General features: G+C 39.3%; 7 protein-coding genes across 7 annotated transcripts in view; 2 read left to right on the forward strand and 5 right to left on the reverse strand.

The window, feature by feature from the left end:
• Nucleotides 1-7,606: 7,606 nt before the first annotated feature.
• LOC108414184 (gastrula zinc finger protein XlCGF7.1) lies at nucleotides 7,607-16,235 on the reverse strand. The gene is made up of 3 exons (XM_017686993.2): nucleotides 16,142-16,235; nucleotides 11,212-11,286; nucleotides 7,607-9,040 (listed from the first exon to the last, which is right to left on the reverse strand). Exon 3 carries the CDS (start codon nucleotides 8,907-8,909, stop codon nucleotides 7,974-7,976), a length of 936 nt encoding a protein of 311 aa, XP_017542482.1. The 5' UTR covers nucleotides 8,910-9,040; nucleotides 11,212-11,286; nucleotides 16,142-16,235; the 3' UTR covers nucleotides 7,607-7,973.
• Nucleotides 16,236-18,337: 2,102 nt separating this feature from the next.
• Nucleotides 18,338-26,236, forward strand: ficd (FIC domain protein adenylyltransferase). Its single transcript, XM_017686966.2, has 3 exons — nucleotides 18,338-18,432; nucleotides 20,613-20,942; nucleotides 22,478-26,236. Exons 2-3 carry the CDS (start codon nucleotides 20,642-20,644, stop codon nucleotides 23,554-23,556), a joined length of 1,380 nt encoding a protein of 459 aa, XP_017542455.1. The 5' UTR covers nucleotides 18,338-18,432; nucleotides 20,613-20,641; the 3' UTR covers nucleotides 23,557-26,236.
• Nucleotides 26,237-27,904: 1,668 nt separating this feature from the next.
• Nucleotides 27,905-63,512, reverse strand: sart3 (spliceosome associated factor 3, U4/U6 recycling protein). The gene is made up of 19 exons (XM_017686953.2): nucleotides 63,315-63,512; nucleotides 55,405-55,531; nucleotides 51,786-51,893; nucleotides 45,529-45,713; nucleotides 43,748-43,853; nucleotides 41,998-42,122; nucleotides 40,569-40,724; nucleotides 37,758-37,896; nucleotides 36,977-37,084; nucleotides 36,393-36,470; nucleotides 35,981-36,039; nucleotides 35,053-35,162; nucleotides 34,400-34,512; nucleotides 33,722-33,798; nucleotides 32,501-32,669; nucleotides 31,632-32,104; nucleotides 30,976-31,128; nucleotides 30,176-30,363; nucleotides 27,905-28,793 (listed from the first exon to the last, which is right to left on the reverse strand). The coding sequence occupies exons 1-19, from the start codon at nucleotides 63,510-63,512 to the stop codon at nucleotides 28,604-28,606; spliced, it is 2,862 nt and encodes a 953-aa protein (XP_017542442.1). The 3' UTR covers nucleotides 27,905-28,603.
• Nucleotides 63,513-66,565: 3,053 nt separating this feature from the next.
• iscu (iron-sulfur cluster assembly enzyme) lies at nucleotides 66,566-70,026 on the forward strand. Its single transcript, XM_017686940.1, has 5 exons — nucleotides 66,566-66,705; nucleotides 68,162-68,275; nucleotides 68,454-68,564; nucleotides 68,847-68,925; nucleotides 69,215-70,026. Exons 1-5 carry the CDS (start codon nucleotides 66,604-66,606, stop codon nucleotides 69,301-69,303), a joined length of 495 nt encoding a protein of 164 aa, XP_017542429.1. The 5' UTR covers nucleotides 66,566-66,603; the 3' UTR covers nucleotides 69,304-70,026.
• A 4,325-nt stretch (nucleotides 70,027-74,351) lies between these two features.
• Nucleotides 74,352-84,992, reverse strand: tmem119a (transmembrane protein 119a). The gene is made up of 2 exons (XM_017684696.2): nucleotides 84,922-84,992; nucleotides 74,352-76,428 (listed from the first exon to the last, which is right to left on the reverse strand). The coding sequence occupies exon 2, from the start codon at nucleotides 76,411-76,413 to the stop codon at nucleotides 75,718-75,720; it is 696 nt and encodes a 231-aa protein (XP_017540185.1). The 5' UTR covers nucleotides 76,414-76,428; nucleotides 84,922-84,992; the 3' UTR covers nucleotides 74,352-75,717.
• A 5,020-nt stretch (nucleotides 84,993-90,012) lies between these two features.
• On the reverse strand, nucleotides 90,013-92,792 carry selplg (selectin P ligand). The gene is made up of 2 exons (XM_017684684.2): nucleotides 92,655-92,792; nucleotides 90,013-92,139 (listed from the first exon to the last, which is right to left on the reverse strand). Exon 2 carries the CDS (start codon nucleotides 92,137-92,139, stop codon nucleotides 91,198-91,200), a length of 942 nt encoding a protein of 313 aa, XP_017540173.2. The 5' UTR covers nucleotides 92,655-92,792; the 3' UTR covers nucleotides 90,013-91,197.
• Nucleotides 92,793-92,929: 137 nt separating this feature from the next.
• The window catches only part of coro1ca (coronin, actin binding protein, 1Ca), a 55,285-nt gene continuing 4,035 nt past the window's right edge, over nucleotides 92,930-144,179 (reverse strand). Inside the window, exons 2-11 of the mRNA XM_017686928.2 lie at nucleotides 129,335-129,534; nucleotides 109,716-109,838; nucleotides 106,736-106,865; nucleotides 104,921-105,102; nucleotides 103,313-103,432; nucleotides 102,056-102,160; nucleotides 101,343-101,488; nucleotides 100,742-100,799; nucleotides 99,254-99,502; nucleotides 92,930-96,830 (exon numbers count right to left, since the gene is read on the reverse strand). Coding sequence (XP_017542417.1) covers nucleotides 96,711-96,830; nucleotides 99,254-99,502; nucleotides 100,742-100,799; nucleotides 101,343-101,488; nucleotides 102,056-102,160; nucleotides 103,313-103,432; nucleotides 104,921-105,102; nucleotides 106,736-106,865; nucleotides 109,716-109,838; nucleotides 129,335-129,532 — 1,431 coding nt within the window. The 5' untranslated portion in view covers nucleotides 129,533-129,534 and the 3' untranslated portion in view covers nucleotides 92,930-96,710. The remainder of the gene's footprint in view (nucleotides 96,831-99,253; nucleotides 99,503-100,741; nucleotides 100,800-101,342; nucleotides 101,489-102,055; nucleotides 102,161-103,312; nucleotides 103,433-104,920; nucleotides 105,103-106,735; nucleotides 106,866-109,715; nucleotides 109,839-129,334; nucleotides 129,535-144,179) is intronic.

A 144,179-nucleotide genomic window follows, 5' to 3' on the forward strand; every position in this document is an offset into this window, starting at 1 on the left:
TGCAGTGGGTTTCAGAGGATAACATAATGCGGTTTATTTATGGTATAGATTTATGAGTAATTTTAACATTGTTATATCCCTCTTGCACCATGTAGTCTTAAGACTATTTCTCAAGATTAAACTGGTTATTGTTACTACCTATGCATTCATAGCATCTGATGTTCATGTTACCCTGCTGCCCTCAAATGCTATGTTGGGGAGCTTGGTCAACATCCCCCACCCTGTCTCTTGCAAGCAATATGTCTAATTTCAAGACCACACCTGGAAGCTGTGGCCCAGTCTTTTTTTCAGGAAGACAAATGAGGTAAATCTCAGTGCTACATGCTGGAATGTTTTACTGCACAGTTTCAATTATTTGTTGCTTCAACATACCTGATCCAGCTCATGAAGTACTTGATAATCAGTTGATTAGGTGGAACAGACATATTGAAACAGGAACTTGTTGAAACTGTTCAAGCAGAGAGACTCCAGGAACAGGATTTAAAAGCTCAATATTACCATATGACTCAGAGTAAATCAAATCAAATCAAATCAAATTTATTTGTATAGCGCTTTTTACAACGGATGTTGTCACAAAGCAGCTTTACAGAATTTCGGAAAAGACAAAGTTTTAACAGGAGTGTAAGAATGTACAAAAAAGCCCCGGTGGGCAAGCCAGGGGCAACAGTGGCAAGGAAAAACTCCCTCAGAACTGAGGAAGAAACCTTGGGAGGAACCAGGCTCACCAGGGGGGGGCCATCCTCCTCTGGTCAAACTACCTACAAGTGAGGGAAGAGTATAATTTCTAGTGACTGAATGCCATACTAGTTTGTCTTACCATTACTACTACTACTTACTAACTACTAACTCACCTACTCCTTGTCCAATCACGTCATGTCATTTTTATTGTTGTACTGCTCACCCTGTGCTGAACTGGCAACCTGTCCAGGCTGTATCCTGCCTTCTGCCCAATGACTGCTGAGAGAGGCACCAGCACCCCCGAGACCCAGAAGGACAAACGATTTAGAAAAAGTGTGTGTGTGTGTAATATTTCAGATCATTCATTCTGTAAGTAGTTAAACTTATATTTAGATCCTAAAACAGGCCAAACTTAAACAATTCATAAATATTAAAAATGGAGCAAGACCAATCTGCTGAAGTTTTTTTTTCCTTTCCAGGGGGCCGTCCCAGCACCAGCTCCAGACCTGAACATCGCTGCACTGCCCCTCCCATTTCTAAACAATTTTTCAAAGATGAGATAAGGGTTGAGTTACTCCTTAAGTGTGCCACCTTTGCCACAAGAAATTTTGTGCTATTATTTACCTGTTAGATCTGCCCTGGTCAACTGTTATTATGAAATTTAAGTGTCTCAGAGCTTCAACAGCGCCACAAAACAGCAGACCACACAAACTTACAGAGTTCTAAACTGCCTCTGGAAACAAGAAGCAACATCAGCATTAGATATGTGGGAGCTTCATGAAATGGGTTTTTATGGCTGAGGTGCACACAAGTCTAAGATCATTGTGTGCACAATGTCAAATGTAGGTCTGGTTTTGGGGGACTCTAGGAAAATGCAACCAAAATGCATAGTGCAAAAAGTAAACTTGCATGCAGGAGGGATAATGGTCTGGAGCTCTTTTTTTGGAGTTTGGAGTTTCATGGCTTCTTGGTTCCAGTGTAGGGTATTGTTAATACAGACCCCTTACCTCAGTCCCCATTAGCAACTTTGCAATCACTTGGAATGTTGATCGCGAGCCAGGCCTTCTTGCACAGCATGCTGACTTCACAAATACTCTTTTGACTGAATGTGCACAAATTCCCACTGATAATCTCAAAATTTCGTGGAAAGGTTTTCCATGATTTTCGAATGGAATGTCGAACAAGCTTATACAGGTGTGATGGTCAGGTGTCCACATGTATAGTATAGGATAAAATAAATAAAAATATCTGGCTGATGTTAGATCTTATACATTATAGCAACCTTACAGCTTTTTTTTTTTAAGTTTTCTAAGGCTTTTGATACCACTGATTAGTTTGTTTTTGATACCCTGTTTTTTGTTTTAGTGAGTACTTCTAAAAGGTCATTGTATTATAAGTTTAATAGTTTTGTTGTTAAACTGGCTCATGGCACCTCTTAAAGAATTAGAAATCGAGAAGGTTGTCCAGTAAGTCCGTTCTTATTTTTACTGGTTGCACAAATTATGGCTACTGGCATAAAAAAGGAACTTAAGTGTTCCCTGTTGGCTGATGATACAACCATTTTTAAGAGACCATATGCAGGTTGAAAAGGCATTTAAGTATTTACAAGCTTTCAAGTAGCTGGCCTTTTTTAAATATCCTTTCCTAAAATCCTCCTTTTATAATTATAATAATAATTCATGCTTGTTAGAAGGCCTTTCTTTGGTTAGTCATAGACATTGATGTAAATCAGAGGGCTTATCTACATTAGTTTTTGTTACTTTCATCCAAGTTGTACCATCTTCAGTTATTAAGAAAGTTAACACTGAACTTTTAAAATTTATCTGGAGAAATAAACCTCATTACATCAAAAATGATATACCATCCACTGGTAGAAGGAGGGTGTAACACACTAGATTTAGGACAGCTCTTTATACTCTTTATAAAATAAAGTGGATGAAAAACTTAAAAACAAAGTACATGGTACATAACTTATTTTATCAGAAACCATGAGATAATTTACTGCTAGTGTTGGACTACAAGCAAATGATATTTTGAGTCCAGTTTTTACAATCCTTATTACAGTCTGATAAAATTTTGCCAGTGAACATCTTTTGGAATAGCTTATTTTAGGTTAGAATTCATTGGGAAAGGTAATGGCAAACAAATACTGTATAACTATTAAGGTCAAAGACACATTATATCAAAGAATTAATCAAATTTACTTACTAAAGATAATTATTCAAAGATTAAATATGATACAAATGATAACTGTTTTTTTGTGAATATGACTCTGAAGCATTACAGTATCTTTTTGGTCATGTCCTGCAATAAAAAACATACTGGATTGATTTGTGAAATTATTTTAAAAACAAGGCAGGTATTCACTTGATTGGACACTATATTTAGAACAGTGTCTTTCAGTGATCAGGATATTTTTGAGTGATAATCACAGTGTGTTTGTTGTACTGGGATAAAAAGTGTGAAGCTTGTGTGTGGTGGTGCATACATTGTAAAATAAAGATCAACACATGATTGCAGTGTAGCTTGTTTTCTAAATTACTGATAGAAGCAGATTCTAGCCCATGGGCTTGTTATACTGCTTAAGTTCGCCAGTGTGTGTGCAGTTGTGTTATCAGGCTCGTCCGGACCAGACCAGGAATTAAAGTTGGTGGCAGCACAGAAGTGATCCAGTTGCTTAAAAGCTTTGTATTGTGTTATATATATGTAGGACAAAATAAACAGTCAAAAACATCTTTGTCTCACCTTGTCACTTTATTCAGAGAACTTTTAGACAAAAACATAATGCTATGCATAATGCTAGAAAAAAAAAATCACTCAAGAATATAATCGGTTAAATGTTTTAAAAAGGATTAATAGGGGCTTCATATCATGTCAGTTTCTCAGTGCCTCAGAACAATGCTGACTATTTTCTCTCTCAGCTAGCACCCAAACAGTAGCAATCGGATAAAGCAAGGCCTTCTTTTCTGTATGAGATTAGTAACAAAACAAATCTGTTTCCCTATCCCAAAATAAACACCTTTAGTTCTTCAGATCACTGGATGATGGCTCTTATGTCAATAAGATTTGGGCATACCATTTACCTTGTGCTGTACCTTTTAAAAGTACTTGACAATAAGCTAAATTACAAGATATATGCTTTGTTTACTGACTGTTTGTTAATACCATTGTGTTAGTAGCACACCAGTACTATAGACAAGGCTTTAGGGTCACCATGTTCTTGTGATGATAAACACTTTAGTAAGAAAAATATCAGGAACATGAAAAAAGTAAAAATACACTCAAAAAGGATAAAAACACAGAATTTAACAGCTCAACATGTTCACCAAATGCAAAAACTTTGAGGCAAAAACTTTATATGTCTTTAAGACAAAGGCTTAAAGAAAATCAGCAGGCTAAAACTAGCAGTCAAGAGAGACAGAAAGAAAGAGTGGTGAAGGATGAGAGCACCCTAAGGTGTTATGCAGATTGTATGTAAATTAACAATTCAAAAACATAACTTCTCATTCTCTAGTCAGCAAAGAATGGTGCCCCTATTAATGACATCAGCAAGAGTCACATACAGTCAGGCCCAAGGCCTTGAAGGTTACCAAATGGTCACCTTGCATCCAGTTTTACAATGATGGAAAAACCCTGTTCCAACTCCTCTACCACAGGCTCCTGCCATGTCTGGAAGGATAGGTTGGAGATGGGCATAAAAAAGTCTTCATCTCATGTCACAAAAATGACTGAGACACAAAAACCAATTAACAGATATTCCTGGGTGTAAGAAATATAGTCTTAAACACATTATTCTATATTAAAAAGATTCACATTTAATTACAGGAGATAATGTAAATCCCTTCGTGCTTTTAGGAAACTGGGCCTAGATCACTGCCATGGCTGATAGCCTTTTGGAAAGAGAGCTGAGCCAGCAAAAGGAAGGCCCCCAGACTGACTGGGTATACCTGATTGCGGCTCTTGGGTAAACCACCTAACCTCTCATGGCAACAGGCAGCATTGGTCTGCTGGCCACACTGTGCTGCTCCCAACATAGGCAGAGTTAGGCAGCAACATAGATTTTTGTGGGATCAATGAAGTAGATAACAAAGATTATACAATACTACACTGTGTAAACTATGTTAGCTAAATAGAAATATTAAATTAGAACATGAACTAGCACTTTACTACTCAACGTGAAGCTTTTCACTTGCATTCACTATACATTTTGAATAAAAATTGGTGCTACTTTAGGAGTTGGGCTAAGGGTACCACACCATCACAATGTGTATAATGAGGACAGCAAAATAATTTTTTTTGACAGAGGCGCTACAGCGTGCTGAAACATTTGAAGGGGGTGCTATACCAATTAAACACACAAGGTGTAAGAACCACTAGTGTAAGACTCTAGCAACCTGCTGAAATCAGTGCAAAGAAGATTTGATATGAGGCTTTAACATTCGAACACTGATCTAACACTTGTTGTCACCCATGTTTCATCAGGATTTAGACTAACCTTCAACTCTGAATCACATCTGCTCTTCAAAACTAAACATGCTACATTTTTGTGACACACAAAGCAGTCTAAATTTCATGTGGAATTAACTGCTTGTCATTAATAAAAATTAAATGTTCATCCACTATTTACACAGCTGTGCATCAAAAACAACATTTATTTGTACAGTGCTTCTTACAACTAGTGCTGTCTCAAAGCAGCTTTACAGAAAAAGTATTTTTTGTAAAGTAAAGCTTTGTAGTGCTTTGAAGCCCTGAACTATATGGTTTATTCTAGAAATATGATTGTAGTCCTTGCGCTGTAAAGATGACCACAGTGATATAAAAGCACTTGTGGCCACTGAAGTGGTACTGCAACTGACAAAGAAACCTACTGATTCAAAGTGGCAGCAGCTGGTATCACTCTTAATGTAATTTGTCAGACGTTTTGTTGTCTTTTGGAAGGAATAAAAAAGTGATCCATATTTAAGCAGCTAAATAAAATGAATCCACTGTGACTAATGAATCCACACTCTCTAATGAGAGTTTATAAGGTTAAATACAATGACTAGATCATTATTTTAGACTCTCAGCTAATGTTCTAAGTAGCTGATTTTGCTGAGCAGGCTGATTCTGTTTCAGCAGTCTATTACATGGAATTGGTACACAGATTACTTTCTCTTAGCCATATTATATTTAAATACTTTACATGAAAATGCAAATTAAAGTTCACAAGGTCCTAACAGGGATACTGTAAGAGGAACGCCCTAGCATTCCCTAACCTGGTGTATGGGCTATAGGCTTGAAACTGTGTTCAGCACAGGAAATGATGTTCATCATACAAATTATGTACAACATAAAGGGCAACAGTCATTATCAAAATCTGTCAAAAAGTAAAAAAAATGGAGATACAAGGTTTTGCTCCAACAGCAGCAATATACAACCCCAATTCCAATGAAGTTGGGATGTTGTGTAAAACATAAATAAAAACAGAATATGATTATTTGCAAATCCTTTTCAACCTATATTCAATTGAATACACTACAAAGACAAGATATTTAATGTTCAAACGGATAAACTTTTTTTGCAAATATTTACTCATTTTGAATTTGATGCCTGCAACATGTTCCAAAGAAGTTGGGACAGGAGCAACAAAAGACTAGGAAGGTTGAGGAATGCTCAAAAAACACCTGTTTGGAACATTCCACAGGTGAACAGGTTAATTGGAAACAGGTGAGTGTCATGATTTGGTATAAAGGGAGCATCCCTGAAAGGCTCAGTCGTTCACAAGCAAGGATGGGGCGAGGTTCACCACTTTGTGAACAAATGCGTAAGCATTTCTCCAACAGTTTAAGAACAATGTTTCTCAACATGCAATTGCAAGGAATTTAGGGATTTCATCATGTACACTCAATAATATCATCAAAAGATTCAGAGAATCTGGAGAAATCTCTGCAAGTAAGCAGCAAGGCAGAAAACCAACATTGAATGCCCGTGACCTTCGATCCCTCAGGCGGCACTGCATTAAAACCGACATCATTCTGTAATGGATATTACCACATGGGCTCAGGAACACTTCAGAAAACCATTGTCAGTGAACACAGTTCGTCGCTCCATCTACAAGTGCAAGTTAAAACTCTGCCATGCAAAGCGAAAGCCATATATCAACAACACCCAGAAACGCCGCCGGCTTCTCTGGGCCCAAGCTCATCTGAGATGGACTGACGCAAAGTAGAAAAGTGTCCTGTGGTCTGACCAGTCCACATTTCAAATTGTTTTTGGAAATCATGTACGTCGTATTCTCCAGGCCAAAGAGGAAAAGGACTGTCCGGATTGTTATCAGCGCAAAGTTCAAAAGAAAGCATCTCTGTTGGTATGGCAGTGGTGTTAGTGCCCATGGCATGGGTAACTTGCACATCTGTGAAGGCATCATTAACCCTGAAAGGTACATACATGTTTTGGAGCAATATATGCTGCCATCAAAATAACGTCTTTTTCAGGGACGTCCCTGCTTATTTCAGCAAGACAATGCCAAGCCACATTCTGCACGTGTTACAACAGCGTGGCTTCGTAGTAAAAGATTGCGGGTACTAGACTGTCCTGCCTGCAGTCCAGACCTGTCTCCCATTGGAAATGTGTGGCACATTATGAAGCGCAAAATATGACAACGGAGACCCCGGACTGTAGAGCAACTGAAGTTGTACCTCTAGCAAGAATGGTAAAGAATTCCACCTACAAAGCTTCAACAGTTAGTGTCCTCAGTTCCCAAATGCTTACTGAGTGTTGTTAAAAGGAAAGGTGATGTAACACCGTGGTAACCATGCCCCTGTCCCAACTTCTTTGAAATGTGTTGCAGGCATCAAATTCAAAATGAGTAGACATTTGCAAAAAACAATAAGGTTTATCTGTTTGAACATTAAATATCTTGCCTTTGTAGTGTATTCAATTGAATATAGTTTGAAAAGGATTTGCAAATCATTGTATTCTGATTTTATTTATGTTTGACACAACGTCCCAACTTCATTGGAATTCAGGTTGTACTTCAGAAATTGTATCAACTGTTGACCAAAACAGTTTGTCAGTGATTTACTTGCTTAACCACACCTGATTACACTCATCTGTTACCTGGCAGGTTTAATGAGGTGGGTTTAAGTGCAAGACTGTGCTGAACACCAGCCCTCCAGGACCGGAATTGTGCATCCCAGCATAAAACAATAAAAGGTGGATTTCCTCTCTAAAAAAAAAACAATAATCTAGGCTGGAAACACCATCCCTTTTGGATTCCCAGAACAGTGTTATGGTTACACTCATTACTGTCTGTTTCAATCACTGCTTTTAGTGCACTTGTGCATCTTCATGGGATTTGATTGACTGAAACTCTTCCCACACGCCGAGCAGTAATACGGCTTCTCTCCTGTGTGAATGCGCAGGTGTTTTTGGAGATGAATCTGTTGATTAAAACTCTTCCCACACACTGAGCAGTGATACGGCTTCTCTCCTGTGTGAATGCGCTGATGCTTTTGGAAAGTACTCTGCAGAGTAAAGCTCTTCCCACACTCTGAGCAGTAATACGGCTTCTCTCCTGTATGAATGCGCTGGTGTGTTGTGAGATTACTTTGCAGAGAAAAACTCTTCCCACACTCTGAGCAGTGATAGGGCTTCTCTCCAGTGTGAATGCGCTGGTGTGTGTTGAGATTACTCTGAAGAGTAAAACTCTTCCCACACTCTGAGCACTGATACGGCTTCTCTCCAGTGTGAATACGCTGGTGTTGCTGAAGACTACTCCTTAGAGTAAAGCTCTTCCCACACTCTGAGCAGTAATGCGGTCTAACTCCTGTGTGAATACGCAGGTGCTGATGTAGAGAACTCTGTTGATTAAAACTCCTTCCACATTCTGAGCAGTAATACGGCTTCTCTCCTGTGTGAATGCGCATATGTGTTTTGAGAGTACTCTGCACAGTAAAACTCTTCCCACACTGTGAGCAGTGATACGGCTTCTCTCCTGTGTGAATGCGTTGGTGTCGTTGGAGATGACTATGATGCTTAAAACTCTTCCCACACTCTGAGCAGTGATATGGTTTCTCTCCAGTGTGAATGCGCTGGTGTCGTTGGAGATGACTATGACTAATAAAACTCTTTCCACATTCTAAGCAGTAGTGATTTCTCTTCTCACTTCCTTTCTGTGTTTGTCTGTGAGATGTGTTTATGTGTAGGGTACCAGATGATGTTGGCTGGGTACTGGAGCTTCTGGATGCCATATTCTTGTATTTTACCTGTTTCAACAGCTTAACATTATGCTTGCTGCGATGTCCTGATGTGTTCAAGGATGAAAATTTGAGCTGTGGACACTAAGAACAGGAGAGGTCTTGAACCAGGATGTCATTTATTTCTGAAAGAAGAAAACAAAAAATAAAATCTAAACTTATGAAGCACAACAAAAATAGTCTAAATCAAATCATACATGCTCTACTTCCAACAACTGGCAGAAAGTGAACAGAAATAATAAACTATTGTCTGTAGTGGAAAAGCCAATCACCTAATAACTAATAACACCTAATAAAACAGGGAAACTGCATCAAAGAATTACATAGAATATAGGTCACTGCATTAATTCAATTCAGAACACAATATTAGGTGTCTTATGGAATGAGGTGGGAATTTGGTTAGGGTCTAGTTGGTAAAAATGTTTTGATGCTTGTTTCAAACAGGTTGGAGTACAACCATTTACAGTTAGTGTTTATCTCATGTTTTATGATATATTTTGGCTACTTTACATCTTAAACAAGCTACGTTCATATGCTTCTAATCCTTAAATACACCTAAAGCCCTTCCATGCATTTATCTGCAAAACACAGACAGTATGCATACAGGTCAGTTGTTCCCCAGGAGTGGGGCTGTAAACTCCTGGACTATGGCAACAGAAAGGGTGGTGTGGAATAGAAAGAGGAATATCACCCATCCTTCGAATGGAAACGCATATAAAAAGAATTTGGAACATTTCATCGTTAAACTATTTTAATGGACACATGCAATAGTGAGGTCATTTTATATGTTTACATGTTATATTATAGACAACAAAACTGCTATACTACAATGTCAAATGAGATATTCTTAGATGTCCCTCTATCTGATTCTATGCCTGTCTATAATCGGTCTGGACACTAATGGCACTGCTATAATCAGGCGCTTCATATTAATGATATTTTATGTCCTTACTTTAAAATGTCTTTGTTCATGCTTATGAATACATTTTTTATTTCATAAGTAGAAATTCCGAAGACATTAAGTGAGCACAACTGAAGCGTTTGTGCACTGGAAGTATATGAAAATAAAACAAAAATAAAAATGTCTTGTTTCCTCCCACTGTACACATTGCCTCTTGTTTCTTCATGCTTTTTCCCCTTCAATATGATGTAGGACAATATGCTTATTCTATGATGACTATACTACGATTTTAGCCTATTTGAATGCGTATTTCCCAATTCTTCTCCAAAATTCTCATCTGGATATATTTTAAAGAACATTTTGTATCAGCATGGCTCATAACAACCAGATGTGCAACTTTCAGACCAACCAGGCACTATTTGCTTTGTGAATGCTATTCGCTTGGAATGCTTGGTTGCCTGGATTATTTATGTTGCTTATGTCCTTCACTGTAATAGTGAGTTTAAAACCCAGTTTTGTCATATTGTACTTTGGAACATCTGTGGAAAAGGAAGAAGTGAGTGTAATTTTTACCTGTTTTTTAACAGGTAGTTAAGAGTAGCTGAATACATTTTTGTTTCTTTTTATTTACAGGTTATCCAAGCAATAAAACTGTTAATTGTGCATTTTTTGGTGTTCATTTCCATAGCTCAGAATAACTCATATGACTTATTAATCATAATCATTTTATCATAATCTTGTGACTGACACTTAGAAATATTCTTAAACCTAAACTGGTTTATTTTTTTTAAGAGTGTTCACTGTTTTGGTCTGATCAAAGGTCTGGGGAGAGAGTCCACTCTCTCAGGTAAACATCAATATCAGTGTGAGAGTGAACTCCATCCTCAAACCCACTGCTACACTGAAACACCAAGACAAAAGCACGAAGTGCTGGGTTTGTCTGGACAGATGTACCACTGGTGTAGTATTAAACTAGTATTAGCCACTCTGGAACAGACATTGTTAAAGACTGTTACTGTATTTTAAGTACTCATAAAAGGTGCTACAGATAAGCTAAACATGTGCAAAATGTAAATGTTTAAGAATCCCAGGTAATATGTCACTATTTGAAGTGGAAAGAAGTAAACATCTGCAGTAAATGATAAGACATAGTTAATTTATATTTGATTAACTTTAAAAATGGTGGGATGTGCAAAAATTTTTAAATCTTTCCAACTGTAGAGCCTGTGACGTCTTACAACACGTTTCTAACAGAGAGAATCACAGCAGTGGCATCAAACAAGCCTAGCACCGTATTTACATTTTGAGAGTTGTTTCTGAAGCTCAGCTTATGAAAGTTTCTGATTTTTGAAATAAAATAAATTTTGAAATAAATAAATGGCTTTACACACTTACCCATTAGCAAAGCATTGTCCAGTCCTCTGCTGAAAATCAGTTCCTGAATCTGAAAATCTCAGAATCAGAAAGTGTCTGTGGAAAACAAAAATTGTAAATGACCTGTAAGTCCTTTTACATCCATTTTCCTTTAGTTCTTAACACATTTTAGCTAATGCACATTGTATTAACATGAAACGACAGCCTGGACTGTAAAACTGTATTGCCAATACACTTAGCAATCTTTTGAAACATCTCTCATTTAGTCTTTTATAGAAATTACTGTCAGTGGTCAAAACTAGACATCTGAGTGCATCCAATCAAGTTAAAGTGGGTGGGGAGGGGCAGCACTTATGCAATTGACATACCCAGGCTCAAATGACTGGATTTTTCCTACTAAAGATTTTTTTTTTTAATTTAAGTACAACCACTCTGTCTAGTATATAATTAGAATTCTACAGAATTAAGACATTTGTAACAGACAACATTATTGAAAATCAAATTGAATCTCTGAGAAAATGTATCACTATTCTCCTAGTGTACATGGTGCAAATACTGACATATTTACATTAACACAGGAATATGAGGCACATACTCGTGCACTTTTGCTGTATTGGCAAATCGTGCACACATCTGTAACGCATTTAACTGAATTTTATATTTTGAGTGTAGTTACGAGCGTGGTAAAGAATTCAGCGAAAAAAAGTGAATTCTAGCAACTGTGTGAAAAGATAAGCAGGGATATAAGGCCTGTTGTTTTTGTAATGCTGACGTGTCAACAATTATTGCATTTTGCCTGTCTGGTACCCCAAGCAAATTGGCCTATTGATACTTTAAATAAAGGAATATTTATGCTTCAGACAGCTTTGGAGGTAAAAAGAGGCAACATTCAGGAGTAGGTACAGAATTCTCTACAAAGAGGCCAAATACAAGCTGCAGAAATGGATTAAAGCAGCAAAGGAGTACTACTCAGAAAAGCTAAGAAGCCACATTACTGCTAATGACTCAACATCAGTTCTGGAAGGCTTCGAAGACATCACCAACTACAAGGTCATTTTCCTGAATGACTGTCAGCTCACCAACTGACCTGAATGAATTTTATTTAAGATTTGAATGTGCAAAAATAATCTTCAGCATTTCTCTCCAAGCTCCAAGTGCACTGCCCCCCCCACCTTTCTGGCTCTCTTACCCCTGACCCCAACTTATCTCACCATCAATAAGCAAGATGTAAAAAGTCTTTTCAGCTGACAAAAGGTGGGAAAAGCTCAGAGACCAGACTGTCCAGAGAACTTTGAACTTTGCTAACACTTCAAAACATCTACTACTATTCCAGTCGCCAAAAAAAAAAAAAAAAACATTAATAGACTAAATGACTACAGGGGCATAACCCTGACCTCTGTAGTCATGAAGATCTTTCAACGCCCACCTGAAAGCCAACAGAGGGATGAAGCGTGCTGGCACAATTGAATCTGACCCCTCTCATCCTGGAATTCACCTCTTCCAGACATTTCCAATCCCACAGACCTGAACATCTCTGAACTTGATCTTCCAGTTTGTGAACGGCTCTTACAAATTACGTGCCCCACTAAACAGACCATAACTCATTAAACTCCTTGGAACCACCAGTGGTACTTCATATTCTTCATAACTTTCATATTTCATAAGCTACATTCAAAAAGTGGGTGTCATACGAGGCTGTAACTGTATTCTCTCCAGTCTTATAGATGGGTGATGTAATTTTAAACCCAAAGAAAACAGAAGAAGCTGAAGTCGCTATTTTTTTGTCAGCTGGACATCGACCCATTATTCCACAAATCTGGACTATAAACAGATGGTGTCTCTTTTGTGATCTGCTCTGTAAAAATGATTTTTATAAAATAATACAGAGCATCTTAGATTTTTGGCTTTCAGTAGACAATTGTAAGCATACAGCAATATGCATCTGAGCATAAAACACATTTTCTGTACATTTGAGCGGAGCTTTTACAAAAAAATGCATTTATTTCATGCAGTTACTGAAAAATTTGCCTTATGATTTGGTCATGTAAATTCAGATGGAAAAAATATTTATATATATATATATATAAATATATATCTTCTTCTTCTTTCGGCTGCTCCCACATCTGCCTCCATCTTGCCCTATCCACTGCCTCCTCTACTTTTACACCAACCATCTCCATGTCCACCTTCACTACATCCATAAACCTTCTCTGAGGTCTACCTCTTCTCCTTCTGCCCAGCAGCTCCATCTCCAACATTCTTTGACCAATATATCCACTATTACTCCTCAACACATGCCCAAACCATCTCAACCTGGCCTCTCTGGCTTTATCTCCAAACTGCTCCACCTTCACTGTCCCTCTGATCTGCTCATTTCTAATCTTGTCCATCCTTGTCACTCCCAACGAAAATCTCAGCATCTTCATCTCCGCCACCTCCAGCTCAGCCTCCTGTCTTTTAGACAAAGCCACAGTCTCCAAACCATACATCATAGCAGGACGCTCTACTGTGTTGTAAACCTTCCCTTTTACTCTTGCTGCTATCCTTCTGTCACACATCAGCCCTGACACCTGTCTCCACCCACTCCATCCTGCCTGCACCCTCTTCTTCACCTCTTTTCTACACTGTCCATTGCTCTGGATGGTTGATTCAAGATATTTGAAGTCATCCACCTTTACGACCTCTACTCCTTGCATCTTCACCTTTCCACCTGCCTCCCTCTCATTCACACACGTATTCCGTCTTGTCTCTACTGACCTTCATTCCTCTCCTCTCCAGTGCAAACCTCCACCTCTCCAGATTCTCTTCCACCTGCTCTCTACTCTCACCACAGATTACAATGTAAAAAAAAAAAAAAAAAAAAAAAATTATATATATATATATATATATATATATATATATATATATATATATATATATATATATATATATATATATATATATATATATATATATACACACACACATATACACACTGCTCAACAACATAATATAACTCCAAGTAAATCAAACTTCTGTGAAATCAAACCGTCCACTTAGGAAGCAACACTGATTGACAATCAATTTCACATGCTGTTGTGCAAATGGAATAGACAACAGGTGGAAAACTCAGATAGTGCAGCTCATCCAGGCCGTAGGAGGGCAACAACCCAGCAGCAGGACCGCTACCTCCGCCTTTGTGCAAGGAGGAACAGGAGGAGCACTGCCAGAGCCCTGCAAAATGACCTCCAGCAGGCCACAAATGTGCATGTGTCTGCACAAACGGTTAGAAACCGACTCCGTGAGGACGGTATGAGGGCCCGATGTCCACAGATGGGGGTCGTGCTCACAGCCCAACACCGTGCAGGACGCTTGCCATTTGCCAGAGAACACCAGGATTGGCAAATTCACCACTGGTGCCCTGTGCTCTTCACAGATGAAAGCAGGTTCACACTGAGCACATGTGACAGATGTGACAGAGTCTGGAGACACCGTGGAGAGCGATCTGCTGCAACATCCTTCAGCATGACCGGTTTGGCAGTGGGTCAGTAATGGTGTGGGGTGGCATTTCTTTGGAGGGCCGCACAGCCCTCCATGTGCTCACCAGAGGTAGCCTGACTGCCATTAGGTACAGAGATGAGATCCTCAGACCCCTTGTGAGACCATATGCTGGTGCGGTTGGCCCTGGGTTCCTCCTACTGCAGGACAATGCTAGACTTCATGTGGCTGGAGTGTGTCAGCAGTTCCTTCAAGATGAAGGCATTGAAGCTATGGACTGGCCCGCCCGTTCCCCAGACCTGAATCCGATTGAGCACATCTGGGACATCATGTCTCGCTCCATCCACCAACGCCATGTTGCACCACAGACTGTCCAGGAGTTGGCGGATGCTTTAGTCCAGGTCTGGGAGGAGATCCCTCAGGAGACCATCCGCCACCTCATCAGGAGCATGCCCAGGCACTGTAGGGAGGTCATACAGGCACGTGGAGGCCACACACAATACTGAGCCTCATTTTGACTTGTTTTAAGGACATTACATCAAAGTTGGATCAGCCTGTCGTGTGTTTTTCCACTTTAATTTTGTGTGTGACTCCAAATCCAGGCCCCCATTGGTTAATAAATTTGATTTCCATTGATTATTTTTGTGTGATTTTGTTGTCAGCACATTCAACTTTGTACAGAACAAAGTATTCAATGAGAATATTTAATTCATTCAGATCTAGGATGTGTTATTTGAGTGTTCCCTTTATTTTTTTGAGCAGTGTGTGTGTGTGTGTGTGTGTGTGTGTGTGTGTGTGTGTGTGTATACATACACACACACACACACACACACACACACACACACACCAGAGACACTCCTACCAGCTCTTAAACTACTAGCGACTGACCAGAAACCCCGACCCAGGCAACAGCTCCCTGGAAGTACTCCTTATTGTTGTCAACCCGATTTGTACATATTACAGTTATACCCACCTTTGATAATATCAGTATTTATCAGCCTGACCTCTTTTTGCACATTTTATCAGGGAACTGATTATATCTATTTCACGTATTGACGAACTAACAGTGGAGCAGAGAACGTCATAAAGGACTCATCTTTCCAGCTTTCCTGACAATGAGTGTGTTTACATTCACACAAATATTACGATCAATAACGAATAAGTTCACTTAATAACATTAACACAAAACAACAGAAGCACGTGTGATAAGTTAAGAATCTCAAGGTCATGATCTGAATGACCTGTGTTTGATATGAACTAACCTGGCAAATAAATCACGAACAAATTGCTTTACGTTTGCCAGAAACAACTAGAAAAACATTATCAGTCAAATATTCTGGCGCATCGTCTCACAACCCTCAGCCAAATTTGGTTTGATTGGGAATCGTATTTTCAAAATTCAAATGTGTCTCCAGCTGTTTGTTTCAGACTGAATGAAGAACAGCGAGTGTTAACGTGTCGGGCAGCTTCCTACCGTCGATTGTTCACCTCTTGTTTCTGTTCCTCCAACAACACCATGCAAACGCGGAGGCGTGGACAGCTGACCACAACACAACCTTCTGCTTCTCCGCTTTAGTGCAGGCGGAGAAAGTTATTGTTAAAATTAGCGCCACCGCCTGGTCTGAAGCAGCTTCACGGCGGAATCAAAGTCGTTTTTCGAAATCCCATATTCAGTCACCCCGCCTCCCACGCGCTGCTTCGATAACAGCCTATATAATCCTGCTTTTATGCAGCATTGAGACACGGGCTGTGGTTAAAATAGCATACTACAACAGCATACTCTTCATCTAGCATAGAGTACAGAATCCAGTATATGACACAAGCTGTACTGAATAACAGTGGCGCAAAAAGCCTGTCAGCAACCGAGCCAAGCAGACCACCTCAATATCTGCCTTATTTTCCTCAGCCATTCAGTATCACTGCTTAGTTTCTAGCCACTTTTCAGCGTGTACGTTCATATTTTAGTCAAGAGATGTGTGACTTCAAAATACACTCCATACAGAGGGCAGAGTTTGGCTTTACCCATCCTCAAAGCTACAAATATTTTTTAAAGCTTTGGGTTAATCTGTTTGGTAAACCTGTGTGGTTTCCAAACACCCCAAACACTCCATTGGCGAGTAATTTAATTTTCATTACACTCGTAGTCGATAATACGAGTTAGTTTGACTGCATAATAAGCTGTGTAACACCTGTTTATGAGGAGCCTGGCCACTTCCTATTCCCCCCGCTATATCAAAACAGGACTACTAAACAGCAGAGGGCGCTCGTGAGTGAGTCCTCAATGAATGGGAGTAAACGGCGCTCAACGGCTAATTTCTTCCGGGTTTCTGAAACTCTAGAGGGCGTTCAAGACAGAGTCCAAAATGAATGGGCTGAGATTGGGCATTTGACCAAAATCATAATTTACACTCATTGGCCAATTTATTTGGGACAAGTAAAAGGTTGGACCCCCTTTTGCCTTTAGAACTGCCTTAATTCTTCGTGGCAGACTTTCAACAAGGTGTTGGAAACATTCCTCAGAGATTTTGGTTGGTTATTTGAGTTCATGTTGTCTTTCTATCATCTGGAACCACTCTGCCCGTTCTCCTCTGACCTCTCACATCAACAAGGCATTTTTGTCCACACAACTGACCGCTCACTGGATATTTCCTCTTTTTCAGACCGTTCTCTGTAAACCCTAGAGATGGTTGTGCATGAAAATCCCAGCAGATCAGCAGTTTCTGAAATACTCAGACCAGCCCGTCTGGCACCAACAACCACGCCACGTTCAAAGTCGCTTAAATCACCTTTCTTCCCCGTTCTGATGCTCGGTCTGCACTTCAGCACCTTGTCTTGACCACCTCTACAGGCCTAAATGCACTGAGTTGAGGCCATGTGATTGGCTGATTAGCTCTTTGTGTTAACAAGCAATTGAACTTTATTGTACCTAATAAAGTGGCCGGTGAGTGTATAAATGCTTAAACATTTGCAATGTAAAAAGATACATTCATTCTGCTTAAACAATCTGAGCACTGAATGATATAAAACATTTTAACACCGCTATTGTATTTTAAAAGCTTTTAGACTCGAGTTATAGGAGTTTAAAACGGCACCTCATGTATGTCTGTGACGTCAGTGAGCGCAGACAGCCAATGAGCTACTTCGATCGCGAATCAATCAGCACTGGCTAGCAGTAATGCTAGCGTCCTGCTTCTCATAACCAGGAAAGATAAGCAAGTTTTCTTTGCTTTTTAGTGAAATACATCATTCTCTTCTACTTTCTCAAATTAAAAAAAACGTTCTGGCCAAGTGATTAGAAACTATTTCAACTTTTCGTTTTTAGCCGTTAAGCTCCATTTACTCCCATTCATTGAGGACTCGCTCGCGGGCGCCTTCTGGTGTTTGGCTGGCCTGTTTTTGATATAACGGGAGGAATAAGAAGCGGCCAGGCTCCTCATAAAGCGGCTCTCTTGGCAGTTCTCCACACTACACGTTCTAGGACCAACCTGTCCACAATAATAGGCATATTTGTCGGCTTACCATGACCAATAGCGTGCCAGAATGATTTTTAACCAATCACAAACTCTTACGATCCGGCCAACGTGTTGCTGTTTAGGTGTGCGTAAGCACATACTGAGCCAATCAGGGATGACGTACAATGTCAGCACAACCAATCGCTGAGCAGTTTAAAGCTACGTAGCTCCATGGCCGGTGACAGTAGCGCTCAGAACGATGGGGCAAACAAATATTTTCATAGTTTCGAGGATAAATGAAAGCTTCGAGAAGGTAAAAGCACCGTCCACATGTTGTTCAGTGTTAATGAATGGCATTGAATATCTAGCTAAAGAAAAAAAAGCCCGTTTGTCTTTAATAGCCTTAGCTGAAAACTAACGTAACGTTAGCAGATGTGTAGCTACAAGTAGGACGAAGATAACAGCATCGCACTTTCTGTCGACATAAAATGAATAGGATTAAATTCTAAATAATAAGACACTTAGATATTGGTAAACCTACATTTGGTCTGTGAGTGCTGATACTAATACCCCATCTGAACAGCAGACGAAGGTGGAGTTAGCTTTACATTAGCCAGCTTCTTATTTTCCGTTCCACCTTAAATGGTGCAGCGGTTACATTCCGGCGCCTGTACAGAATCCAATTCCTGAATGTTTCTAAACCGTGGTAAATTCTAGCTTTACTGGTGTATGAAAACAATTACACAAGGCTTGTAGACCATTACACTGCAGCAGTCTACATTTCGAGTTCACGCTAATTCCCCACTTTCCTGACTTTGTATTCGATACTGGTTCACCAGCTGCTCTGCCTGTTGCTGTACATCTTGCTAGGTTATGTATCAAGCTATTGAGGCGGTGGTCCGCTCTTCTTGTCTTTGCTGTACGGATATTGTTTTCCCCCAGTGTAACTCGCCTGATACACTGATTGTCTAACCTTCTGGAGATCTGTCACACTTCAGATCCAACACATCTGTGATATTCAGATATCCCTAAAGGCTTTCATTACCTGGATCAAGGGTGTCAAATTAGGGTTATAGCTAAATTCAGGACCAGGATTGTTCAATCTTGGCCTAACCCTTCAAAAAGAACACGCAATTGTTTTATTGATTGATTGATTGTTTTTATTTCTGTTGGTCTTAGCAAGTTGGTGTGAATGTTGTGTGAATGTTAGTTCAAGCAGGTTAATGCAGGAAATGAATAGGTGTCGAAAGTAGGACACAGAAGTTCATTAGACTGTAGTTCATTCAGTAAATAAGATGTAAACAAAGTCATTCAGAGTGGTTTAGTGTGAAATACTAAATACTTGTAGAGAAACTTGGCAAGTTACAGTCACAGTGATAGGATCCAGATGTATGAAGAGTTTGTTCCCACCAGTAAATTATTACACATGGTTATGAAAACGCTGCTTGATGTCTGAGACATTATTTTAAGTCTATATGTGGCAGAGAAGCGCATGCAAACAAGAGTCCCCAAGGAAAAAAATATTATTGAAGGTTTTTGGCTATTTTACAGTTATCAGAGACTCTGAAGACATATCTAGGTTCACTGGTCATTTCTGATGGTATACAAATTTATTTGTATAGTGCTTTTTTACAACGGATGTTGTCACAAAGCAGCTTTACAGAGTTTCAGAAAAGAAAAAGTTTCAAGAGAACTCTAAGAATGTACAGAAACCCCCCGGTGGGCAAGCCAGAGGCAACAGTGGTAAGGAAAAACTCCCTCAGAACTGAGGAAGAAACCTTGGGAGGAACCAGGCTCACCAGGGGGGACCCATCCTCCTCTGGTCAAACTACCTACAAGTGATTTTATTACTAATATTAACAGCAGTAATATTGGTATTATGAATAACTAGGAGTCTATGAAAACATCAGCATAGGGTGGGCAGCTCATCCGAGGTAGGTGGTTGGGGCATGGGCAGCTGGTCTGAAGTAGGTAGCAGAAGGGCTCGGCAGTCGGTCGTCCTTCAGTGTCCAGCCGGTCATATGGGTAATACAATCTAATGCTATATTAGTGGTGTACATATCATAACCCCTGGTTACTGTCACCACCATAAAGAAATCTGAGTCAGTCAGGTTCTTTATAACGAAGCATTTCTCATTGAAACACTGAATGACTTAAACAACTGAATTATGCTTGAGTGTTATAAATAGGGTATTGCACCTAAATCAGTTAGAGACTGTGAGTTAGTTTCAGTGTCTTCAAGGATCTTCTGACCTTATTTCTGGTGGCCAGTCAACTAAGAATAGTCTTGACCCTGAGATGTGGAGAAATTCTACTGGTTTTTATTAATTTTATCAGCTTCATTGTTATTTCCATTGGTAGATCATATTCTTTAGGACAGTATGGTTTGTTTTATTGCATGGAACTGCACATCTTACACAGAAGTCTATCTGCTTTAATAATTAGCTCCTTGTCTATTTCTGTTACTGAACCTGACCTTGTTCTCCTTCACAGGCTGACCTGTTTGTCAGAATGCTGAACATATGACTAAAGAAAACTGGACACCTAGATTGATGGCAGCATTAGCAGTGTTGCGTCATGCTAGCAGTAGTCCTCTGCTATGGGGCTGGGGGCCTGTTCTTTTTGTTCTGCTGGGCTCAGTGTTGGTCCTTCTGCTCCCTCTAGTGGGGGTTGAGGAGCAATGCTGTGCCAGACTGAAGGGTATCTCCCTCTTGCACTGCCAGCTGTGGGGCAACACTCCACGCCCTATAGGCCACTCCACAAGCCTCACTGTGCCCTTCACAGCTCTTGAGCTCCTGCCTCAAAAGCCCAAGCCTAGCAAAGGTAAGATGAAGAAGAGTAAATTTATTCCCTTTCTACTGCTGTTATCCTGGATTCTTATGTCTTCTCTGTCTTAAATCAACTTCTCACACAAATGAAACTACAAGTTCATACTGAATCAGTGATGTCATCAGTGTGATTTTTATTCCAAAATAAGAGTGATTTTGTTAAACTAACACCAGTGACGCGAGTTCTGGACACACACACACATCTTCTAAGCCGCTTTTCCTTCTGGGTCGCGGGGGGAGCTGGAGCCTATCCCAGCAGTCATTGGGTGGAAGGCAGGATACACCCTGGACAGGTTGCTAGTTCATCGCAGGGCAAACAGACAGACACATTCACACCAAGAGGCAATTTAACATGTCCAGTTGGCCTGACTGCATGTCTTTGGACTGTGGGGGAGGGAAACCAGGGAACCTGGAGGAAACCCACACAGACATGGGGGGAACATGCAAACTTAAAGGATGCAAAACATGCAAACAGAAAGGACCCTGGTCACCCAGCCGAGGAATTGGAACCAGGCCCTTCTTGCTGTGAGGTGACAGCGCTACCCACCAGCGCTACACATGACTGTGGGGATGAGCAATATTGCTAAATTGATGGTTAAGAAGGTGTAATTATTAAAATAACATTAGTTTTATTTTAAAATATAAACAAACCATAACCCTAACATATTTATGTGAAATATATCTGTAAATGCTAGGGACACAAAATGGACGTTGCTGTAGAAAGATGTGTATCTGCTACCTCAACGACCTTTAAACGACCTGAAGGCTGGCGCGCAGTCTGCTGATCACATAGCAATGCTGCCAAAAACCTTGGTTATCTAGTAGCTAGCTAACTAAATAACAAAGAAAATCAAGATTTAAGACCAACATCAATAATTTAGAGATGAATGGACAGACATTTATAAGCACTTCAGCTGGTTTCCTGGTACGTTAAATCTGCAACAAGAAACTGTCAACCAGTAAAAATTGGTGAAGCTTAAGGCAGCATCACCAGCTTCTTGTTCGAATTTTCCTGTTCCACCTTAAATGCTGCACCATTTAAGGTGGAACAGGAAAATTCGAACAAGAAGTTGGCGAATGACAAGCTGACTTAGCTTAAAGCAGAGTAAAGTAAGTCTGTGTTTATTATTTATATGTTTTAGCCTACACTAGGACATTAGCACATGCTGGTACATATTTACAGCAAAGATGGTACTTAAGTAGATGGACATAAAATGTTGTGGCTCCCAAGGTGGTTTGACTTTTGTTCAAAGAACAAAATTGCTCTTCTTAACATTTGGATTCCTGACCCCTGGCCTTGCCAGTATACTACAGTCCCAAACATCACAGAACAGGTTTGCTAAGCTAATGCTATCCAGATCCTCTTTCCTAGTTAGCAGCACTGTTCAACATTCAGCAGTTGTTGGATACATTGTTCAAAATTGTGCAGTGTGCTTACATACTTAGTGACGATGTGACTGACTACATGGAAGATGTGAGATCATCAATTCTACCTTAAATAATTTTAAAGCTTCTCTTCTTTTTCCACAGAGACACAGTTGGAGGCAAAGGCAGCTCTCCAGCAGGCCCTGGAGATGAAGAAACAAGGGAAAAGGGAGAAAGCCCACAAACTGCTCATCCACGCACTTAACATGAACCCTGACTTTGTGGATGCCCTAACAGAGTTGGGGAGCATTTTAGAAGAGGAGAAGGATGTGGTTCAGGCTGACCACCTGTACAGCAAAGCGCTTGCCATTTCACCATGTAACCAGAAGGCGCTAGTGAGCCGGGACCGCACGCTCCCCCTGGTGGAGGAAATTGATCAGCGGTACTTTGGAATTATTGACAGTAAAGTACGACGTCTTATGTCCATCCCTAAAGGCAACTCGGCTCTGCGACGGATTATGGAAGAAACCTACTACCACCATATATATCACACTGTGGCCATCGAGGGGAACACGCTCACGCTGTCCGAGATTCGCCACATCATCGAGACGCGCTACGCTGTGCCGGGCAAGAGCCTGCAAGAGCAGAACGAGGCCATTGGTGTGGATGCAGCAATGAAGTACATCAACACCACGCTTCTGTCACGCACTGGCACCATCACTATTAACGACATCCTAGAGATCCACCGTCGCGTGCTAGGATATGCAGACCCGGTGGAAGCAGGCCGCTTCAGAACTAACCAGGTGTTTGTGGGACACCATATTCCGCCTCATCCAAGCGATCTGGACCGGCACATGCAGGAGCTGGTGCAGTGGTTGAACTCAGAGGAAGCGGTTCACCTTCACCCAGTGGAATTCGCAGCTCTGGCCCACTACAAGCTGGTCTATGTGCACCCGTTTATAGACGGGAACGGACGGACATCACGGCTGCTGATGAACCTGGTGTTGATGCAGGCCAGCTACCCTCCAATCACCATCCGAAAGGAGCAGAGAGCGGAGTATTATGCTGCCTTGGACACAGCAAATGAGGGTGATGTGAGGCCGTTTATACGCTTTATTGCGAAGTGCACAGAGATCACGCTGGACACGCTGCTCATAGCTACCACTGAGCATGCAGTCGGACTTCCCGGGGCAAGCAGTCAGGCCTGTCTGAACTGTAAGCGGACCATACCTGCTCATAACTGAATTCCCAAAATTGTCCTAGCATAAGGATCATCCTTGGTCACTTAGGACACTGTCTAATAGATAATTATAACATTACAATGGGAAACTTGGCCACGTTCTGGTCTTCATAAAGGTCCAGGCTTTTGTTCCGACAGAGGTCATTCTTGAGATGTTACTCTTTAGTAGGAACAAAGGCCTGATCTCGCTCTGGCCCTTTGTGGATAAGATGGCATTGAAATTATATCTTGGCAAGACAGAAGAACATTTTAAAATCTAATCAATGTCTAATAGTTCTAATTTTAAGAAGACTTCAACTTCTTTTCCTAAATATTTTTGCTTGTTTTAAGTAAGGCTGAATGTTTTGGGGAAAATACATAATTGTGATTTTCTGTTCAATATTGTGACAGTGATTTCAATTGTGAGATTAAGGTCCAGGCCTGTTAATTTGGCCAAGAAGTATCCACTTTTTCAGGCTTGAGGGCACGAATGCCGAATGTGTCTGACTGCCAGCTAGTTGTGGTAGTGTTGAACATAGTGGACAGATGTTTGGTTGTTTCTTATTTGTGGAATTCATCTACAGGCAGGTCACAAGCTCTATGTTACTAGGTTACATTTCCCTGCTTAAAACACCAGGATATCGTAGATTAAACTTGCTATAATTAAAATTACAGGTCTTGTGATTTTGAAAATTCTACTTCAAATGTAATTACCAGTTCAGTATTAACAATGGAGAATGCCAACTATACCAATTGCAATTACCAGTTCATTATAAAAAAAAAAAAAGGATTTCTTTTTAAGGAATCCAGAGAAATTCTTATTCCACTTGTGGATAGTTTGGCTTGTTCCAAACATTACTTCTCGAAACAAAATTATCTGCCAACAGAAGTTGATGATTTCACTAGATAAAATGTCTTGCATTTACAAACAGCTAAAATAAGTCCAATAATCCTATTCAATATTCTTACAACATTATCAAGTAGGAAAAAATAGATATATTGATTAGTTTTAAGTAGATTTTTCACTTTCCAAGGCATGCGTATGTATGTATGTATGTATGTATGTATGTATGTATGTATGTATGTATGTACACACATACATACACATATTACCTTTTTTTTTTTTTGCACCTTGGGGACCACCGTTATTTCATAAAGTAATGAATACGCACAAATCCATAAATTACATCCAGTTGCCGCTAAGGACCATTGTCGGGCCTAAATCATCAATAGAGCCTTAAAAATGAGTAACACAAATATTGCATCATGCATTGCGTTTGCAGTGGTCAGCAATTTTAAAAGCTTTAGGATAGTTTTTGTTCTGGGTTGGGCCTGTTGGTTCATGAAAACCTCTCAAAAAGAACTTTTTCCTGAGTTTTCTTTAGTTCTTGGGAAAGCATCACTTTCATTCGGAGCCCAGAAAAGGGTTATGAAATCAGCAAAAAACTCATTCCTTGTTTGTTACAATCATCCCACTCTTTCTATTTTTAAGGAATCAGCTGTTGGAAAATGTTTTGCAGATTAATGGATGTTATTTTACTAGCAGCTAACCTTTAAATATTTAAGGTTAGTTTAAATAAATATTTTAATATTTGCAACAACTGGGTAAGCATGTTTGTAAATGGGTCATATAATAATGTTTCATTGTGGACCGTTGTTTTGACTCTGAATGCTTAAAAGTAATTTTTGTTGATCACTGGCAGCCACTTTCTTGAATTGTCGCACATAATAAAAAATGTTTTCCTCTCTTCTTTTATTTAATGGTCTGACCTTCTGGAAACAGATTAGGTCAGGCCAAGAAAGCCTGGCTAACTACAATTTATGCTAATGCTGAACTCTTTGATAGCCAAATTAGCAATATATGGTAGAACTAGATTCTATTTATGTTCTTGAGGATTTTTTAAGCTATAATGCTTTTAGTTTTTGTTTTTTGTGGTGCCAGAAAAATCCTTCATCTACCTGTTCAAAGTCTTTTTTTATAATTATTATTATTCAGTTGCTTTTATACGCTGTACAGGAAGAATGAACATGCCGTTTGTGATGTTGAGTCCACAAGGTTTGTCCATAAGACACACTTAATGGTGTTAGCAACGAAATGTAATTTTATTAAAGAAACCACTCGGCGCCACTAAAGTCACCAATGTAAACAATGTAGCTACGCTCTAAGTAGCTGAATGAATGCTTTGCCCAAAGTAATGTTAACATTACGAATGCAGAATGAAAGCTAAAATTCAGAATTTTTTCACAACTTTCAATCAATCAATACTCATTTCTACAAGCCTGTCTGTGTGGTGCTGTTTCCTTAGTAATATTACATTGAATTCTTCCAGTGATACTACAGTATCATTTAGTGCCTCATGTTTTAAGTTTGCACCAAATGCACTTTGTTTTTGTGTATTTAAAGGATGCCATATTTATTGACAGTTATTTCCATGTGGGGGTGAGATTTATTAAATTATTGAGAGCAGTGTTTTTATCCTTCTTGTCTTTCTTCGAGAGCCATATGTTGAGATTGGTGTAATAAAAATGTTAGTGCTGTAATAACTTCATGTTCTTGAATGGAAGTCATTTATTTAGGGATATCTAGCAGAAAAACTGTTTACTAATGAATGGATGATTTACTATCAGAAATGAACAGTGAACCTACACATCTTCTGTATTATGTAATATTGATGGGTAAATAAAATTGCATCCAGTCTTGCCAAGGGAGTATTTTGGATTACACTTGGATTTTAAAAACCTCCTCTTTCCTCCTCAAAACTTTCATAAAACTGTTAATGTATGTATCTCTATGTATAATCATTTTATGTAATAGCTTTCAGAGGCACTCTTCAGTCATCTGGTTTCTATCGCCATCACTGAAAACACTTGAAACTTGCACTAAAGAAAATCATGCAAAACCAAGCATTGTGTGTTGAACAACCATATAGTTTAATTGCTTAATTGATAAACAATATAGGCCTTAAACAATGGAGGAAAGAACAGAAGGCAAAAAAATACAAATGATACAATTTTGACAAAACAAATCTGGTAAACTTTGGACACAATAAGTGATTTAAAAAAAAAAAAACACAACAAGTTAACGAGAACAATACCTTTTAAAGAAATGAGGACTCACAAGTTTGGTAAATAAAATGTCCACTACAACACAGTCACATTGCAAAAAAAAACAAAAAAAAAAAAACAAAACAATGAGGACTAAGAAATAAACCTCAAACGTCTACACTGATTACCACTGCTTTTTTCCTCTTTTAAAGATACTCAACAAGACATCGCAACAGCACATTTTCTTTTCTTGTTACTATTTTAGGCCACTGTGGTGATCATAAGCAAATACATAGAGCTACTATTCCTTAAGATCAAAATATACAAACGCTTTACAAAACTATGGCCAACCACCGAGGAGGTGAACACTCAAACACTCTGACTGGTGACGATGGTTACAAGACGAAAAAGAATTCTGCTAAAATAATACACTTGCAACAGATCATAGATCAAACCAACGAAAGGTTTTTCATTCTCATCCAGAAAGAACAAAATCTTTATGACTCAAGATATTCAATGATGGTGTATATACAGTACAGTATAGGAAATGGGTTCATTCAGGCAAACTAATGCGGAAGGTTCTAGCAATAAACAGCTGCATAGATTCTTAAAAACACAACGGTCAGTTCCACGGAGAAAGGGAACGGTCCAAGGCAACGTCACAGCCAGACGGAAAAGAATCTAGAGCAGAGGTCACGACGCCCCTCTCCTTTAAGACCCCCTTTCCTATGAATTTAGTTCCAACATAAACACATCTACTACAACCAATGAGACACCTGCAAAACTGTGTGTGGAAGATAGTGGTTGAAACTAGACTCCATGAGAAGGAAGATCTCCAAGAGCAGGAACAGGAATGGTGGACACAGATCTAGATCTAGCTCAACCACAGCCCAATTCCCTCAATTCTAGATCTAATGTAGAACCTCAGGTTGAGCTCTAGAACCTCTAGATTTGTACAGTCTGGCAATGGAACAGGATCTCCAGCCTACTTTATTCAGTAGCTGTCGTTCTTCTGGCCATGGCACGGCCAATATTGAGCCAACAGGGTAAGGCAGGTTTGCAAGCTACGTGTCAGCCGTAAGGGAATGCGCCCTCAAACGCTGGGCCAGCGGTCAAGCGGTGTAAGATACGTTACTAACTCAAGAGGTTGGTGCAAAACAAAGTGTTTATCTGTCTCATGAATGAAAGCACTGGGATCTCAACAAAACAGAAGGTAAAGAATAGCACAGTAAACCAACAATGGGTCATGATGGTTACATACAGCTGAGAAGACCTATCTACATTTCTAACCACATTTTTACCCCCCCACCCCCACCCCCGCCCCCGCCCATGAAGTTATCTAGCAGGTTTACTACTGAAGTTGGCATGAAATCTAGAACAAGCACATCAGAATGAGCATCCCAGGGTTCCAGTACTGCAAATAAATTATTTTTACAAATGCAGTTCTGTAAAGCACAGATTAGCCTTTTTTCTCCTTTTTCTTGCCTTGAACAAAAGGCAAATGGTGTGCAATGGCTGACCAAAGCAGTCTATAGAGAAAATAACCAGTATACTGATGGCAAATACATACAGAAAAAAAAACAACTATTTTCTCATTTATGATACATTATACTTTCATAGTAAATATCAAGTTCTTGCATATACCTTATTTAAAACATGTTTCACACGGTTGTTTTGACATCTTGTTAAAAAAATACTCACTTTGTAGTCTTCAATCTCCCCCATTTCACTCCCCCATCAAACAACCAGGAAAGAAAACGGGAAAAAAAAAAAAAAAAAAAAAAAAAAAAAAAAAAAAAAAAAAAAAAAAACCACACACACACAAACAACCCACTCACTTCTATTGACACTTAAAATCTTTTTTTTTTAATCTATATATATATAATTTTGGGGGTGCTTCACATATTTACAGGAAAAAAAAAAATTAAAACACTATTGTTTCTTCCTCCCAATTGTAATAAGGACACAGAATGGCTTCCGACACAAGGCAGGTTAATTTGTCATGTTCAGGCGCTGCAGAAGCAGTTTCACTTCTTCAGGAGCATCCTCGCAAAGTCCTCGTTGGACAAGGATTTGGTTCCAGTGTCCAGCTCCTGGCCGTCGGTCATGCCATGCTGCTGTTTGGTAGCCGTTCCATTCTCTGCTTTGGCCTCTGGGGCGTTCTGCCGGTGCAGGGAGCGAGGGAGTAAGGAGACTTGTGTCCGTCCTTTCCCTCGACTGAAAACAGACCATAAACGCTGTATTAGCAAAAACAACCTCTAAAACAAATGAATAATACCTAAACAGTGGGTGCTACAGGAATAGTACTCAATTTTTAAAAGTCAAAATTGTGCATAATTAAGTGGTTAAAATACATCGAGTGGTCTGACGCAAAACTCTCCATCCTAGAGAAAACAGTCATCCACCTCTAAAGCTTCCTCATGTAAAGTTGTTGCACAAAATACTATTTTACTAATCAACATATAAAAACTCAAGAAATGTGTAGTTTCACCAGTTGTTTTGGATAGTAAATAAAATACATTTTAAATGTTCCTATCAGGACCACTGTGACGAGATCTGAGTAAGTTTCTTTACAGCATACTAACCAGAATGACTGACATTTAAGTCAATTAACTGACTTATCAATTTAATTCCCTATTTAAAAGTGATCATTTGAAGCCAATTTTATTACATTTAGTTTTTTTTCCCTAATGAAAGACATGTCATTTTAGGGGAGGGAAGTAAGTTAAGTATTAAATATTAGTATTTAGTATTACATTTATTTGACCAAAACAAAGTTATCACGTTTGACCAAACAGTAGTCTACACTAGGTACAATGACTTCAGTGCTATAAAACATGTTCTCTCAGAGCCTGTCATTTTTTTTTTTAAATTATTATTATTATTATTATTATTATTATTATTATTATTATTATTACTACAATTAAAAATCACCAACTCTGTTTGGTTGTTTCAAATAACCACATTGCACATCGTAGCATTTTCTTAAAGAGAATAAATAGGATTTTCAACAAAATTTCATTTGATTTTTAACAGAATGTTTGAGTCGTACGAAGTGGAAGCAGAGCAGCATAAATTTGCCCGGAGTGACTTTTAGGAAAGTTGGAGCGGGGGTGTTTCCTCACGCTGAAATCACTCAAATACTGCCCCACGCTCTGAGCCAGTCCTAGCTAAACAGTTTTTCATTAAATGAGTGCTGTCTTTTTTGGCACGAATGAGTCATATGGACCGGATGTAGAGCAGGTTTTCTCTGACGTGTAAGCTGGAAATAGAGAACCCAGAGTGGAGCCATTACAGAACGTTTTGAACGAGAAGCGGAACGTCTGTCAGCTGACATACTCTGGCAGTGACGCATGCATCCATAACTGGTTACTGAAGTGAACCAGTCTGTACTGCACAAGAGGGGGCACTCAAGAGTGATGAAGCTTGGAACCCAACCCGACCCACTAGCTCTACAGGAAATGTCTTTAAGAATGACCATTACTATACAGACTGAAGAAAAAGTACTTGATGAGCGTAAGAGCAGAAGAGCAGGGACTTAAGCCCCCTTTGGTGTCTATCAGTGGATACTGACACTCTGTTGGTGGTGCTGTACTCACGCGCCCTGTAGCTGCCGAGGCATCATGGCTCCCAGCACACGGCTAGCCGCTGGTCCGACTTCTGTTTTCCTAGCCGGTGGGTTGCTAATGGCGACAGAGAGAGTATAATTCTCCATCTTCATCCTATCCATCTTCAGTACGGCCTGAGACGCCTGCTCCTCGTTCTCAAACTCCACATACGCCAGGCCCTTCAGAACAGAATGACAACACTCAGTCAGTTTACAGATAAAAAGCTTTACAATACACTTTACAATAAGACCTTAATCACTGTCTTGTGAATGGCTTAAAATGATTTTGTTAATGATTACTGATTAGGTCTTTAACACGTTAGAACACGTTAAAAAGCAGTTTAAAACACAAAAAAGCACAAAAGTGACCTGTTATATCTGAGGAATATGAATGTGTTCATGATGTGAATGATTCTGAATGAAGAACACAAAGTGAGATAAGGAACCAGCAAGATCTTTAGCATTATAGATATACCTGGGTTCACTATTTGACAAGTAACTTTTGCCCTTTTTATTTCTGGCCTATGATTTTAAGATATTGATGGGCTATTTAACATCAAAACAGCTTTAGTTGTAGCAGTCACCAATTAGGTCACTCTGTAACTATTCATGCATTGGGTACATTTTTACAATCGTGCTAACTAGCTAATGTTGCCAGTCAAATAAGCCATCCTCCATGCAAAAAACCTCCACTCATTCTGACTGGGCAAGTGAGACAAACATTTGAAAGCAGCTTAAGAACTACAAACGTTGGGGGACAGCTTGCTTTAACATTTACAGAGTATCAATGACCTTAGATCTGCCAGAGCGATTGGTGACCAGGCGGACAGCTTTGACTGTTCCGTGCTCCTTGCACAGCTCCTCCAGCTTCTCTGTAGTGCAGGTGAATGGCAGTCCCGAGATGAAGATTTTATGCTTCTCCATTGACGTATTGTATTTGAAAACCTGACAGAAGCAGAATTGCGGAAATCAGAAAATGAACAATTCCATTTTTAATTCCTTCTTATATTTGCCAAAGCAGGCAGCTGCTTAGGGGCCCCCATAAGCCAAGGCTACCATGAAAATACAAGTTAGATACACTGTGTGGTAATGTTAAATAATCTATTCCAAAACAAGTATACATTTTTGTATATGAATGGCTGTTATTTGTAATTATTGCTAGTATTTTAAGTTTAATATTTTAACATTCACAACATGAAATAGAACATTCACAACATGAGCTATTTAAACTGCTGCCCTGTTCAGACTCTGTCACTTTGAAAATACAAATAAAAACAGACAACAGAAGTGTTTGAGGTGGATTTTTACTGCTGACATTACTGATAATGTAAAATAGCCTTCAGCCCTAGTTTAGTATTGCATTGGAGAAAAGAAATTGTGAAACTGCTTGACTTCTTTCTTCTGATTTCAACATTAAGCTTTAAGCTAAAAGTGCACCTGCAGTGTACCTTAAACTCAGGGTTTTTGCTTTTATCCACACAGGGAGACACGAACATCGGTCTTCCATCCACTTCCTGCCTGTCTAGCTTCAGCGCTTTCTGGGTGGCCAGCTCGTCCTCAAACTGCACATAGCAGTAGCCTCTGAATGCACCTTTAGTGGTAAACACTGGCCTCACTTCCAAGATGTTTCCACAGGTTCCAAACACAGCCCTCAATTTGCCCTCGGGTTCTTCCAGATTAAAGGCTAAATTACTAATAAACACGGTGTTGGAATCTCTGCGCTGGTCTGGTGTGGTGTCTAATGTCTTGCGAACCATGGATGAGGACTCGGGCATGGCCTGCTGGTTCCTCCGGGTGGCCGGCGGCTCTGTTTTACGTGGAGGAGCGCGCCGCCCAAAGAGGCTGCTCTCAGTCTCCATTTGCTCCTCTAAAGCCGCTGGGATGACATCTCCCTCACCCCGGTGCCTCTTGTGCGCTAGTTCTGATGGAGGGACAAAGAAAAATTGGTGATGAGTTGCTGGCACCGTTTTAATGCATTGGTCATCACTGTGTGGTGCAGGAGAGTAAAATGAACAGCATCTTTATAACAAATTTAATCCGGTCATTACCACTGAAATGACTAATAAAGCATTACATTTCAATATTTGTGGGCCAAAAATTGTGTGTTAATCATTTGTGTGCCAAAACTTCAATCAAATAACTGCCAACTTACAAAAGAAATAAAGCACTCCGAATATAAGTAAAGCATAAAATTGTGATGTGCTTGCTTGGCTTGCTACAAAAAAAAAAAAAAAAAAACAAGTATGAAACAGTTTGTGTAATTCACTGCAATCTGTAAAGTCTTATTCTGCAGCACCTCCTTATTCTCTGCCCCTACCTGTTTCCTCTCCCCACTCATCTTCACCATCATCCTCTGCCTTCCTCTTGTCTCCTGTTCGGTTCGTTTTCTGGCTCTTTTTCTGGGCCTTCTTTTCAGCCTTGGCCTTCCGGCGCTGCTCAGCTCTCTCTTCCTCATGCCGCACCAGCTGGGCCTCTTTCTCCGCCGCCTGTGCACAAACACAGCTTTAGATCACGCATGAAATGCACTCATGCATCTCAATCTCAAAACCATGAGCACAAAATTTCTCTCACATTTTTGACCCTGGATTTTAGACCCTAGAATTTCTAAAAAGTGACCAATCTTAGTTCCATTTATTTATAAAAAAGGACTATTAACATTAAAAACACATATGCTTTAATAATGATTTAAAAATACATAAAACAATCACAACCATTTAGGTGCTTTTAAATGAAGATGAAAGATTAGATTTTTCATGAGTGAATTTTTAAATGAAAAATTTTATTCAAAGAATGCTGTCCTAGGTGTCACTATCAAAACACAGTTTTAAGTCCATAGGAGAAATCTTTTTTTAGCCACACCCCTGCATTTTAGAACAGGAAGTGAGACTGCAGAACTCATTTAGAAGAAATGTGACATTTCCAGCAGGACAAAAATCTCTCTCCTAAAAACAGATACGGAGTAAACAGCTATATAGTAAATTGCAAGCAGGAAAATTTATATAAAAAAACAATAATGCTTTATCCATCCTCACTAGAGCCTACTGGGCTGGAGAACACCGTGATACCACCAACTTATCACTGAAAGATAATACGCTGTATCTTAGGCTCTCTCCTTCACTCTTAATTGTGAATGGTAGATCAGTAACATGGATGTGGCAACGCACCGGCTTCAGTATAGAGATGAGAGATCTAGTCCCATCTCCGGTCGGGGTTGGACGGCTCATATAGTCTGCCCCGGTCAACTCCTCTTATTTCAATTAGCTTAATACAGCATCTCGATACATTCCGTCTAGACTAGTTCTGACTGCAGTACAAAAAGTGCTAGTGAGTAAGAAAAATGTGACTTTTCCAGCTTGCCTCTCTCCTCAAAAACAGATATGGAGGCCGGAAAGGCACTGAAAGTAAAAAGAATTACCAACATTTTACAAATTGCTCCCTTTTTTTGGCTCAGTAGTGCCTATTCTCTCCTAATGGCTAAAGCTGGCGCTGCTTTTAAAAGCTCTGTGGCTAAAAGGCTACAAAAATAATAGAATCTCGCCTTCACTCTCTGCTCATTCACTCGATTCAGCCTGGATTCAGTCTTCTGCACAGCAGCGTCCCAGTCCTCCAGAGAGCCTGCCGAGGGTCAGAACAGTTAATCAGACGAATAACGACAAAAAAAAAAATGAACAAACTAAAGACAGTTGAAAAGAAAAAGCCTGACAAAGTGAAAAATGATGAATAATTCAATTAAAAAGAAAGAAAAAAGGACAATAAGAAAGAGAAAAAAGAATGGAAGATGAATGCAGAAATACAGACAGGTATACAGACAAAAAGACAGACAGAAAGACGGAAGGACAGATGAAAGGCAAATACAGAAATACAAAAAGATACATAGAGACAGATGAAAAAAGATAAAAATACGAAAAGACAGAAGGAAAGAAATATAAACCAAAAGACAAATACAGAAGGATAGAAATAGACAGACAGAAAGATATACAGACACCAAGAAAGTCAGAAAGAAAAGCTGAAAGAAAAGAAAAAGAAAGCAGAACATTCTTAACTTTATCATTATGCGACACTTCACACATTGTCCAGTTATCTAAACGCACTGTGTAAATATCAATGGGGTAATTGGGCTTATTTAAAAAGGACAATGTGTTTATAATTCAGACCAGGTCTAAACTCTGTCCATGATTGGAAAATCAGTTGTGTAGTGACGTGAAGCAGAACTTACCCTCCACCCTCTCAAAGGTGATAAGAACTTCACACACATGCTCTGGGTAATCAGAAGTACACTGAACTGCCCGGTGCAGAGCTTTCCTACAATGTACAGCATCTCCATATGATCTGAGTAAACAAACACGTGTGCAGAGTTTACATCCACATCCTGAGCTTTTCAAAGACTTTCATCACCAAGCCCATATAAACTAATTAACACACAACAGCTGGTCATCTCAAACACAAAACAGCCCATTCTGAACATTGCTGTATAACAATTATATGATTAACAGGGAAGCACCAAAATTGAGAGAAAAAGGCCATACTCTAAAGATGTATATTTTAATACTTTTAATTGTAATACATATTGCAGCCCAGATACTGTAACACATACTGCAGCATACAAATAATACATACTGTAACATAAAATTAGCAAAATCTGATGTAAAATGCATGACTGTATTTGACTATTTGTATTTTACAACTGGGTGAGCAGTGACAGAAAAACTGGATCATGAGATCTACTGAATGCAGTCTTTTTGGTTTTGACGATTTTCTAATAAGCCCAGATACAAGCATTATGGCAAGTTCTTAAAGCACTAAAGCTAAACATGTTAAAGTTTGTGGACTTTGATGATGTAAACGATCACTGTAAATTATAACACCAACCTCTCCAGGTTGTAGTATTCCAACCACATGTTGGCGTATTTGGCATTCCCTTTTGTCATGATGTTATCCCACAGTTCTCGTGCTTTCTGCATATTCTTACAGTGTAATGCCTGTTAAAAGGAAATAAATAAATACAATAAACTGAAAGACCTCCAACAGACTACCATAAATGGTCAAATTAATTTTTTTCCCCCAACTTATGGAGGCTTTTTAACCTAGGAAACAGCTCCTAAACTGCACAGTTTATCCCTGCAAGATTTGAGTCTGACAGTCATCTCCTAAGAATCATTTTAAAGGATCAGTTCAACCAAAAGGATCAAGAACTATTAGCGAGTCTATAGTACAATAATTGCTATGTCAGTATTTGCAGTAAAAGCGTATATTCAGAGCCAAATTTTGAATGCAATTTAGTAACCACCAATGACTTGTACTCAGCAATTATTAATGTCATCTGAGTAAATCAGCATTTACATTTAAACTGTATATTTAAACAATGTATGCAGTTTAGTAAAGTATAATGTGCTGCTGATTGTTAAACAACAGCATTTACAGTTAAATCATACTCAGAGCAATCCAATGCATGAAATACAGTAACCACCATTGAAGAGATGCTAATAATGGGTAACTGACAGAAATTTGTCAACCTAGATATTTACAAACAATGAATGAAGTTTCATAAAGCACAATTGCGTGTTATGTAAAAGATATTCTAGTAAGTGTTAACCACACCTTCATTTACACTTAAACTACTCCTTAAATGGATGTCTCAGTATTGCCTCAACTATTGCCTGAGAAGGCATTGAAGAGACATTAAGGAACAGGTTAAACAGTCAACAGGTTTAAGTTATCAAATGTTTTTAAAAATGAGCCTAGCCTTAGCACTTAAGGGTCTGTAACAGTAGATGAAAGTGACTTATTATAGACTTACCTCTATTCTGGCCCAGATTTGCATTATTGTACAAGACAAATCACCACTCTCACTAAACCCTGCAACAACATGACCAAAATAAAGACATTACACAATCATGACAACCACTGATCAGCTGTGCTTTCTGTTTACTGATAATGTGATTACAGTGATTATTAAGAGTGATTAACAGGAAAAATAACATGATATCTCTCAACATCTAGTCACAATGCATTCTACATGAACTTTTACGGTTTGTCAGAAAACTGAGATTCCTGTCATTTATTAGTGGTATTAGTAGTGTGTGTAACAAAACAAGACTGATTTTGATACACATGGTGAATGAAATATATGGAAAAAAAAATAATCTGTGGCCTTTTATTGTAACGTAAATGAAAGAAAATGAATCAAAGTGTCGTAAAGCATCACTCACTTTCCTCCACATCCTGTTTCAGGTAGTCAAGACAGCGTGTGAAAGCTGCCCGCAGCTCCTCTAACTCTCTGCTCCCCTCTGCAACCAATTACCAGAAAATAATCAATAAATGAATAAACAGTAACAAAAACATATTTAAGAGTTAAACAAAGAGGACAGGCCTTGAAAGACACTGTATTACCTTGTTAGTTTATCTCTCTGGAACTTCTACGTATGATTCATAATGTCTTGATATGTGAATCATTTAAAACAAAGTTTTTATTTTTAGTATTCAACAAAAAAATAATTTGTCCACCTCTAAAATTCTTTTGAGTCTTGATTTCAATGCCATGTACCAGTGATTGGGGAAAAATAATATTAACCAACAATATCACGTGTTGCTTCACCATCCCACCACCAATCACTGAGTGAAAATGCTCAGTTAGCTCAGAGACTCTCCCTGATACTCAATCACTTGGAAATACATCACAGTATGGAAAGAAAATTTGTTTGTGTCAGAAACATAAACAAATAAACAACAAACATCGGTTTCACATGGATTTTAAATCTATATGGGTAGTAAAACAGCCCTTAGAAATTCTTGCCTTTGCTGAAATCGACACGTCTTCTCAGGTAGTCCAGGTATGACTGCCAAATCTCTACATAATCAGTGGCCTGTATGAAGCCAGCATTCAGGGCCTTCTCAAACACATCTGTAACAGGAGAAAAAAAAAAGAAAGTTATCCTTTGCAATTATATGTATTAATTACTGTTCATTTCTTACTCATAGTTCACTTAAACTGGCTGACAGACCTTGTTGAAAGTGCAGAATCTACATATTCAGTAAGTAGGAAATAAGGAAAAATTCTTACACATTTTCAGTGCTTGATGATAAAACTAGCGTGCAAACCTAATGATACAGAATTTTGTATTCAGCTGAAGCCAGAAAGTTTACATATACCTAGACCAGTGGTTCCAAAGAAGGCCTTGAGCACTAGGTTGGGGACCACTAATCTAGGTTTATGCAACCTAAACCAAGTCTGAGAAAGGAGGCCCACAAACCTGACAGTTCTGTCTGGGGAAATGGGCAAAACTCCGGCAAAGTATTGTGAGAAGCTTGTGGAAGGCTAGCGCAAGTGTTTAACTCAAGCTAAGCGATTAAAAAGGCAATGTCATCAAGTACTTGCAAAGCATACGTAAACTTTTGACCCACTTTAAAAAAAAATATATAAAAAATAAAATAAATATATAAAAAATAAATAAATAAATAAGTATAAAGTCTGCAAACAAATGCACAAGAAAAGATATTTGACATTTCAACAGACCTGTTATTGAAACTGCTGTTTCTTTTCTATTTTCATATTTCCATTTCTATCCAGTGAGTACCTGAGACTATATGATGCTCTGCCCCATGCCTCTCCAGAGCCAATATGTAGCTTTTCCACAAGCCCATGGTCCAAGGACAGTTCCGGACTGCTCGTTCATGACACGACAACACCAACTCTTTGATCTTCAACTGACGATCCTGAAAAGAGGTGTTGAGAATACAGCAGTAAGACTCTGGATTTCTGGCTACTCTATTAAAATAAGGTAATTTCTTTTGTGTTTCTATAATTAAAGACACTGGCTCACAAGCCACTGAATGCTATCAAATTTATTAGCTCCCTAATTTAGGGTGTGCTTCATATAAATGATACGTAAATGAGGTACTGGTAGGCTATAGCGCTGATTTCACGCAGTGAAGCTAATTAATAATTAGCGCTCCAAGTTCGGCTCATTTACACACAAATTTGGACGATTAAATTTGCAATCTTTTCACAATTTGATAAATTAAAGCTAATGTTTCCTAACTGCCCCTTTCAACCTGTAACCAGCCCTCACTTCATCACTGTCACATACGCCTATGATTCATGTTCAACAAACTTGATGGGGTTGCTCTCAAGTAACTGAACAGCTTGATCTCTGATTATGATTAGGTAGCTATGTGTTCATCTAAACTCTGAGACAGTGCTGGATAATATGACCTTAAAAAAGATGATCAATACCTACATTTAAAATAAAAAAAAAAAAAAAAAAAAAAAAAAAAAATTTTAGCAACATTAATAGTGCCAGTCTGAAGTAACAAAGAGCCAGACTTAAGGTCAGATTGATCTTACAAGAGACCATGGCAGCTGTTTTACATTTACACACACAAAAAAAAGAGCCTGTTTAATTCAGGTTGAAAAATGTAAAAGCCAACTACAACTGAAAGGATATGGGCATTTAATATATTGTATTTACATTATTTTGTAATTCCACTGTGCTTTATTGTGGTTTGTACTAAAATGTCTAAGAGTTCTGACATAGTGCAGCAAAAGCTTCAAATACTTTGATATTCACATTTATTGTTGTCAAATTTTGATTGCTGCCCTAGTAATGGAAATGACCATTTTAAAGCATCTGAGTATTTTTACTTCTATAGCTGCCACCTGACTTGCAAACCGCTCATCATTCCTATAATCATAAATTAGCAACATATTTCTTCCAATTATGTTTCTTGCCTCGAGAGTAGATTTATGCACACATTTTGCATGCAGGATCAAGCATGCAGGACACTGCTCATCATTACCAAGGCAGTCTGTAAGTCTGGAGGGTGCTGTAGTGCTTTGTGCCAAAGCAGCGTAGGCGTTCTTCATCTGACACACAACACTTCATCAAAAACCAAGCAAGTAACGACTGAAACCCTTAAGCAAAAGCTATAATATGATTAGAGGTAAAAGGAGCATATAATTTGGTTAAGTGGAACTGGCATCAATTTAATCACCTCTGCACAGTACAAGCAGGCAACACAGGATTTAATTACATCACATTTGCTCTAAACACACTACAGCAGACACTAAGAGAGAGTTCTGAATAAAGCTAAAAGCCAAAATGAGTCGTAAGGCTAAATACCGCGATGCGCATTAGGCTCGGTTTAGTATACCCAGTCAATTACATTCATCGCTAGAGGAAGAAAAAAAAAAAGCCTAGTGAAAAATTTCGCTAATGTGATGAGGTGCTCTCTATGGGTCTTTGTATGAGGTGCTTGCTCTCTCCCCCCATTCTGTCCGTCTGTCCGTCTCTCTCGCTCTCTCTCTCTCCCCTCAGTCTGTCTGTCTGTCGCTCTCTTTCGCTCCCCCCAGTCTGTCTGTCGCTCTCTTTCTCTCCCCCCAGTCTGTCTGTCGCTCTCTTTCTCTCCCCCCAGTCTGTCTGTCGCTCTCTTTCTCTCCCCCATTCTGTCTGTCTCTCTTTCTCTCCCCCATTCTGTCTGTCTCTCTTTCTCTCCCCCATTCTGTTTCTCTCCCTCTCTCTCCCTCCGTCTGTCTCTCTCTCGCTCAAAGCCCCTAAAAGGCTCTCAAATATATTGAGGCTGGTATGCTGTGTGGCTTGTGCATCTCATTACCATGTCATTAAAATGCTCACGAATGAATTAAGCAGGCTGAAGCAGGCATCACACATGCAGAACATTAAAGCAGAGTTGTGTGCATTAGTGCTGTAGAGTGCTGTCTAGCACAGGCCCAAGTCTCCCACTGGTGTTCAACTCGATCAGGATCTGGTGACTGAAGGTCACAGCATATGACTTTATTCTCACATTCATCAACCCATTAGGTGATTCCTCCTGCACTGTGGATGAGGACACCAGCATCCAGGAAGAGACACATTCCAACCAGGATAGAAATGACACAATAAAGGTGACAAAAGAGGATAAGTGAACCCAAACCATGCAGCAGAAGTTCTTTTCCTTTGTCACCTGTCTGTACAGCACAGAGCTAGAAATGCAAACAGGAGGGATTCTGAAGCCAGAAATTTTTTTATACTTTCACCCATTTTAATAGATGAAACCACATACACAAGTCTATTTGAGACACGGTCTCATTCATTCATTCATTCATTCATTTATTAAATACAGTTTGCACAGTGCTAATTATTAGTGTATACATTTACACTACATCAGCAAATTAGCATGTGAAAAACTAAAGAAGGAAAAGTCAGACACGTCAGACAAATGTATCTTGGTTTATCAACTACATTTAAAAGTAAGGTGTGGCAACTTTGCACATTAGATTTTGCCTGAACTATTGTGTTAAGTGTTCACACTTTTGTAAAACAGAAAGAAAGTAAATAATCTATGAACAGTGCTTGATGTGGGTTTTGACTGAAACCTTGACTAGAACTCACCAGATATGTAGTGTATTTGGCCCAGAGGTCCGGCACCAGGCAGTTTTCTGCCAGTGCTCTCTCAAAAATGATCTGAACTCGAGCCGGATCACCCTCCTTCATCTCATAGTCGATGTAGCCCTGATACTCTGCCAGCTTCGGTGGCTCGGCCATCAGCTACAACACAGAGAGAAGCACTTTTCTAAACCAAACGGTGAGTTTAACTACATTCTTTTGACATCACGTTTTTTTTTTAACAGTTTTAAAATGAACACAGAGCTGGGCAATATCAGAACTTTAAGAAGTTTTCATGATACACAATATGGCTCAATAAATATCTTGTCTGACATCGGTCATCATAAGTTCGAACAAAGTAAATAAACTTTTTAAAATATTATCAAGAACTATGACGGATTTATACTCAACATTTCACATTCTGTTCTGCACTGCACACAATTAAACAGGACGAAGTATGATTACATTGAGAGTGAAAAATGCAGTTGGAAAGTGAGTTTAAGCACTGACGACATCCACAATATGCTCAGAAAATTGTGACCATACCTAATTACAATGATAAATATGGTCATATCGCCCAGCTGTAGTTAAACATGCTTTTGCCCTTCTATGATTTGTGAATTTTGACAGCAATCACAACCGTTTCTCAGGATTCGACCTGAAGAGATGTTTTGTGCCAGAAAAGTTACGTTATTTTGTTTTCAATCACTGGGTATACTAATACTACTACTGCTACTACGACTACGAAAAATGAAGAAACCAGGAGTTTATTTTTACCTTAAAAGGCCTATGCTACAAATGCACTTGACAATTAAATAATTGCAATTTGTGTTCTTGTAATGTCTCAGCTAAATTTTTGCACATATTTTGGGTCTGTACTCTCATTTCAGTACTTTGGGAATTTGCCGATAAATCTCCATCAGGTTTAACTTGGGTAGAAGAGGACTAAAATCCATGCCTGTGACTTCTAAATTATAATTCAGTTTTTACACATAATCAGCAGAGATTTATATTTGCTGGTTTTATAGCTGCTAAAAATACAGTCCTGCAACTATAGTGAAGTCTAAATCTGTCCTTATGTTTTCACTGGTCTGTAAAACAGCAAATTTAGAATGCACAACTGCTTGACTAAAAGAAAGCAGGTCATAGTACAACATAGGCTTGGATGGACATCGGTGCTACCCTAGAAGATCAAAGGGTTTTTCCCCCTTATCTCTTTTATATAATCTGTTGTTTTGGATTGTAATTCTGCTAATTGTTGTGTAAAAGACAAACAACTAATCAGACAAAAATGATAATATACTTACTTTTGTCATTTTGGTATTAACACTTATTTTGTGGTGGAAAATTCCAAGAAATTCAAAATATACTATACATGTTGTTTATATGCATTTACAGCCCCAAAAGCTTAGTGCATGGTGTGGAGGGTTGTTACCAAAGCTTCCTCATGCAGCCGTCTCTTCTCCAACTGCTGTAGAGATCGCTTGTAGTGTTGCGTGACCACCTCAGACACTCCCTCGTCCGTCCAATCAGAGTATTCCGCAAAGGTTCCCTCCATATCTATAAACAATACACACGTTAAAAAAAAACTCTAAAAGAACTGAAAAGCAAAGTTCTGCTTTACACCCGGCATTCACCTGGGCACATCAATTATAAGGGTTAACCTCACTTTTAAAGGACAAGAAACTTTCTCAGAATGATAAAAAAAAAAAAATTAAAAATGAATGTATGGGAAATATGGTTAGCTTTCATCCCACAACTTTTGATTATTATTAACTACACTGGCTCTGTCTAAAAGACAGGAGGCTGAGCTGGAGGTGGCAGAGATGAAGATGCTGAGATTTTCGTTGGGAGTGACAAAGATGGACAAGATTAGAAATGAGCAGATCAGAGGGACAGTGAAGGTGGAGCAGTTTGGAGATAAAGCCAGAGAGGCCAGGTTGAGATGGTTTGGACATGTGTTGAGGAGGAATAGTGGATATATTGGGCAAAGAATGTTGGAGATGGAGCTGCCGGGTAGAAGGAGAAGAGGTAGACCTCAGAGAAGGTTTATGGATGTAGTGAAGGTGGACATGGAGATGGTTGGTGTGAAAATAGAGGAGGCAGTGGATAGGGCAAGATGGAAGCAGATGATCCGCTGTGGCGACCCCTAAAGGGAGCAGCCGAGAGAAGAAGATTAACTACACTGGCGATTTCTCCCATTCGTTCACTAAGGCCAAGTCCCAACACCTCATTCTGCCAAATAATCTAGACTGCCTTTAGGGAAAATAAATCATGGCTAACACATTCCAAGAATGGAAAATGCAAAAACAGCTTCACAATACTGCAGTTTTTTTATTCAGTGCCTTTTTGTGAATAAATCATTTTATTGTCATTTCAATGTTATTCAGAATAAAACAGCCTCATTCTGCTTTTGTTTTTTTACACTCCTGATTGCTGCAGCCATGAAGAGAGACGTTTTCTCCTACAAAAGAGCAAAAAAACTAAAGCCAGGGGAAATGCAAGCCAAACTGCTCCTGGAGTCCAAGTTATGCTTTGGCTCTGGTAGAGCAGCTCTATCCACTGCATCTCTGGTGCCTTTTCATCAACAGAGAGAGGGAAAGAGAGAGAGAATGTAGCAGACAAAGCCAGACCATCTGGCTATGCGCAGGTGGAATGGGTAGCTCTTGGCTCAAGCTGTGATAGAGGAGAGTCAGCGATGTCTGCAAGCACCTGATGGCACATGATGCATGATGTTCTTCTTACTGAGCTTTCTCACAAAATGGAAAATAAAAGGAATTGTAAAGCCTTTGCTGTTCCTTCTTTAAAATACTATTCTTTATTTCTCCATCCTCACATAGCAATTGTGTGATTCTGGAACAGAGTTGCACCCACAAGCCAAGACATGCACTAATTTACACTGCAGTGCTGCAGTAGAGAAGGAAAAATAAACATTTTATGTTTAGGCTCTATACTGATGCTCATGGTCATTATAATTCACTCTGAGACACAAAGACTGACTGCACACAAGAGACTGAACAGAAGAAACAGAGACGGGGGGGTGGGGGGGGATTTACAGAGAAAAGGAGAGAAAGAAAAAGATTAAAAATAGAAATGAAAGAGATAGGCAAAAAAAGAAGAATATCCCTCATCAGAGAGGGCCAGAGAGTCAGAGAGCCAGAGATAAAAAAAAACACACCCCTCACCCATCAGAGGAATGGCCAGCTGGCGTCTGAAAAGTGTGTGGATTCTCTCGAGCTGAGCATTCAGCTGCTCCTGCTGCTCTGGACTCGCAACACCGCCGGGAGGAGGCTACAACAGAAAACACATAATATTCTCACAATATACTATTAATATTCTCACAATATTCTATTAATATTACCAGCATAGCTACAGCACACTTGCAGCATACCCACAATTTTTGCACAATGTTTGCATAATCTACCCATATTCTTCTCATACTATATTACTGCAATTGTACTCACAATATACTCTCTTATCCAGAGCGACTTACAGTTTGATCATTTTACACAGGTAGGCAAAGGTAGTGTTAGGAGTCTTGCCCAAGGACCCTTACTGGTATAAATGGTATAGCTTACCCAGGTGGGGACTGATTCCCAGTCTACAGCGTAGAGGGCAGAGGTGATACCCACCACACTATACCAACCATAGCATAAATAATCTCACAAAATAACCAGTATAGTATAACTATACTCAAAACATTAACAATTTACCCATAATTCACCCATAACACATGTGTTGTAATATTTTTCTAAAGCCACAATATACACTATTTTCACAATGCACTCATTACATTCTTATGATACTCAATACTCACAACATTCTCACAATTTATCCATAACATTCTCACAATGTAAATAAAAATCTCATGATATACACATATATCTATTATGTTCCCATAATATTCTCATAAAATGGTCATTAAATACCTTTCAAATCTTAAAATATCTACAACATAGCTATGCTACTCACTACATAATCATAATATACCCATAAAATTCTCACAATGCATTGAGAACATACCCAAAATATTCTTACAATAAAAGTTTCTTACACATAAAGTTTCCACAATATACTCATACCCCCAACTATTTTTACAATGTAATTATAATACAACCATAACATAGCCATAACAAACTTAATATGCCCACAATCTTCCCACAGTATACACTAGTCATAACATCCTTATGTCATATTCCTATGTTCTGGCTGATCAAACACAGACATCAGAGAAGGTTAAACTTCAATTAAAGCAGAGCAGAGCATGGACATTCAACCCTACTCTAAAACATATATAATATCCTGTAATATTCACTAATGCCCATCTTGCTATTTACATTAGTTTAATGGTAGCTGAACAAAGTACACCAGGTGGATGTTCAGGGTCAGGACAGTGATGTTTAATCCCATCGGAACTCAGGTCAACATTTAATCTTCCATCTAATTTCCTGTCATACACACCTGCCATTTACAAAGAACAAACAATAACTGAAACAGGCACTTTTAATTATCAGGTATCCCTAAATTTGGGACTGTTCTAGGAGCCCTAAAGCAAACCCTGTAACACACAGCCCACACTTATACAGCATTAACACTGCAATTATCAGTCTTCTCAGTTGGTTAGTTGTTGTCAAAGGTGATTCTGGAAGCAAGTCAACACATTATATTACTCTATAATGTTTAAGCACAAAAGTCTATCTGGGCAACATGGTTTTTGTTATGGCTTCTATTGCTTTCTGGAACCATAAAAGAAGAAGCTGCTTGTTGTACAGATGGTGACTGAAGCAAAATGAGAGGAAAACAAAAAAGACATGAAGGTTCAATTAGCTCGTTAAGTAAATAATAGCCAATACACATCTATTACAGTTTGTTGCATCCTAGTCAGCATTTAGGATCAGCTCTAATTGCACACATCTGATATTAAGATGCCAAAAGCAACCAGGATGATAGGAGTTCATGTTGATACCTGTAAAGTGGAGAGGATGGCGATCTCAAACTCCCTGTAGGCCTCCCACAAGGCGGCTCCTTTGGTCATGTGCAAACCTACAGCGGTCAGAGCCCTCTCGAAGATGGCGCGCACTCTGTCAATGCCCCCAGGAGCCCCCATCCCACCTATAGAGTACTGTGCATACTCCAACCAGATATCAGGACCTGTTAGAGTGAGGGAACAGGGAAATGGCACTAAATAATAGTACACTCAGTAAAATTACATTTTACCCTCAAAGCTCTGTATAACACTGTGTATATAAGAACTCTGCCTCTAAAATCAATACTGCTTGCTTTGCCATTCACTAGGCCTGTGCTTGTTGGTACGGGTGGGCCACAGAATAAAATTTTATCATTAGCATGATAAATTATGCCACAGTAAATTTTCCAGAGTATGACGACATGTCATCAGTACTGAGAATGTCTGCATACATAAAGTCATGTTCTTTCTATCAAACTCCAGCAAGATCCATCAAAAACCTGTCTCAGCCAGGAAGCTTTCACTGGACTGGGGTCAGATCTTCCATCTGATCCAAAACATACCTCAAAAAAAGAAAAAACGGTTTACTAACCAAAGAATCAAGGTTTTACCATGGCTATCCCAGTCCCCTGAACTAAACCAAGCAGAAAATCTGTGGGAAGTCCACAATCCTGGACCTTGAATTCTGAAGGATCAGGAGAGGTTCTTTACGAAGAAATGGTTTTAGATCCCTTGCCAGGTGTTTAAGTAAAAGACTCAGAGCTGTTATCTTTCCAAAATGAGGGTGCCAAGAGTTTTGGAAGACACAGATTCAGGAAAATATTTCATAATGAGATTCAATATTTTTCTCCAAATAAAGTTTAGATTTTTTGTTACCATTTTGAATAAAATAAAAGACAAATAATGTTTTTTTAACCGTCTGTTTTACATAGGTCTGCTAATACTTGTGAAGGGCACTGTAACTAGTATATTAATTATACAACAGCATGGAAACTATCCAATTCCAATAGACACAGTAAAACTAATTTAATAAATTAATTGAAAACGTGCAATGCACTCCTTCCTCTCTCTCTAGAGTGCGCCAACTAGTTACCAGCACAGCCCTATGAGTCACTAGCCCCTTTTACATGTACCATTTCACACAGCAATTAAACAGGTTAAGCTGCAAACTAGACTAGAAATCCAGGTAAGATTTATTGGGCAATCTATCAGCACAAGACCGTGTACAAATCCCAGGAATTTACCAGGAGGTAAACAGAAACCATTACATTATGGGGAACCTTGACAAGGCTGCTGCACAGTTTATATTAAAAAAAAAAAAAAAAAAAAAAAAGCACATGCAGTGCTTTTGAATAACTTTTTAAGACAAAGGCCCTCTCCATGGATCACCACCTTATCGTGGTGGAGGGGTTTGCGTGCTTGAATGATCCTAGGAGCCATGTTGTCTGGAGCAAAAGCTCCTAGTAGGGTCTCCCATGGCAAACCGGTCCTAAGTGACAGGTCAGACAAAAAGTGTGATCCATAATAACCCCTATGAAAAGACAAAAACAGGACTTGTGTACCCTGCCCGGAACATGGTTACCGGGGCCCCACCCTGGAGCCAGGCCTGGGGGAGGGGCTCGCCAGCGAGCATCTGGTGGCCGGGCATTTACTCATGGTGCCCGGCCAGGCCCAGCCCGAAGGAGTTACATGAGTCCCCCCTCCCATCGACCCACCACCAATGGGAGGGGCAGTAGTAGGGGTTCGGTACTTTGTGGATCGGGCAGTGTCCGAAGGCGTGGGCCTTGGTGTTCTGATTCTCGGTTGCTGAAACTGGCTTTTGGAACTTGGAACGTTACCTCACTGGCGGGGAAGGAGCCCGAGTTGGTGCACGAGGTTGAGAGATACCGGCTAGATATAGTCGGCTCTGGGTCCAATCTCCTTGAGAGGGGCTGGACTTTATTCTTTTCTGGAGTTGCCCATGGTGAGAGGCGGCAGGCAGGTGTGGGCTCTCATAGCCCCTCGACTCTGTGTCTGTATGTCGGGGTTTTCTCCGGTGGACGAGAGCGTAGCTTCCCTACGCCTTCGGGTTGGGGAACAGGTCCTGACTGCTTTCTGTGCTTATGCACCGAACAGCAGTTCAGAGTACCCAGCCTTCTTAGAGTCCTTGGGAAGGGTGCTTGAAAGTGCTCCTCCTGGAGACTCTATTGTCCTACTGGGGGACTTTAATGCTCACGTGGGCAATGACCGTGAGACCTGGAGGGGTGTGATTGGGAGGAATGGCCTCTCTCATCTGAACCCGAGTGGTGTTCAGTTTTTGGACTTCTGTGCAAACCACAGTTTGTCCATCACGAACACCATGTTTCAACACAAGGATGTCCATAAGTGCACATGGCAGCAGGACACCCTAGGCCGCAGTTCAATGATTGACTTTGTAGTCGTGTCAGCGGACTTGCGGCCATGTGTTTTGGACACTCGGGTAAAGAGAGGAGCTGAGCTGTCAACTGATCACCACCTGGTGCTGAGTTGGATCAGGTGGTGGGGGAAGATGCCGGTCAGACCAGGCAAGCCCAAACGTATAGTGAGGGTTTGCTGGGAACGTCTGGCAGTTGAACCTGTCAGATTGATCTTCAACTCACACCTCCGTCAGAACTTTGACCAGATATCGGGGGCAGTGGGGGACATTGACTCAGAATGGGCCATGTTCCGTTCCTCCATTGTTGAAGCGGCTGACCGTAGCTGTGGCCGTAAGGTAGTTGGTGCCTGTCGGGGTGGTAATCCTCGAACCCGGTGGTGGACACCCCAGGTGAGAGATGCCGTCAAGCTAAAGGAGTCCTACCGGGCATGGTTGGCCTGTGGGACACCAGAGGCAGCTGGCAGGTATCGACAGGCCAAGCGATCTGCAGCTTCAGTCGTCGCCAAGGCTAAAACCCGTGTATGGGAGGAGTTTGGTGAGGCCTTGGAAAGTGACTAAGTCGGCTCCGAAAAGATTCTGGCAAACCGTCAGGCGACTCGGAAGGGGAAAGCAGTGTGCCACTAGCACTGTATATAGTGGAGATGGTGTGCTGCTGACTTCGACTGAAGACGTTATTGGGCGGTGGAAGGAATACTTTGAGGACCTTCTCAATTCCACCGACACGTTCTCCAGTGAGGAAGCAGAGTCTGGGGACATGGGAATAGGCTTGTCCATTACTGATGCCGAAGTCGCTAAGGTAGTTAAGAAGCTCCTTGGTGGCAAGGCTCCAGGGGTGGATGAGATCCTCCCTGAGTTCCTCAAGGCTCTGGATGTTGTGGGGCTGTCTTGGCTGACATGCCTTTTCAACATTGTGTGGACATTGGGGGCGGTGCCACTGGATTAGCAGACTGGGGTGGTGGTGCCTCTTTTTAAAAAAGGGGACCGGAGGGTGTGTTCCAACTACAGGGGAATCACACTCCTCAGCCTCCCTGGTAAGGTCTATGCAGGGGTAATGGAGAAGAGTCTGGCTTATAGTCGAACCTCAGATCCAGGAGGAGCAGTGCGGGTTCCGCCCTGGTCGTGGAACACTGGACCATCTCTTCACCCTCTCCAGGATTCTGGAGGGTTCATGGGAGTTTGCCCAACCTGTCCACATGTGCTTTGTGGATCTGGAGAAGGCATTTGACTGTGTTCCCCGGGGTATTCTGTGGGAGGTGATTTGGGAGTATGGGGTACATGGCTCTTTGCTATGAGCCATTCAGGCCCTGTACAAACAAAGCTGGAGTTTGGTTTGCATAGCCGGCAGTAAGTCAGACTCCTTCCGAGCGAGAGTTGGATTCCGTCAGGGATGCCCTTTGTCACCGATTCTATTCATAGAATCAGGGGATGGAGGGTGTCCGGTTTGGTGACCTGAGGGCCACATCACTGCTGTTTGCAGATGATGTGGTCCTATTGGGGACATGAGGCCGCGAACTTCAGCTTTCGCTGGATCAGTTTGCAGCCGAGTGTGAAGCGGCCGGGATGAGAATCAGTACCTCTAAATCCAAGACCATGGTGGAGGAGTGGAGGAGTTCGTATGTCGGGGTCTTGTTCACGAGTGATGGTACAAGGGAGCGGGAGATTGACAGGCGGATTGGTGCTGGGTCAGCAGTGATGTGGGCTCTTTACCGGTCTGTTGTGGTAAAGAAAGAGCTGAGCCATAAGGCAAGGCTCTCGATTTACCGGTCGATCTACGTTCCCACCCTCACCTATGGTCATGAGCTTTGGGTAATGACCGAAAGAATAAGATCGCGAATACAAGCGGCCGAAATGAGTTTCCTCCGCAGGGTGTCTGGACTCTCCCTTAGAGATAGGGTGAGAAGTTCGGTCATCCAGGAGGGACTCGGAGTAGAGCCGCTGCTTCTTCGCGTCGAGAGGAGCCAGCTGAGGTGGTTCGGGCATCTGGTTAGGATGCCTCCTGGACGCCTCCCTTGGGAGGTGTCACAGGCAAGTCCACCTGGGAGGAGACCCTGGGGAAGACCCAGGACACGCTGGCGTGACTATATCGCCCAGCTGGCCTGGGAGCGCCTCAGAATCCCCCTTGGAGAGCTAGTGGAAGTGGCTGGAGAAAGGGAGGTCTGGGCCTCATTGCTTAGGATGCTGCCCCCACGACCCGAACCATGGATGGATGGATGGATGGATGGATGGATGGATGGATGGATGGATGGATGGATGGATGGATGGATGACAAAGCCAAAATTACCAATACCCCAAAGCCTCAAATACAGCATGTTAAAAAAAAAGATGGGTTGAAAAAGAAAGCATATACATGATCTTTGCACTTGTCTTCTCAGTGTATTTGACTTTAGCAGTTTTTCTGTGTTCCAGCGCTTTAACAGTGGTCAGTTTCTGATCGCTGGGCCACTGTTGGGTGGGTACTTTTCGCATTATCGTACTGTTCTGAATTGGTTTACTACATAAAATGACTCAAGATATTCAGGATGCTCCTTACACTGACACACTAAGGATCCTCTCAATCAGTGTCTGTGGCACTCTTCTCCATTTCAGCATGCCGGGTTATGTGATAACCAAGAAACCAAGTTCGTTAACAGAAGCTAACTTTAACTTAGAATAGCTTGGTAGCCTTTGGTAAGGTTCGGTTCTTTTAAGTGTGGTCTGGTCATTTTTGCTGTAGGGTTATTAAATCAGGTCTTGTTAAAATATTAAAATGGCTTCAATACATCAAGTCCAATACATCAAACCACTGTTACTGTAGCTATGCTTCATCCGTTTTGTTTTTAATAACTGATGTAAATCATAAAACCCCTGTTCATGCTTCGTGAGAGGACCATTCCGTGGGTGGAAGGCTGCTGCCCTGTTTAACAAGCGCAACAATGAATAAGAACATTAGCAAAAGAAGGGTGTCAGTAATTTTTTGTATATGCAATGGCAAGGAAACAAGTTATAAAATCAGCTGGCTTAATGATATTTACGCTTCCCAGTTACATCACAAAGGGAAATATAAAAGTGGGACAGAACAGGATTGTGTAACCCACAGACTAGGTTGGATGGTTTTAGTTTTTTTTTTCCTCTGGGTTCTAACCTCCTGTCCACACAAAAAAAACGGAGCTTTACGTCAAAGAGTTTGTATGATCAGTCATATCATTTCATTACATGATGTTATTGACCATACAGAAGCTACTTCATTAATTTTGCTTTATCATTAGAGGAGAAATCTAGGAAAAACAAATCTTGGACTGCAATGGAAAAATTGACTTGTCACTTTATTGTTGCTGCACCCAAAAGTAGATTTCTCAGGAGCAATGCAGAAAATTTAGTTTTTTTTTTTATTAAGATAAAACCTTGTATCTTAATTTAATGAGTGAAACAGTACTGCCAGACTGATATCTGCAGGTTTTCAGTTCCTAACTAGTTGGATTGGATGATGGGCTCAACAAATTAATATTAAAGCAGATGTTAGTTGCAGCTCTAGTTGTGAAAAGAGATAGATATTGACTGTTAGTGTAAGCCAACACAAAGGACTCAAAAAACTGTGGAATTTCCCTTTACGCTATTAGCGCAGATGACTTTTCTACTGATCAGAAATGTAAAATTAACAGCACTTTGTAACACCTTAAACCCACCGCAGATCAGGTGCAACGAATTTAATGAGCTACTCATTACGTACTCAGTGCCAAAATGTCACTGTCAAACGGAATTACAAACTGCTACCAGGAGACTGAGCCAGAATGGTTACCAACAAAAATCTAATTGATGTTATTTAGACACCTTGTTTAAAAATAAATAAATAATTTTTAAAAATTCAAAATGGGTGCAAACTTACAGATGTAGTCCTTCACAGCTTTCTCAAAAAGCTCGTATAGCTTCTCCCGCTCTGCCTCCTCGCCCTCGATCAGACCAATCTCATCCTTCAGCCAGTCCAGCCAAATCTCTGCAATCAACCAGATGCAATAAGCTAGTGCTACACAACATATCTGGATTTACAGTATTTGAAATGCTAAAAATACAAATAATTGCACTAATTTTTGTTTCCATCCTCTGTTCCAACCTGTATGACATCAGAAAAAACAATATGAAATATTGTATCATTACACTTAAAGTAACATATCTTTTTGCCATATCACCCAGCTGTACTTCAAACCAGTGGTGAGCTATATTGGGAAATGTATCATTATTAATAATTTCCCCAGATGTGGGATCAAAACAGTATCACTTAATCATCATGATAATTTATGTTCCAATGTGCTTTTCTGAGCATCAGCACTTAAGAGCCCAGATCCTACACATTTCTTGCATTTTATTTTCTCCCTGAAGCACACTTATAACATTTGTGCTCATTTGTGTGTCAAATAGTCTGTTTAAGGGATAAAGAGAGGCTAGAAAATGGCTATGTTGCTGTGCTTTTAGAGCTCACACACATAAAGGAGCTTCTGACTGGCTGCCTTGCATTGTACCTTGTTCAAAAGGCAGTTCAGAATGAAAAGCGCCTTTTAACTTCAGTGTGAACAAGTGGCAACAAACTGCTGAAGGCTGAACAGGTAGATATACGCAAAAATGTTGATTTTTGTCACATCCCCAAACAAAGTCATCAATAAAATAAGTAGTTTAATGGACCTGATATGGGCCCTTTAAAGAACACTGAGCAAGTTTCATTAGAGAGCCAAAGAGCAAAATTATCCCTACTTAATTGCACTTGGTGCTGTAGTGTATGTGGACCACTGACAAAAAATTTTTGCTTCCCTTTTTAAATTTTTTCTGTTTCAAACTCCAATAAACCATATGTTGTAATGTATCTATTTATTTATCTCCCTCTCTCCTGTAAAGAACTCTCCCTTCCAGTAGGTTTGGAAATTACCTGGCGACCTGAATCATCTGTATGAATCACTGACCCTGGGGTGAGCAGGGACTAGCAATCTATAGGCTACATACACTTCAGACAGCACCAAAATGCCACACAGTGAGGTACAAGTACAGCAGATCTTTACCATTGTTCTTTTGCTTCTAAAATACACATCTTATGTAACCAGAATCTTTTACTCTGCACAGCAAATGAAATAATACAGAAGATCCCAGCTACAGAACAGTACAGTTTGTCCTGAAGCCACAGTCAGAGATTTCAGAACAAAAAAAAGCAGTAGTCACGACACTGAGGTTTCTACAACACTGAGAGGAGGCATGATCACATCAAAATAAAGGCCTGACTGAATGAATAGCCCATTATACAAACAAAGCTTTCTGAACATAAAATGTTTTCATAGCTTGCAAAAAGAGAAGTCTCCCATTTTGATCAGCATGTGGTACGAAGGAAAATTAGTTATACTTGTTTGCCCCCCCCCCATCAGCAATCAGCGATTATGTACTTTACATCTCAAGTAAACCATTTCACAAATAACTATCTATACAGCAGAAAGAAAAATCCAATCTCAGCCAATCTAGCCAATTCAACTGAATATGTGAATATGAAAAAAGTACTGTGCAAAAGTCAGAGACCACCCTTCTTTTATTTAATTTCCAGTCAAAATGACCGCCAAGTACAAGTTATTCATTTTTTAGCTTCAGGAAACAAAACATTCAATAAATAATTACACATAACTGTCAACAACTAAATATACCTTTCCAAATTTTTTTTATATAATTTTTTATTATTATTTTATTACAGCTTCTGTTCTTTTCAGGAGACTTGCTTTAAGTTTTTCAGAAATCTGTAGAGATATTCTTCCAAATTTTCAAAGTTCAGTCTTGGAAATTGCATTTTCTGCCTCTCATGATCTAATGAGGTTTGGACTACTTTTCTAAGGAACAGCTACACCTCCTTTCAGACTCATAACACTGAGTTGCCTTCTCGTAGTTGAAGGAAAGACAGAAATACATGTGATGTTTTTGTCAAAGTGGAGCTTTTCTCATATCCCACTTTAAAAAAAAAGGCAACACAATCAGGCGGCATATGAGAAAGAATAAATAGTGCATCCAAGGCAGAAACTAGATATGGGGGGATATTAATCTTATTAAAAGTAAAAAAAAACTGATCTCCTAAACTACATGCTTACCAGGGCTGCTTTTATGCTAACATACACAGACCAGCTCAGATGAGTTTAGTTTTGTTCTCTGGTTTCCCGTCCACACAAAAACAGAACGTAATGGTCACTTAGGTTAACTTCAAGGTTTCTATTCTAAATTCTACTTTCAGAATTTGAACGTGAGCTACTAAAAACATCTGAAATTGACATCACATCCACAGTTACTGCCATTTCACATGTGCTGAGCTATTTTAGGTCACCATGTCTGACATGGTCGATGAGTGGACTTTTAGCATGTGATGAGCAATATCATGTTTCATTACATGATGCAGTGAACCAGACAGAAGCTTCATTTCATTTTTGATTTAACATTAGAGGGGAAATACAATACTTGAGCGTGTTCCTTTGTTGTTTCTGCAGCCAAGGTTTTGAGTTTTCAGGAGCAATGCAAAAAATCTGTAGCTGTGTTAATTAAAAAATAAAAAAATAAAAGCTCCTTTTAGAACATATGAATAAGACAGGGTAGATGTTTTATATTTTATAAAGGAAAAACGATCCTTGTATTTTAATTGCCTGAATTAAACATTATTGCTAGACTACCTGCATGTTTTTGATTCCCAACTAATCGATCGAAGTCACAATACACCAAATAAACAATTCTGAAAATAGTCATGACTTGTTGTCCTAGACAAAAGGTGCTCTTTATCTGATGCGGACCGTTTTGGTGGTCTATCAGATCTTGCATGGTTGTTAGGAGTTACACTTTCTTTATATCTTTTAGCCATTTTTTAAACTACAGTTTTATTCACTTATTATCTTGGACTATCTCCTTCCTTATGCATGTGGATGCAAGTATGTCTAATCTCCTCAGAAATAACTCCTGAAAAATCAGTAACTTGTATTTGATGGCAGTTCTGACAAGTAATTACCTAAAGGGTGTTCAGACTTTTGCACAGTGATGTGTTTCTTCCTGCAGAGAAACAGATCATTTGAGAAGCCTACTTTCCAACAGCCATCTTAAGTCAAGTGACTTAATTAAAAATACAGCATCCTAAAGTTTAGTCACCAAAAAAAGAAAAGTTTTCAGAATCACGATTAAAAAAATGAAACATAACATTCTACCATCTCTATCTACAATTTACTGGGCTGTTGGAGGAGAATTTTTAATTTTGCATTAGGCTGAGAGTTAAAGTTTCACCAGCCTACTGCACATTAGACTACATACATTATATCGTCTTGTTTTATACTAACAACCACATGATGTGTCTGATGCCTGTTTTTACATTTGTAAAAGAGTGAGTGTCAAGTATTTGGTCAACACTTCCTTCACTTCATGTGCTTGAGGTGAAAAAAATGGAAGTTTGTATGTTGGTTAAATTTTCTCTTAAGTGAGAACCATTGATTTGTATTGATTTGTATGCTCACCTTCAGTAAGAGGGAAGAGTTCGCTCATCTTCTGCCTGGCCTTCCGCAGTCTGTGCAGCTTCCCTTCCTGCCTCAGCAGCTTAATCAGGTCCACATGGCAGTTATAATCAAATGCATTGATCGACAGCTGCAAAGACACAAAGGGTATAGATGTTAGTATCAAAAATGGGCAGAAAGTTAAAAGGGTCATCAGCTTATTTTGTCATTCTCTTAATGCTTTTAGCTGTGGGCTCCTGAATCACTGTGTTACTCCTGCGAAATAAAGAACAATATGGGTGGTTTTGATTGAGAGATCTTTGTCTGTGTTTGCTCTGTTTTAACTTCTCTCAAAATTAGGGGCGGGGTGATGACAAAATAGCTTGTGAATATAAAAACTAACTTTCTATGCCAATATAATGACTGAAGACAAAGCCACGCATTTAAAAAAAAAAAAAAAAAAAAAAAAAAGAGGAGGAGGGGGGAAACAGTTCGATTATTAGAGATTTTTTTACCCTCCTTATCCTGGCAGGAATGTACAGAAGTCCTCCATCAAGGTAGCTCAAAACTGAGCTTTTTCACCCCTTTGTTACTTCATTACTCAGGTGAGTAATGAAGTAACAACGTCAATTCATTATATATCACTTAAAATACCAAAGTAGTATTTATCATAAAATGTCAGAAAAAAAAACATTTTCTGATTTTTGATTGTCAGCATGCGACAGCAGGCAAGAACAATATCTTTTCAACCCCCACCGGTCACCAAGCAATCGGTGAGTTCTGAGAAATGTTACAAAGTATGTCATGATAGAGATGGAAAATGTATTATGATTTCCAATTTCATGCCAACTTTAATACAAAAAGGAAAATGGCAGAATGATGAGTTCAACTGCACTGTTTAAGCGTTTATACAAATTATATAATAAGGTACATGAGGGGAAAATAAAACAACTTGTGAAAAAACTGTAAAAGTAAGATAATGTCATAATAGGCCATTTAATGACGCATTGTTCGGTGGCCTTATTCTAGACATTTTAACCATGTCTGTGTTGAAAGCACACTGGGACATGATTTTGTGTAGTGACAACAGCATATCATCACATTTACTGCCCCTAAAGGGCATGTCTAATAGTGAGTCAGAGATGCAGCTTTAATAAGGCAGCACAATCACCATAAAAACAGAGTCATGAAAATGATACACTCAGACCGCTGGTGTCTGATCAGTCAACTACCTCTGCACATCATCAAAACCCCTTCTTAAACAGAAAGGCATCTAAAACCAAAAACCTGAAGCGATGAAAATCACGGGTATACTAGCAGGTAGTCTGTAACAGTGATACTGTGGTAATGTTACACAACTACAAGAATACCCCTCTTAAAATACACTACACACACACACACACACACACACACACACACCTTGATGAAAATCTGATCAAATGGTCCCCCTAAATGGGTCATCATTTTTGCCACAATAGGATTTTTAGTGGTTGTTTCTTTAACCCTTTAGGCCCCAAAGGAATTAAAGAACTCGTGTGGATTCCTGACCAATTCAATCATAAAAACAAGAGAAAATCAACTTTTTTAAATTCTAAATTTCAAGCTTTCCTTTTTAGATACAACACTACACATATACACAACAGTACAATGCACCAACTGGTTGCTAACATTCTTGCTGGGCATTCTGGAAACGTTTATGAGAAACCGCTTCTGTTTCAAGCTTGAAAGAGATTTTCCACAACATTCAGGAAGAGCTGGAATTACTTAATGTGAACTATCACCAACAATCACAATCAAAGGCGGAAAGATGCATAATTTAGATAATGACACTGGATGACTGATCTGCATTTACTCTGTTTCAATACTTAGTGACTTTCTGGTTTTAGAACTTCTGGAATTCAATCTCTCAATAAGGCAAAACCTTAGACCAGAGGTCACCTTATTATACAAGAGCCAGCAGAGAAGCAGGTTTTCGTTCTAATTAAGAAGCACAACTTGATTCCACTTGTTTTATAAGTTGTTCTGTCTTTTTAATTAGTTATATTAGATGCACATCAGAGCTGACTGGAATGAAATCCAGCAGCCACACTGACCCTCTGCTGATCAGACTGATGACACCTGCCTCACAAAGGCATGCCACTGGAGAACCCAATGAGGCACTCCTTTTACTATGGCAGCAATACAGGCTGAACTGGAGAGTCTGGGGCCGGCTGCACCATTTGTACTCAAGTTCAAACATAGGCTAGTTATGACACTTTTTTCCTTTACTAAGTTCAGGTTTGCAAATTATTAAATCCAAACAGACTCCTGCACACTGGTTATGCTGAGGAGCTTGCTAAACATTTACACCTCCTCATAAGTACACTGTGTCATCATTTTTAGGCATATTTACTAACTCCAAGCTGGATAAACTTGAATGCTTAATGGATTTAAGCATAGCAGGTGATGTGTATCTGTGTAATGAGGGAGGATGTGGCCTAAGGAGGTCAACACCCCATATCAAGATGTGCATAATTATTAGGCAGCTTTATTCTTTAGGCAAAATTAGCCAAAAAAGAGATTGAACTGACTCTGAAAAGTTAAATTACCAAAAGTCTCTCAGAGGAATGCAGAACTCTTGAAATTGCTAAGATATTGGGGCGAGATCACAGAACCATCAAACGTTTTGTTGCAAATAGTCAACAGGGTCGCAAGAAACGTGCTGAGAAAAAAAAAGACGCAAAATAACTGCCAAGAACTTGAGAAGAATCAAGCGTGAAGCTACCAGGAACCCATTATCTTCCAGTTCTGTCATATTCCAGAACTGCAACCTAGTTGGAGTACCAAGAAGTACAAGATGTTCAGCGCTCAGAGACATAAGGAAGGAAGACCATGAACAAGACACATAAGCTGAAGTGTCTAGACTGGTCCAAGAAGAATGTGAAGACAGATCTTTCAAAAGGTTTTATGGACGGATTAGACGAGAGTGACTCTTGACGGACCAGATGGATGGGCCCGTGGCTGGATCAGTAACGGGACAGAGCTCCACTTTGAGTCAGACGCCAACAAGGTGGAGGTGGGGTACTGGTATGGGCTGGTATTATTAAAGATGAGCTGGTTGGTCCTTTTCAGGTTGAAGATGGGCTCAAAATCAACTCCCAAGCCTACTGACAGTTTTTAGAAGACACTTTCTTTAAGCAGTGGTACAGGAAGAATCTGCATCTTTCAAAAAGAGAATGATTTTTATGCAGCCCAATGCTCCACCACAGGCATCCAAGTACTCCTCTGCATGGCTCGCCAGTAAAGGCATTAAAGATGAAAAACTTATGACATGGCCCCCTTCCTCACCTGACCTGAACCCAATTGAGAACTTGTGGGCAATTCTTAAACGGGAGATTTACAGTGAAGGAAAACTGTACACCTCTCTGAACAGTGTCTGGGTGGCTGTGGTTGCTGCTGCACAAAAAGTTGATCGTCAACAGATCAAGAAATTGACAGACTCCATGAATGGAAGGCTTATCACTGTTATTGAAAAGAAGGGTGGCTATATTGGTCACATTTTTTTTTTTATTTCTCAGAAATGTTCATTGGAAAGCTTTGAGTTGTTTGTTTATAATTCTCACTTGAACAGATGAAAATAAAAAAGTGAGATGGGAAAATGTATGTTTTTAATTTAGCTGTGTAATAATTCTGCAGCAATATATTTGCCCAATAAATGTGCACATACAGATATTCTACTAAGAAAGCCACAACTTCACTTTATTTTTCGTAAACATTCATGTTTGAGGTTTATTAACATTTTGGATTAACCGAGAGCGCTGTAGTTGGTCATTAATAAAAATAATCCTCAAAAATAAGACTTGCCTAATAATTGTGCACACAGTGTAGGTGCAAATGTTAGGGGAATCAAAAGCAACATCACAGATGACATCAAAAGACCAAAAGCATGATTTTTAGGCTGACTAAGATAAAAATTAAATGCTATATGCTGTGATTGTACTTACAACCCTAATAGTGACCCTGGTTTTCACTCCAAACACGAAGCTCATGAGAAGAAAAGGCCATTAGAAGCTGCCTTTGCATTTCCATGGCAGCTCGTTATAGATACATTTTGAATTGTCATATTGAAGCAATGTAGGCTTTAGTTAGTCATTACTAATTAAGACATGACTTACAATTTGTGGCGCACCCAAATTTAGTAAAAAGACATGAAACTAATTAGTAAGTTGGTAAAAAGATCTGAAACTAATTAGTGTTATGTAAGGTCTTAAAGATTTTATGCACAAACTTAGGTACAAACTTATGCAACCCAGCCCAAAAAATACAAAACTCCAGAATTTTAAAAGAAGATAAACAATGATTATATTATTTAAGACAGTGAGTTAAAGTTGTTTGGATTTAAAAAGAGTGACAACAAAAGTCATGCAGGCTGATATTATTGGTTCTCTGAATTATTATCCCTTTAAAATTAGTATTTGCCACAAACTTCCGCAACGGGCAGGAGCTAGTGATAATCCCTGTTATACATCGTCACAAATCGTTCCATGTCCAAACAAGTAGCTTTACAGGAGAAGGAAAAAATATTTTGCACACATTGTAAACAAATGAAAAAAATTGTAAAAAATTAAAACTACAAGAATGGAAATACAAGTAGATAAAGTCTGAAAAAACAAATGGATACAGGCCTGGATTGTACCTTTGCATCAGTCACAGTGAGGGTAGGGATTAGGGGACCTGTCTACTGTGTTCTCCTCATCAGCTGTCTGATGTTATGGAGAGGCACAGCTGTGCCCAAGCGAAGTGCCAGAGCATACACACACACACCAATGGCTTGCCTTACTCAGAATCTCACTGACAACCATAAACCTAGATAGACGACTTCCATCCCAGATGCCCTACTATTCTATGCAAATTACCATCCTGCAGCTGTTCACAATGACACATGACTAGCTTGGTGCATCAGAAGTGGAATCTGAATCTTTGCAAAGCAATAAGAGGAGAATGAGAGTCAAGTCAGTAATTTCATCATCCTCCCATGTTACAGCCCCAAAAATAATCAGCTTGTGCAAGGAGGCATTTAAGTGCTGCGCATCTCCATACACCAAAACGAGGGCTTTAGGCTACAGCAGAAGCAGAACTGAGTGATAAAATACCCTTTCTACGATTATGCGGCTACGTATTTCGGCTATCGAAATTCAGTATTTGCATACTCGTATAGTATTGACTAAATTAATTCAATACTAAAGAGAGACTGTCACGATTACTTGATTACAAATCAATAACAATGAAAAAAAAATTATTACAATCTATGTTACCAATCAATCAACTAGCAATACATTTGCAATCCCAAGGATAAACAAGGCATCCACAAGTGACAAAGCCAGGATTATTAAGCCACAGGAGAGAACTATTAGGGCTCAATCCCATTTCATGAGCATCACTATAAGGTATACATAGGCAGTTACACACTGAATGTATATGAAGTAGAAATTAATCATTTGCAGTTACAAGTTAGGTGTATATGAAGTCAAAGGTTTTGTTTCACTAGGTCAAGGCAGAACAACTTGGCAGAGAGTCAACAGGCTACTCCAATAATAATCAGAGACACACTTTCCTAAGGATTCACTGTAAAACCTCAACATGTAAAGTAAAGAATATCTGTTATAAGCTTTGAATGTCTAGGTTTATGCAAAGTAGTATTAATCCCTGTGTGAAAAGTCAACACTCCTGGTAGTTATTCTTCATTACTTGATTAAAGTAACAATAAGAAGAATTTTTAATGATTAATTAATATTAATGTTCATTCACTTTTTGATTACTTTGCAAATCATCACGGTGCTTAAAATGTATACAATTACAGCACCGCACACTCATATATGGTTAAGCCACACCCACTTTCTCTTTGGAATTTAAAATGCTCCATCAAAAAACATTTCCTGTCAGCATCAGCACTGAACTCAAGGTACTGGTTTTGGAATCAGTCTTAAAATATTCTGAATGATAGCCAGAACTATTTATGATGGCACGGTATTAAATTCCACTGGCAAATCCTCAGTGTGAAATGGCTAAAGATTACCTCCACTTGAGACAAATATTGTTTATTACTGGATCATATGAAGGCATGGACACTACTAAAACCTAAAATTAAGCCAACGTCAAGCCTGGCAAATTGAATGAGCTAAGGGACGTTTCTATAGCACAGTCCTGACATGGAAAAATACTGGTATCGACGTCACTCCTCAAGTCCCATTCTTTTAAATATCACAATATTTAAAAAAAAAAAAAAAAAAAAGAGGGGAAAATCCAAATGTCATTGACACATAGATCTAATTATTACATATAAGTAAAGTGTAGTAACATTTGCATTGTCTGATTTTTGATTAAGTCTCCTCCCACCAGCAGGCAGGACACCAATTAATTATCCACTAACATCGTGTTTCACCTCTCACTCCCATTAAGGTGTGAAAACGCTCAGCTAGCTCAGAGACTCTCCCTGATACCACCCTGCACTCGGAATATCAAGGTATGGTGGGAAAACTCATGATTTTCCATTCACATCAACTAACTTCACGTTATGCCGCTCACGGAGAAATACAGGTTTGTAAAACACTCCCCATAATTCACCAAAAGACCCGCAGAAAACCTCTTTCATCAACAACACTGTGCTTCATCAGTGCTTATTTGCATCATCACAAACACTCAAGTCACGATAACGATTAACACATGATCCCTCGCGCACCACTCACTGCTATCTGATGGTGAGCTAACCTACATGAGTCTTGGTCTTATTGAACCACTCAAAACAAGCAATGACCAGGCTGTAAAAACATGGACTAACGACAAGTTTTGATCCTTAAAGCATTTAACAGCCAACAAAGAGCTGTGACAAGAAGAGCGTGAGTCTCGGGAATAAGCTCATAAACAACAACATTGCGCAATGTAAGGGAGACCGTTGTCTTCATGTCCATTAAGAGTATCACTCCATATACTCTCGCTTTTGTGTATGTATATTAAAAGCTGAGATACTAAGTCTACAGAAATCTCATTGCTTCCTGATGCATTTTCATATACTTTGTTTGAAGAGCCTTAAATCCAAGACATGTCTGTTTTTTCACGCCCACGGTAATGGCGCGCAGTTTGACCAGATGTAACGTTAGTTAAATCCAGCAGGGCACCAGGCAGAGCACCTGGCTACCTCCTTGACATAGCCAGCTACTTCATCATATGGCTATATGGGGTACCAGCAGCGTTTTGTGAGCTGAAACTGAAGTTTTCAGATAACGGACCTAAGCAGATTCTGCCAAAACCTCGCTTGAGTCTAATCGTGCGGGAAAATGAGGCAGAGCCTCGACGCTAAACAGCTCGTCACTTAACCTAAGTGTTTTGCTATATACGCTGGCTAACGCTATGGTTAAGTTGCCTCACCTCTGTTTTCTCTAAAACTGAATAAAGCGCAGTTAAATAATGTTCACAAAAGGCATGACAAAACACATGACTGGAGTTTTCATTTGCCCGCGGGAGTGAATGAAAAAAGGTGACAATTCCCATCATTTTTGCCAACTGCGCATCCATCAGAGCTAAGCTAGCATTAGCTTGTAAAGCGCGAGTCAATTTATCGAACCGATTCTTAAGAGCTGTGCGATTGAGGGAATCGACCCTCCGATTCTGAAACTCGACGGTACGTGAAAGCAATTTACACTGATTCCATCCTACCCTTCCTGATGTTAGCATATGGACCTTTAAGGTGTTTAACAGCGGAGAAATTGCACTCTTGTTACAATATGTGGGCTTATAAATCAGACGTGAGGGTACTAAAAAGTTCTACTGTTGAATCGGTTGGAGCCATTTATGAAAGTGAGTCGGAGTTAAAAGAACCGATTCGAACAGTGTTGGCCTTAGCTTAGCTGCGCGTATTCCCTCCATTCATTCTCGGTTATGAAGACCTTAAAGCCCACCTGCTCTTCCAAGCGCTGGATCTCTGCTTCGTTTTCACGCTCGTCCTCGGACGTGTCGCCCTCGTCGTCTTCGTCCGAGTTCTCCACACCCATCCCCTCTTCGTCCTCCGACTCCATTTCCCTCTCCATTTCCTCGGCCTCCTCCTCCTCCTCAATATCTGGCAATAACGTCTCCCCTTCGTTCCCAGTGGCCGCCATGTTGCGAGTGATCTGCCTGGTAACAGAGCTATGTGGGTTTTTTTCCCCCGCCCGTATTTGTGAGAAGTCCCGCCCCTGCTCACTAGGATTGGCTAACGGTCTGCGTCCCTGTGCCTGGACTGGTCAGTATATCAAACTCACAAGTACCACGTTGTGAGTATGATCGACAAGCCAATCATAGCGCAGGAGGCGCGGTCATGTGAACCAACCGTAACGAGGAGGGCGGGACGTAGGGGGGTCTCTGCCAATAGCAACGCAGGACTGATTCATATAGAAAGCCCATTCCCGCCAAATTAGGACAATAAAAATTCTTCGCCGGTTCTTTTTTGAGCTTTTGACCTGTAATTGTGACTTACAATGTCAAAATAATGGCACATTCAGGTTCAAGAACTAGGACAAATGTAAAAAACGTCATTACGTAGATATACGGCATCATAATTTTGACGCACTGATGCCAGAAAAGGAGAAGGAGAAAACAACATTATTGAAAATAAGAGCTTATTTTGACCCAGTAAGTAAGAAATTATGAGAAAATAAGTCACGGAGATGCTAAGTAAAAATGTTGAGATACTAATAGATATACTGCATATCCTGTATATGGCAGGAAAGGGCTTCCACAGAAATAGGCTTCCAACATCTGGGAAAAATAAATATATATATATATATTTTTTTTTTCAAAATATTGATGTAGTATCTCAAAATAGTGGCTTATCTTCTTGAACTAAGCTTAGTATCTTGGTGAAAATGATTAATGTATCAAAATATTGACATCATAATAATGACTTACTTTCTCAAATATTAACTTTGCATCTTGAAATAATAACTTATTTCTCAACGTATTAACATAGCATTGCAAAATAATGACGCATCCTTGAAATATTGACTGAGCAAATTCACTTGACTACAGTTTTTGAAATATTCATTTGGCATCTCAAAATAATGCTTTTTTAAAACTTGCTCACTGTATTGCAATAATATGTTACTATATTTCAAGAAAGCAAGCAATTATTTGCAATAATAGTTATTACAAGACACCAAGTCTTTTTTTTTTTTTTTGACAAAGTCATTGTTTTAACAATAAATCTACATGTTTAGAAATAAAGTGATTATTTTGGCATAGTTTGCAATATTTTGTGAACACAAGTCAATATTTCCAAATACAAAGTCAAAGTGTTTACATACTGCTGCCAGAAACAGAGAAGGAGAAAAAAAAATAATATGTGTGCTTTTTCTAGCTACCTGGCAACAATGACTTTCAACAGCATTTGCCTGGAACCTGACTGTGTGTGAATGAGGACTGAGCGAAAAGGAAGGACACATTTCCTTAATATACTTTCACAGTGGCCTCAAAAACTGTTTGGGATCTTTAAAGTTTAAATGTAAATGTAAAATTTTTGCCACATTTTCAGCATCAAACACACATTCAGTTTAATTTGGAGTGGTATATCAGTTTCTTTCATCCCAAAACTGAATAATCTTAATATTTAACATTTATTATTGTTGTTGTTGTTGTTGTTGTTGTATGCAAAAAGGAGAGCTTAATTCCAAACACATTTTATAGTCAGTGGTGTTATACACCAGTGACATTCTGGTTAAAACTGTTTACAAACTATTTACAATCAGTAACAAAAATGATATTTGGCATTTTTTAAAATAAATTTTAAGTACCCAACCATTAAAGCACATAACACCAGTGGCATAGAAGGTATGTGCTGCCTGGTAAACCAAATTATTAATACATGAACTAAATATAATGAGCAAGTGTGGTCTTGCTTTCTCATGCCTTGAGATGCTTCCTCAAAAAGCAGTCTAACGGAGCTGAAAATACCTAATTAAAAATGTAATATAAAATGTGAAGAGTCCTGGTAACACCAGTGACCTAAATCTCTGTGACAAACGAAGTATTTACATAAAATACATATTTTTGTCAATGTAGTATGTTGTTAGTGATATAAAAAGTCAACATGAATCTATTTCATACAAATTCCTAAGTTAAATCTCTCATAAATATTGTTTTATATTAAAAATGGTTTCTTAGATTTTGAAAACTGGTTATGTGAGGAGTTGTTTTACAGATGCAGCGTGACGATGAAATAGAAAGGTCATGTAGAGTTCATGTACAGGTGTGCCTTAGTATATTAAGCATCTTTTTGAGCCCCGCATCCTTTGTGACATGGTTTTTCCTCCAAATGGAGATTGACTCTGTTATATTAGCACCAAAAATATCCAACCATTTGTACACAGCAGTCTATGCTGTGATGTTGGTGTAGAATCAGAGGACTTTCATGGTGAAACCCCGGTTACTGGTATTGCTGACCAAAACATCACGAATTATGAAATGTTTCTCGTGTACAGTCAAATTGTCAAAATGTGGCTCTGTTCTATAAACACATGAAGTTTTTATAATGCTGACATTGTCAAACAGTGGTAAATATAAAAAAAAAAAACAAGTTTTCTTTGGGGACTGTACAATGCCCTGCATGTACCCCTCAGCCTTGATTTAATTCAGTGTTTTTGGCCAAAACCTTGGCAAAACAGTTTGTGACGTAGCCTTTAGAGCCATCAGACTCTCAAGATGTTGGGTTCTTATCTCCCCAACAGTTCTGACTCTGAGCATCTACATTAAACCACTCTGAAAGACTTTCCTTACATCTTAACCACTTAATTATGCAAACATTTTGATATCCATCCATCCATGCATATATATATATATATATATATATATATATATATATATATATATATATTACTTGAACTGACTTTTAAGCGTTTTAGAAACCAGCAGCAACCTAAATCTGTGGTTCATCTCTCATAAAATTAAGTTAGAGAAGCTATTTATGAAATTTTTGAAAATATGAAAATATAAAGGCAACACATTTGGTTTTACTCTCGTTTTTTGCATTTTTACTCTCATTTTTGCATTTTTACCGTTTCCCTTTATTTGGAAGAAGCGTTGGACAGACACGCGGGTGTCTAGAAAGTTTTGGACATATTTGAGTAAAGCTGACTGAAGCAGCGCCCCCTGCTGCCTGTCACTGCTCCCTGCTGTTATTTCTGAACGCCCTCATTCCTCAGTCTCGCCATTGTAAACATGGCGCTGTCGTCGGTGGGGAAGTGCTTCGCGTCCTTCGGACTTTTTGGCAGAACATTGACGCTACCAGAGTTTAAAGCAGCTTGCTGCTATCATAAAAAGGTCAGTGCACCGTTGACATTGACTTTATTGAAGTAAAACACAATTCGAGCTGTGTTTCTGGGCACTTTTGAGCCTGAACGCGAACTGTTACCTAACGTTTCGGTGCTGTCTGGGTAGCCAAGCTTCCGTTAGCATAGCGTGGCGAGCTAAGAGAACTCCGCAATGCTTTATTTACACCGTTAACCGCGAAAGACGTCAAAAGAAAACACACAGCGCCGTCTTACTAACAAATATATGTGGTTTGAGGTTTGAGGTTGCTTAGCTGCTTCGCATATGACATTTTAACGTCCGCTTGTCACTGACAGTTCATATGACATGCGTTTAGTCTTTACTGTAGCTGGTGTTGGTGTTCAGTGTGTTCAAGGGGGCAAGTAGCCCCAGTGATGTCCTCCATGTCATTTTGTTTATCGTGGTCATGGTCACTGTCAAGTGTAATTTTGTGTTAACTCAAACGGTGTCTTTTTTTCGCTTCTTAGCATCTATTCACCAGCTGTTTGGTAAAATTTTGCGCACATGTAACTTCTGCCTCATTTAAGGTCGAACCGAAATTTCGAATAAGAAGCTTTAGCTTTAAGCCTCGCATGGGCGGAAAAGTGTTATTTAACCGGATTCAGCCTGATGGATCCTATTATAGACACAGCCGCGGCGCCAGATAACAATAACGTCTGTAACTTTGTTTATTGAGACGTTGCTCACTATTGCAACAGATTTTGGTTTATACAATGAGGCTAGGAAGATCCCAAATGCATTTCCATAAACATTCCCACGCTTCGTTAATGCTGATTTTGTGATATTCGTCTTATTTTAGATACACGACCATCGAAAGTTAAGAGTCTAAAGGCGTTTAGGAGAAACCTTTTGGTCAGCAGAACCCTAGATCATTTCTATTATTATTATTATTATTATTATTATTATTGTGGGCTGTTCAGTATGAAGAAAGAAATGATCCTTTGTTTGTCAACTTCTGTTTCCCCCTTCTGTCTCTGGAAAAACCCAGAAACAAAACTCTTGTCTTTCAGCAAATTGGAGCTGCGCAGTTCTCTCAGAGGGGTTCATGGCTAAGGCATCCACTTTAGACAAAAACAGATTTATTATAAATGACACTATTGGCCAGTTTCCCAGGTCCAGATTAAGGCTAATCCTAGACTAAAAGAATTTCCAGTGGTGATTCACCATTGGCACTGCAGATTAGTTCAAGACTAAGCTTAATCCATGTTCATGGAACAAACTCCAAAACACTTTTGAAACTCATGACAGTGAGTCTTGTTCATTAGAAGTAGTTTAGGTAGTTAGTAGTTTAGTTGTGTAGGTTCACAAGTGACCAAATTTTGTATTGTTTATCAACCAACTAAAATAAATTGCAGGAAAAAGTCGATTGTTTGTGCCATGCTGTACATATTGTTACACTTTCACCTTTCACATATTTGCCTTTCGTAACGTTTGGTGTATTTTGAAGGTGGTGGACCATTATGAGAACCCAAGAAATGTTGGTTCTTTGGATAAAAACTCCAAGAATGTGGGGACTGGTTTAGTGGGGGCACCTGCCTGTGGTGATGTTATGAAATTGCAGGTATGACTTTGACGTTTCAACTAAAATAATAATGTTTGCAGCTCTACATTTTAGTATTAGTATTTTGTTTCTAAACTGCTGAAAAGCAATTTAATATCACAAAAGTTTTCTGATGTTTAGCTGTACATGTTTTTGAATGTTTTAAGATCTTAATAAAGACTGGCCTTTTTTAATATAGATCCAGGTCGATGAGAATGGAAAGATAGTGGATGCCAGATTCAAAACCTTTGGTTGTGGATCAGCCATTGCCTCGAGTTCCCTGGCAACAGAATGGGTTAAAGGCAAATCGGTATGTCTTTTCATGTTTAGTAAATGTTAAGAAAAGTGACACATTACTCATAAGTAATAAATATGGAGTGCTTTATTCTGAGAAGACAGTAAGACTAATGGTTGTCCTTGAGCTTTGGAGTTTATTTATCATACTGATTTTGAGATGAGACATGTAAGTAGAAGCTTGTCATCTTAAAATTTGAATATGAACATTTACTTGTATCTTGTGCCAATGTTCATAACGTGTTGTTTTTGCTCCCTTGCAATGGCTAGAAGTTATGGTCTTTCATCTCTTCTTTAGATTGATGAAGCCCTGAAAATCAAGAACACAGAGATTGCTAAAGAACTGTGTCTTCCTCCGGTCAAGCTTCACTGTTCTAGTAAGTTTTACAGAAGATCACAGGTAGCTTTAAGATGCCATTAGCTTCATAAAAGCCAGTTACTTGATCGTTCATCTACGCACAGTTAGATCTAGTTTTCTGTGCTCGGATTAAAGTAAGTTACACTATCTGTTGGAATTCTGATGTTTTAGCCTAGCTGTAAAAGCTGCCATTTGCATTGTCCAAACTGGGGAAAGGGAGGGAAAAAAAACAGAATTGTGTTGTAATCATTATATATAAGCTCACTTTTCACTACCCTTTCTAACTGTGTTCTCTTTTTCTCTTCCAGTGCTTGCAGAGGACGCCATCAAGGCTGCACTGGCTGACTACAGGCTCAAGCAAAAGGACGAGGAGGAAGTGGTGGAGGCTAGAAATTAGTCACAGTAGATGTGTCTCTATTGCAGACAAAAGCCATGACATCCTTTCACGTAATTGCGCACAGAATGTGTTGTGTGTAGCCCAAACCAAATATATCCTTACAATAGTCATCCTCCTCTACTGAGTATGTAGATAATCTGCTGGGTTGATGGTTTGATATGAAGTGGTGTTTGCATTGTAAGAGTGCAGTAAGGCAAGGTTAAGCATTCATTTTAGAGTGCTTTGTGAAAGGGGGGTGGGTTTGTTTTTCAGTGTCTTTCTGAATCACGCACAGACATGAGCTTTCTGGGGAAAAAAGTTCTAAGCTAAAATGAGACATTCAGTGGGTTTTCACCTGAAACTGAGAACCTGAATGAGTTGTCATTTAGTACAGGTCTTGACTTGCCCAGAAAAGCGGCCCACTAACTACAGATTATCTTTGAATGCAATTTCTTTGGTAATTATGACCTTTTTGGCTTTATATAATGAATAGTACAGTGCAAGCCAGCTTATTTTTAACACAAATGATTAATATTTGAGTAAATTTCTGTAGCATCTTTCATTTCACTTGTTGGTCGGATTGGTCCACTGATATTAACTGTTCTTTGAAGACAGCAGTTTTTTGATATGCAGTCGTACACGCACAATGAAACTATGTATATACAACATCAGTTATGGGAAGTGAATTGCTAATGCTGTATTCTCTGTTGGATAAGCCTAATAAAAATCTCAAGTAACCATCTATATGTCTGTGATGTTGTCATTTTTATAAGAAATATGACTGTTCCAGCGGATGTACTTTACAAGCATGTTGATTATTTAGTATAGTATAAATAATATTTAATAATTGTATTAATATAAGTCTATTTCGTAAGGACTGTGCACAGTTCTAGATTTATTAATCAGCTTGTGCTTCTTGAGTGGCCCAGGGTAGATTTTAAAGAGGCAAATGCCCAGTCAGTGTTGTTTATTAATTATGCATATGGAATAAGAAGTATCGCTTCATGAAGTACTTTACTGGACGTCTACTGACATAGTCGATACTTGGCTAGTATCACAAACTCATGTTCCTTTGACTACCCAGTGAGGATGGGAGTGGAACTATCCTCTGGTTTCTCCACACAAGGCTTTTCAGTACCAGAAATGCAGTCACCAGCAGAAGCCCTGTTAGTACACATAGCACAGAGAGTAATGCAACCAATGCTGGGTCACTAGACTGGGATAGAATTCGAGGAGTGGCACCAAACTGCATTCCTGCCTCACTGGTGGAGGACAATGGGCCAACAGGAACTGCAGTGCTTGAGAGAACAGTCTGGAAGTTTGTCCCATTGTCCACACACTCAGTCTCCTCTTCTGGGGCCAGGCTGTAAGGTGTCTGGGTTGACTGAGGGACAAGAAAAGTGGAGTTTAGTAATAAGCACTGTTCATAGCTCAGTCCTTCCAAAGACGATTGGTTTGACTTAAAATGAGACCTCAGTACAGAACCACTAACAACTGAGGGGAGTGTCCTGTTTGAGTTTGTAGGGGAATTCCTGCAAGAATGTCTCAATGTTCTGGTTACATTGGAGGGAGTATCTAAAGGATCTTCTGAAGATGGATTCTTTGTGGTCTGACTTTGGGGGTTTTCCAGCATAACCTTGGAAGCTGCCGTTATGTTGAGAGGTGCTAATCTCTCATTAGGCTTCAGGACCTTAGGACAAATGGTCATGATGGATAGAGTCAAGAGCAGCTTGTGCGCCAGATGCAAGGGTGCAGTACACACAAGATCTGTTGCCATCCTTAACCTGTCCATGAGCAACCACCTGTACAGATACATGATGTCACATTCACAGACCCACAGATTATTGGCCAACTCCACAGAGCGCAGGCGTGGCAGTCCATCAAAGGCATGCTCAGGCACAGAGCGTAAACAGTTGCTGTTGATCTTGAGCACTTGAAGGTTCACCAGTGTGGCCAGTGAGGACAGGTCAAGGGCCGAGATGCAATTGGCTGACACATCCAGGTGTGTCAGTGATGACGGCAGGTGCAGGGGTAGGCTGGTCAGTCTGTTCCCTTTCAGGGACAGCATCTTCAACCGGGCAAGACCCAAGAGTGCCCCAGGCTGGATGGCCCGTATGCGATTGTCTTCCAGGTCCAGTCGAGAGAGATTGCCCAGGTGCCTCAGGGCTCCCGCTGTGATGTACGTGATGCGGTTCTCTCCAAGCTGCAAGCTCTCCAGGCTTGGCGGAAGCCCACGGGGAAAGCGGTCCAACCAGTTATGGCTGAGGCTCAGCTCCTGCAAGCTATAGTAGCGCCACAGGACGTTGTCCACATTGCAGAGGCGGTTCCGTGCCACAGATAGGGCTGAAGTGGTGAGGGGGACAGAGCGAGGAAGGGCGTGGAGACCTAAGGACTCGCACAGCACCAGCACACCTGGCCGTGGGCAGCAGCAGCCTGCAGGACAGGGAGAGAGGATCGGATGGCAAGGACCGAGAGAGTAAAGCAACAGCAAGAGGAGGCAAGGACGCATGGCTCACTGATGGTGGAGAGGAAGAGAGGAATAAGAAACGACAAACAATAGTACATATCAACTTCAAATAAATCAGTTACTCAGATTCATCAGTTATAACCAGTGTCATCTGTTGCATCTCTTGTCCAGGTACATATCTTGAATACAACATATGCTACAGGTCATGTAGGTAACATATTCACTCACCATCCTCCTGCTGTTCTGTTTTCCTGCCTCTCAAATAGGGCAAGACGCGCTCAGCTCCAGGCACCTTTTACCTCTCAATCATCACCCTCCCAGCTCGACAAGGTTCTTTCCAGAAACTGCGGGGCTCTGCGGCCACCTGGAGAATTCCAGGCAGCAGCCCATCAAATTTTAATGCTGGAGTGTTGCCTTACCTGTTTTGTGTCTTCTTCACCATGTGAATTAATTGAGTTATCCAGTTGCTTTGCCCACCGTCTCAAGTGCCAAATGCCAATAAGACGGTCTAGGCTCCTGTGGGATTACAGATGTAGTTGCACCAGCATCCACATCAAATGCCACTGTCATACTTTGATTAATGAAGCCCAGCTTTTCTCCCAGTGCTTTGGGCAAACTTTTAAGTCAGAAGGCCGAGTAAGACATATGAACAAAATCAAGATTGAGGTTTGTGGTGGACAGCATTTGCGGTATGTGTGTTCCATTCTGTGCTGCAGCAGCAGGATTGAAAGGACAACAGATTCTTGTAATAATTCAGCACCCCAAGCACAAAAGCAGGGCAACTTGAGCTACAGCCCAGCCTGTTTTCAGGGCTCCGGTTGCAGCTTTCACCAGGAGCACAGACGTTTTCTCAAGGTTTCAAGGTTTCCTTAATGGGCAGCTGAAAGTTGCCAAAATCTGGCCTTGTGCCACTGGAGTGTAGCCCATGTTTGAATTTATAAATCTCATTTGCAGTTTTGTCAGTTGTGAGTAGCATCATATGGAAGATGATTCTTTTATTAACTGATTCTTTGCATATCAATGTAGCATTGCCAAAGAGGTGACTAAATAGAGTTTGAGGTTAAAAAGACACAGTGATCAAGCTTTTCACATTTTCTGGTCAAGATCATCTGATCTTGGATTGAGAGTCAGATGAATGAGGTACCTGGCTAAAAAAACAGCACAGACTAGCATGGCTGGTCACCAGCAAACCAGCACGTTATGTTTTGGATGCCAGAATGACCGTGCTGGGGGACCAGCCAAACCAGCATAGATGAGCTCTGTGCTGGTTTGTTCAACAGGGTACTAAAAATTCCAAAAAATTAAAGGATTCATTGTTTTCCAATAAGTTGGGCAACACTAACAATGACCAGAATTAAAAGCGTAGTAGATCATTGCACTGCATATATTTCTATATCTCTACATGTTAAAGGAATTCCACTGATTATTCAGAGATAAAGATTAAACAAAATAATAGGAGCCAGATGCCTGATGCTTAAGACACTATTTTACAAAATTCTTACTATAAAATGATGGCCTAATACAACATTGTTACAGAAAACTAGTACCCATAGAAACCTAATATTTCCAGAATTACTACTATTTCTACTTTTTCAACATTACATATAAAAAAACATTTGCAGGTTCACTAGTTAAATGGCTATAGCTGCTATATTTGCATTGTTGACATCATGATCTCTGGTTCCTAACACCACCATTATAAAGAATCAGTATCTGTATGTTTATCTATGGTTAACCACTCTGAATGACTTTGTTTATATTTTAATCATTGATTTATGATATTTTGTGGAATTGTTAATGCTGATTTCTGTGACAACAATGCAATTTGTAACATCAATTCTGTTTAACTGAACTGAGTACACCCTGAGGGAGAAGTGGCTTAGAAAATGTGTGTGTGTGTGTGTGTGTGTGTGTGTGTGTGTGTGTGTGTGTGTGTGTGTGTGTGTGTGTGTGTGTGTGTGTGTGTGTGTGTGTGTGTGTGTGTGTTTGTGTGAACTGAGTAGTTCAGTCAAGGCCAAATCTAAGTGCCCGAATCGAATATGAGCCTGGCCTATTTGCAGAACACAGAGCAGGGGCTCTTGTACTGGCCTTCTGAAATATTAATTGAATTCTGTATTGCAGACAGCAAGTGGCTTTTCTGCTGCTTTGCTCTAAGGCCTTTGGAGAGAACATCGTGAACAGTGCCAGTATATTCACCAGGATTACAGGCCATGTCTCACTGACGTCAAAAGTAGGCTACCTTATCACTCTATTATTTTGTTTTATTCAAATATCACTCACTCATTTTATTAGAAGAACCTGTCTGATTTCCCTACACTAATCACTTTACATACCACTGCAAGGTTAAGAGTAAAAAGTTTCCCACAAATATCCAGCCAAGAGCTGTTCTGAGGTCAGAAACAGACCATTGACGAGGGATTAGAGAATAACGCACATTCTCCCTAGTCAGAAATTTGTGTAGTTATGGTGATGAATGAAAAAAAAAAGAGAGGGAACAGTTCATGTCTTACAAAATGATTTAATATAACAAATAGTAACATAAAGATAGATAGAATGAACTGTTAACTGAACTGTTTTAACTGAATTAATGGATATAACTTAAACAGTTGTCAAAAGCCTCCACAACAACACAGTTTCAGACTAAATACTCAAAGAAAAGTCATTGTAAAAGCCAGAAGAAGAATATCTTTTTCAAGTCACTGAAACTGAAAGACAAAAGTATATATCAGAAGGTCTCATGCTGTAAAATAATCACAAGTCTAGTTTACACTATGAACACACACAGTTGGCTTCAGTTTTGCAAGCTTATGTTAAAGCCACCTCCTAGAATGCCTGACTCTGCTCCTACAGATCTGCTCCTGTGGAGTTTAGATCCACACCTAATCTAACAGGTTAGATCTAATGGACATTAGCAGTAGAGTACTATTCAAAATTAGAGCCCAATAATTTGTTTATGTTATTTCCAGTCAAAGCATCTATTAAGTGCAAGTTATTCAGTTGTCACATCATAAACCACAGAAAACCTATTTAACAAAAAAATCACACAAACACTTACAACACTGTGGCATATGCAAAATTTTGTTGATTTTCTAAGAGAAAATAGGCTGATACACCCTCTACAGGGAACAAATTTTAATGGCATGCAACTTAATTGCCATTTTTTTAGCAAATTTAGTTTAAAATATTGGACAACAACAAAAAAAAAAGTAAAATACCAAATGCACAACTTTGGCTGTTTTAATTGGAGGTTGAACATAGATGCATAGGACACATAGTACTATTCATGAGTGGAGTTATAGTTGGAAAGAAACTTTGCAGGAGGGTAGATCTCAAAAAGTAGGCTTGGGCAACCCTGCTGTAAAGAATCACCTCATATGAACAAGACTTATGAAGAACAAGACTTGCCTGGCTCTGTATATTGAAAACAACCATCTTTGCCACTTTCTCTGTTTAATGCTACACAGTTCAATCACGCAATATTTGTCAAGCATCTCAGAACGAGAGCACTGAACTAGGTTCATAGTAAAGACTGATCCAGGATCTGGTGTCTTGGTCTGAGAGGTTTGACAGATACAAGCTAAATGCAACCCAAAAATGCACAGTAAGGTGAGACATATCAATATCTCCAGGTATCTCTAGCTGATGAATACAGCCTTAGGTTGTCCACAGCAGTAGAAACAGTGGAACAAGACTTTTGCTTAATCTGGGGAAAGACACACATGATTCAACTAAACTTGTAATGAGTTTGTGCAGAGTGTTTTCTTTGATTTCACTTAAACACCTTCAACAAATTGTTTGGTACACGTTCCGAAGGCAGAGGGCCTCAAAACTGTGACTATTTACCCAACAAAGAGTTTCCCAGACAGAAATGTCTGAACAGCTAAACTTATAGGTTAGACGGAATCAAATGTGTCAGTCCCGGTAAATGCACAAGATCTCAAAAGCCGTTCCCCAGCCATCCAGGCCAATCAGTGGCCTTTCTTCAGGTGACAGGTGCACACCATTACTTGACCATTCCCGGCTGCTGAAGTGCTGGGCTTGGGCTCCTCCTTCTTCTTCTTCTTCTTCTCCTCTTCCTTCGGCACCTCCACCTCCTCCACTTCCTCGACTGGTTTTGCCGCTTCTTGTGGCTTAGGCCTGGGGTCCTTACCCTCCTTCTCACCCACCAGTGCCTTGGACGGGGTGCGCAAGTAGCTTGTGGTGCCCTGGGGCTTGTTGTCTGGCTGGGCTTGCTCTTGCTGAGGCCTTTCTGCCCCTTGGTTTGTAACATACTTCCGAGGTACATACTTCTTTGGTGGGTAGTAGGCCTCAAGCTTGCGCTTGTGGCTCATGGCTGAGGCACAGCACACGATGAAGACAATGACAACCAGCAGAGACGTCACCACAATGATGAGGAGCAGGTTGTCCCGCAGGAAGTCCACCACACGGTTGAACAGGAAGTCCTTGATCCGGATGAAGGTGGTGGTGATGCTGGGTGGAGGAGAAGGGGATGGTGGCGATGCAGGTGGGACTTGCGTGCTGTGGGATATGGGGAATATCAGCTCTGGCTCATTCCCGCTGCCTTCCATGGACATGTTGAAGGGGAAGGCTGTGCTGGAACAGCTCCAGCCCCAGACAGCCAGGAGGATGACGCAGGCAAGACGTGGAAACACAGGCGATGACATGGCGATGTTCTACACCTAATAGGAGTTAGATAAAATCACAGTCAGTTAGATATCCTCAAACACAGTACGTTGATTAAAAAACAATTATTATCACTGTCCTAAAATACAGCATAACTCATTTTTAAAACTTTTTTCCAAGCTTTTTGTTTGGAAACAAGCAACAGCTACATTTTATACTGCATGAATATTTCTTGAATGTAACAGTAATTTAACAAAAACAATTTGTTCACATATTTACTTTGCATAGCTCCTTAAAAAAAGTTATAGATCTGAAATTTTCTTAAACGCAAATAGACGTTAAATTTTTTATGAGTAGACAATTATTATTTTATTTGATAATATATTACCTTGTTGGTTGTTAAGGTCACAAATCTCGCATATGTATATTTATATTTAATACTATATTTAGATTGTATATATTTCATGTTCTGTTAATTTTTCAATTGAAAATACATTAACACATCCTCTACAAAGAACACACTTAAATGTGCCATAAAAGGCTATATTATGTATATTATGTAATAATAATAGTATATTATTGTTTATTTATCCCACAGAATTCACCTCCACATTTAACTCATCGGTACATACACATTAGTGAATGCACACACACTAGCAGCAGGCAAACTTGCCCAGAGCAGTGGGCAGCCCTATCCACAGCACCCAGGGAACAGTTGGGGGTTAAATGCCTTGCTCACTGGCACTTCATTCATGTCCCGTCAGCTCTAGGGAGCGAAGCAACAACATCCCGGCTGCAAGGCTGGTTCTCCAGCCCATGACTGGTTTTATATATATATATATATATATATATATATATATATATATATATATATATATATATATATGAATATATTGCATAACACTATATAAATATATGGAGTTTGCATGTTGTCCCTGTGTCTGTGTGGGTTTCTTCCGGGTACTCCAGTTTCCTCTCACAGTCCAAAGACATGCAGTCAGGCCAATTGGACATGCTAAATTGCCCCTATTTGTGAGTGTGTGAGTGAATGTATATGTCTGTCTGTCTGCCCTGCGAATGGACTGTGACCCTGAGGGAGAAGTGGCTTAGAAGATGTGTGGTGTGTGTGTGTGTGTGTATAAATATATGGAGTTTACATGTTCTCCCTGTGTCTGTGCGGGTTTCCGCTGGGTACTCTTGTTTTCCTACCACAGTCCAAAGGCAGTTAGGCCAACTGGACATGCGACAATTACCCCTAGGTTCTTGATGCTACAGCATACTGAGTCAGTAGTATCATGTACAGCTTTGTTCATTATCTTGGATTCATCTAAAACATATTGTCATTTTGTACAGATTTTAATACTAATTATTTTAAAGCTGTGAAGTTACAGTCTTTTTATATATTTTCTCCAATTAAATTGACACAATATTTTTTGAAAATTGATCGCAAACGTTTGAACAGTAATTCCAAATTTTCAGACTGGTAGTAACTAGAGACATATAGAATTAAGAATAAATAGAATCAATAGAAAAGAGCATTTTGGACTGGCTCGTCTTTTTTTAATGTTCAGCAGATACTATGCTGTGATTTGAAACTCACTGGCCGCACAGTTGGCTTTTTCTTAGAGAAGCTCTCCGCAAATTCTTATCATCTGCATGTAGAAAGCTTTGCCACGGTGAGAAAGGGGTGTATAAACAATAGTGCGCTGAAATAGTGCTCTGTTATGCTTCCATCTGCCTATTAAAAAAGCTGAATATTAATTTTAGGAACGTATGAACAAATCTAAATGAGAGATCACACATTTAAAAAGATTCTGTTAATAACATGTTGCAACAAGCTGCAAACATCAACATTTTTACACCATTTCTGTTTGCAACATTTGCTGTGATTTTCTCATATAACTTCTACGCCTGATTAGTATCTTAACTTTTTTTAAGTGCTGCATGCTTCTCAGAAACATACAGAGGAAGGAAGTCTATCATCTGAGATCTATTTATCTGTTTCTGAGAATCTCTGAGAGGAATAAAGGATCCACTAAACTGCCAGACCCTGTGCAAAGCAACACACCATTCAAATGTGACCCAAACAATATAAATAAAATACTGGAATAGACATCACACTGCAACATACTGCAAAAGACAATAGATTTATGAATAACTGCATCATATTGAAACAGACAGAATACTACTTTTGTGAATACACCACTACATATTGTATAGGATAGAATACTAGTTTTGCATTTGCACTGCTATGTATTGCGATTGGCAGAATGTACTGCAGCATTTTGCAATGGACAAAATACTATTGTGAGTATACTGCTTATGTATTGCAACAGAAAGAATACAGAAGTTCTGCATATTGCAATTGACAGAATGGTCCTGGTGAATCAATAATGCAACATGGTTAATGACAATTTATCATTGTTGGATTATATGAACACCTTAATTCATCCACAGAAAAACTCATCTGGAACTGCAACTGGTCAAGAAGCTGAGCGCACAATTCAAAACATTATGATTGGTTAGTGGACTAATTTGCATACTGCAGGCATAGTCTGGCATATTGCACTGACCTGATGACATAAGCTTCAACAGCAAGCAATTTTGCTTGATGATAAAGTCGTCTTTTATGGTTTGTAAACTCTCTTGTTTAAGATTTTGCTAGCTGCACATTTGGGTGTTGAAAGAAACCACTCAGAGTGCCTTACTATATCTGTTACGAAATACCAGCAATTATTCAGGTGAAGGTTGATATTAAGGGAATAACATAAGCAAATAAAAATGTGAAATGTCTGTCCTCAACCACGTTACAGTAAATGTTCAGTGCGATTTTGCTGTTGCTGTCTGTGTTAAATCTATTCTGGTTTCTGCAGGTCATTACTTAATTGGGGTGGGGACAGAAGGAGGCGAGGAATAGTTTGTAATTTCGCTACCACCAGTTTACCACAGCAAAGAGAGAGGAGTGAACCATCTGTGCAGAGAAAGAAAAAGAGAGAGAGAGAGAGAGAGAGAGAGAAGCAGGAGGAGGGGGGGCATGGGAGAGTCTTGGATTTACCCTGTACTTACATGCTATTTCTGCAGCTAACCAGGCTGAGGGGCTATTTCTGCACTGGACTCAAAAACTTGCGAAGTGCGAATTTCAGTACAATCTAAACAGCTCAGTGCAGACAGTTTGCACATACACTTAACTTATGTCATTCTGTTCTGATTCACCATCTCCATTACTGGAAACCTTTATTTTGTACTCCCATTAATTGGCCACTTTAATGCAAACACCTACCTTATACGCCCATTAATTAGTAAGTTAATTAGGAACATCTACCTTCTACTTCTATTATTTGGCCACTTTACTGCAAATACTTACCTTGTACTTCCATTAATTGGCCATTTTACTAGAAACACCTACATTGTATTTTCATTAATTGGTCAGTGTATTAGCAACACTTACCCTGTACTTCCATTATTTGGCCACTTTAACACCTACCTTGTCCTTCCACAGCTGGCCACTTTATTAATAACACTCATCTTGTACTTCCACTCACTGGCACTTTATCAGAAACACCTACCCTGTAGTTCCACACACTAGCCACCACCCGTTATGTCCACTTCATAGGTGAACAGAGACTGTAGCCCATCTGTTTGCAGCACAGTTTATCAACTCCCATCTACCACCTTCATCACTGGTTAGTTTCTGACTACAGGTGCGTTGTCCAGATGTTATGTGGATGGTGGATCATTCTTAGCACAGCAGTAACATGGTAGTGTGTGTGGTGCTGTTACTCCTGGTATGGATCAGACACAGCAGTGTTGCTGGAGTTTTCATGCTGTTAGTTTCACTGTGAGGCTGAGAGTGGACCGCCACCCAAAAGTACCATTTAACATCCCAAGAGGTATTTGAGTAAAGAAAAAGCCCAATGAAAACCATTTCAAAAGCTTTTACATTAAATCACAATGAAATCGAGACTTAAGGCAGTTTGCCTTGATGCTATTTCTAATAAACGAAAGGCATCTACAATATATAACCAGCCTGATTAGCTCTATAGTTGAAGAGCAGCATTTGATATTTAGGTGGGCCCTAGTCTGCAAAATAGCTGAAAGATGTGCTGCATGTAAAGCACGACTAATGAAAGGTTTGCTACGAGCTCCTCAAACGGATCTAATGTTTGGGTGGCTCCTGCATGTAGAAGATGGCACAGCCCAAAAATGTCGAAATAAGCGGGCTAAATTACATCCTGAAAAGTTCAACTCTGTCATTCAATCTGTAGAATGTGCAGACTGAAGAGAAGAGTGTACGCTGAAATGCTCTTCATTAGAGGCTTTGTGTGAATCCAATCTGACGTGGCAGGTCTTAACCATTAGCTTCTAACTTATTTGGTTAAAGTGGCGGCCAAGAAACAAAAATATTACACAAATGTAGTGGATCCCTCTACACATATTTGGTGTTTGAACTTTGCCTCTTTAGTTTTGCATTGCAGCAAATGTAACTAATGTAGCTGTCAAGTAATGGAAGCTTCTATTTAACAGTTAACACCAGGCTAACTGCATGCTTATCATCACATACTTGCCTCAAATCGTGTCAAGTTGTTAAGTAATCTCAAATAGACTCGATTATGTGGTTTCAGACACTGTTTGAACCTGTTATCTATAAAAATCAGAGGGAAATCTTCAGGGCCTTCACACAAGGCCTAAAGATTTCTGGGAACTAAAAAATGCATGTCTGTATTTTTGTTTTTCCATTTTTATTTAAAGGAATGATGCTTGTATTTAAACTCTGCAAGTATTACATTACAGCTCATGCTCAATTACAACCCCAATTCCAATGAAGTTGGGATGTTGTGTCAAACATAAATAAAAACAGAATATGATTATTTGCAAATCCTTTTCAACCTATATTCAATTGAATACACTACAAAGGCAAGATATTTAATGTTCAAACGGATAAACTTTATTGTTTTTTGCAAATATTCACTCATTTTGAATTTGATGCCTGCAACACGTTCCAAAGAAGTAGGGACAGGGGCATGTTTACCACTGTGTTACATCACCTTTCCTTTTAACAACACTCAATAAGCGTTTGGGAACTGAGGACACTAATTGTTGAAGCTTTGTAGGTGGAATTCTTTCCCATTCTTGCTTGATGTACAACTTCAGTTGTTCAACAGTCCGGGGTCTCCGTTGTCGTATTTTGCGCTTCATAATGCGCCACACATTTTCAAAGGGAGACAGGTCTGGACTGCAGGCAGGCCAGTCTAGTACCCGCAATCTTTTACTACGAAGCCACGCTGTTGTAACACATGCAGAATGTGTCTTGGCATTGTCTTGCTGAAATAAGCAGGACGTCTCTGAAAAAGACGCTGCTTGGATGGCAGCATATGTTACTCCAAAACCTGTATGTACCTTTCAGCATTAATGGTGCCTTCACAGATGTGTCAGTGACCCATGCCATGGGCACTAACACCACCGCCACACCATCAGAGGTGCTGGCTTTTGAACTTTGCGCTGATAATAATCAAGACAGTCCTTTTCCTCTTTGGCCCAGAGGACACAATGTCCATGATTTCCAGAAACAATTTGAAATGGGGACTCATCAGACCACAGGACACTTTTCCACTTTGCGTCAGTCCATCTCAGATGAGCTCGGGCCAGAGAAGCCGGCGGTGTTTCTGGGTGTTGTTGATATATGGCTTTCGCTTTGCATGGCAGAGTTTTAACTTGCACTTGTAGATGGAGCGATGAACTGTGTTCACTGAAAGTGGTTTTCTGACGTGTTCCTGAGCCCATGTGGTTAATATCCATTACAGAATGATGTCGGTTTTTAATGCAGTGCCGCCTGAGGGATCGAAGGTCACGGGCATTCAATGTTGGTGTTCTGCCTTGCCACTTATTTGCAGAGATTTCTCCAGATTCTCTGAATTTTTTGATGATATTGTGCACTGTATATGATGAAATCCCTAAATTCCCTGCATTTGCACGTTGAGAAACATTGTTCTCAACAATGTTGTTCACAAAGTGATGCTCCCTTTATACCCAATTACACTCACCTGTTTCCATTTAACCTGTTCACCTGTGGAATGTTCCAAACAGGTGTTTTTTGAGCATTCCTCAACTTTCCCAGCCTTTTGTTGCCCCTGTCCCAACTTCTTTGAAACGTGTTACAGGCATTAAATTCGTAATTTGTATCATGTTTAATTGAATATAGGTTGAAAAGGATTTACAAATCATCATATTCTGTTTTTATTTATGTTTTACACAACATCCCAACTTCATTGGAATTGGAGTTGTATAAAGTTTTGGAAAGAATTAAATTCCTGAAATGCGAAAAACTGGCCAATAGTTTTTTCTCCATGGTATCCAGGTAGACTAAGCAAGCTTTCCTATTGGTTAGGGTTTTAAGAGCAGAAGAGAAGTCCTATCTTATCAACATAATTACAAAGTAACAGAGGACTCAACTAATCAGGTTTTCGTTTTCAGTAAATGGGACCAATTTCACGAGAAAAAGTGTCACTTTAGTTGGAAGTCCAACGAACGTCACTACCTGTAAGTTAGGAAGGCTCATCTGTTAGCCTAATTAGGCTAAATTCAGAATGTAACTGCTGCAGTTTAAAGTGGAACAGAAAAGTTGAATAAGAAGCTAATGCCAGCCTTCAGAAAGTGGCATTATTAATGATTAATTACAAATCACTATTAATTCCATAGGGATGCTAGAAAAAGTTAGCATTATTGTAGAGGTGGGTTTTGGCCTCATGTTCTGGCATTTATGATGCAAACTGAAGGTAAAGTAGCAAAGTAGTCACGGTTCACCACTGACAAAAATGAATACGACTACAGAGCAAGTTCAACTATTTAAGTCAGACACCAAACTTTTTACATTTATAGCATTTAGAAGATGTTCTTTTCAAGTATTTTAAGCTCATACAGCTACAGCAGTTCAGGCTGAAGTCTAAAGAGAGCCTTTAGCTAAGATACTGTCAGTCAGTTCTGATACCTACATACAAAAATACACAATAAAAACATAAAGCATTTTAATAAGTGAAAGATTTGTGTTCATTTAAAAGCTTTTGAAGGAGTCTCTTTACCCTGTGCTTGAAAACAGCGAGGTATTTGTTTTTACTGAGCAACACTTGTGCTAATGGGTAAATTTAATAGAAGTGGAAAGTATTTGTACCTTTTGTAAGTTTCTCTTGTCAATCAAGAACAAAACCAGCTTGTGCCCAGAATTAGCATTAAGTTTGATGTAAAAAGACAACAAAAACAGATGTATTGACTCTTTATTAATTAAAGGGCCCATATCTTACATTCTCTTATATGTTATATTTACCCCAGATGTTCATTTATGAAGTTTGAGTTTTAAGTTTTGTGTACCATACGTTCACATAATTAATCTCTGTTCTGATCGGCTGCTCTGTATCATTCAAAAAGCAGTCCAGGCCAAAAAAATCCTCTTAACGTCAACCTCAAAGGACAAAAATGGCAACATATAGTCTAAATAGGTGGATATCTGTAAAATAATTCTGGCATTTCTATTTATGAACTGTGCTCCAAAATCCAAGTTTGGCAGTTTGTAATAAAAAGAAACAACAAAATCACAAACATAGTTTGTAGCATCCGCATGTCTGTCTGGTGTGCATGCATGTGAAACGTCCAAATTCTGCACAAACCCGTTGTCTGAAATATCTGCCCTCAAACCTATTGACCACCAGTGTCTGAGCCCAGTAACTCCAAAGCAAAAGAAGCAAAACTGAGACACCAAACATGTCTTGTGTGATCAGCTTCATCTGGGGTAAGTGGAACATTCAGTGAATGATATTTCAAACCATTCCTTTCAGCACTTATGTAATTATTAAGTTATTAAGTTATTAAGTGATACTTTTTTGATCCCACAACCGGGGAAATTCCATCTCGGCATTTAACCCATCCATGAAGTGAAACACCACATACACACTAGTGAACAAACACACTAGGTGCAGTGAGCACACTTGCCCGGAGCGGTGGGCAGCCCTATCCACGGCGCCCAGGGAGCAGTTGGGGGTTTAGGTGTCTTGCTCAAGAACACCTCAGTCATGGACTGTAGGCCCTGGGGATTGAACCGGCAACCTTCCGGTCACAGGGCCAGATCCAGCCCACGACTGCCCCAATTACTCTGGTGTTTGATTTTTTTTCCATACTAAATACATATTCTTCAAAAACTTTCCTTCACCCCATGAGAGAAGAAATGAGTTCACTCAGAAGAAACAAAAGCAGACCTACAGTGAAACAACACTGCATGGAATAACTGAGATTTAGCTAACATTTTAGCAATACTCAATGTAATATGCACAAAGTACCAAAAATAAATGAAAAATTCCAGCACAGCTCGACTACACTTGCTCTGTACCATACAACAGATCTGATGGTACACTACACTGTTCAGTAGCGCTTTATTTCATTCTTATTGATCCCGTTGTTTTCCTCCTGGTGTCATTATTTCAGGACTCATGTCTTTTCTAAGCATATTTTAAAATTTTGTCATGAGCATTTGTGCACCCAATCAAACAGTTAAGAATACTTACTGTATGTCGACTTTATTCTTCTCTTGTTCTTCTCTGTGATTCCTGCAGGTCCCGAAACTCCTCAGTGCACAGGGGAGCAAAGGAAAAAAAGCAAGAATGAACTAGAGGGAGGAAAATCACAGGATGACCAGCCGCCTCTGCAGTGCCTTGAGAATCACAGTGGTTTATGTCTTCAAGTAAGTTTTCCACCTCAAAAAAATTTGGAGTGGTGAACATCTCCCGCCCCTTTCCCTTCTCCATCTTCTCTCAAACTCTTTCTCCTCCTCTATTCAGAGAGATAGAAGGGCAGGGAGGGTTCATTTATCAGGTACATGCCCACAGGTGATCTGAGCTTTGATCAAATCGCTGTTTCCCAAAAAACTTTGCATGCTTATCAAGCACTTCAAGATATCTAGAAAGGTTTAGGTGCTTGGCTGGTCTCCCAGGTCATAAAGAAGCTACTGGCTAATCCTTTGGGTATCTTCAGCTTCGTGTTCATCAAAGTGTCTTTCTTGCTATGAAAAGCAATTTTTTCCTAAATAATTAGTTTGATTTCCTATTGTTAAATGCATATATTGAAACTCTTTTGGTCCAAAAGTGGGTTAAACAGCTGAAAGGGTTGAGTACAGATGAGTTCTGACATCAAAACAAGGAGATAAAATGTGTGGCTCTAGCTTTATACCTCAAATTAGGACTGTTATCAGTTGTTCCATCAGTTTTTGCAAGGAATATGACCAAGATCTACACAGTGTTTAATGCACTGCAAACTAATCAAGACAACATGGCAACATTACTAAAATAATAGTGCCCAGTTTATTTCAATTATTCAAACACCTGGACTGTACAAAATGTGTGGATTTCTATATGTCATACTGGCACATGAAAACTAATTTATTTTATTCATGTTTTGTGAATACAAAATTCGATTATTCAGTCACCTTTTATCTTTATTTTGGTTTTTAGATTTCAACCAATTTATACAGTGCGGTGCAAAACTCCGAGACCACCTTTTCATGCATTTCATCTCCAGCAAAACATCTTTTGCATGTTGCTAATTTTTCAGCGTCAGTGCCTTAACAACATCCTAAACATCAGATTATTCAGTATTTAGTCTGTCCATCTCTTACCAAGCCTTCCATTCTTTTCTAGACACTTGCTTTCAGTTTTTCATAGAACTCTACTGGGATATGTTCTACATCTACAAAGTTCAGTCTTACAAATTGGTTGTATTTTCTGCTTGTCATGATTTAAGTATGTGCAGTTTTGGTGGAGCACCAACAACAATGATCTTTTAATCATTTTCTGTTTTTTCACTTATTTTCCTTTGACTTTCTTTTCTTATGCAATGAATTATCTTGTATCTGATTTCCTTTAGCCATTTTAGATGCACATGAGAATAAAAAGTGAAGGCAGCTGAGGTGAGTCTGAGTAGATGCTTGTGTGAATGTTTATTTGAGAGGACACAGCTGGAAATGGTTGGGTTTAAGATTGGAAGGATGGAAGAGTTGAAGTGGCAAAAGAGACATAAAAAAAGAGTGGACAAATGAAAACGGATAGATCTGATAATAAACTTAGTGTTGCAGGCTTTTGTACCATTTTCTCTAAAATGCATGTTCTAGTTTTTGTCAAGCAATGTTTACAAAGTTTTCTACTTTATTTTTCCCCCAAAACTCTTTATCTTAGCAAAAGTCTGCTGTAGACTCGTTCAGAGGTTTTCAATTCCGCCCATGGGTGAGGCTCTGTGGCCACTGGGTGTAGTTATTTTTTCTGAACCCACTTTCTGCCCTCTCTCATCAGTCCTCTGCTATTACAGCCTGTCGACCCACAAACTCAGACGCACACACACGTCGGATATGTACAGGCTTTAAATAAACCGTACGTCTACAGCATAAATACACAGTAGATACAGGGCTTTTTACAGCAAGGAAGCAAAGAAAAGAAGTGACACACAGAAAGACTTGTAGGAAGTCAAAACTGAGTAACATCTTGTGACCAAAGTCTTTGAAGGAGTTTGTAGAAAGTATGAAATCTTGTAAATATACATGTGAAAAGGTGTTAAGTTTTCTGGCTATGATTCACAATCAGAAGTCTGTCGGTAAAACTACAGATGTGCATATAATACATGTGCAGTTGCAGTAAGAAGGTGCTGCACTTGGGATGTCCCACAGTACGAACCTCCCTCTGCTGAGTAAATTACACAGGGCTGCTTTCACCACAGGAGGGAATAGAACATGCCCAGGTGACTCACTTTATCAGTTAGAAACAGAACAGTGTCAGTTTGAACAGCTGCATTTAAAACATTCAAGCAAGTATAAGAAAAACGCACATGGTTTTCAATGGTCCTCTATAGATGATCTACAGATGCTCACATTTTTAACAAAAGCATTTGATCATGAACAGCATTAGAGTTTAGAGTGAGGATTAGGTTTGGGGTTAAGGTTAGAGAGTAAGCAAGAGTATTAGGTTTGGGCTTAATAGTCAATATGATAAATACTTAATTAAATGTACCCGAATTAATTAATTAATTAATTTTATTATTATTATTATTATTATTATTATTATTATTATTATTATTATTATTATTATTATTATTATTATTATTGTTATTATGCGTGTGCAAAGCAAAGAAGATGGACCATCCCAATCATAGGCCATTTAAAATATTAACTCTAATGCAAATGTAAAATGACAGATTCTTGGGGAAATACTGAACTCTTCCTCTACAGAGAACACAAATGATAAACACAAAAATTTGCACAGGCCACATTTTGTGTTTGATTTTTTTTTTCCAACAAATAAACAGTAACTACACATTAAAATGTGCAGAAGTGTGTTCTCTTTAGAGGATAAGTACTTGCTTTCCAATCAACAAGGCATGTCATTTGAACAGGGCCACCCAAACGGTTACACACGACTGCGTATACATTCAGACCACTTTGTTATGTATGACTGCTTGCTGCACTTAACAGGCCACCACACATTTTATAGTCAGTTGTGAATTTAATCTGCCCGTTTGAGCATCACTGTTGCACCAAGAAGCCAGTAGCCTGTCTTTATAGTCTACTTTCAGGATTAACCTGGTTTTGACCAAATGACAGGTGTTATGCTGCGTTCAACAAATATATATCCCGCTGCGCTTGTTAGATCTGTTTGCCCTCTGTGCTTTCTTTTTTGAACAAGAACCCAAACAGGGTGAAGTTGTATTTATTAGCTTATGCTTACAAACTTCCCGTGAGCACCTGAATGCAGCATTAACTGAATGTTTTAAGGTAAGATGCTACATGCAGAAATGACTATTTTGTTCCTATCAGTCGTGTTTTAATTATTAAAAAATAAATCATATCTCTTTCTTCAAAAGTGTAATCATAAAAATATCAGTAGAAATGTGTTTATTTCTATATATACTATATACACTATACTATATACAGTCATATTTAATGCCACGCTCATGTTACTGGCCTCATTGCTTAATTCTCTACTCTAAACAGCTCTCGGTTGTTTATAGTGCGAGACAAAGGCCAAGTATTCTGTGAAGGATACGAACCCATTTTCAATTAGACAAAAATGGCATTTGACCAGGGGTGCACAAACTTTTGTGTATGACAATATATCACTGAAAATCAATAATAACCAAATATGCCTATTTTTCTGTGATAACAACATTTCCACAAATGGTGCATATTTTCTGAAAGCTCATGGGCTAAAACGGTTTAAAGGCCTGTTCATAAAACCAGCTTTTCTTTACATTCAGAACCAAAACTCTCAGCTTCCAGGACACCTGCATTCATGACATTTTACGTGTTCATTCCTGACCTTATTCTAAAGGATATTATAGGTGGATTTTGTAGTACTTTACAGAAAGCCAGTATGCTCTGTAAAATACTAACATCATGAAAATGCCAAAAGCTAGAATTTTGTATATTTATACATGTATAATTAGGTAGCATCTGATTTTCATATCTATGCTCTCAATATTTTTTCTTTTTTTTTTGGAAAACTAAAAAGTACTTGTTAGAATATCAGGACAAAATTGCCAGTGATTCACTGCGATACCAATGGTTTAATCCCTTGTAGTGTCTCCCTTTGATACTTGATATTTGATACTTCAAAATTATTACCAACATGCTTTGATGAAAACAGGATTAGATTAAACTTCCTCTAGCTAACACGTCATTATGTGCAACACAGACCAAATTCAGATGCACTGCATACTATTGCTTTAAAAACGTATACAGTACTGTGCAAAAGAGACCAGAGAACATCCAGTCAAAACTATCATGAAGTACAAATTTCTGAGGATATTAAATATCTTCTTCTTCTTCTTTCGGCTGCTCCCTTTAGGGGTCGCCACAGCGGATCATCTGCCTCCATCTTGTCCTATCCACTGCCTCCTCTACTTTCACACCAACCATCTCCACGTCCACCTTCACTACATCCATAAACCTTCTCTGAGGTCTACCTCTTCTCCGTCTACCCGGCAGCTCCATCTCCAACATTCTTTGACCAATGAGGTTATTAGATATGATAATCTACATTGAGTTGTTGATGCCCGTGTGTCATTTTTTTTTTTTTAAATCAGCTTTTTTCCAGACCTCGAACAACAAATGACTTGTACTTAATGTCCATTTTGACTGGAAATGTAATAAATGAGGGGAGCACAGTACTGTATATTATCAAGTGATTGTATATGTCTAGATACACATACATATAATATGAACAGCATCTGCCGTGTCTTTCAAAAAAAAAGGCAACTGGAAACACTGACCAATTAACATTTCAGCACAACTGTAATCATTAGAATTCATGACTGCTTGTATGGCAGCCTGTTAGGTACAGCGCTGTTAGATCCAATATGATATATTCAGAATGTAAATATTTTTCATTGTGCAATATGTTCATAAGTGCAATACAGATCTTATGCAACGTTTTTCCTATTTTGTTGTAAATAGTCTAGAGATTTAACTTTAATTTTTATTATTTATAATGTTTTTACTGTTTCCCGTTTCTATTACCGAGTGCCTTACTTCTATTACTCTGCTGCTGTAATACTGTGAATTTCCCCGCTGTGGGACTAATAAAGGATTATCATCTTATGATGTGAACAGTCCTTTCTAAATTCATTAAGGCATAAAATGTGTATTTAAGAAGTATATTATGTCACAGTACAGTATTATTAAGACATTCTAATCTGGTCAGGCTTCTGAGCAGAACAGGACAGTTCATGGTAACAGTTGCTAGGCAGGTTTTCACTTCATACACAAAAATGCACTAAATATTATTTAAAGAAAACAACTTCCTCTTCCTCTCATCAGTACAGCATGCTCTCAGATGCTTCCTGTGGCTGACACTACCCAACAGTCGCATGTGGGCCGAAGCCTTTCTAAGCGTTCTGGAAAGGAATCAACGAGTCAGATGAACCGGTGAAAAGGAAATGAGTAAAAAGTAGATGAAGCACAGTTTCGGATCTTCTGGTGCTCAAACACATTTTAGCTTTTGGCTTTGCACTGCTCAGTAGACGTTTTGGAATTGTTGCAATATGGGTGAAGCATTTCTGAGAAGCACTGAGTTTGAGGGTTTGAGGGTCCAAAGACTCCTTTGGGCAGGTTTACATCTTCCACATTCAATCAGGCACTGTCTTGAGTGATGGGATTATCAAGGACCTGCAATAGTGTCCAGGGGTTCCCTATTCCCAGAGACCCAAACCCTCATTTTGCAGGTTTTTACAAACAGAATCATATTGATAGTTTGGTGGAAAAACCTAATTTACTCAGTTTTCCCCTTAGCCCAAACACGCAATGCAATTAACCAAGACTTGTTTGGAGTGCAACTTTAGTTTTGCACACTTCAAAAAATGATATCTTGGCAAACAAAACCACCTTAAGTCTCAATATTTCTCACTGTGGGATAACTAAGATTATTCAGCCTGTAGACAAAATAATTCCTGAAACAAGCAAATGGCTAATGAGTTGCAATGTGGCTAACAAGTCATGGAAGCTTATACCTGATAAATTAGCACTGCACACACTGCATAACAAACATTACTTATGTCAAATCACATCAGGCTGTTAAGCAATCTCAAACACACCTCCCCAGGTAAAACTAGCTCCAACAGAGTTGTCCTTGAATATAAGAACATCCTTCAGGTATAAACTTCCTTTACTTGTTAGAAAGAAGAAGCAAACTTCAGACAACAAACCTGTCTGGGCTGATCGAATTGTGTTTGGGTTAAGAGGAAAATCATGTCCTTTTATCAAACTACGGACAGAATCCTGAAACAGAAAACACCAGTGGCAACCTCTACGCAACAACTTCTGTGTCAGGCAGGAAGCTGTTTAGGGTGAGATCATCCCCATCTTCGTCCTCAGTGTTAGGGATCAAGGCACCATTGCTTTTGGGGTGTCTCGGCTTGGGAATGGGATGTTCTGTGTCATTCATGAGGGCAGATATGCAGACCATCTCCGTCTCCTGGAGGAGACCCTCCCTGTTCCTGTATCTGCTGGCTGCCAGCTTCGTAGCTAAAATGACAGTGGACATGATGAAGATGGTCACCAGGGCAGCCAGCAAGGCAATGGCGATGAGGCAACGGCCTACAAGGCCTTCTGTTTTTGAAGCTTCGGTGGGACAAATATGATCATTTATGACTTCACTGCTGGCGGTTGTGCCCTTGGTTGGTGTTTGTTTCTTGATGGTAGAAGGAGAAACAGTTCTCATCGTGGAGGATCTACTTGTGGTCGTTACAATAACAACTGAATGCGTGGCCTGTTTGTTGGTTACCACTCTGGGCTCCACTGTACGAGCAGAACTTCCTGATAATGATGTGGGGCCAAGGCTGCTATTTCTCACAGGAGACTCAGTCTGATCAGAGCTTTTGTTACCGGCCGGACTTTCAGTACCTGCCAGCTTGGTGGTGTTGGGCTCTGTTCTTTCACTGGAATGGAAGCCTTCAGAAGTTTCATTTCCCTTTGAACTTTGACTGTTGGTCATTTCTGAAGTATGAGGAGCTGTTGAAACATTTGTACCAAAGTTCTCTTCATTCCCCTCTGGAGTCTGGGTTACATGGACCTTGGGAACTCTGGTAGATTGAATTTCAGGGTCGGTTCTGGGGGTGGTTCCCCTGTCATTTGACTGTGTGGAGGTCGAAAGTTGATGTTCATCCCCGCTAGAAGAGACCAGGCTGCTCATGGCCAGTAGTAAAATAAGAAGTAGCCTTAGCACAGGTCTGTTAGTCATGGCCATCATCTGTAGCATAAAAAGAAAGCAGAACTTGAAGAGGACCAGAATTGCATTGTCTGAAACACTGTCAGTCTTCATCTTCAAAACACTGACATCTTACAGTCAAAACACACTGGGTCCAGCTTTTTTTCTTAACCCTAGTCTGAGCTAATTTTAAAATGAAAAACTTCAGCAGTCATTAACACAAACAGAAGCTTTCAGTCCAGGATTTATATTGCTAAATGTGGCTTTAAATGCCAGAGTTTTCTCATTTCATAAGCTATGCGAATATCACTAGAACTTCACGTGGGTAACATCCTCAACTAATGCCAGCTTCAAACTATTTTCAGGGAGAGATTGTTAAAGTTTCCACCTCTATTCACAGCCTGGCAACCTCACATTTGATGGCTGCTTGCCATTTTGTGTGTCATTCCAGAGTGTAACAGTATGTTAGTTAAAAGTTTCAAGAGCTCCACACCTCCATCCCAGATAAAACAGAAGCAAAAGCAAGTAAGCAAAAAATAAAAGAACTGTATACATACGGACTCTGAATGTCTTAGTGCCGAACCGAAGCTGCAGGCACTTCTTTCGAACAGCTTGAACTGCGTCAAAACCCTTTCACCGTTTAAATTTAAGTTCAGGAAGTTGTCTCAGCGTCAGACCATTCTGAGGTTTCAAACTGACGCAAGCATCAAGTGTGCAAATGGAAGTCTGTTTTAAAAGCACACGCAGGCTTCAGTTCCCTAATTCGACACATTACAACCTCCTGCTCGGAGGTGGGCCCTAAATGTTGGAAAGAACAAAACATACAAGAGAGTTCAACAGTTAATATTTATTTTTCTGATAGCCATTGAGATTCTCTGATGCTTGAAACAGAATGAATGGGAAAGAAAACAGTACAAATACCCACAAAACAGTATTTCTTTTAAATTTTTAATATTTTACTGTTTGGTCTTTGATGCATTTTCTTATGCGGTCTGGGGGTCAGGAAGAAAATTTTGAAATTAAAAAAAAAAAAAAAAAAAAAAAAAAAAAAAGTTATTTACAGCATTAAATGGAATCCCATACACTAAGCTTTCTAGATTCTATCCAACCTACAGGAATCACTTTAAATCTGTATTCCTTACCACCTACAATACTCCATCATTCCAACATAAGCACTTTCACCCTGACACACAAACAATGCTGCCTTTCACAAATGCCAACCTGCACCGTCTTAAGACAGTTAAGTGAAGTAGACTAGAACCAGTGGACAAGGGCTTATTCCACCCACACTAACAAACAAAGCAGAGGTTCCCATACATAAGGCCTTACTGGTGTATGCAAAACCACTAAGACAGCTGCTGGACATTGAGTCTTATTCACCTGATCGTGGAAAATGAACATGCCAAAAGCCCACAGATCACTGAGACAGCCTTGTTCTTTAAGATATTTCAGTGATACTTGCCCAACTGCATGGATTTAGGTGGTTTAAAGGACCAAAATCCACTGTCAAGGCAATAAATTCTAAGGTAAAAGGCATTTGTTTGATAATCCTTTCATGCTAATCTATCAATTCACATGGACATTGTATCTCTCCTATCTCTCAAACACTTCCTAAACCCATCTGTGCATATCAACTCTTAAGTTTCTACTTTTCCCAAAAAGACCTTGCTAACCTTGCTAAAAATGCATAGAACCTACTGGAACCACTACAAAATGGCACCGATATCTTTCTTCTATACTGTTCATCCACTAGCCTACTTTCTTTGTTAATCAGCACTTTTGGATACAGACATCCTCAGCAGGAAATCCCATGAAAATCCTTTGATCTAAACTGTGCACACCAGCAGAGGTACTGTATTGTCTCTGCGGGTGGAGTGATTTATTAAAAAAAAAAAAAGAGGATGCAAAAACACCTGCGATCATCTCAGTTCCTGGAATGAACTATGTGAAGACAAGTTTAGTGAGGGTGCAGGGGAAACTGTGGCAACAAACACTTGGACAAAGCACATTGGGAATGTGTTCACATAGTAGTTCATAAATGGCATTTGCACAAAGGAAAAGCTAGGTTTCACTCATGGACCACCTCAGAAAAGTTGCATATTCTGACACCAGTGACCATCAGTTCACAAGTGAGCCATGGCTTGTGACAAAGTCATGATTTGTACAGTCTAGACAATGCTAGTGCCCTAGAGAGCTGGTTTCGCATGGCTAGCAGAGCAGGACAGTTTTGCTATTCGCAGCGGAAACAGGAAGTCAAGCATGGAATGATTGTGGCAGTCTACGCCAACACTGACGACATAAGGTCAAAACATTCATGAAAAAGGGGGGCAAACTCCTGAGGTTTTATTAGGTTCAGACCTGACAACAGAGCAACAATCTGAAGGCTTTGGCCAGAAAGGGAAATGATATAAAGAGAAATTAACGACTTTTCAAAATTTCTGCGGAGATGCAAACGAAGGGATTCAGAGTGGTTTGATGTAAAGAAACTGATTTCTTTACAGTGGTGGTGACGGGAAGCAACGGTGACAATATCTACAGGACAAATGTAGTCTTTTTCTTTACAATCCAAAACAACCAGCGAACCTACACCCATCCTGAGTTTTCATATGTAATGCTGAAGGCAAATTAGTAGTAAACCTGAAAAAATAAGTTTTCTAAAGGAACTATTTTACCTTAAAGTGCCCAGCATGAATCTCTGCACCATGAAGGAGGGGGGGATAAATAAATAAATTAGGCCAAAACTTTATCTTAAAGCTATTGTAAAACAGTATCTGAGGCATCAGATGATGTATTCTTAACCATGCAATAGCTTTTTGTGAGGGAAACTTTGAACCATTAAAAGGTTTCACTTGTCTGGCTCCCATCACCAACACTGGGAAGAATTCTTTTCACTCCCCCACTGCGGATGTTTACGTCTTATCGATTTGATTATGAAGGAATGTTGAAAAATCATTGAAATTTCCCTTTAGGTTTAGAGAAAAAGTAAGCTGATGTTGCAATGTTCAGAATTTAACATTGGGGCATATTTCATGCTGAAATGACTAGCAGTAAATGGCTAGTTTGGCGTTTTAACCTCAAATGACACACTTTATTCAATTCAGTACCTTCTATGAAATACTGGGGTACTATGAAACCATTATGCAAGTTCTGTAGTTGTAACAGTGCAAAATTGGACGTGTGGACTTAATTTAACGTTAATTGCTGGCCACCCTAACAGACAGATTGAACTACCCCTTTAAATGCTACTGTACAAGATCCCATTTATGCATCATGAGGCACACCAACTTTTTTTTTATTATTTATTTAAAGACCTGCTTAATGTGCTTTGTTCCACTGTCCACTGTGAAGCTAAGCACCAACATGTTATCCACCTTCTCAGATTAGGAATCCTGCTCTATTTATTTCATCTAGAACTCCAGCAACGTTCATTACATGTACAAAGTAAGAACTTATGTCTAATCAGCCATCTGAGAAGCATGATAAGTAGTCAGAAAGCTATAAAATGGTATAGGCATACTATGAGACAGATCCACTGCTTTCTTCTCTCTGAAACTCTGAGAAGGGGTTTAAACTGAAAACAACAAAATAAGAGTGGGAGGGGCAACCCAGGAATGTAAAAATCAAAATTTTAATTAGAAAAAGAAAACTTTATTGCATGATTTTCGCATAATGAGAGGATGTTTTGGGAGAGAGGCAAGTTGTAGGGAATGATAGGAAATCTCAATGGCTGTGTCCATGGCAACTGAAGCATGACGAACCAGACTGGAAGAACCAGAGTGGTGAATCATCCGCTGATACAAAACATTTCAGTACAAAGAACGATCAAAAGAAGTTTTAAATGGGCACCTGAATATTGATCAAACTAAACATAAGATTTAAGACTCTTTCAGTAGGTGGATGCTGTTTTACTCTGTTGATCTGTACATTCGCTCCAACTGGTTGGTTAAAATCAGCTTGAAAAGTTTACTTTTTTTGTCCACTGTAATATATGACTTAAATAGTTCCCCCTCCATTGCATTACCGGCCTATTGCATTGTCCCTTATTAGTACAAAGTCTGAGTAAGACAACAAAAAGCTAAGGTGAAATACTGTCAAGGAGGTGCATACACATCTCCTCTAAAAAAAAAATAATAAAAAAAAATAAATTTGGCAACAAAGAAGAGGGGAAAGGAGGAAGAGGGAGGAATGCAATACTGATGCTATTTCAACATTGTAGCACATCACAAAGTATGTGAATGCATCACTAGAACCTTGGTCACAATGTCTGACCATAAGAAAAATAAACACTATTAAGACCTTTGGAAAAAAGAATACCCAATAAAACAAGTGCCACTGAGGGATTTGGAGTAAGGTTGAATTCATGAATTTGGTGAGAGACCTATGCTTTGTCTCTCTCCCTCTCTCTCTCATTTTGCAGACATAATGAGTTTGGTGGTTAGAAATGGGATTTAAAAAAAAAAAAAAAAAAAAGTTCATCTTGGAATGTTGGTCGGGATCGTTGCTAGGCAGGCTTCAGACGGAACGCTGTCGTGGTGATTGGCAGTGACGGGTCCCGCCCACCTGGCCAAAGGAACATCCTGATCAGTTGCTGGGTGGAAGGGGATTTGGGTCCTTTAGATGTCCATCTGGGACAACTGCTCCTCGAGTTTGGCGATTCGCTTTTCCTGACTGCTGACCAGCTCTCGGAGAGATTTGATTTCTTTTAGCACCTCATCCAGCTTCGCTTCACCTTTCTGCAATAGAAAATGTAGCATGTAAGAGGCCAACAAGCATTTTAAAAAAGCATTAAAAAGCACCTGGAGGCACCCAACATTTAACAAGCAGAAAATGCTTTCAACTTCTAAGATTATGTAGAAAAATAAAGAATAAAACCTATAATAAAAGCAGAACATTGTTACAGGCATGTTTTTGCTTTTTTCCTGGTACCAAAATACATGTATAAAAAGGTCTTTTTGACTGGAAATTAAACACATGACAAGGCGGTCTTTGACTTGCGCATCATACTGTTGGACCTTTTGCTGCTAAAGCAATTCTAAATGTCGCTGTCAAACACTCTAGGCTGACAGCAATATATAGTATGAGGTAGGTAGGGGTGGATGATGCGACATTAGACACTGTTGGCTGGACATTTTGGTTGGTGGAATATTCTCCGTCCAGCAGCAACAGTGAGGTGTTTAAAACTCCAGCAACATTGCTGTGTCTGATCCACTCAGACCAGCGCACCATACTAACACATCACCATCACGTCAGTGTTACTGCAGTGCTGAGAATGACCCAGCTCCCAAATAACACCTGCTCTGCTGGGGTACTGTGGGGGTCCTAACCACTGAGGAACTGGGGAAAAGGGGGTAAAAGATAGCAGAGAAACAGATGGACTACATTCTGTAACTACAGTTGAGTGAACTACAAAGTGATCCATTATGATAAATGGAGCTGATGAAATGAACAAAGAGTATAAATACAACGTGCACTTAATGAAGTGGCCGATTTGTGAATACCCCTCAGTTGTGTGGTCCACCAGCAGCCTTAAGGACTCTAAATACAAAAATGAACCACAGTCTCCTCTCAAAGACACTGAAATATTTCATGTTGGACATGGACTGTGATTATAACATTTCTGACCTTGTTTGTGGTGATGCAACGATTGTGTAATATCTCTGCACCTTATTCCACTAGCTCATGTCCAGAATGAGTGCTGTGTCAGTGCTGGCACTGTCCTGCCTGTTTAATTTATCGTATTTATTGTTTCAAGCTTAATTTTTTGTTTGCACACGATGTCTGCACATTCGCACTTGGCACTTTTTGTTCCTTTTTGCACCGTGTTGCTCTTGGAGGAACATAATTTCACTCCACTGTGTACCTGTACATAGAAGGAATGACAACAAAAGCCTCTTGACTTGACTTGATGTGAATGCAATAAAGATAGGGCTTTTACAATAGGTCTTTAACTTTAATTTCCAATCAAAAATGGCTGTTATGAATAATTTTTGCATTTGTGTCAAGAAAGAAGCAGGATATTTAACAATTACATTAAAGCTTCCAACAGTAAAAATAAACCAAAGACATAAAACCTATTAAATCTTATAAAACTGAACTGAACTAAACTGAACTCAATGGCAGGCTGACTGGAAATTAAATAAATGAAAGGGTGCTGTCTGACTTTTGCACAGTACTGTACAAGTTGAACCTCCTGCTGCTAGTCTTCTAATGTTTGTATCCTTATAGTTGTTCAAATACTGCCCTGCAAATTGCAGCAACCTCTGTGTTCTAAGATTTTATCCAAAACATACAGAAGTAACAGCTTTGCAGAGTATTTGACTGTGATTATTAGCACTTCTGTCATACTTAGCAAAATCACCAGCCTTCAGGAAATGAAAAGCTGATGTACTGCACCTTCCTGTGAAAGTCAATTTTAGTACATCAAACCTCAAGAGTGTCAAAGGCAAATATGTTTATTAACTGCGCAGACTACTAAAAAGAATTCTCATTTCAAGAGCATCAACATGCCTTTGTGTTTTTGGGTCAGTGGATTATACAGTCACAGGCAAAAGTTTAAACACCTCTGGTAAAATTGCATGTTTTGTTGATATTTTTATTTTTAAAGTGTAAATAAGTTAATGCATTCACAATAGAGCAAAAACATAAATTAGGGATTAATTTGCAAATATAGCATGTGCTATAACTTTTGCACAGACCACCCACCCACACAAATATGTTAAATTCAGCAAATAAACAGTTATTATGCATTAAAATGTGTAGAAATCTATTCTCTTTAGATGTGTTAACTTCAATGAAATGTGTCATTTGAAAGGGTGTACAACCTTTGTATACAACAGTACTTGTAAATGAATGCGTGCTTTCTCTTTTGCTTTGTGCGCTTGAGAGTACATGTGAGCATGGAACTCTAAATGTGTATGGCAGTATAGTAGCTCTCATGATTAAAGATTTGATCTAGACAGTGGTGGGCAGATTAAATCAACCTTGCATATGTTTATAGGCAAGATTACAGCACTAACAGTCAGGAAATGAACTCTGCATTTGTGAGCATCTTGTACAGATGTAAATATCTTTTACAAGGAAGTGAAGTACATGCAAAAACAGAATGAACAAAAGAGCAGACAACAGAGAGGAAGAAAAATTATTCTGTAGCACTCACAATAGATGGGGCTGAGGTGGCTGTTTTGGTGGCAGGATTGGTGTTCTCTGTATTCTTGCTCATCTTGGGCTTGTTATCCAGAATGTTCTTCTTGACCACTTTGAGGTCACGGTTCTTGCCAGGAATGTAGCCATGTTTGAGCGAGATCAAGATGGGCTCGCCGTTCTTGCCCTCAAACCATTCCTCGGCCTCCAGAGCAGGGTCGGGACCAGCCGTGTCTGGATACAGGTCATCCTGGAATAGGTCAGACTGCAGAAAGGCAGGAAAGTTACAGCATTTGTTATGGGACATTGCAAGAGAAGTGGACGCTCATAAGTAGTCAGTTAAACTCAACCCCAATACTTAACCACTAGTCTACACAACCGTGTTGACTACATACCTCAGATTAAGACAGAGTTACAAAAAGGTGTCAATGCACAGTGTAGAATTCTCACTATTCTATATCTTTTACAATTTAGCTTATTCAGCTAATACACATAATTAAATGTTAGTTGAAATCAGCTATTCTATAGCAGTGACACAAAATTCCGAACCAGTAACTATCAAAAATGTAGTTCCTCCAGACCTGGTATTATATTAACACACGATTTCAGCAAATTTTCTACTCATCTCACATTCTCAGAAAGCTGAGAAAACATGGCCATAATTTTGTAAATTACTTCATTCAGACAGGATTAGTTTCAGGTGGGGTTATGTCATTTTTTAACCGGTTTCTCAGTGATTTTAGTTCTGTCCAAATGCACCATGTCAGTCAGTTTTACAGCCTGCACATTATCGCTTAAAGTAAAGGTTCCGGGGTCAGTAACCTTCCATTAAACAAGCTGTAAAAATGACCTCAGGTTACAATAATCCCACCCAAATCAATGTTGGTAAAAATACTACTTTTCCTTTTCAAAAGGAGTTTCTTAAGAAAGAAGGGGCTCAAGCAAGGCCCATTTACTATGGCTAAAATCAAGCTGTGTACTTTCCTCAGTCAAATCCAGAAAAGTGATTTTATTTAGTGACGTTGGCTATGCTTTTTTGTAATCTGACAATGCCGATGACCCAGTGCATTCACTCAAGACAACAAGAGAGATGGTTTGGGTAAACAAGTGATAGCTAAGTTAAATGTTACTTGTTTTCTGCTTGTTTCTTTAGTAAAGGCAATGTGTAAACTGAGAAGCCACTTCCATCTCTCATGTATACCAATATTTCTTATGCTATGCAAATTGGTCAAAAACATTACAAACATCCTGTGGTAAACTGGCATTATCGCACCTCCCCATGGACAACTAATTTTGTCTGAATAGGGCTTAAGACTGACAAGTGCTGATCTAGGATCCTATTCCCTCTCTGTGTGTGATGCTCTGACTCAAAAGAGCTGACCTAAAAACAGTACTTCTCTCCTGAGAGGCTTCATGATTTCTGTGAATGTCACTGCTTTCAGTGCCCTCTGGTGTTCAATGACTCTAAAGGCACTCAATACAAAGTGGAAAAAAAAAGACTCACTTTTCTTGGCACAGTCATGATGATAGGCTCGCACTTCCGCTCATGTAGCTTGTAAAATCTGAACACAGAATTAAATGTTTTAGTAAGACATTCATGTCAACAGCAATGTAGAGTCTACACGGTCACAAATGCAACATATGACTGTTTCATAGCAGCCTTGGGCACATTCTTGTTATTGTTAATGAACCTTATATATCCTTACTGAACACATAATACATAGTTTTCTATTATCAAGGCTATTCTGATGTAAGAGGCTTTTGAACTGGTTCAGGAGTGTATAAGAAGTGAATGAGCTGGTCTGAATAGCTAGCCCAATATTATGCAGTTCTAATTTACTGCGCAAATTTACTGAGCCAGCTAACCATGAATCAGAGTCATGAGTGAGGGTCCTAAGGTAACTTCACACTGAAAAAACAAAAGGGCAAAATAAAAAAGCAAAAGCAAAATTTTCAGTTTAAATGTGGTTCTAAACTAGGGCTCCATACGGCCCCCTAAAGGACCTGAAAAATGACTACATTTGTGAAATGTAGGTCTATAATGGAAGAAGGTGAGAGATTTAGCAGACTAAACTCTACAGGTAATCAGACCTCTCCCACCTCACCTGGCAATTTCACACTTGTTGACATCCAGGCCCCTCTTCGTCATGTAGCCCATGCCCCTCTGAGGCTCCTTGGTGGTGAAAGTGTTGAGGTAATGCACATAGGGAGCCTCATCCGTGATCTCAAAATAACGGATGCTGCTGTCGCCCTGGCAACACGCGCAACAACCAGACATGACTGACTGCATCATTTGAAATCACTAAAAAAAACTACACCAGGGAAAAACGCATACAATTCATATGAGCATTTACAAAAGGAACAGTATTCAAAAGGTGAGCATGGTGAGTATAACAATAAACTAGGAGCTAGCAAATCTTGATAGGTTCGTTGTGGCATTGCAGGGAGTTTGTGAGACTGATGGAAACACCACTGTCCAATCAAAAATTACTGAATGGACCACATCTTGTAGTAAATGCTATCCATGTTAAACAGTCATGTGTATACAAGAGCTAAAACAGCTAGAATTCTAAATCAAACCAATACCAAAAAGTAAGTGAGCAATATGTTGCACTCTTGTATGTATGAGGGCAGATTACTAATCGAGGTATGAGGCCAGCTTTCTTAATAAGACACCTGGAACTCAACACAAATCATTTAGGCTGAAGGCATATAGCTGACAAAGTCTTGGGAATCCCTGGGAACTCCTTTTCTGGCAAAAGTATTGGAGTAATGTAATGGTGTGTGAAGCTATGAGCAAGCCAAGCATGGTGTTTACCTTTCCACACAGGTAGACTACATTGGTGTCGGGGTCATAGAAGGGCAGGAGGACGCCATTACTGGTATCCATCTCGTGGACCGAGATGGGCTCCTCCATGTTTTGCTAGATAGGAAATCAGCGCAGTTATAAACAGGTCAAGCAGAAGTGTGCTGTAATACACAGATTCTACACAAAGACTCAAAATGAGTGGTATTCACTTCTGGTCAGTTTTTGGTGCAGCATAGTTGATATGGTGATATCTTCTAACACCTGATTCAACTCATCAGTTTTAGTGGTGTTAGTAGTACTAAGACTAAATACTAATAAAAAAATTTTTTTTTTTTTAAATGTGCAAGACTCTAGTCTTCCAGCGTTGGACCTGACGACCTACACCGAAGGCTACATTAAACACTTTTTCTTTCTGAAACTGAAGTTTCTTTGCTTTATATTTTTGAAAATGACAAGCATACCGCTGTCTATTACACACGCACACCCATCTTTTCTTAGACATTATCTTTTTTTTTAATTTGCTCATTAGCCATCTTACTTGTTATGCATACCTAGTAGCTAAAATTGGTTATAAGTTTAACTCCATACTGTGTGTACACTTAGACAAATCTCCAGTTACACAGAATAATGTCTCAAGTAATTGCAATTAGGAAATTATGTAATAATTCTGACATTAGGCAGAAACGTATGATTATGTCTGACAAGTGCTTGTAAATTTGAGTGTAAGATTTCAACAGACTGAAAAATGTCTGACATGCAGTTAAACATTAAAAAATGATCAATATCAACATCAGCAATAACAGTAAAAATAACCATCACCACCAAATCTAATCTAAATGAGGATGTACTTGTTTTTATGTGCACACTAATCCACCAAATACTGCTAATATATGTTCCATTTAAAGACTTGCTTTATATTATTTATATTAATTTCAGCTAGCATCCCTATGGGAATCTGTAGCACTGTTAGCGTGAGGATATAATATGGAACATATCGTCTCAGCATTTGTTTATTAGTGTGCACATAACTGTTTTGCTTATATATATTGTTTTTGTTTTTCATACCCCCCCCCCATCATAATTTTAACATTAGCTTTTTAATAAATGAAGGACAATATTTTTAGCCACCAAACTGCAATGTCACTGGACGTTCTCTGTCAAAAATCATTCTAGGCTTAGCTGTACTTGATACACCCTTGAAATTATTAGTCAATGAATAATTCCAGTGTATGGGGCGGTCTGCTGTTTGTGTGAACAGGAACTTACTGGGTTCCAGAGTGCAAGCTGTCTCTCGCTCATGCGGCTGAAGCCAGTGGTGAAAACATTTCCATCGGAGAGAAAGATGGCTCTCATGGGCCTTGCTCCTTCATGGGCTTTATCCTTCTCCTGCCAGACATACACACAGATTCATTAGCCTTCTAAACTCTACTGAAACTGGAGGAGACCTTTAGAAATACACTATACGGACAAAAGTATTGGGACACGCATCTTAATAAATGAATTCAGGTGTTTTCAGTCCCATTGCCACAGGTGTATAAAATCAAGCACTTAGCCATGCAGTTTTCCTTTACAAACATTTCGGTTTGTGAAATTTCCTCCTTCCTAGATATTCCAAGAGGAAGCATTTAGGAACCTCGAAGTTCCTAAATGGCAGATCACCAAGTTACAGGGTAGACTCAGCGAGTGTTGAGGTGTATAGTGCATAAAGGTCACCAACGCTCTGCTGACTCATAACTGTGCACTGGGAGCTTCATGGCATGGCCGAGCAGTTGTCTGCAAGCCTTATATCACCAAACAAAATGCCAGGTGTCGGATGGAGTGGTGTAAAGCACGCCGTCACTTGACTCTAGAGCAGTGAAAACCAATTCTGTGGAGTGACGAATCACATTTCTCCATCTGGCAGTCTGATGGACGAGAACATTACCTGCCTGACTGCACTGTGCCAGCTGTAAAGTTTGGTGGAGGAAGGATAATGCTGTGGTGTTCCTTTGCAGGGGCTGGCCTAAACCCCTTAGTTACAGTGAAGGGAAGTCATAAGATTACTGCAGACCAAGACATTTTGGACAATTGTATGCTTCCAATTTCATGGGAACAGTTTGGGGAAGGCCCTTTTCTGTTTCAGCATGACTGCGTCCCAGTGCACAAAGCAAGGTTCATAAACACATGGCTAGGTGAATCTGGTGTGGAAGAACTTGACTGGCCCTCACAGAGCCCTGATCCTCAACCCCAACGCCATCGAACATCTTTGGGATGAACTAGAACAGAGATTGCAAGCTAGGCCCTCTCATCAGTGTCTGACTTCACAAATACTCCTCTGGATGAAATTCCCACAGACATGCTTCAAAATCTTGTAGAAAGCTTCCCAGAAGAGTGGAGGCTATAACAGATGGATGAACTCCATATTAATGCAGATGGATTTAGAGTATGTGTATACCGTATGTGTTTGTATGGGGTGACCCTGTATCGCTAATGTTTTTTCCAGGCCATGAGGCAGACCCAGTCAAGCTTCTGATGTCTGAAAAAAATGTGTGGCCCATCATGTATCATGAAAATTTTTTGAAGTATTGCAATATTGTATATTTGCCATATCGCCCACCTCTAGTGTATCTAGCTAAAACAACCGCCTCAAACTAAAAAATGTGTTATCAGAAATTAAAGTTAACTGAAAGGTTTTTTTTTTGCGAATAACATTTTTTTTTGTCTGTTGGTTAACAGAAAAACAGTTAATCATTTACATTCCCACTTACTGAATATTCCTATTACTACTTACATATGTGTAATACATATGGGACATAAGCATGGACCCAGTTCTTCATAAGGTACAGAAACAAACGTGCACAAGGGCAGTGCCAGATGGCATTATGAAATCCTTACCGCTATGATCTCCTCCTTGCGTGGGTCGATGACTCGAACCTTCTTGTCCTTGCAGGCGGTGCAGATGAGGCTGCCACTGCGGTTCCAGCAGGCACTGTAGATCACATCCGGGTGCATGTCCTCCAGAGTGATCAGAGCCTCACCCGTACCCACGTTCCAGATCATAATCATGTTATCACAACCTGCACAGGAGAGGAGAAAATTTAAATGCACAAGACAAATAAGCCCTGAACAGACACTCAACAGTAGCAGGGTGCTGTCTCTAGCTCTGCTTAAGAAACTGCATGAGTCACAATATTCTCAAAACACAGTGTAGCCGTGTTAACATGTAGAGTCTAAATACAGGCTTATTTAGCTAAATAAAATTTAAAAAGTAAACAAAATTAAAAATAATGCTCAAGCCCCAGGTACTGAAACAAAGTCTCTATCACAGTGTGAGCAACCAGCTAGCATGATCTCACTAATGGAATAATCATTTCTCTGACTGAGCTAAGAGCAACACAAATCATATCAGAGATCTATAAAGGATGAATGTGAAAGTAGTATTATTAGCACAGTATATTTCTGGGTCAAATTATGATTGAAAGTAAGCTTTTTTTGACAGGAGAAGACAGACAAAAGTATAAGGAGTGCAAAGCAGACAATGAAAAATGAAGAGTGAATTACAAGTAGGAAACCTGTTGCTGAAACATAATCAGAGAGACGCAAAGCTACATTACTGAGAAATGCAATATAAATAAAATAAAAATAATGTGTGTCAGAACAATACATGCAATATAACCATAACAGATATGCTGCAAAGGTTTTTAGGGACTACTGTTCATAGAATTTTCTCTATTCTGTGATTCTTAATGAACACCAATTTTTTGAGTGATGTCTATAAATTTTAACATCGCATTTGGCTGAAACATAACTGCTACTAACTGCTAAACCTAACTGCTACTACTTCAGGTGCAAACATGTGAAATGCTCCATTCTACAGACACTGACAGTCAGAATTGTTCACAGTGATGCTGATAGGAACCAGATGTTTTAGCCTTAAATGTATTATATGAAATCCATTCGTGATGGAAAGGCACAAGTAGGGTGTTGTATTGCAAAACAGTTCCCAAAGAAAAATCTTTTTCAGCTTCACCACTGTTAGTACTATTTCACCATCATCAACATTACATATAAAAACACAGAAGATGTAGGTTCACCCGTGGTTTTACACAGTAAATAAAATTGTCATATTTGTATTGTGAACCCCGTTTACTACGATCTCTTTACACTGGTCAATAACTAAAAAAAATCTAAGTCAGCAAGTCTCTAAAAATGAACCACTGCACATCAAACCACTCGGTCACTTTGTTCCCCTCCTAAACTATGCAGACATTCTGAAAAATCTGTGTAACTCCCCTTTAATTAATCCAGACTGTACAGTAAGCGATGAAAAAAACAGACTAAAGAGACAACAGTATTTGCTGGACCTGGCATTTTGAGACCAGGCTTGCACGGATATAAAAAATTAATAGCTCCATAATTACCTAACCTTTTATCACAGTTTACAACATTATCACAAAGACTGAAAAAAGCACTATATAAGACACACACATCTATGTCCATGTAGTTTAATAGTGATAATTTGTTGGTAGTTATAAAATGCATCTTCCATTATCTGTCTTAAAAAGACTTGCTTGATTGCTCTTTGAATAAAATTCTACAGGAATCTTCCTTCATTTCTGGAATTACAAAGCATTAGCAAACACCCGTTTTGTATGAACAAAACTTTCACAAGTAGATTCACTTAATTAAATTAAAAATATTGTTGGTCACCTGCACTGAGGAGAATATTGCGGGCAGTAGGATGCCAGGTAATGATGCCCACTCTTTTGGAATGACCCTCCAGCACCACCACAGGTTCTGACATGGAGGTCACCAGCCCATTCTCAGGAATCTGCCACACCTAAAACATGACAACAAGAAGTAAACACTTTTAAATGAATCGACATTTACATCACGATTTAAAATAGCGCTGTATATATCCAGGGCACAGCTTTTCAAGAAGAGTCAATGTAATTTAGATGTGACTTCTCAACTGATTTTATAAACCAGATCATGTTCATGTTTGCTGAGAACATGCACCCCGCACTTACCAGACTCAAGGGGGCAGCAGAGTGCAAATATTGCAACCAATCAGATCTGCACTGCTGATCTAGTGGAGCTCATCTTTCTCTGTTTATTTTGAGTGAGATCACAAAAACTGCACTTAGATCTGTTCTCCAAGTGTCAGATATCACCAACATCAACTCAGACTAAAGTACATATTCACTAGATCAAGCATAAATTAATGCCTATTTTTCTTTCAGTCATGCCACACCAAACCTCTATGTGCCATTCCCCCCTACATTATTCAAGCATTAGTCAGTCCAATATACATCTCTCTCTCTACCTGGTCTTGCATTTTAGTAACTACCTGGTGCCAGGTACATGCACAACAATGGTAAACAACACAGTTTTGTTTCACGGTTCTACTAAGGTCTTAGTCGAGCTGAGTATTCCATTATAAATCAGAAAATGACGCCTAGGCCAAAACTGAGACTATTCAAAATAGATCTGGCGATGAAAATGTTTAGACGGTTCCACTGACTCACACATTTTTCATGATACTTTAGGGCAGTGCAAACATAAGTGACAAAAGGAGTGTTTCACCTAGGAGTGGTGAACTGCGGTCCCTCCAACTAAACGTGGCATTAACTGCTGGGCTGAATCAAGAGCAAAAATTCCCAAACTTTGCTGGACTCCAGGACTGGGGATTGACACCCAAGTTTTAGATTATGCCAGCATGCAGGTAAACAGAAGTATAAGTAGACTATTTTTAATAGATAGTTCATGAAAAATGTCCAATTTGTTAGAACTACTAAGAGCTTGGTAGGGCAACTGTGGCCATCTAAATATTCTCTATACAGTGAGATGCCTGATCATTGGAGAGAATATTCAATATGCAGTTATATTAGCTGTTTCCATCATTATTTTGTCTCCAAGAGAAAGTCTGGGTCATGGGATGATAAAAGTTCCCTTTGCCATGCTGGAGGAAGTGTATAAGCTCCAGAGAGGAAGTGAGAGCAGCACAGCATATCACACATGGCATAACACACATGGCCAAATAAGGAGTGTAACTGTAAATCAACAATTGGGGAGACAGCAGGCTCGGCAAGTTTCCTGCTACAGAACTTACAAAGCAAGATTCTGGTGTCAGCAAGCTAACACAAGGCTGATGGTTTAGTGGCTTTGAGTTAGATTCAACTCAAGAGCAGAGCTGACCGCAATTACGCAGTTAACACCTCTGCCTTCTACACTGTAGACCAGATAATAAGTCTAAGAGTCTTTGGGCACGACTCCTAACACCGCCTTGGCCTACCTATGTAAAATGATCAAATTGTAAGTCGCTCTGGATAAGAGCGTCAGCCAAATGCCATAAAATGTAAATGTGCTTGAATTTAGTTACACAATTAAGATTTACTCTCTCAAAAAGTCATTTTTTTCTACTGCTCTTATGTGCTTCATTTTTACCAACTAATCACTGAAAAGACATTTAATTGATGACTATTCTTTAGTCCTGTTATAATTTAGTCCAGCACAGTATGTGAAATACTGAATAAAGTTCATGACACTAATCTTTGCACTGTGTTTTTTTTTTGCCTTTTTGGACATGCCAGTTTTTTTGTTTTTTTTTTTTTTGGTTTTTGCTGACAAAAATCTTGACATATCGACATCAGGAAAATTTCTTTAGGTATCATGAATTTTTGCCATATGAATAACGATCTTTCAGTGTCATGGCCTCCTGATTCTATCATTTGGGCAAAAACAAAGACTTCAAACACTAGCGTGTTCTACACAACCACCCAATTAATTATCAAAATAATTAGAAGATCACTCAGTTACAAATAATCTATACTAACAAGGCTACCGTAAAACACTGTTGAACTGTACCAGGCAGATTTACAAGCTCGTTCTTAAGAGCATTCACCCACCTAAAAACCTCTCTCCACAAAACATTATATTAACATATTAAAAATAGGTGTCTAAATATATTTTAGATTTTCAGTTGAGCAGCATCACAGCTGATGCGTCAAACATGGGAAGCCTGTCACTGCTGAAGTCGTCTCATCTGCTGCTATTTTAATAAAATCACGACTACGTGGCTACAGCAGATTTGAGAGTGAAAGGACTGAGTGGGTGTTACCCATGTACGTGTGTTTGTTACAAATGTATGTCTTCTGACTGTTAGAGAAGCAGATTGTGTTGAAACACAAAGCAAACTTCCTGAAAATAATGGAAGCTGTAATAAAGGATGGACGCAAAAAAAAAAAAGAATATATACATGATAGCTGGAAAATTATACTAACGCCTCAACAACCATGTTAAATATACACATTGTGTTTTTTCTTCTGATACTTAAAATTATACTTGATGGTTGTTTTGACTAAACTATACAGAAATAAGAAGGGTAGGCTCTACATTTTGCAAAACACTGTAAATCTTTACTAACAGAGAAGGGATAAATCTCTAATTAAGAAAGAGTGATAATCACTTACTTATATGTAAATAAAAAGTTCCAATCAATATGGTTTGACCTGAACAGACTTTGAAATTGAGCACACTGATAATACAGACCGAGTCTTGAAAATTGTGGTAAACCTGCTGTTCCAATGTAGATTTTCCATTTCCTATTCTATCACATGAGAACTAGATACTACACGCAAGATTAAAGAAGACAAACAAAGACAAATCTAAAGTAATAGATGAAACGTACCATGATGGTGCAGTCCTCCGACCCACTGGCAATGACCTGGTCGTTGTGGGGGCACCAATCGATATCCAACACTGGCCCGGTGTGTCCACATACCGTAGGGTAGGCCTTGTCTATACGACCCGTCTGCAGGGAAGAACAAGGAGGGGGGAGGGGGGAAAATGCAGATTAAAACAGGATATTTTCTTCTATGAAAAGAGACTACTGCAGCCAAGAACCATAACGTCATATCATAACACACTAATGATCTAATCAACATTCACTGAAAACACATCTGAACATGCAAGAAACCCAAAAGAGGAACAGATAAATGGAAAAAGCAAAAGGATCCTTTTTCCACATTCCTCAACAATGGCACTTCCTGCCATTCAGGCCCACCAGAGAGAACACCAGCGCAGCTTTTGTTAGTGTGCCCGTGTTTACTTACACGCACATGCTTGTGCAGTAAGGCTGCAATACATGTGCACTCTGAGCTAGTCCAATTGATAAATTTTAATAAAAAGCCAAAACACATCCTAGATCTGCAAGTTCAAAGGATGTAACTTGTAATCAGTGGAGAACAAAAAATAAATAAATTTTATATTCATAATGAATTGGCAGAGATCTACCTGGCTTACAATAAGAAACAGCTTGACTGACACACCCATTCATATGCATTCCACTGGAACATGGTCTTTTTAAATGCTTGCTGATTTATCCATTTGTGGAATCTTGTACACTCAATGTTGCTCCAATATAAGAATTCTGGGCAGGTATGCATATTTTAAAACATTTATTTGTTGATGCTGATGTTGATACATAATTTCTAAAGATGCATATAACACAGGCAGTAAAATTTATAAACTATAAAACATTTAGCCACAGTAGCCCAAAGTTACCGAAATATTCCGCTCTTAAAAGTACATTAAATACATCTAATATCAGTTTTGACTATTGCTCAAATCTAAATGTTTGTTAAATGCAGCAATTCCTTTAAATTATTTTTTGCTGATACCAATACGATTGTGCATCCCTAATTTAGCCCATGTTTATGGCATTTAGTTAATTGTTGTACATTTCTAGCAAAAGCTTTGATAATTATCTCCAGGCTGCGCAAAGCGCTTCAGTTTAAGTTGAAAAACCACCAACTTTTCTGTGCCACAAGAAAGCCACATACGTCATCTCAGTGGACCAAATAATGACCGACAAAGGACAAGCTGTTTTTGGCTTTTTTTCAAACATCCAGAGCTGTACTCAGCTCAAGGATTAACACAAACTAAATGTGAGGGAGAAGATTTATATTTATTTCTTTATTTATTTTCAGTGAATTTCAAAAAGTTCATCCCTGTCTAATCTCACTCAAATCACTCTCAAGACGAATCCTCTGTATGCCCTGTATGTGAAGTGCAAGCAACTTTGCATATAATCGATGCTGCCTCTGACTCAACTAATTGCTTCAGGCAGGAATATCATCTCTATTTTCAACCATTCTGAATGAATTATTTTCCAGAAAGTCTGAATCATAGCAAGGAAAACAGCAGAATTGTTTATTGCAACAAAATCACAACCACACGTTTTTACCCCTGCTTCTGTCAGATAAAAAAATATGCCATTTAGCCTCCACACAGCGGCAGAATTAAAAAGGCGTGTCCACACAGACTCAGACAGTCTGAAACACTGATTAAAATTGAAGTGAATCCGTTCAGTCAGTCAGACAGACAAAAACTCTTCAGAAATTACAGCTCACAGAAGTTTCCACTCAGCAAAACAGTCCAGACTGCAAAAAACTAAGCACCCAGAGCTTTGGCAGGGTGCTTGAAAATAAAGTGTGACCTTTTATGACCATAAAGTGTGTGGGCCAAATTCAGATGTTTGTCTCAGCGTCATTTTTTCATCCTTTGGGGTTTTACAGCATTTGAATCACAGAACCGCATGACGGGCCTGGCGCAGGATAACTGGGCATTCTTCTGGAGTGAGCTAATGCTCAAATTCCTCCATACCGTGTAAATGAGTGCTACAGGAGGGTATGTGTAAGTGACTGCACATGAGAAGATCCAAGATTCTCCTAGGAAACGTATTGCCATTCTGATTCATACATGCATGTGTGAAATTAAGCACTATACCACCAGTTATCCTTGCTGACTCCCTTATGTAATTGAGTTATACAATTCATTGACTGATGCTGCACAATATATCATTTAACAATTATCCTAACACTGGCTTCTAAAATTGACAATGTTTTGCTCAGTAAGCATCTCAAGCAACCACAGGGATGGAAAAAGTACAGAAAAACTGTACTTGAGTGACAGTATGAGTACTTTGTGAAAATTAAAGCATGAACAAACACTGTATGCTTTCTAACATTACCGTATGCAGAAGCATGAGTGCAAGTCAAAAAGTATTAACATATGTCTTAGTGTTCAAACAAAAATGTATATGGACTACCAACAATGACTGCGCTGCAACTACAATTAAGACTTTACAGTCAAAAGAATATATTTTTTGACATCAACTTAATTTGAGTTTTCTAAAGCAATATGATTCGGAATGTTAATGAATATTTAACAATATATACCATTCATATGTTTTGAATGGTTTCTGGGAATAGAGCTGAAGATATCTGGTTTGATCTTCCCTTGTGTGCATTTGACTTTTTTCCAAATAGCATGGGAGAATAGCAGAAGTTTGATGGGCTAACCTATAGCTGAATGCATGAACTCTAAATATGGAAAAGCACATAATACATTTTAACAAAACAATAATTTAAATAAATAAAAAAACAATGTAAAGGTCTCAAAACTGCTTTTGAGCACTGTAGCGGTGGACATCTTGTACTGATATGAATTTGGCGGGACATTCTCATAAAAACAAAAAAATTAAGATGCAAAACGTCCTGTATTTTGAAAGATTTGTACTTTTTAAAAATTCCTCATTTCATTGAAATCTTCAAATTACAAAGTAATATACATTACCAAGAATTTTTATTTGTTGTTTTTTATTTATTTATTTATTTATTTATTTTAAATATACAGTCATTTTGAATTTGATACCAGCAACACCTTTCAAAAAAGCTAGGACAGAAGCATGTTTACTGCTGTGTTGGATCGCCTGTTCCTTTAGCAACACTAAGCATGTGGGAGAACATCTGCTGTAGTTTTGAAAATAAAATGTTTTCCGTTCTTGCTTGGTATAGGACTTAGGCTGTTCACCAGTTCAGAGCCTCGTTGCTGATGTTTTTTGTTAAATTAGGTGTCAGTATCTTCATTGTGTGAGGGGTCTGGACTGCAGGCAGGCCAGTTTAGCACTCAGATTCTTTTACTATGGAGCCATTCTGTTGTAATACAGGCAGAAATGTTGTTTGGCTTGGTCATGCCAAAATAAGCAAGGCATTCCCTGATGGCAGCATATGGCGCTCCAAAACCTTTTTGTTATATATTGTTCAGGATTAGTGGTGCCTTGACAGATGTGCAAGTCACCCATCCAATGTGCATTATTGCACCCCCATACCATGACAGATGCTGACTTTTGAACTGTGCGTTGATAAGCCGGACGGCCTCTCTCCTCTTTAGTCAGGAGGACGGGGCGTCAATGATTCTCAAATTCCAATTGTTAGACCACAGGATACTTTTCTACTTCGCCTCAGTACATCTTAAATGAGTTGGGGCTCAGAAAAGGCAGCACCATTTCTGGGTGCTGTTTATATACAGTTTCTTCTTGGCATGGTAGAGTTTTAACTTGCATGTGTGTATGCAGCCATGAACTGTGTTCTCAGACAGTGGCTTTCAGAAGCGCTACTGAATTTCATGCTGAAATGTAGACCAGTTTTTATTGCAGTGCCACCTAAGGGCCCAAAAATCGCTATCCAATATTGGTTTTCGGTACCTCGAAAACCCAATAATAACCAATATGGTCCCTTTCTTTCTATTCTATTATTATATGGTTATTATATTCTATTATTCTATGTTTTTTATAGCATTTCACAACTTCCCTGTCTCTGCCCCAACTATTTTGAAAAGTATTGCTGGCAACAAATAAAAAAAATGGGAATATATTTAAACAGTAAGAATTCTTTGTATTATTTTTAAGTTCAATATATGGTTTAAATGTTTTGCATTGCATTCTCATCACTGCATTCTGGTTCTAAAGCTACAGATAGTGTCAACGTGCTAGCAGGGACTTTGTGCTTCAGCTGTTTTGCAGTATTCTACACACTGAGCTTGTGTTATCAAACCTGTGAGTTCCAAAGCGTCACACCCTCTCCTCTTGATATACGAGCAGAGATTATAAAATGCTTGTCTAACGTCTCGCACTGAAACCATGAAACAGTTCCACATCATTACAATCCTCTGCAGAAATATCATTGTAATACTAGTATTCTGTCCATATCATGCAGCTCAATCATCGACCTAACAACCAATAATAATAATGTGCTTTCTTTGCCCACTTTCTCCTTCACACGCACAAAGGGCACTAAATGAAAGGAAGCCTGCGGATTTGCTCACACCAGCTGACTTCCTGATGACATCGGCGCCCTCTGGGTGTGCCAGGTCTTGACCTTTGGCCTCTTGCAAAACAATGAATGAGAAAGAGCGCGTGAGCAGGTGATTAGGAGCTTGGCTGCTACAGAAGAACGTGTGTGTAAGCAGGGGATCATGCTGCTGCTTTGTGGCCACTGGTTCCCACTGCTGGACACATGCTAAGCCAGTCAGGTGATGACATCACTGGAAAAACACCAAATCTAGCTCCATTTAAAAACACAGCATGAACTGCTGTAAAATCAGCATCCACATATACAAACACAAACACAATCTCACACCAATTTGAACTTGCACGCAAGAATGTCTGGCAGCGTATTGTAGCTTTACTGCATGCAAATGCTACTACATATAAACAGAATTCACAGCTGACGATGTTGTTTTAAAGTCCCATGGAACAAATTCATGTTTTCCTTCCAAGTACATTAATCTTGCTCTTGTGGCAAACAACACGCGTGCAAAGTAGGCCCTGTGGATAACTTCCCAATCTTTATGAAATGGCCAGTGCATTTTGGCCAATAACTTGTCTTTTGATGTAAACTGGGCCTAATCTCAGTTAGTACCCTCCACAATCCCAAAGTTGTCCCGTGCACACAGCTTTAACAAAACTATGTTCAGTGTCTGTGTTTGAATCAGAGAAGCTTATGAAGTGAAAACTAATAACTAAGTAAAAGCCAACCTTGAAAGTATAATAGCTTTTAAGCTCATCTATCATTTGTCCATCCATTCATTTACCTGTCCATCTGTTCATTCAACTGCGCCACAATGCCGTTACTGCACTTCGAACAGTTACGTGAATAAAAACCTTACCTTTGTCAAGACGTTGCCACATAAAATCTGAATGTTGAGAGAACACCAGCTGTGTAGGGCCCATTTCACTCATTACTCCCTGCTTCACTCACTCTGCTGCGTTTAGTTCTGCTTCAGTGGTCTAGCACAACTTTTGACAACTTTCTGATGTTTCCCAACCCTGGTTCAGGAGGTCCACTGCCCTGCACACTTGTCTTTTCCTCGTTCCCAATACACCTGATCCAATGAATCAGCTCACTAACAAACCCTTACAGAGCTTAACTTATTGCATTAAAGCAGGGAAAGCACTACAATGCATAGGGCAGTTGGCCTCCAGTACCATGGTTGGGAAACACTAGAGAGAAAGCATGAAAGTGAGAGATCACGTGTGTGTGTGTGTGTGTGTGTGTGTGTGTGTGTGTGTGTGTGTGTGTGTGTGTGTGTGTGTGTGTGTGTGCGTGCGTGCGTGCGTGCGTGCGTGCGTGCAATTACAATGAGGGTGGTGGTCTCACACAAAAGCACATGCCACAAGGAGGTCAGGGCAACCCTCCAAACGTTCTGAACCTACCAATTAAATAGTGCCGCGCACAATGACAAAGTCATGAAGCGAGGTAAAGAAAAATGTGATGATGCAGCCATTTCTTGTGTAGAGCAGTGGCAGCTTCTGTTACAATCTCAACAGTGCCCCATTCCTTTTTTATTACTGTTCGTTTAAGGTGCTCATAAAGCGATAGCGCAGTGAAAATTCAAGTTTCCCCCCTTTACCTAATTCAGCCAATATATTTTAGTTTTGCTATAATGGCACTAAGGCTAAATCAAACAGATTTCACTGTGATTTCTGACACATCACAACATGCGTTTCTCCATAAAAATGGAGTGGAAAAAGCATCGTCTGCACACTGTTGAAAAAAACAGATACATTAAGCAAAAAATCTATATTTTTTTTTCATTAAATGGAGCACAAAAACCAAGAAACAAGAACACAAACCAAGAAAATGTGGTACACAAGTACACACTACAGAAGGGATATTATCCAAACAACTAAAACTGACTATCAATAAGGCCCTAAGAACCCTAAGAAACCTAGTTAACAAGTATGTGAACGCAAATGACAATGTTCAGTCAATGCACTGCAAATGCTCAAACACTGTATGCTTTCTAACATTACCGTAGTGGTTAAAACACACAGACCTCGAAGGAGAGAGCAGGATATATTGTCATTTCAATAGCCCCAATAACTAAACATACACAAGTAGAGGTGAGCGAGCCACTTTGCCTGTTCTGTTGAATTGAAATGGCGATATCATATATGTTGATAAAGCATTTAAGCTGCTCAACTGCTTGTCTGCTATGGCAGCTGAGAAAGCACACTGGTGGTACAAGACTGCTTGACCAAGCTTGTCTGTTATAGCAGTCCTTGCTATAACGCTCAGAATATATAGATACACATGAAACCCTGTAAGTGTAGCTCAAAGCACTGGTGTTTGCATGCTTGTGTGAAGTGTGTTACAGGCCTAATGCTAATACAGCCACTCATTTTTAATAGAGCTGTTCTTTGCCACTCTGTAAACAACTGAAGTTTTTGTAGTATTTGCACAGCTTATTGTCAGTCTTGAATTACTGTAATTGTCATATTGTCATTTTATCTTCTGCTCTTCTGTTGTAATGCAGCACTGTGTCCTGCAGAAACTATATTTTGTTCCTTACTCAACACATCTGTGGCAAGCAGGAATGACAAATTTGAGTGTGACTTCAAAAAGATTTAGTCTGAGTTCCTAGGTGGTTTGCTGTCTGAGTGCGGAAGAAGCTTAATCAAAAAAAGGTAACCGACAGTCCCACACTACGGCTAAGAACAAATAAACAGCCAGAAAATGTGTGTGTGTTGGTGTGTGTGTGTGTAGCTACGTAGTGCAGACGTTCCACTGAGAATATTCCCGGAAGACATACTAAATACACTTAATAAGCTAGCGCCAAAAGCTTCGATTCAGGCCGCTGTATAGATTTCCTGACCTTTTCAGGTTTGGTTTTATGTGTCTCTGAAATCTGAGAGGAAGGTCAGGAGGGGGTGACCTGTGACTGTAGCATGGGTCATCTGGATGAGAGTTTATCCAGTACATTAATTATACTGTAGACACCAGTCATCCTGGCATCTGCAATGATGTGAGGAAACAGTCTCATGCTGGAACAGAAAAAAGCAGAAACTGATCAGCTGTTTACAACACACTACTCTTGCCTGATGAGAGTTGTTTCTGCATTAAAAGACTCCTATAATGCTTCATTCATCCATTCATTCATTCAGCCAGCCAGCCATAAAGATTGTTGAAGAAACAGTTCTTCAAAAAAAAAAAAAAAAAAAAAAAAAAAAAAAAAAATGTGTTTAAGCACTTTTCCCACTTACCTCAAAAGTCTATTTATTTAGGTACTAAAAATGAGGCTAAATGTAGACAACGGGCAATAAGTACAATAAACACTTCATGCCCAACAGACAATGACCAATCTATTGGAGAATTTATACCAGTACATTTTTTAAGAACTTGCTGATTGAGTCCAACACCAAGCAGAGTAATCTACTTAAAATTAAGTGCTTGATAATGCAAATGAGGGCAATATATCTTAACAGTTCAATCATTAAAATGTAACTATTTTTATTCACCTTGGATCGAGTATCAGTGTAGTGAAGAAGCGCGGATTTAATTCCATGTAAAAAAAAGTGCTCTGCACAGCTGTAAGTACGTTTTATAGTTTTGAACCCCAATTCGTCTTTCAACAACTGTCTCTGTAGCACTGTGAAAGTAGCATGCATCACGTCCGTCCATCCATCCATCTGACAAGCGCAGGCTGGTTTTGACTGGCTGGTTGAGCTGTAGTTCAATGTACACATTTTAGAAATCTTGTTTGGTAACTTGCACTGTATGTTTGAATGAAGCATCATGTGTGGGTATACTGCATGGTGGTAAAATGTAGTATACGTCAGATTTACATTACGTTTGCCCCAAACTGTGTCTAGTTGTTACGTAGTCTCATATTAGTCTTCAACTCAGATATTATGCCCTCAAGAGATATGGACCACGAATACAGCCACAAATACTGGAATCTTGTCAGCTGCCATTTGCTCTCTGCACTGCTGTATTTACACATTTCTGTGTAGCATTTCATTTTTTTTTTTAAACATTCTGATGGAAAACAAGAAACGTCCTTGAAATTCTTAACCTATTGAGTGAGATTTAGGCATGTGGTTCATTTAGGCATCTAATTTAGGCATGTGGCAATGTGGGGTAGAATGCTAAAAATGCTAATCTGATGTAAAATGCTAAAATGTGGGGCATAAGCTTCCATTGCTTGTTCGCAACATCAGTGTGCTAATTTTTAAATATGAGCTCCTAGTGCAAAATTAAAGATGCAAACATGGCTCACAAACTACATCTGGGGGGAAAAGAGTATTAATTAAATTTTTCATAAAATTTTAAAAGAAAGATCAGTGCATCCAGCACAGGTTATTTCTATCATGTCAAGAAGCAGCACATCAGCAGACAAATTTAAGCTTTTAGACCTGTTGCATAGCAACTAGAGCGACATCATCATGGGCCGACATTCTGTTTGCTAAGTTTAGCCTGAGAGCAGGGAGGGGGGGTGTCACCCCGACATTTAACGATCTGAAAACATGGCCATTAAAACCCGAGAAATTCTTGGAGACCAGGTCCTGGGGCAAGAAAAGAAAACATTGTGTCTCTATAGGAGTTCAGCACAAGGGCACATAAAGAGTTCTGCAGTGAGAAAAATAAGGGAAGGTAAAGGACTCCTAATCCAAAACTCACACGTTTGTTTGTTTGTTTGTTTATGTTTATATATATATATATATATATATATATATATATATATATATATATATATATATATATATATATATATATATATATTTTTTTTTTTTTTTTTTATAAACATGTAAAATGACCACATAAAACTGAAATTCCCCTGAAAATAAAATTCTATTTCACACATGGGCACCTAAATTCTCTACCTAACAGAATAAGTGTAGGAGTCTTTTGATTAGTGCTGGTAGTGAATGCATTTCAAATGAAAAACATCCTGTCTTATGATCATTCACAGCCATTTGATTCTGTGTTTATACAGATAAGATGAGGTGAAGATGGAAATAAAGCACAAAGAAAGAGATGTTTAGTAGTTATTCCCAGTCCAGGCTGTTTCAGATTGTGTTCTACACCGATAAATATCATTAGCTCATGTCTCGTCTGGTGCCCTACATAGAGATTCCTTCAGAGGAATCAGAAGTAGTAAATGAGCTGCATACCCTCCACATGGAGGCTTCCATCATATCTAGGCAGTGGAAATTTCCATTTCCTGTTTCCGTCCATGCCGACACAGAAGGCTACAGCTGCGCCCAAGCACACCAAAAGCCAGCCAGTCAGACTTCAGGCTGTTTTACATTATCCATGGCAACAGCCAATCAAACTGGTACGAGGCTGAGGAGCTCCTGAGGACAACCAATTAGAAATCAGGCTGATGTACATGAGTCATGGGAGTAGCCAGTCAGGTAGGAGAAAATCAGACAGTAGCTCAGGGCTGCCAGGTGAACCACAAAATCTTATTGGGGTCAGATGCTATTTTTCAAGGCAGATCTTAACGCATTAACGGGGGGAGGGGTGGGGGGCAAACGGCGCTGCTCCAGACGAGTAATGAGAGGAATTTTGTAAGTGGAATCTGTTCATATTCAATTCACACGTTCAGATCACACACGTTCAACTGCCTACATCTGCTAAATCGAAACCGACATTACCACACCCCTGAATGAGTGCGCAAGAATTCAGTGTTCATCTCCCATTGACCTGCATTCAGAGAGGGTAGAGCTACTGCTGAATACAGCGAGGCACTTGACTCAAAGAAAAAAAAAGGGGGGGGGGGGGGGATTCTCACTCCACACCCCCTTACCCCACTATCAGACAATCTATTGGGCACTGGTCTTGCAATGCAGCCAATGGGGAGGCAGGAGGAAGCACGGCTGGAAGGCTGACAGGCGGGGTGCTGAGGATGACCATATATGGTAAAATCTGCACTCAGCAGCCTCCACAGCAGGGCCAGTGCAGAGCTAGCAGGAAGGGGCTCCTGGAATACAGATTGGGAATGACAATGACACGTGCAGTCAAACACACATGCAGGCAGGTGAGATGGCGTCCTAATATTTGCTGTTTAACAGAAACACTGGCCATTTACCTTTAGTAAATGCGCTAATAATATGTATATTCGGACCCAACGGATATACTGATAGATGAACAGAACTGCCCAACAAGGTTTTAGTTTCATGGGGTTCTTTACTAGTGATGAAAACTCTACATATTAAAGTACCAAAACATTTTTAAATATCATTTACAATAAACTAGGAGATGAAATGGTATGAAAATGTCATGATTACATGAACCAATAATCATGGTTATCAGTATTATTGCAGCATTGTTGTATTAATAATTTTTAAAAGTACTGATATACAAACTGCAGTCATTTCAGCAAGTTTTAAATTGAAACCACAAATAAAGTGATGCAAAAATAAGATACAATTTTTTAAAATGCAAAAGTTAAGCAATCTGGTCCAACTTTCCCATGCATCACTGCATGTACTTAAAAAAGCTTGTAAGGAAGGTGTGACGGGCCGGGTGAGGTTGCTATGGATGAGTTGCTCATCACAAACTAGGCGCGTAGGGAAAAAGTTGCATTTGCTTGTTCTTGTTTTCTTGAAGTCTTGGTATAATTTACGGTAATAAACTACTTACTGAAATTCAGACAAGTACAAATTATATGGTCACATTACAGTTATGCTGGAAAATCCATACAGAAGGGAGAAACAAAGTGGTCTAAACAGTGTTCGGTTTTAAAAACATGTAGATAAAAACATGCACTGAATTCATTCTTAACTGGGCATTAAGCTAGCTCTGAAACTGTGGCCCCCAAATAAATAAATACATTTCTGTACAATTTATCCTATCCATCTAGCAGCCCACTGCATTTGCACCGACACAAAACAAATCAACACTGCATGATGCACTCATGTCTGGTAGACTAACTTCGGTTAATGCTGGACAGTATTTAACAGGAGTCTTTCAAAGGGTGGTAATCAACCACTGTTTTAATGAATTTAGTGACACAGGTAACCGTTTCATCCCAACAATAAAAAATAGTTTGTTGTTTAGTTTATTGTAGCAGGTCTTTCATTTAAGTTGAGGTATGTTTTAGAACTGTACATGTGAGGGAACAGTAGACTTGTACAGGCCTATATAGGCCTACTAAGAAATAAAGCAACACAGCTAAAAATAGTGGTATTCCAGACTACCTTTCAAAAGAACCATAACACAATGAAAACAATGTCCAAAGCAAACATCCACAAGCAAAAAAGACATGACCATTTCATCCATGTGCTCAGAGAGAAAGCGTGATGCACAGCAGCATGAGGAACTCAGAGACATGGTGGGCATCAATGTGAGAGAGCAGAGAAACACCCATTAAGCTTCTCACGGCAACATAATTTGTGTGAGCAATAAGGCAGTCTGTCTGGTGCCGTGTGTATGAGGCGATTTGATCTGTTCTGTCATCGCAGTTCTTGATGTATTCATCATAGAAACTCATATTGTGATAATGATAAAAATATGATCTATCAAGCAGCCCTGCATCTTCATGACTGAAATGACAATCATATCTAAAAAAACCATATCAGTGAAGAACGGTCTTTTAATTTATTTTTGATTACACAAAATTATACTGGTTATTAGTCAACAATATTAGCTCTCTATCATAGGTTTCGATACTGGCGATAATTTTCATGTCAGTCAGACTCATACATACACATTCAGAGAAGACGTCCCGATATTTGCTTGAGTTTGTTCACCTATATTCATCCAAGTGCCAGTTCTTGTGCAGTACAGTTTTAAAACAGGATATACAGAAGACAGTGCACAAACTGGAGTCTCACATCCTCTCCCAGTTCTCTCATCCTCTCCCTCTCTGCCTCATTCTTCCCATTCCTCTCTTCCTCTTTCCGTCCCTTTGTCCGTCTCTCTTCCTCTCTTTCTGCATCTGCTCGTCAGGCAGGAAACGACAAGGCCGCAATGTGGGTCACTGCTCCACTCAGCAGATGCAAGAATCCTGCCTCTAACTTTTCTGATTCAAAAAGACCACCACTGTTACATAGTGCGGAAAACAAACCTACAGCAAAGAATAAGCTGTGTGTTTTTACTGAGTGCACACACTGCTCACCAAACGAAACTCATATATATATATATATATATATATATATATATATATATATATATATATATATATATATATATATATATATATATATGTGTGTATGTATGTATGTATGTATGTATGTATGTATGTATGTATGTATGTATGTATGTATGTATGTATGTGTGTGTGTGTGTGTGTGTGTGTTTCCCCCAGACAGCAGGAATGTGAGCGTGGCGGTTGGTGGCCATGATCCATCGCCTGTCTTTTTTCATATGATAATGACCGAATATATTATTCTGCTTTCGAAAAAAAACAGATAAATTAAGAAAGGGACAGAAAAGGGGGAAGAGGAGAGGGGGAGGGGAAGACAGCAGCATGTGACTAGACAACTGACGGTCTCAGACTCTTGAAAATTGGGGGAAAACAATCGGCAGCTGAGTCATGCCAGTCTGCCTCCCACGCAAACAGGAAAACACAGACACTCACAAAAGCAGGCATGTCCAAGCCTAGAATCCCACTGGAAAGGCACCGCTAGGTAGGCATATGCTGCTGATTGAGAAATGACTGCAGCCAGGCACACTCCACAAAGACCAACAGTAATAGTGCAGTGTGGTGATGTAAGGCTTAGGTCTAGGCCAAAAAACAGCGGAGTGAAAAATAGCTTCACACTGGCAAAATGTTTAGTAACAAATTAGTGCTTTTTGTAGCACAAGCTCAGCTCACATCATTTAACCCACAAAGAACAAAAATAAAATGCCAATTTTATGAGTAATGTCTCACTTTTTAGTGCATTCCATCAAAACTGTGGATTCATGTGGTTCAAAGGCACATTAGTTTGTAAATAGAAGAGGAAACGAATGATTTACAAAATCTATTAATAGGTTCAACATATTACTGCATATTTCAAAAAGTACAAGGGTTATTTCTCATTTTTGCACAATGCACTCTTTCAAATACATAAATTGAAAACCCTAATCAGATTACATGTTTTGTTAATTTCATAAACGAAAATTAGCTACATGCTCTACAGGAAACAAACATTGCATTGTTCTGTAAATTTTAGTGCAAAAGTTGTTTAACAGAACAATGATGCCCCATCACTTTTGCAGAACACACCATTAAGTATGCATTAAAAAGCAAAAGTATTTTAACTGTAGAGAATGTATACTTATTTTCACTTCAAATCAACTAGGAGAGAAAATGAAGGAGGCTGAGGCTGATGAACTGCTACAATTATTTCTCCTCTAAATGATAAACCAAATAAGTTAACCAGGTAGCATCACCTAATCAAATCTTATATTCCCAAGCACACAGAATAACTAATCCAACTTCAACTTACAAGGTACTTTCATAAATAAATAAACAAACTGTACTTTCTAAAAAGATACCCATATACATGTAGACATGCAGTCCTGGGCTTCAGCTCTCAAACAATTCTGGTAACAAATAAATACAAGTTGCACATGCAGTTTAGACAAATAGGCAGCTCAGCCCTTAAAAAAACACTTTATTCATTTTGCTAAAACAGAGCTAGCCATCAGCCATCAGGCCATGTTTTAAGTTCCGAATACAGTTATAGCTGCACTGTAAAGGTAAGCCTGATTTAAATTTCTGAAATACAGAAGGGTTCATTGTGTGACTTGTTGTACAAACAGAGATGACTGAGGCTCAGCGAACCATTCCATAACTACTACCATCCGGATGCTTGGCTAACTTCCTTGTTAGTGGAGCAGGGTGGGGGGGGTTGCAGATATCTCTAAAGCCATGACTGAAGCTGCGGCAGAGCTTGCTGGGGGACACAGGCTTGAGCTGCTGGAGAGTTTCTGGAGAACCTCAGGGGAGCTCTCAGCAGACAAAGGCCTGGGCACTGCCTGGATGCACACAGGGACCACCAAAAAAAAAAAAAAAAAAAAACTCCCCTGAGGGTATAGATAGGCTGGAGGGAATGGGACAGCGTGGCCAGATGGGAGAGAGACAGCTGCTCAGACACACTGAGGGGTGAGGGAATGGGAAAGTGAGTGTGCATGTACTTAGAGAGTGTGGAGTAGAGATGCTGAGAGTCAGGGGTAGTAGTAGGCCAGGCAAAAACAGAAAAACCCCACACCACATTAACACTAGACACAAGCAATATGATATGTTGCTATCAGTACTACTTTTCTGAGCAAACATATTTCTCAAAATATAATGGACACTATCAATGCTTCAAAAAAAAAAAAAAAAAAAATCTATAATACTGATAAATGGTACAAGAGTGTTAAATCTGCACATTTTTTTAATCCTGCATGTACCTTTTGACAAAAGAATTGATTTTACAAAATAAAAAAAAATACATACAAATATATATACACACACACACACACACACACACACACACACACACACACACACACACACACACACACACACACACAAATACAAAAATCTTGGGCCAAAAAGCTTCTCATAAAGCAATGCCTTAGGCATCAAGCAGAGTTCAATTTTTTAAATTTTTGATAAATGTATAAGTGAAATTGAAGTGGCGGTGGGCTACAGTGTTAAAATTTTATGCATTTTATTTATTTTACTTTGTGTAATCTTCTATGAACCAACAGTATGTTTCTCTGTAATGCGAATCCTAATTTCTAAGTTGTACAACCCCAATTCTGAAAATACAACAGTATGTGAAATGCTAATAAAAAGGTGTTTCTACAGCTGTGCAAGTACCATAACAGACCCTGGCTTTTGAACATTACGCTGGCAACATTCTGGGTGATCCTTTACTTCTTTAACCCAGGAGCACGATCCATGTTAGGACTCAGAGCACCATACACATTATAAGTGTACATCAGTCCACTTAAGATAAGCTCGAGCCCAGAGAAGCTGCTCACTATTGACATATAGAGCCAATGAGAATGTTACAACCTTTACTTGCATTTGTGGATGCAGAGACTGTGGTGCTTGTTTATTTTTTCAAAAGTACACCCATGCATTGATATTTAATCAGAAGAAGGTTTTAATGCTTTCCTTTACGCACATGTAAAGATTTCCCTAGATTACTTGAATCTGTTGATATTGTGGACTGTAGAGGGTGAAATTCCTAAAATTGACGCAGCCACTGGCTGAGGAAGATTATATTTAAAACTGCTGGGTTCCATTTGCTGATGGCAAATTTGTGAGCTTGAACCCATCCTTGCTCACAAAAGACTAGGACTTTCCTGGATGCTTGGTTTGCTTCCAAACATAATCACATCAACAGTTTATGTATTTTTGAACATTTCATACCATTCCTTATCTTAAAATGCCCTCGTCCCAACTTTTTTGGAACTAGATATGCAAATGCTTATGTAGAGGTAAGCAAAAACAATATTTTATCATTATCCTAATCAATTTTATTGTGGTGATAAAGAACTTATATTATGGATTTAGTGAGGACTTAAAGAACTGACCCACTGTGTTTTATTAAAAGTAGAACATTTGTCCTGTTTAACTGGATTTAGTGCAGTGCAGTACATTAAACATCACTGTATTTATAGTCTTTGATAGCAATTTTTAAATGATGCACTACAAGCACAGTGTGTGCACGTCAAACTATTGAGATACTTACAGTATTTTGTATCATCATGACAGTTTTGCATATTACACATCCCTATGCTTATGACTTCAGTAGATATGAACATAAAAATATTTGATACAGGCATATTGATTTTCCCATATTGGTGCATCACTAAAAGAAATGTTCATGATACTCCAAGTGGCTAATTTGCCACATCACTCACCCCTAACAGGCACTGAAAAAACCCTCATATCCTTCCCCACATATACACTTCAGTCAAGGTGTGCCAACCAATAGAAGTGAGATGTTACCACAGACGCATCATGTAAAAAGGAAAAATGAGGAAAACATGCAGACCAAGACTTAATGATCAGAAACAAAAAGTGAAGCACAACATCACTTCAAAGCACACTGATGACGCATTCTCAATCCAGACCAACAGGCCCGGTTTATCACCTCAGCCTGCGTCAGAAGAGCGGACAGATGGACCAGGCTCAGACAGATAAGCACAAAGATGCGGCAAATTCACCAGAGAACAAAAGACAAAACAAAACAAAACAAAAAAAACTTCAAGGACACATCAAAAGGGTCTTGCATATAAAGAGACATTTCAACAGCTCTTTAATGGACTTAATTGGCTAAATAAAATACACTGTACTTCTAGAGGATTACAGCAGAAAGCTGCAAAATTGTTTTTTGTTTGTCATGTTTGAGAAGCGCACGTGCCCGAGTGTGTGAGATGTTGATGACAGGCCTCAGTACACTAGCCGGGTGCCAAATGTGTCTCATATGTCATGGTCATATTCCTGTACCCTCTAATCAACGGATGAAGTTTGGCTTGTCAGCACTGCTACAGCCACTCCAACCAGTCCCAGTAAATCACACCCCGTCACCACCGAAGACGGTTGGAGCGCTGCATGAGACGCAAAGAAATGTAGCTGATCAGCCAAGACACGTTTGTCGTCCAAAGTTTGCATCTTTAGTTTTGCACTGGAAATACAAGTTTAGCTTGTCTAAAGGTTTTTGCATTTTTATAAACAGCAATATATCACACAGTTAGAAACTGCATGAGCAAGTCTATTTGAAATTACTTAAAGCTCATATCAAGGAAAACTTTAATTTTCCAATGAAAAGAGTCTGATGCAGCACGCAATTTCAAAATTTCCTTTCAGGAACAAAACCTCACACCACTAAAAAGAGGAGAAGGGAAAAAAAACCCATCCTTAACGTTTAATGAAAGTAAGTGCAACAACATTTGATGTCATGCTGGACAGTGTTCTACCCTCCAGGGCTCTCTTGCAGCATAAGGACCAAGCTGAGCTGTTAGCATGTGGACGCTTACAGCCCACCGGCTAAGCCGTGGCTATTAAAGTTTTGAGTTAACCATTTTTGAGTTAACATTACACTGTTAGAGTAATGATATTTCATTTGTAAGGGAAGATATTTCTCCAGCTAGGTGCTAAACTAATTGTTGTATATGAACAGGCATCCAAGACACTTAGCAAAAGCTGTTTCTCCACCAAGAGAAGCTTCATAGTTTATCCCAGACACTGTCTCCACAGACAGTTCAGATTCCTTACTCTCTCAAATTATGTGCTTTTTGACCTAAACCCTGCGGTCCTTAAACTGCTGTGCTTTACACAAGCACCAAATCAAACCACGGCTTCTGTTATGCTATGCCTCGTTCAAACTGATAGCATTAGTACCGCACAGAAGCATTCTTGAAATTTCAAGTCCAGTTATGCCAGTCATTTTGCCACTGTACTGACAGATCTCACAATGTGATTGGCTGAGAGACAATATTTCATAAATGCCACTACAAATAATCTCTTCAAGTAGTGTTGTGCCGATACCAGCACTTAAACAAAACGAAAGTCTTAAATACTGACAGCGTGAACCTCACTGAACTGACACTCAGAGAAGCAGTACAAGTAAACAAGACACACATATGAGACAAATGAAACTTGAATGCGAAACAACATTCGGTTCTGCTTCTGAGCCAGAGTAGCTGCTATGTGCTGACGTGTAACCACAAGTGTATCTGTATACATTCAGAACATAGATTTTACCAAAATAGAATCTTAAAAAAAAAAAAAAAAAAAACATAATTGCATAAATATCAGAACTTGTAGGTTGGATAGAGTTGGTATCCAATACTAAAGGATCAGGTATCAGTATCACAGGAGAAAGCGGTATTGGTATCTCTATCTTAAAGAGTTAAGGCTTTTCCATCTGTAAAAACAACCCTCAGTTAAAAAAAATACCAGTGACTTTTTTTAAGTAATAATAGCAAGTGCTCCGTTTTTGATGGCTGACCCATTTATATATTTAACACATCGCATCATGCTGACGTTCCATCTCTAATATTGTTCTTACACTAGTCGTCTTGGAGGTCTTGTGTTGCAATACATTTAATAGCACGTATATAAGGCAGCACACAATCAAAGCTATTTTTCTCTCTAGAGTACAAATAAACTTTGTTTAGTTCATGTGTCATAATTGTCTCAAAAACTAAAAAAACTCAATAATGAAACTTTGGTATAATCACAGTACATGAGATTCTGGCACTGATGCACTGACCTATGCTATAGCACTCCCTCTCAGGTACTGTTGCACAACTGCTGTGATCAGAATCTGGTGAGATCAACATAAAAAGAAACTTCATATCATATGAGGAAACAAGCGCAAATATGGGCAGTGTTTATACTACAAAAGTGGAAAAGCCAGATACACAACAGAACCAGGTGCAGCTATAAGCACATCTTTGTTGTAATGAAGGACATCCTAGTAGGGCAGTGCAGCCAGTGCATTAAGCTCTGGAGTTGTTTCTAGATCACCACTCGTATCCAGTGGCACACTGGCCCGGGTGTGGTGTTACTTGGGAAATCCATTTTTTTCCTCTCTGGTGAAAATCAAGAAACATGACCCACTAAAATCAGAGTGACGAATGTCACCCTATCGTTGCTGAGGTGGGAAGTCATTACTGTGGCACAAGACATTTGCACAAACAAAGTCAATAATAACAAGAAGGGATACTGTTCCTGCTGACCAGGGGTTGGGATTGGATACTTCGAGAATAGAGTGATCTTAAAGGAGAATAAGCCTTAAAATCTTTTTTTCTACTTGAAGTGCAAAACAAGCTTGCAAAAAATCTTATAATAAGCTAGACTTTGTCTCTCTGGAACAAAACATGAGGGAAGAGAAGAGAGAGATATCTTCCCATGTCCTGTGAGGGATGTGGTGTCTGGGTAATGCGCAATTTGAAGCGTCTGAGCATCTCTCCTTGCAGTAAACTCAGCTGAGAGTAGGGCACAGGTCAAACCCAGCGATGAGAGAGAACAACAGCCAAAACCTCAAACGCACTGTCTGCTTATGACTGCAATCTGGGCTTGTGTGTCGGAGACAGCAAGACAGCCTGTCGTCTACAGACACCTTGCTATGGCTAAACCCTTTAGCCTGCAGTGCTGTGGTTTAAAAAGCACAGAGCTCCACTCCATAAAAGCAAAAAACACTAAATATGTTTGAATTCAGGATGTTATTGCTTTTCTTACCTTGTGAAGGGGCAGAACAAGGAAAGCTCCACCGCCACTGGCCTCTACGATTATGGCGACGAATTTGGGGTTGACTGCGCAGAAGGCGCTGTCCCATGTGACCCGAGACACCCTGATGTCATCATAGCACTGGTCGTTCTTTACTGCCTGGCCGAACACATGTCGGAACTTACTCTGCCGCACCACCCGTCTGAACATATCTGCAGATACAGAGCGAGACAGACAGAGAGAAAATGAGGCTTCTTATACTTATTTTCTACGCAGCAACAATGCCTGAAACAGTAGAATCAAAGTTAGGAAAAAAAATCAGCCATTGGTTGTTGTGTTTGGCACATAAACAACCACCAAAGACATGTGGTGGTTTGCAAATGCTCTCTTTCATGCAACTAGAGTGGCTCTATTCAGTGCCACAGTGAAACAGTACTGAAGTCATGACAGCTGGGGCCTGTCAGAATTACTTACCATGTCACCACTTTAATAGCCAGAATTATTCACACTGAATTGTCAAGCAACACACAGCATTCCAACTGAATGAGTTAACTGACATCCATGAGTGACACATTTTTCACCAAAATGTCTGTCCTTGACTAACAATGACCAAAGTCCCCACACGACATAATCTGCCCTGAATGAAATACATACTTTCAGATTATGCACATGAACAAGAGTCCCGAGCAATGGTTCCAAGGCTCAAAACCCGGTGGCTTAAGACAACTTTAGATCTAAACCAATAGAGTGACAGCACAGCTATTCCCAAGCGGGAGACATACTGAAACGCAAGCTTGAGGTGAATAAACGCATACATATGAAGTGACTAGTTCTCCCTTTAGCCGCCATGCGTACAAGGTCTTCCGCACACACTGACTGAAGTTCAGGTTAGCTTGACTCTCATTGGTTAACAGTCGCTCAGGCATGATGTTAGGCTGCACTGCAAGTAGGCCGGAGGTGTAAATATTGGATTACAGACACCCCACACTACAAGATAATCTGAGAAAATCATAGGTTAACATAGGTTGTTGAATGTCCACTGTGCAACTTCAAAAATCTTCTTTAGCGATAACTCACACTGTACAGCTAAACAGACCATCCCGTGCTAGGGGAGGGGTCAGGCTAAGTATGGCCAATGCATCATCGAGCTTCAATTTTAGGTCACAAATAAATAAATAAAATATATCACAAAAGATGATAAGCAATTTAACAGTCTAACTACATCATTTATAGTATTTTCACATTCTTTGTATTTTCAGTAATTTCAGTAATTATTTTCTAACATGTATGTGTTTAGAAACAAATCTGAATTTAAGGATAAAAAATCTAAACATAAAATATCACGGTATTAACCCAATACCAATCACAGTTTTTCTCTTCTCATACGTGAACTCTGGGTTAGTGCTTTCCAAAAGAAAAAAATATTGCAATTCCGTATATTGCGTCCTTAATGTGTCGAACACAAGTCTCTAACTAAAGCAAGAGTTTAAAAAAATTAAAAATAATGAGACTGAAAAATAAAGCAGTACAAAAACACTGTTAATGATTATTTTGCTGTTGCATTATCCAGAAGTATGAAAACAGTAGTGATAAATTCCAGTGTTTCACTTTTCAGTACAATAATAAAGTTGTAAAATCTAAACATTCAAAGAAAATGCAAGTTTAACCCTAAAAACTTAAGCTTTTCAAGTAGTGCAAGTTGCTGTGCTACCAACACTTAAATAAATAAATTAAAAAATAAAATAAATACACTGTACTAGTGGGTTCATCTGAAATTCTACAAGATGTCGTGTGTCCATGGCTCCAACAACATTTGGTTTATTCCACCGCAGAGGTCGATGGCAAAAGTTGGAAAAATTGAACTCGATGGAGCTCTCCACTCACCACTGTGGTCTATAGAATGCTAGTCCTTTGCGGTGACTGGTCTACTGCAAACAAGTGAATGCAGCACCAGAGACAATATGCAATTTTTTTTAATAAGGTCAGTATGAGTACATCACTAAAATTAAAATTTAAACTACACAGTTCTATCCAGTCTAACAGCAATGTGGGCATAGATGGACTTCAAGTTTTGTGCCTCCATTTTACTAGTTTACATGTCTCCACATGTCCTGGGGAGATGGTTGTGATTGTGTTTCTGTAAGTTCAGAAAACACACTTAAAAAAAAAAAAAAAAAAAAAAAAAAAAAACCCACCTCAGTGCATGCCTGGCGAGAACATGCCAAGTGTTTAAAGTGACCAATCACATTGTGTCTGACTACCACGTTGGCTGCATTTTGCTGTGTGAGCAGACCCTCTTTCAACTGATAGCTTGAGTCGGAAGTGTACATTTAGCTTACGTCACATGGTATCTAATGCAGGTATTGGTGCAACAAATATCAGTAAATTAAATGTGCACAACATTGGGCCTATACCTGTATCTGTACCAATGCATCACTAGACAAAACATCACATGATATGAATGTCTGATGCTTATTAGGATCATGTGAGGCTGGTCAGGATTTTTCAAATTGTACTCATCTTTATACTGTAGGCCAAAACCACAGTAATGATACATAGCATGGATTTAACATGTTTATTCATCTTTACTTTCATTCAAAAGAACAATTCGTTCATCTGTAACTGTCACTGAAACTGATTTTTTTTTTTAAGTAAAACAGATTCAACAATTAACACAGATTTTATCCTTTCATGTTTAACAATGTTTTTATCCAGTGCAACTCAAAAGGAGAGGTGAACATAATGCTACGAGCCTCACCCAGTGAACTTTATTGCAGAGTTTCTGATTCAAGTCTGAACTGTCATTAATCTCAACTGACGTAACAGAAAACTTGATCTGAACAGATCAGTGGCTTCTTCTGGATTAGAACAGATCCGTCTACTGGACTAACATCCATAATTAAATGTCAAAGCACTGATATCTAGCCCTCCTTTTGACACTTTTTTAATGTGCTATGACCACAAATTGAACCACAATGTGAGGGAGGAACTTCAATGGACACCTTTACGTGTTTAGTTGCAGCTGAACCACCGAAGATTAAAGTGTGACTAAAAACATCATGCATCTATGACTGGCCTGTTATTACCCACAGCATATGCTTTATATTGACACACATCAGCAGAAAGTATCCCATTTACTTTATTTCTGAGGCCACCTTTTCTTGGCTAGGCCAAATCCTATTAACTACAAACCTGAAAGGCTAACATGGGTTGACAGCAGCTTCCATGCTAAATTTTTTTGAGAAAGGTCATGAATTAATGAATAATTTTAGAGATACCTTGGCGCAATTATATTATATACGCGCTCATGGACTGCTAAAAATAAGAATTAACTCATATTGAAGGGAACTACCAGACAGACACCTCTACTAAGGCAAAGCAAATCCAAACCTAATGAAAATTTACAAAAATGCAAGTCAAGATGGTAAAACCTTTTATCAAAGCTCATTCTAACATGGTACAGCTAACACAGTGATTGTGCAACAGATGAATATGGCATGTTAATGCACAAGCATGATAGACTATCCGCCTATCAAAGTGTTTGTTACATGGGTCAAAGTAAACCAACATGATGAAATCCATTTTAAAAGGGAGCAGCTGCAGAATTCAAGCTCAATTTGGCAGCAACCGTGCACCAGGTGGAGTCATGAAATCAAAATAGCAAAGCTATGGAAAATAAACCCTCATTCGGTGCATTACACCCATCAAAGCAAAAAAGCTGTGTCCATATAAACTTCAACACCTACCTTTTCATCCTATTTCTCACCCAAGTGTCTAGCTTCACTTCTAAAACAAATCTGAGGTAGAACATAATTTCAGCTTGGAGCCAAGAGAATGTGACACCTCCCAATGTAAACAATTGATGGCCAACCACAACAACTTCTTGGCTGAACATGCTTAAATGCGTTACAAAGTGCAAAAAAAAAACCAACCTGTAAGCCTTGCTTGTGACAGCGTAAAGCAACCACAGTTATTGGCAATCATGTGCAATAGGAGGAGCTTCAAGCTTAAGAAACAATAGGCCTATAATTGAACTGCAAGATTTAATTCCAAGTAACTTTGAGCTACCAGTCATAAAAATGTTCACACAATGCAACGGGCATCAAATCAAGGCAGAAACAGAAACATGCATGTTCCAGGATTTTCAGTGTATTAAATTAATTCCAACACCCACACTGTCAAAGTCAGTTCATAAAGTCCAGACGTCTTGGCAGAAACATAGTTTGTGGAATCAATGTATCATCATACAACCATCAGACCTTTCTTCTTCTGCTGTGAAAAGAAAATGAAATGTCAAAAAGGAGCCTGTCATTCCATTTTGCAGAACACAGGCATGACCAACTCCTCAAACCGCAAACCTTTTCCTCGCTGCATAAGTTGGAAGGCAAATCACCCATTTTAATCTGAAGCGAACTTGTGATGACTGCACTGCGGTTGGCCATAGATGATCCCAAGTATAGCTGAGCAAACAAACTCTTAGGGGTTCCACTGGCAAAAGGAAGGGGGGAAAAGAAGTGGTTCCTGCCAGTGGGTGTGGTGACCAGTGTGACTCAAGCAGATAATGTGGACTTTGTCTCCTGATAAACCTTCACATGTGGTCACATGCCAAGCTGCTGCCTCTGCTGCTCAAGTCTCACTTCAACATTTTACTGAGCGCTAGTGTCTACATTTGTCCCATGTACTCACACTGAAAAATGAAGTGGGATGTAATAGGGTCTCTATTTATTCAGCCCCATTTGTGCTTTAGGGTACCATTATGCATCATTCCTCTATAAAATGAAATTGCAGAGTGATTTTATAAGCTCTAAACCAGTTCTAAACAGAAGTAACTAATCACATGAACAATCAGATGAATTGCTTTGTTGTAGGCTACAGAAAAAGACAGAGCGATAAGACAGTCATATGGCCACAGATGAGGAAAGCCCTCTTAATAAAGGCAAATACAGTAAAGCTGCATAAGGCCAGTCTAACCTAAAGTAGACACTTTCACTCATGACCAAGATAGATGGAAACCAGTTAAAAAGGTCTGATTGTGGGAGCAGGACAAATCTTTTAGATTGCAATGTTACAGAAAGCAAAGTTCCAATTAAAACCATTTTATTTCAAAATATTTTCACTCAGTTGCTTGTGTCCAGTATAAATCTCATCAATTAATCAATTTGATTGTTTTACATTTTTCTGCATTTAGCACAAAAAAGAATAAACCAGGACTTTGAACGGAAAATACCTTGAATTTAACCTTTAGTGCACCACCCATTACAAACATCTCAATATTTAGAAAATGTGTTTTAATTAATAATGACATCACTGAGTGACCAAAAGTAGGCACTTCAGTTTCAATAAGCTTACTGGTCTATTAAAGAAAAACAAAACACAAGCCAAGTGCACTGTAGGGGCTTTATTCCAGGTGCTTCCCTAGTCTGCCCACCACAAGGGTTCTTCTATAAGAGTTCCCTTATGCCAAAATGTCATACAAAACCAGCAGTTCAAGTCAGGAAGTCTAAATACCACACACACTCCAAGCAAAGGAAGAGTATCACTTCTTAATTCTGACCCCTTTTGTGAACTCATTTCCTCTAGACTTGTGTCAAGAAGGACTTGAATGCTTCTGAGACATACATCAAGGTCAAAAATGGCACAGAAGATGGTCTCTGTTATGCTGCATGTGTGAAGCCTACTCAACAGGAACAGAAACATTCACATGGGCAGAGACAAAGGTTCTTCAGGACACCAGATAAACACCTAATTCAGCGACTGGGATGTCAAAACGTCTTTTGTGCAAATAAGCAACGTACATTTCTCTGAGGCTTGTGAACATCCAGACCTTTAACCAGGAAAAGTACCCATCAATCTCAGGTGTCCTCTTTAAAAAGGCTTCTATAAAAGATCCACCGTTCCTCCTGTACAAACACTGAACCCACATGAAGAAAATTGTTGAGACTTGCGCTTTTAAACCCCCTGAGTGAAATTCCTACTGAAAAAGCCTGTAGCTATCTGGCTATTCCAAAATCATGATCCATGGTAACTCAGAGCAGGTGTCCTTCATGAAATCCCTGTTACACTACCACAAGTTAAAAGCAAAGCATTCAGAAGATGTGGATCAAACATGTCTTTCAAAGAGAAATTAATTGTGGATCAAAGCCACACAAGGACTACAAGTCAGGTACTTATGTTGTAAGTACTACAAATGGCTACGGTTTCCCCAATCTGAGAATGTGATGAGAATTATCTGTTGTAAAACTAAATTATAATATGACAAGCCCATCATCAATGTTGAATAAAAGGGAAGCAATAGGTGTGTGGAGACAAATGGCTATTTGGCAGCATTCATGTGAGTGAAGTGGCTATTTCAGGGGACCTCTCCAGCAGACAATTAAAGCAAATGGCTAATGGCTAAGTCTCATGGCACAATACACTTGCCAAGCTAATGCTGGCTACAAGCAAGGGAACAGTCTGGGTTGTTGGCTGAACATGCACATCTCAGACTTCCAACAGGGGAAGCCTAAAAGGAAGAACTGCATGAGAAGTCTATTCTCACAAAGCAGGTGGGATGTGGGTATAAAGGATGGCTTTAATTGCAACAACTTTGAATGACAAAGTGCAGACCTTTACAGAACAGAGAGCACTATCTCCCCTACCTCTAAACTAGGCACAAACTCCAGAAAGGTGGTCACCTGAACTATTAAAACTATTGTTTTATCCTGTAGGTTTCATAAAGAATCTGACATGCAAACAACTTGTAACAACATAGTATGCATGATGTTGAAGGAGAGTGAATTAAATTCACCATGAAAACGAAGCAAAGAAATTGAATAAAAAAAGGTTTGTTTTTTTTACCACATTCTTTTCCCATTTAACAAACCTGTTTTGTCAGACAAGGAACCAACTGCTTCAAATCATGCTGATGCTGTGGTGACCTGAGGGGTCTGCCTTGTTAAGCTGGTCCACCTGGTGTCGCAGCCCAAATGGAGTTCACCAATATTACTCCATAAAGCAAGGTCTTAAATAAAATACGGTGTTTATTAAACTACCGTTCCAACAAGCCATCACTGCAGTAGTTTATATATGATATTAGTGTAGACCAGATGGACAGGGGGCACCACATTCATCAGAATGGTAATATTCTTATTAAATGTGAGGTTTTAAATAAACATCTCTTTTCTTTTAAAGCAAAACTTGACCGCTTCTTGGCTTTGAAGAATGTTATAGGGATGTGCATGGCAACTAATTTTGGTATTCACATATCCATAATGAGGTCATGAATGAATTTTCAGTGAACAGAAGAAAAATAAATAGATAAAATAAAAATAAATAAAGGATTCTTGCTAAAATTAACAGAGCTGTGGTTTTCCTTTTTAAGTGATGGGACATAATAGTACAAGATCATTTAGAGGAATTCTTTTCAAAACTCATTTTATTACACAGGTAATTGAATTGAACGAATTCGCACAACAGTGGATGCTGATTAAGAATCATCTATATTTTCCCCCTCATATATATATATATATATGGTGATTTCAGTATTAGAATACTGCCACTGGGTTAAGTCAGATGGCCTGTATGAATATTCCATTATTTACTCTAATATTCAAATAGGAGTTACTTCCATATTCTAAAAAGTTTCACCCACATTACAGTCATAGACACACACTCCACTCCTCAGAGGTAAGGGGGTGTGGAGGCCACTTCAGGACTGAAATTGGGTCACTATGTAAACCATGTGTTTACATACACACCCAGCTGACTGTGCCAAGTCACATGACAATTCTTCCAAGCAGAAAACAAGGCATGCTGGGATACCATGTTACTAGCCTCGGTCTGCTGAGCACAGGGTCAGCACAGGGTCATAAGTGCAGCATTCCTTGTAGCCACATGTCAAATAAAACAGGGAGTGTTGTAACAGAGTGAAAGAGGGAGAAAGACAGACAGACAGGCAAGCATATGCTTTCTAATAGAGAAGTGATCTGTCCACAGTTCTTGGCAGATGTGCAGACTCCATTAAGGGTCAGGCTAGACTGCAGGTCCGTGGTACAGAGACTGCACAGTGGCTGGCTCCTGGCAGCGAGTGACTCACTGAAGCCTGATGCTGGAGACATGGAGCAGAACAGCCATGCCAAGACACACGCAGTGCTCCAGCCAGTGTTTACCAACACTCTCATGCTGCCTAGCAACGTCCACCAAATAGCCCGGCAGGCACTACTTGCGAAAAAATGAACCAAGCAGCGAATCAAATCTGACCTTTTATGTACAAAAAAGCTCAGGAGACACTGCTGGATTTAAACAGCTGTCTCGGAAAGTACAGCGGGTGGTTTGCTCATTTTCTATTAGTGGACTTTTTGGTAAGATATGTGGGAGGAACTCTGACCACTATGCAGGAACAAAAAACCTGTTAGGAAATAATACCTACTGAACTTCTCCTTGGGGTGTATGTGCATAACTGTGCACCCAGGTGAAGCAGCAACCAAGTTCACAGGACAAATGTACATGTACATGTTACATGTACAGTAAATGCAGTAAGTACAAATTCCTGAAGTTCCTCAATTTTCTTCCATCATTTCAATAAAATGCAATTAAAGCTTTCATCAAATGTTTTGTGCCAAAAGGCGCAGTGGGGACCAGAAGGATGACTGCAATAACTGCTGATTGCTCATCTAAATCACCATTTGGTCCAGCCACAGAAAAGAATAGACTGTGTAAGAACATTGCTCTGCATAAATGTGTCAGAGTAGGACAGGGGAAAATAAAATAAAAATACCACAATAAACAAATAATACCATAATCTCTAGGGCTCTGATACTGGCACTTAAATTTGTATCAGTAAGAGAGAATGATGATACCATTAAGTAATTTCTAACGCATGCCATTTTGTGATGCTTACCTAAAGTAGGCAACACCTGAGATGATCAGTACCAAAAATTCTCATTGCAAATTTCCCTGCTGGGAATAGTACTGTATGTTCTAATGTACTATTAGTTCAGTTGCCCTAATCATTGATTCTACCAATCTTACAGATTCCCAAAAAGCACCCTGCGAGTGGCATGTCTCTGAAGAAACTTGTTACAAGTCATGAGTAGCTGTCTGAGTACGGTACCAGAGGCCAAAACCTGCCTGGAAAACCAAGCTGGTGTAGATGACTTCAGCATGTAGAGACAGCCTTGGTTTCTGTAAAAAATTATACAGTTCCCTCCCTCTGGGCCTTATGTCAGCTAATGGTGGAAAAAGAATTTCCTACTGCTTGCCTGGCAGGTCTTTAGTAGAGCTTTTACAGCCGGAGACAAGTGCTGCAATAACCTCAGAACACTAATCAATGTAGATTGAACATTGGAATCAATGTTCCACGATAAAAGAAATAAACAGAAGTTAAATGAAATGCCAAGCGAATGTATGAAAATGGTTTCAGCTACACTGACGGCTGTTCAAATTGGTGCAAGTTTGTAGTAACTTCACCTCCAAATTAGAGATGATTTATAAGTTTCCTGTTCCCTGTCAATCTCTCACCACACAAACGTTGCAGTCTGGTCAAGGCTGACTGTCTGGTTAAAGTGTCTGGTCAAAAGGAGTTGTTCTGTTTCCAAAGAAATAGCCATACAGATACCCAAACTGGGCCACATGATCATTTTCTTCCCATGTTTTCCAGCGCCTGTCGGCCCACATTAAGACAGGAGACCTTCAAGGGTGCATAGGGCAGGGGGGAGGTGTGGCAGGGGGGCAAGGCATGTTGTGAACACATGCATGTGCCACAGAAAGGAGGTCAAAGAGGCTGGATAACCACTAGATAGAGGCATCGCAAAAGGTGAACTTTTCACACATTTACGTTCCTCTTTCCAGCCATTTATCCACCCAGTAGTGAGGCCTCCCACTCTCAGCTAACCCAAGATAACAGATCTATAAGGGGAATTTTCTGAAGCAAGTAAACAATGGTAATTTGACTCATAAGCAACATGCATTAAAAAATACGTGTTATCTTACAACAATATGTGAGTAATATACTCAAATCACAGCAAACTAGGATTTAGGAGGTATGTCCTATTCATATGTCACCATGGCATTAATAAACAGTCTAAACGCAAACTGCGTTAAATCTTGGACCAGATTAAAAATGTACATAACCAATTAGACTTTTACTTGCCGAAAAAAATCCCACCCAACAAATCCAAAATCAGGCCACCATATTGTTTTTCAGTTTGACAGCGACCGATTTTGACAGCTTAGTGTGGATTTGGCCATGGATTGCTGTGGATAACACCCCTCCCACTGCAATAACAGCACTAGTTCACATGCCGTGCTACACAAACGCCCAAGACAAAGTTACATGAGACAGGTGTAAACGTAAGAGAAAGAAGCCACAGCCCTTCTGATGAAATGTTTGCTAATTAGCCAACAAGTTGAACCAGCCATGCTGAAGCAGCAGGGGTAAATGCTTCAGTACCAAAAACGGTGAGGTGTTGCCTTGAGAAAGAAAATACTTAAAATCTGTTATAAGTAGGAACATTGCAGTCACATGGTGGTGGTTATTCCAGCAATCTGAGGGTCTGGATCTCATACAGGAGGGTGAAAAGTAGTTGTTTTGCTATAAATGGTGGACATTTCAATGCTTTACAATTCAACTGGTCTGGTAGTTTATTAAAAGGAAGAAAAAAAATATCTCTAAGGCATGTGGCCACTTGGGGCACAGCCTCTGTAATTTTAGTAGCTAAAATGTTGTACTAACCCAGATTTCCTCATACAAGGAATCATTATTGATCCAACACTGCTTTGTTTTCCAGTCATTTACATACGAATGTTAACATGTGGAATAAAAAAAAAAAAAGATTGTTTATGAAGGCAAATCTGGAGACATTACCCATCAGAGAAACAGATCAGGTGGCTGACATATCGTAACAACATACAATTTACATAACCACAGCTCACGAAAGGAAATAAGACTTAACTTGAGACCTTAGTTTAACCTTTCACTTCATCATCAAGGGATAGATCTAAGTTGCTTGCTGGACTCTTTTTACTTCAGCCAACTTTCTCTTCCCTGGGCAATGAATCAGAGAGACTGTTGCCGCCTCCACAACCAGTATGCGTGGTGAACTCTTCAGTTCCTGAATTCAGCTGTGCACAAAGGAAGCTTTGTAAGGCCTATAGCATCACTGACCTGGAGGTCCATGGGGAGGCAGAAGAGCAGAAGTGTTGGTAGTACACTGTCCGTTTGACAAATCATCCAGAGTTCTGCCATTTTACTTACAGGAAGAATATTGACCAAAAAGTCTGGTGTAGCCAACAATGAAAAAAAGACCCCCAAAGAGGGCAGTCGGCATGATTACCACAAGTGTTCATTCACTATTCCTTTTTGATAAAACCCTACACACATCAGAATTCTTCTTCAAGGATTCTTCATTAAACAAAATGGTTCTATATAGAACAAACACTCAAAGAACCCTTTAATCATGCAAAGTGTTCTGTGAGTTCATGGTTCCATTTTCTTTACTGAAGAACCCTTGAAGAACCATGATTTTAAAGAGTATAATATAAGAAGTCAACAATGGGATTTGAGAATGAGTCAAGCATGGCTGCAAATGTGCAAAAGAGACACGAGTATACTTGGGGTACAACATAGTACCAAACAGTAAGGTTCTCTCTCGCATTGTGCCAAAGACCTAGGCCTTGTTTAAGATATCGCTGGTCACCATGTGTTGGGTCAGAAGTGCTATAAAAACCCAGGCACATTGTTCTACTCTGACATAACTCAGTGTGAGAGAAAGAGAGCAATGAGGAGAGGGAGAAGAAAAAGAAAAAAAAAAAAAAAAAAGAAGCACATACACGGAAAGCCAGAAAGTCTTCCTTAATTTCACTCTCGACTCAGACACTTTTAACACCATACATGGTTATGTTCAAACATTTCAATTACCTTGTTGCTGTTACACTTGCACCATAGAGGTTCAACTACTATAAAGACCATAGAACTGTAAATCAGTGCTGCACTGTGGCTCCTTATAAGCTAAGCCAGATAATGTTACCATTACGTTCAACTTAAATCCTACTCATGAACAAAAAAAGAGGCCCAAACCTTGAACCTCAACCAACATTATGATAATCTTTATTAAGAAGCTACCGGTTTTCACTTTAACATTAAGCAAGACAAGAAAGGGTTCATCTCTTTGTGAAATTTTAAAATGCTCACTGATCCTGTTAAGTCTCTGTATATAAGGCCAGCACCAACATGAACTCACTGAGGTAGGGTTTGTTTTTTTGCAATCACAGACACCAATCATTTAGCATGACTTGCACATTCAAAACAGCCAGTCTTTCTCCTAAGCTGACAAGCCTGTAACCACAGATTATGTAACAGTATCAGGCCCACTAAAAACCCCTTGTATCTTATATGACTATTTCGATTTTTCATGTTTCCCCTCATATGAAACGGTTACTATCCCCTTCAACACATACAGGTCAAATAGATAATATTCCCAATATTCTCACATATTTAGCAGGAAACCATATACGTTTTTATTCAGCTCTGCTTTACAGAAATGTGCCTGTAGGTAAACTGGGAGGATCTGTTTCGAGTAAATCATGTTTTGCTGACAGATATTCTTTACTTCCTGTTACCAACCCTGAGGAATTGTCAGGTTTATTGAGTGACCTCTCTTTTCTCATACATCATTAAGCTAAAATGTATTAGCTTGCAGTCATTTTTACAAGGCCTTGAGTAATCAGCTTAATGACAGTGTATTACTATTTTTGGTAGTTCTGAGAGGTTAAGTATACAGACCAACCCACTTCCATAAGTCCACAAATCACTACATATTTTAAACTGTTAAAGCAGATATTTTACTGTTACCAAAGCAAAGTTATGCTTCTGAATACAGTATATAACGTGGAGATCCGCAGTCACAGTCTGATATGTGAAAAAGCAACAGTTTACCCAAAGTGCATAAAGCACATTTTAGCTAATTTATGAATTTGTCAATTGTCACTTGCTTGCAGCATTAGACTAAATACACCAGTCTAAGTCCAAAGCTCTAGCTTTTATCATTGGGAATACGAAGACGATGAAGTCACCTAAATCTCTTATAAAAGAACACCGTGGAATTCTAGCTAAAACACTGCCTTTCTCAGAAGCAAGATAAGGTGCAGTTTCCTGGTGCTGCTCCCAATGAAAAATTCTCATAGGGATATGACTGAAAGCAGCTGGATGGCAGAGCCAAATTCACACGTTTTGTTTGTAATTTGAATTGCCAAGTCCTTAACTTGCTACAGTAAAATGCACCCAGGTTTTTACACTCCATTTCCATATAAAGTAACCTTGGCAAACTTCCCTTAAAATCCACCTTATCTAAAGAGAGTTCCTAGAGATACTCTACGGTTTGACTTATCTTTGTACTTGTACATTTTGGAGATCTCATTCCTAAGCGTCACATCGTGAACTTGAACCTTTCCTGAAAAAGGAATGAGGAACTAAACTTGGGATATGCACCAAATAACTTCATCTTAAATGATACAAAACAAAGCTCCTGGTCATACTCGGTGCCAACAGCAAAGCAGACTGCTGCTGTAGACACTTCCACAAAATGTGGAGGTCGATTTTATTATGTTTTTTATAAATGTCTATGCTCAAATTAGTCCATTTCATAAAGTTGAATGACATTACTTCCATTTCATTTCAGTAACCTTGCTTATATGCATATACTTAAAATATTTATCCCATGAATCATTTTCCAATGTGTATTAAATGTCCAACCTATTTTTTTTTCTCCCCATTTGGTGTAAACTGGTATTAACCTTCAGGAAAACATACATAAAACCACCCCAATCACACTACATATTCTGCATACTTCCTCTCACTGAACCACGCAAGCTAAATCAACAATCAAATGTTCTCATTAGAATATAAGGCCCATTTATTTATTTAGGAATTAACTGTCAGACAAAATATGATACACAAAGGTCTAAATACAATTTAGTTCAATACCATACAACTATTTTTACATTCTATACATTCTATTACATTCTATACTTCTGGGGAAGTAATCCAGTAGAAATAGTATTAAGCAACACTGATTTAGAACTGTGTACCAATATGAAACTGGTATAGATACTGGTATTACTAGTGTATGTGTTGGTGTATCCGTTCATATGGCAAACAGTAAGTCCTGACTGTACTAGCCCACTGACTACTCCTCACACAAAGCCAAATCAAACAAAGGGAGGATGTCATGAGACAGAACATCAGCAGCCCCATTTATGCACACCACCGCTCACACGCCACACTAATCACAGTAAAATAGGATTAATTTTTAATCAGAAGGGTTTCCTTTAGGCACGCATGTGGAAGAAGTAGCGCAGTTGACAGAATAGGACGTAGCATAAGATGGAGCGAACCTAGCACTTTAGCAGAGCAGACAGATCGGTCAGATTATCCAATCAGTGAAGTTTGGAGTGGGTTTTAGTTATGCTGATTTCACACGGATTGGTACAGATCAGATATACATGTTCTGGAAAGGATGCTTATACATAAAGTCACAGAATCTGCAGAAAGAGTAACTTAAGCAAGTATTTAATCAGACAACTGTAACTACACTAATATATACTCAAAGCAAGTGACACTAGCCACCTTTACAAGCAGCCTGAAAATCCGTTAATAATCCGACTAATAGCTAATTCGGAATAGAATACATCCATGTAAACACCTTAATCGGAATAGACTAATCCGATTGAGGCCAATCGGAATACAATTTCTATCTGATTGAACGAGGTGGGCAAACCACTAAATAATCTGTTAAATAGAAGAATAATAGCCGTGTAAAAGGCCTGCATCTGATTACACTCCAATTGGGACGTGTAAGAACGTTCTGCGCATGCGCGTCAC

The sequence above is a fragment of the Pygocentrus nattereri genome, chromosome 20 (genome assembly GCF_015220715.1).
Source record: "Pygocentrus nattereri isolate fPygNat1 chromosome 20, fPygNat1.pri, whole genome shotgun sequence".
Taxonomy (NCBI): domain Eukaryota; kingdom Metazoa; phylum Chordata; class Actinopteri; order Characiformes; family Serrasalmidae; genus Pygocentrus; species Pygocentrus nattereri.

Bases quoted from the DNA above. Each gene is read 5' to 3' on its own strand.
- LOC108414184 (XM_017686993.2), bottom strand. From the start codon at position 8,909: ATGGCATCCAGAAGCTCCAGTACCCAGCCAACATCATCTGGTACCCTA.
- ficd (XM_017686966.2), top strand. From the start codon at position 20,642: ATGACTAAAGAAAACTGGACACCTAGATTGATGGCAGCATTAGCAGTG. The intron at 20,943-22,477 runs GTAAGATGAAGA...CTTTTTCCACAG, and splicing joins AAAGCCCAAGCCTAGCAAAG to AGACACAGTTGGAGGCAAAG.
- sart3 (XM_017686953.2), bottom strand. From the start codon at position 63,512: ATGGCGGCCACTGGGAACGAAGGGGAGACGTTATTGCCAGATATTGAG. The intron at 51,894-55,404 runs GTGAGCATACAA...GGTTGATTGCAG, and splicing joins ACTCTTCCCTCTTACTGAAG to AGATTTGGCTGGACTGGCTG. The intron at 37,897-40,568 runs GTGAGTTCTAGT...ACCTCTTTTCAG, and splicing joins CCAAATACACTACATATCTG to GATCGTCAGTTGAAGATCAA.
- iscu (XM_017686940.1), top strand. From the start codon at position 66,604: ATGGCGCTGTCGTCGGTGGGGAAGTGCTTCGCGTCCTTCGGACTTTTT. The intron at 68,276-68,453 runs GTATGACTTTGA...TTTTTAATATAG, and splicing joins GTGATGTTATGAAATTGCAG to ATCCAGGTCGATGAGAATGG. The intron at 68,565-68,846 runs GTATGTCTTTTC...TCTCTTCTTTAG, and splicing joins AATGGGTTAAAGGCAAATCG to ATTGATGAAGCCCTGAAAAT.
- tmem119a (XM_017684696.2), bottom strand. From the start codon at position 76,413: ATGTCATCGCCTGTGTTTCCACGTCTTGCCTGCGTCATCCTCCTGGCT.
- selplg (XM_017684684.2), bottom strand. From the start codon at position 92,139: ATGATGGCCATGACTAACAGACCTGTGCTAAGGCTACTTCTTATTTTA.